At 40.7% G+C, this 121,896-nt stretch overlaps 7 protein-coding genes and 1 long non-coding RNA gene across 28 annotated transcripts; 3 read left to right on the top strand and 5 right to left on the bottom strand.

Annotated features, from left to right (window-relative positions):
* Nucleotides 1-11,953: 11,953 nt before the first annotated feature.
* MGT10 (magnesium (Mg) transporter 10) lies at nt 11,954-32,086 on the bottom strand. The gene is made up of 14 exons (XM_010249487.3): nt 31,533-32,086; nt 28,531-28,603; nt 28,016-28,086; nt 17,904-17,989; nt 17,682-17,772; nt 16,790-16,858; nt 15,251-15,331; nt 14,987-15,152; nt 14,794-14,839; nt 13,707-13,787; nt 13,394-13,476; nt 12,727-12,770; nt 12,435-12,550; nt 11,954-12,340 (listed from the first exon to the last, which is right to left on the bottom strand). The coding sequence occupies exons 1-13, from the start codon at nt 31,965-31,967 to the stop codon at nt 12,455-12,457; spliced, it is 1,422 nt and encodes a 473-aa protein (XP_010247789.1). The 5' UTR covers nt 31,968-32,086; the 3' UTR covers nt 11,954-12,340; nt 12,435-12,454.
* Nucleotides 32,087-33,320: 1,234 nt separating this feature from the next.
* Nucleotides 33,321-35,176, bottom strand: ECP63 (embryonic cell protein 63). Its single transcript, XM_010249488.3, has 3 exons — nt 34,264-35,176; nt 33,968-34,146; nt 33,321-33,849 (listed from the first exon to the last, which is right to left on the bottom strand). The coding sequence occupies exons 1-3, from the start codon at nt 35,083-35,085 to the stop codon at nt 33,543-33,545; spliced, it is 1,308 nt and encodes a 435-aa protein (XP_010247790.1). The 5' UTR covers nt 35,086-35,176; the 3' UTR covers nt 33,321-33,542.
* An 886-nt stretch (nt 35,177-36,062) lies between these two features.
* Nucleotides 36,063-43,199, top strand: LOC104590745 (uncharacterized). 21 transcript variants are annotated; one of them, XR_016083085.1, is made up of 9 exons: nt 36,063-36,581; nt 36,754-36,796; nt 37,031-37,073; nt 37,218-37,611; nt 37,726-37,774; nt 37,902-38,003; nt 38,694-38,778; nt 41,481-41,793; nt 42,912-43,199. It is a non-coding gene; the product is annotated as an uncharacterized LOC104590745 (long non-coding RNA). The 21 variants fall into 21 exon arrangements; XR_734156.3 differs by having other exon boundaries at nt 36,065-36,581; nt 37,896-38,003; XR_016083076.1 differs by having other exon boundaries at nt 36,066-36,581; nt 36,754-36,788; nt 37,896-38,003.
* A 6,336-nt stretch (nt 43,200-49,535) lies between these two features.
* On the top strand, nt 49,536-65,655 carry LOC104590746 (ARM repeat superfamily protein). Its single transcript, XM_010249490.3, has 10 exons — nt 49,536-49,717; nt 50,485-50,859; nt 51,506-51,571; nt 51,661-51,800; nt 53,312-53,438; nt 61,605-61,756; nt 63,886-64,021; nt 64,857-64,941; nt 65,020-65,288; nt 65,429-65,655. Exons 1-10 carry the CDS (start codon nt 49,616-49,618, stop codon nt 65,573-65,575), a joined length of 1,599 nt encoding a protein of 532 aa, XP_010247792.1. The 5' UTR covers nt 49,536-49,615; the 3' UTR covers nt 65,576-65,655.
* Nucleotides 65,656-66,037: 382 nt separating this feature from the next.
* On the bottom strand, nt 66,038-68,671 carry LOC104590747 (putative glycosyltransferase At5g03795). The gene is made up of 4 exons (XM_010249491.3): nt 68,187-68,671; nt 67,693-68,072; nt 67,283-67,631; nt 66,038-67,044 (listed from the first exon to the last, which is right to left on the bottom strand). The coding sequence occupies exons 1-4, from the start codon at nt 68,562-68,564 to the stop codon at nt 66,373-66,375; spliced, it is 1,779 nt and encodes a 592-aa protein (XP_010247793.1). The 5' UTR covers nt 68,565-68,671; the 3' UTR covers nt 66,038-66,372.
* Nucleotides 68,672-77,540: 8,869 nt separating this feature from the next.
* Nucleotides 77,541-79,656, top strand: LOC148802253 (uncharacterized). The gene is made up of 2 exons (XM_088897852.1): nt 77,541-77,966; nt 78,101-79,656. Exons 1-2 carry the CDS (start codon nt 77,541-77,543, stop codon nt 79,448-79,450), a joined length of 1,776 nt encoding a protein of 591 aa, XP_088753978.1. The 3' UTR covers nt 79,451-79,656.
* Nucleotides 79,657-80,601: 945 nt separating this feature from the next.
* Nucleotides 80,602-83,656, bottom strand: EMB175 (Pentatricopeptide repeat (PPR) superfamily protein). The gene has a single exon (XM_010249494.2). It carries the CDS (start codon nt 83,611-83,613, stop codon nt 80,818-80,820), a length of 2,796 nt encoding a protein of 931 aa, XP_010247796.1. The 5' UTR covers nt 83,614-83,656; the 3' UTR covers nt 80,602-80,817.
* Nucleotides 83,657-85,671: 2,015 nt separating this feature from the next.
* Nucleotides 85,672-88,005, bottom strand: LOC104590748 (GDSL-like lipase/acylhydrolase superfamily protein). The gene is made up of 5 exons (XM_010249492.3): nt 87,684-88,005; nt 87,431-87,561; nt 87,130-87,363; nt 86,774-87,029; nt 85,672-86,382 (listed from the first exon to the last, which is right to left on the bottom strand). The coding sequence occupies exons 1-5, from the start codon at nt 87,922-87,924 to the stop codon at nt 86,189-86,191; spliced, it is 1,056 nt and encodes a 351-aa protein (XP_010247794.1). The 5' UTR covers nt 87,925-88,005; the 3' UTR covers nt 85,672-86,188.
* Between the last annotated feature and the right edge of the window lie 33,891 nt (nt 88,006-121,896).

Here is a 121,896-nt window from a genome sequence, read left to right as displayed (position 1 = left end):
AAGGATGCCCCCAAATCCAACAGTAGACTAGCCGAAGCATTGCAATGACAGCTTCCGGAAGAGAGGCCAGTTCGGGGAACCATCCATGTGATAGTGGGAGGTTCGGTGGTAGTAGTGTGTACTTCGGCAGCAGCCCGGACGTCAGTTCGCGAGGCAGCCCGAGAAGAACAGAACCCTCCAAAGAGGCCGAAGACAGAAGAACCGATCCTCTTCACGGAAGACGATGTGCGAGGTGTCCACTACCCCCACGATGACGCGCTTGTCATAAAACTAAGGATCAGCGACTTCGAAGTCAAGCGCGTACTTGTGGATTCAGGTAGTTTGGCGGACATCTTCTTCAAAGTGGCATTTGACCAGCTACAGTTGTAGAGAAGCGAGCTAAAACCCGCAAACACACCTCTGGTGGGCTTCAGCGGAGAGGAAGTCAGGCCCCTGGGGAAGATAACAGTACCTGTGGAAGTCGGCACATGGTCTTGTGCAGTTAGACTCAACCACGATTTCCTGGTGGTCGCAACCCCCTCCCCATACAATGTCATAACAGGGCGGCCAATTACGCATATTCTGCGAGTAGTGGTCTCCACCTACTATCTGGCAATGAAGTTCCCTACAGACTTCGGTGTGGGGGTAGCAAGGAGCGACCAACTTGAGTCCCGCAAGTGTTATGTAGCCGCCCTAAAGGGAAAAACCAAGGCGGCCGACGACCTCGAGCTGGAGTGGCCTACGGAGCAGGGCGAGGAACGAGCTTCGCCCACAGAGGAAACAGTCGCAATCCCGACTTCGGCTACGGATCCGGCTCGAACGCTTCAGATCGGTGCTTCCGTCAAGGAGCCTCTACGAACCGAACTGGTGAGTTTCTTACTTCAAAATTTAGATATTTTCGCATGGTCCGCGGCCGATATGCCCGGTATTGACCCCGAGCTTATAACTCACAAACTTAACACTAACCCTGTAGTCAGACCCATTAGACAGAAGAAATGCAACTTAGCCCCAGAGCGCTGGAGGGCGGTCGATGAGGAGGTCGAAAAGCTCCTTGCAGCAGACTTCATAAGGGAAGTTCATTACCCGAGCTGGGTAGCCAACCCAGTACTGGTGAAAAAGGCAAACGACAAGTGGCACATGTGCGTCGACTACACCAACCTGAACCAAGCTTGCCCAAAAGACTGCTTCCCCCTCCCTAGAATTGACCGCCTAGTGGACGCGACCACGGGACATGAGTTGCTAAGCTTCTTGGACGCCTACTCATGCTACAACCAAATCAGGATAGACCAGTCCGATGAGGAAAAAACCAGCTTCATAACCGAGTTCGGCCTGTACTGCTACAAGGTCATGCCCTTCGGACTGAAGAATGCTTGGGCAACCTTCCAAAGACTTGTAAATAAGCTGTTTCGGCCCTTAATTGACACAAAAATAGAATGTTATGTAGACGACATGGTCGTCAAGACGCAGTTCTCACAGGAATTAATACAAGACTTAGATTTTGTCTTCCGAATTCTACGTCAATTTAGCATGAAACTGAACCCCAACAAATGTGTCTTCGGTGTCACCTCGGGTATGTTCCTAGGGTACATTGTCAACCGGCGCGGTATTGAGGCCAACCCGAACAAGATAAAGGCCATCCTAGATATGAGACCACCCCGAAAAGTAAAAGAAGTTCAGAGGCTAAACGGCCGCATAGCCGCTCTGAGCCGCTTCATGTCTAAATCGGCAGACCGCTGTCTACCTTTCTTTAAGGCAATCAAAGGCGAAGGGTTCGAATGGACCCGAGACTGCCAGTTCGCGTTCGACGAGCTAAAGAGCTACCTCGTTACTATGCCAACCTTAGCCAGGCCCGAGGAGGGTGAGGTCTTAGAACTGTATCGGCAAGCGACGAGGTGGTCAGTTCGGTACTAATAAAAGAAGTAGATCGGGTCCAGCGGCCTGTCTATTATGTTAGTAAAATTCTGCAAGGAGCAGAGGCGAGATACCCGCAGATAGAAAAGCTAGCATATGCATTGGTAATTGCAGCTCGGAAACTCCGCCCATATTTCCAGGCTCACACTGTCATGGTCTTGACCGACAAACCTCTAAGGCAAGTCTTACTCAAACCTGAGGTTTCCGGTCGGCTAACGAAGTGGGCCATTAAGCTCAGCGAGTACGACCTCCAGTATAAGCCACAGACTGCTATTAAGGCCCAAGCCTTAGCAGATTTTATCGCCAAGTGCACGTTTAGCCTCGAAGCCCCTGGGCCAGTTGAGCCCAAGATCCTCAGTTTGGGTGAGCCCGGAGCTCCCAAGCCAATAGAGTCTGAACCCCGTGAAGTAGCAGCCAGTGTGGCATCTCTCCTGGTTAGGCCAAACGCGAACTGGGATGAGGAGCCCTGGATCCTTCACGTAGATGGCTCCTCGAACTAGTAGGGCAGCGGGGCTGGAATAGTCTTACGCGGCCCAGGTGGCATGAAATTGGAATATGCACTACGCTTTGAGTTCGCGGCATCCAACAACGAGGCGGAGTATGAGGCATTAATTGCCGGGCTAAACCTAGCGTGAAAGGTAAGAGCAAAGCACATAGTTATCTGTAGTGATTCCCAGCTCGTGGTCAACCAGGTTACGGGCGAATACGAAGCACGCGAGCTCACTATGATCGCATACTTGGCAAAAGTAAAGGACGCTCTGCTCAACTTCCAATCACACTTCATCAGGCAAACCCCGAGGTCAGAGAACACTGAGGCTGACGCCCTGTCCCGGTTAGCCAGCACGAGTCACAACACCATGAGAACCGTGTACATAGAGGACTTACCTCGGCCTAGAATTCTCGGTGGGGCAGAGGAGGTCGCTCCCGTCCTTAAAGCAGAGCCGAGCTGGATCGACCCACTTGCGAGCATCTTGCTAGATGGAACTACCTGCGGACCGCAATGCAGCCAAGAGGGTGCAGCGCCAGGCAACCAAATACGTCATAATAGACGAACGGTTGTATCGACGGTCCTAAACGCTCCCCTACCTGCGTTGCTTGCGACCTGCCGAAGCCGAGCTCGTACTCCGCGGCACTCATGAAGGTCTGTGCGGCGGACACCTGGGGGGCAGAGCCCTCGCCCAAAAGGCACTTCAATAAGGATACTACTGGCCAACGATGAAGGCAGAGGCTGTCAAGCTCGTCAGAAAATGCGACAAGTGTCAGAAGCATGCCAATATCCACCATCAGCCTGCTGCCGACCACAAGTACCTCACCAGTCCATGGCCCTTTGCGCAATGGGGCATCGACCTCCTGGGGCCATTCCCACCAGCAATAGGTGGGAGAAAGTTCCTAGTGGTGGCAGTAGATAATTCACAAAGTGGATAGAAGCTGAACCTCTGGCAACAGTTACAGCCCGAAACATACAGAAGTTCTTTTGGAAGAATATAGTATGTCGCTTTAGGCTACCTCGGGTACTGATCTTCGACAAAAGAAAGCAGTTCGAGGATATCAAGTTCCAAGAATGGTGCCAAAATATGGGAATTCATCAGAACTTCACATCGACCGCACACCCGCAGGCAAACGGTCAGACAGAAGTAATGAACAGAGCCATCCTCCGCGGACTGAAAGCACGACTAGACTGAGCTAAAGGGTTGTGGACGGACGAGCTACCAAGTGTTCTATGGGCTCACCGAACTACGGAAAAAACCGCCACGGGAGAGACCCCCTTTAAGCTCACCTACGGCACTGAAGCGGTAATCCCAGCAAAAATCGAAATACCTACACTACGACTAGAAGCATATGACGATTAGACAAACGGAGACAAGTTACGTACCAACCTCGACCTACTGGATGATGTAAGAGACCTCGCGCACATCCGGACAGCGGCCTACTAGCAAAAAGTAGCTCGATACTACAATGCCAGAGTAAAGAAGGGAAGCTTCCACGTCGGCAACCTGGTTCTCCGTAAGATCATGGTACCCGAACCCGACATGGGCAAACTTGGACCAAATTGGGAAGGCCTACAGGGTAAAGAGAGCGCTTGGGGGGGCATACGAGCTCGAAACCTTAGAGGGCAAACAAGTACCCCGAGCATGGAACATCGTTAACTTAAGGCGATACTACCTATAGATCACCAAGCGAAGTGGACAAAATCGCTACCAGAGCCTAAGGGCTAGGGTGTCGAGCTAACGAAGGAACATCGGCATAGGCAAGCAAAGAAAAGTGTCAACCAAAGGTGAAGCGGAGACAACAAACTAATAGGGACATCGGCATCTTAGAGACTAAGTATTAACACCAAAACAGGTCGTGCGAGTGCAGTAACCCGGGCAAGAAACAGATCAGGCATATGGTAAGTTCGGCAAATACGGTCAGTTCGGGAGAAAGAACAACCAACACTTAACCAAAAGAAAAGTCATTCCATTTCAAAATAAGGGAGTGTACATTTCGAACAAAAAAAAAATTTACATTTCATAGGCCTGGAGCTACTTCTTCATTATCAAAAGGCACTTCAACGATACCCGAAGATTCTGCCTCGCCCTCGAAGTTTGGCACACCATCAGCAGCATTGGCCATCTCCTGAGTTATGCGCGAAGTGGATATGGCACTGATATCGAACTCGGGGTACGTATTCCGGATCATCCACCGGCTTAGTTTAAAACCCCTTCTGTACAAGTCCACCATCAGGTCATCAAAGCGCGGCGAGGCGATGTACTCATCGACGTCCTTCTTCTTGGCATCTTCTATGCCTTGAGAAAAGATCCGCGTCCTCTCCCTAATATCCTCCTGAAGGTATTCAACCTGATGTTGCAGATCCAGCCTCAGGTCCGCCATGTGCTTCACCTCTACTCCCATGGCCTCAGCATCTCTCTGAGACCTCGCCTGCCTGGTCTGTGCAACGCGAGCAGCCACCTCAATAGCTCGGGAAGTCGTCTCGGCAGCACGGAGAGCCTCTTCGGCAGCTCGCGCCTGCCTCGAGCCCCTTTCCACTTGGGCCGCCAAGGAATGAATAGAAAAGTTCACCTACCAAAAGGAAAGAACAAGTGATCAGAAGAACGACATCAAGAGGGATAAAAGCAAAAGAGCTCGACAAAAAATCTGACTTACCACCATGGCATGAGTGACAGCACGACAGACCACCTGGTTCAAAGAGAGATCGGTCCACGCCGCGACCTCCTCGGGGTAAATGGCCTCCCTACTCTTCTGAAGAGCGTGGTTCGGCGACAGCACACTCCTGAATTCCCCTTGGGCTCCCGAGCCTGAGAACCCAGCTTGCGTATAAGCAGACCCAGAGTAAGCGGGAGCCCCCGTGTAAGTAGTCTCAGCATAAGGGGCCCCTGCCACTTCTTGCATTGGAGGATCCATCTCGGGCTCCCTGGGCGGATCCTCTGACGGGTAGTCTGGTACCTCGGGCTCCGCATCCCGGGGTAGTTCGGCACAAGTTTGTTTGGCGACTCGCTTTCTTCTCTTCATGCCTTGAAACAAGTGCCCACCATGAGTCCTTTTTGAGTCCATCACACCTGCAAAAAGAGTTCGGCATCAGAAAAAACAAAAGAACAGAGCAAAACAAAAAACCTCTGAGTAAGGAACCTACCCGAACTCAGGCCGGCCGCAATGAGCTTGGCCTCCATCAGATACTGATGGCATTTTAGCCCAAGCCGCGCCCATTGCCGGAGGCCCTTCATCATCTCTTTATCAAGCATAACACCGGAGTCAGGGGCGGCCATCCCCCACCCGGTCTGAAACGGCCACCCCAATGCACTTCGCACTCCGAAGTAGTCCCGCTTCCACGTCGGGACCTTGTTGGGAAGTTCATGTAAAAGCTTAAAACCCGGGCGAGGAGACAGGTAATACGCCCGCCTACACCTGGGAAGGGGACCCACTTGCTTCTTAAGCATTAAGATGGAGGAGAAGATCTCCAAGTCTAAAGGAAAGCCTTGTTCGCAAAATAGGGAGATTGTCCCCACCAAGTTACGGATGGAGTTTGGGTGAAGCTGGCCAACAGTAACGCCGAAGTGGTTCATGACCTTGACAAGGAGAGGGTGGAAAGGCAGGCGCAACCCCACAGCGAGCTGCTTCCGGAATATCACGATCTCATCAGGACCATGCTCCCAAGGGAAACTGCCCGAAGGTATGAAGTAGGCGTACTCCCCATGCAGGTTAAACTGGGTAATAAGGAATTGAAGCCCCTCGGGCGTCATGGTCGAAGGCCCAAACTTGTCTAACATCCGACCTCGACGAGAGGTGGACGCCAAACTGCCCGAGGCGACTCGACCTACGGGCTCGAACTCTTCCTCAAGTTCTACCTCAGGTTCAATAGGACCGTCAGGGGATGCAACTCGGTTCGTAGAACCTGCATCTGACCCCCTTGAAGAACTGTTTGAGCCATCCGAGCTAGACATTGGGCGAAGAAGATGGATTCCAGGAAAGTACTCACCCGGAAAAAGGCTTGAACGAACTGCGGAAACTTGAACATGAGCTAAAATCTTGACTGCGAACTAAAAGCTTGGACGCGAGCTCAAGAAGCAAAGCGCAAAAGTGAAAAAGCGACTGGGGTCCCCCACTATAACCGAGAATCAATGGCTCAGATCAAAGCCAATCCGACGGCTCGCAGTCACGCTGACCGCATGTCTCCTGAGACCGAGATGTGACTGGCCACACGTCTCTCGAAACTGAAAGCGCACGTCTCCTCACATTAAAGGCGGCAGCGACACGTTTTCAAATTTGAAAAGACGCCTGTTGTCACGTCTCCCAGTGGCGCGCTTTTTGAAATAAAGCGCGCGCTGTCACGTCTCCCAGCGGCACGCTTTTTGATTTTTTGAAATAAGGCGCGCGTTGTCACGTCTGTTAGCATTTGTAAGTAGGTCGGCGCGTTTCCCATCTTTTGGGCGCTCGAGAAACCCAAAGAACCCTGACAACGCACCTCGCGCTATCAGTCAACCGAAATTCGAAGTGCAGGACAAATCCACCCGCCACCTCGCGAACTCCCCGCACTAGGGCAAGACCCTTAGCACGAGGAGTGGGGGGGCAATTGATGAAGGAAGATTTGGCCCGACCTCGTAATCACTCAACACGTGGCAAAGGCAACAGTTCGGCACAACAACGCGTCTAAGGCGCAAGCACCGAAAGGAGGAACCAGCAGTCCGAACTCCCTACCAGTAGTCTGAACTCCTTACTAGGAGCCCAAACTCCCTACTAGGAGCCTGAACTCCCTACAAAGAGCCCGAACTCTCCCTTAGGTTCTGAGCCTCACACAAGGCAATGACCCGAACTAGCCAGCCCCATGGCAGTTCGGGACACTCCCCTATTCGAACTCAAGACTTCACCTCACTCACCACTCCAGCACTTCGCCTCTAGGACGCCGAACTGAACAAACGTACCATACCTGACACCGAGGAGGTTCGTATCCAAGGGCGGCGCACCTGACTGACTTGGGATCTGACGCTTGACAGCCGCACTTCAACGGCCACCTGCCACCACCACCTGCCACCGTCATCGCCAGTCGCAGAGACGGCTCCGACAAAGAGAGCAGTGGCGGTTCTGTCCAGCAGAGGGGATGACACCCGAACTGGCAGGAGCTCAGAGATAATCATACCCGACCTGACAGAAGCTTAGAAGTGAGTGCACGAGGTGGTTATAAAAGGCTCCCTACCCCCCAAGAACAATGTATGTGAACTTTGCGCCATCTGGTTTTATCTTGCCTTTGAAAGAATTCTAACTTGAGCTTCGGAGCAATCTCACCAAGTTCCCCCCGGAGTTTCCTCATCTTTTCCGTTTCAGGTTCCCTGTAGCTCCGTTCAGAGGCAAGGTCATTGACAGCTAGGACCGGCCAGATTGTGCACCATCATAACTCAATGGTCATTTCTTGGATCCTAAATTCAGTGGCAGAGGAAATCCACCACAGCATAGCCTTCATTGAATTTGTAGCAGAAATCTGGCGTGAGTTGCAAGAAAGGTTTGACCAGAGTGCCACGCCTTTATCAACTTGAGCGAGATCTTGCCTTGCTCCAGTAGGGAGATCTCTTTGTAACCGCATACTTTACAAGGTTAAAGTACCTAAATGTACTTGTAGTCTGAACTGTGGCGCTGTAAAATTCTTTATGGCTGACCGAGAGAGGAGGAAGATTCATCAATTCCTCATGGGACTAAAAGATTCCTTCAACATGCTTCGCTCATAAATTCTTGGACCCGATGCCATACCACCTCTCAATCGAATCTATGCCTTAGTCATCCAGGAGGAGCAGCACCAACTTACTATTTCCTTGAGAGGATCATCGACTCTTGATGCTACAGCTTTCCATGTTGCTTCCAAACCTCAAACTCGTACTTCTGGGCGGAATAGACCCTACTATGACCACTGTAAACGCCAAAGTCACACAAGGAACAAATGTTATGAGCTCAATGGATATCCTCCTGGTTGGAACCATCGACCTCCCAAATCTCACAAGAATGCTCGTCCTCTGCTAGATTGGGTCAAATCAGATAAAGCAACTTCACACACAATGACCACTGCTCCTTCAACTTTTGGTCAAGAATCCCCTATTATTGGATTGTCTTTACAACATTACAATCAATTGATTTCTCTCCTCAATAAAGATTCAACTAATATCTCGACCAATCTTTCCAGTAAAATCATCCCTATTTCTTCTGTAGAATGGTTACCTGATAGTGGTGCATCCGACCACATTGTCTCTACATGTCTCGATTCTCGTATTACTTTCCTTTACCTATTCCAAAATTTGTACATTTGTCCACTGGTGATACTACCTCTGTTACACACTATGGCACAATTTCCTTCACTTCTAATCTTTCTCTTTGTGATGTATTGCATGTTCCAGTTTTTACTTGCAAATTAGTTTTAGTCAATAAATTGACTCAACAACAGTCATACTGTGTCGTTTCTTTCTTCTCTACTCATTGCACCATACAGGACCCAATCTCGAAGATTACGATTGGAACGGGTGAACTCCGAGATGGTCTCTACTACATCTGTTTTTCTCCTCCCACCTTAGTTCATCTTACCAGCTCAGCATCATCCTATGAATTGTGGCATAGGTGCTTCGGTCACGCTTCCAAGTTTCGTTTGTCTTTGCTGCCTGAACTTTCCCTTTCACCCTCTGATGTATGTTGTGATGCTTGCCACCGTGCCAAGCAGATGAGGAGTCTGTTTCCAATTAGTCATATTCATACCACTTATCCATTCCAATTGATACACTGTGATGTACGGGGTGGTTATAAAACCCCGTCTCACACCAATGCTCATTTCTTTCTCACTATAGTAGATGATTACACTAGATGTACTTGGACGTTTCTCATGAGGCATAAATATGAAGTTTTTCATGACCTCACTTTTTTTGTGCAATGGTGGAGACACAATTTAAATTTTCAATCCAGCAGGTTCGATCTAACAATGGCCTAGAATTCATGTCTGGCCCCTTGCAAGACTTTTTTCAACAGAAAGGCATCATCCAACAGCGGTCTTGTGTTTACACACCACAACAAAATGGTGATGCCGAACACAAATATCGACACCTATAAGAAGTTGCCCGTGCTCTTCGCTTTTAAGCATTCCTACCTGTTTCCTTTTAGGGTGAGTGCCTTCTTACAACAACCTATCTCATCAACATCACACCGACACCCTTGTTGGGAGGAAAGTCTCCATATGAGAAACTTCATCTTCGACCCCCTAATTACAACTACCTAAGGGTGTTTGGCTGCTTATGTTATGCTCAAATCATACCAGTTCCCCATGACAAATTTGTTGCTCGTTCAACCCGATGTGTGTTCATTGGCTATCCACACGATCAAAAAGGGAACAAGGTGTTCAACCTCGACACCAAACAGATATTCACATCATGGGACGTAGTTTTTTATGAATATGTTTTTCCATTTGTTGTTGCCCCGGCTATTGATTCAACTGAAATTGTTGTAATTCCTATGCCTCAACCTGATGATGGATGTAATATTCCTTCACATAGTGATGAACACCATGTGCATGAGAGCATTGCTCAACCCATTATAAACAACAACAGTCCCATTGCATGTCAAGACACAAATAATGGGCCTGATCACAATCATTCTACTGATGGCCCCACTAATTCTCGTCCCACTCGCACTCGCCATCTCCCATCACATCTACAAGACTTTGTGTGTGACATTCCTACATCTCTCACAGCCCATCATGCCCTACTCACCCCCACATCCCATCATCCCCCTGAACCTACAACGTATTCTCAAGCTGTCAAATGCCCTCATTGGCAGGCAGCCATGGCTGACGAGCTTGTAGCATTGGATCATAACAACACGTGAACCCTAACAAATCTCCCTTATGGAAAACGGGCCATAGGCTGCAAATGGGTCTATAAATTGAAGTTAAAGCCAGATGGGTCCATAGATCGCTACAAAGCACGTCTTGTAGCAAAGGGCTACACTCAAGTTGAATGATTGGATTATCATGATACCTTTGCTCCTGTTGCAAAATTGGTGACTATGCATTGTTTACTTGTGGTTGCTGCCACAATGTGTTGGGAATTGCACCAATTGGATGTCAACAATGCCTTTCTACATGGAGACCTCCATGGAGAAGTCTACATGACGCCCCCTCTTGGTCTTCTTACCCATAATGATCATCATGTTTGCAAGTTAAATAAGTCACTCTATGGCCTTAAGTAGGCTTTACGACAATGGTTCGCAAAATTCACACAAATTCTCCTCGACATTGATTTCCAGCAGTCAATGGTCGACTACTCCTTGTTCACATCACACCAGTCAAACTCATACATTATTGTCCCTGTGTATGTGGATGGCCTGATCATCATCGAGAATGATCCAGCTCGCATTGCTTCTCTTAAAAGCCACATAAACAATTGCTTCAAAACAAAGGACCTCGGGCCCTTACATTATTTATTGGGCATTGAAGTCTCCAGAACTACTAATGGAATTTTCCTCAATCAACATAAGTATATCCTTGACATCATTACTAAAGTAAGCATGCTTGACTGTAAACCGAGCCCGACTACTATTGAACAACAGAAGCATTTCCATGATGACTCTAGTCCGCCCATCATTGACCTTGCCCAGTTTAGGCGCTTAGTGGGTGATTGGTTTATCTTACAGTCACCCAGCCCGATTAAGCTTTGCAGTTCACTCTCTTAGTTAGTTCATGAATGATCCCCGTTAGGAACACTTGGATGCTGCCCTTTGTGTTGTTCGATACCTGAAGGCCACCCCAACACATGGACTATTTCTATCATCAAACAATGACTTCCAGCTTCAAGGTTACTAACTCTGATTGGGCTAGCTACCCAATCACTCGGCGATCAACCACATGATATATCACCTTTTTTGGCAACTCACCACTTTCTTTGAAGACCAAGAAACAACATACAATTTCGCGCTCCTCTGCAGAAGCCAAATATCAGGCAATGGTTGTTGCTACTTGCAAACTTTTGTGGCTTAAGAGAATCCTTGCTGATCTTACCATTACCCCTCTAGAACCCATGCATCTCCATTGCGATAGCAAGGCCACAATACACATTACAGCCAATTCAGTTTTTTATGAGGGTACGAAACACAGTGACATTGATTGTCACTTTGTACGCGACCATATCCAGAACAAGGAAATTCAGACCTTCCACATTTCTGGCGCCCTTCAACTAGCTGACCTTCTTACAAAAGCTCTCAGTGCAGACCGATTTCAAGAGCTATTATCCAAGTTGGGCGTTGCTTCCCACGTCCAACTTGAGAGGGGGTGTTAGCCAAAACATAGGCGGTTACAACAACTTTGTAAATAGGCCACGTGGCCTCCCACTTGTCCAAATCAGTTAGCCTTGTATCTATATATATGCAGAAATAAAATATTTTCTTTCCGCGTGTCAATCATTCAATATACCAGTTTACACCCGGAGTCGTGAAAACAATTTCATCTAGCAATTATTAATCCGCAGCATCACAAAATCAACATTTATAGACTGAGATATTGATATGCCAAAGTGGGATCACCCCCAGGCATTCATGCTACGTTTGATGAAATCAAATAGAAAATACAAAAAATTCAATATAATTGTTAATACCATGACAACGCACTATGTAATTCTTTGATCAAATTGTTTATACCAATCTGGGACCCTTGCTAACATGACCACAGAACCTCTTGACTAACAAGAATACTTTTTTCTGGTTTTATTCTCTCTGAAAAGAATTACAAGGATACATGTTACAAGAACCATGAAAAAAGAGCATTTAAATGGATATCCACTTGCCTAGGAACCACGGAATACTGAAGTGTTGATATAATTCACAGCATGACAATAGAAACCAACTTTTACCACATAATGTGATATTCCGGTTCCTATTCCTTCCCTCCATACATGATACAACAAAAGAGAAAAAGAGTGCTCTAACTGTATATCACCTGCAAACAATTACACCATTTAGGTTTTGGTGGTTCATAAATTAATGTGCAAGATGTAACAAGCACATTTGTTGATAGAGAATGGTTTATATACCTATTGATCACTTGTCTAGGTTATAATATTCTCCTTGCCTTAAGGTAAGAATACACGATAAAAAATACAGCTACAGCACCAACAATTATTCCTCCTGTTGTTAGCCAAAATGCAAACTGTTGAAAGAGAAAAAAGTAAATAAGAGAGTTAGGATGACCACCATTGTGATACCACTGATATAAAGTTAGAAGCTGAACAACAAGTGCTATGGGAAAGAATCTAGCAACAGGTCTTTGCCAATAACGTAGTTCATATAATCAATAGACATAATTAAAGAATCGAGAAAATATACCACATGCTCTTCAAGGTAGGACTTCAAATTCATCCCAAATATTCCTGCAATCAGGAGAGGATTAATAGTCATTACCATAAATGTAATCATAAGATCTCACTTTGAAAATCGTAAGTAGCTTGAATCATAAGATCCCATTTTGAACATGTTGAGTAGCTGGCTACCCAAAAAAGCATTAAGCTGCACTCAACAATGTTGAAATTGGCAACTTTATGAGGAATTAAACAATGATTGAGATCTTGATGACCCTCTTAAACACAAGACATTGACAGAGGTTTATCCAATGGATTCTGTAGTTGTTAGACAATTGAAGAGATTGAAGGCATTTCTAAGCAAAAGGCAATTTAGTCATAGGAAAATTTCATCGAGTTCTGGTGATTTGAATGCCATTAGTAATTTTCCAGTACCACAAACTAATCTGTCTTCTATAGCTAAATCTCACAAATCTACACTACAAGAGTTCTAGTTGGAGGGGCTCTATGGAATAAATCACGTGGTTTGCCATATTACAATTGCGTGTCCTTTAAAAAGAAATTAAGTAGGATAATTTATTATGAGTTATGACTAACCATATTTTCAGAATCAGAACTACACCCGACAAGTGGATACTATTCTACAGGATCATGGAAGTCGATATTTGTAGAGGTCTTGGTGAAAAAGGTAATACCTGCTACTAAAGCACCAACTGCTACACAAAATGTCCCAACCTGGAGAAGCAGTTCCACTCTGCTAACCTCAAGCCTCCGAGAGCTGGAGAGAAAACAAAAAAAAAATCCATAGATGAATGTAAGCATCCTTAAGTTGCCACAGAAAACAATAAAATTCATAGAGCCATGGGGCATCAATCAACTCCACATCACTCAGTTGTTGTATCCTTAAGTTGATTGACAAATGTAAGCATTAGATTCCCACATTTAATAGAAATAACCTGCATGACCAGTACAAATTATTAAAATAACAAGAAAAGAAGTTCTACAAACCTTAAGTTGACAGCAATAGAATCTTCCATCTCCTTTGCAGAATCAAGAAGTCTTTCTGCTTGGCCATGACAAGATTCACATCTACAAAAAGAATTGCTGTAAGTTTTTAGAAATATACAATTTAAGTACATAATCAATGCTCAAAACTGCTTCATGCCAGCCATTTAAGCATAACAGGCAAACATAGATACCAACTTGCTAGAAATTCTTTAATAATATAAGGTGAGAATAACCGTCTCTCTACAACTTAGCCGGTGCCTTTCATGCCATATGAGACATTTAGAGTGAAACAATTTATAAGAGTTGAAACCTTACATTGTACTTAATTAGGCCTCTTGAAATAAATAATCTATTTCCTACTATAATGCAAAGTTTTCATAACCAGTAGCCCCATTGATTAGTAACTTTAGTGATACATTTTTGTAAGCTGTCACCAGAAGAAAATTAGGGAAAAGCATCTTGTCAGTTGGCCTCACACATGCAGATAATCATATATTTGGATACTAAGGTCCAATAATCATATTGTTCTCTCTCTCTTCCACAACCTACCCAATAAGACCAATTGATGATAGCTCTACATGTCTAGTGGCAAGTGGCCCAATAACAATTAAACATGTGTCTGCTAATCCAAACTCCAATTGAATTTTGGAGTTGAGAAGAGGAGGGTCAGGAGGGGTTCCTTTTCATCTTCTCCTCCAAGCCTAATTCTTTTCAAGGGGAGTTTCACCTTTTCTTTTTCAATTACTCTCATTATATTCTTGCATCTTCTTCCCTTAAGTTCTCCTTTGTATCCTCTTCTCAATTTGTATCACCTCATTCAAAATTTTGCTTCCCTATTTTATATCTAAATTCTTCAAAATATATTGTTAACTGCCCATGCGACACTGTGGCTTATCTGGTAGAAGAAGGACCTTGCCTTGTTGAAGTCTGAAAGAAATACAAATTAATAGAACTTCAAACCATCATCATAAGGAGTAATGCAAGAGAACTTTATAACATGTATAAGAACAACTTGACAAAATATTGGAGCAGTCTTCAATCATTGCCAAAATCAGTTTGGGTGCAATAGAGATGTAATTCACACAACCTTTGGAGATAATTTTCCAAGAGCATTTCAATTTCTTCCTCCTCTTCTGCAAATCAAACAAAATGAAAAAAAAAATCAAGTCAAATACACAGTTGTTAATAGTATTTTTTTGTATCATTCTCTACTGTAAAAAAAAAAAACACTCAATACTAGTTACAAGCAAGGAACAATAAATGATGTATGTATGAGAAACCTTCAGCAATCTGTTTCTCTATTGCAGCAGAACACTCCATGTCATTGTTTCCTCTATTTAAAGTACAATTGCGCCCCATGATACATATGCGGCGTATTTCATGGGGATCTTCTAGAAGATCAAGCAACATCTGCCTCAGAGCTCCTGCCCTCGAACCTAATTCAACCTTCCACATAAAGAATGGAAAGTATTCAAATTTTACTAGATGACATGGATTCAGAGGCTAATGAATTGTTAGAAAATAAAATCAATGGTATATGATACCAAAGTTTGTTTACTGATCCGAAGTTGCTCCAACACATCTGCTGTTAGTCGGTTTGGTAAAACTTCAAGTAATGCTGCAACCTAAACCAAAAAGAAAATTGCAAACTGTTATAGACAGAAACGGCTAACAAATATCAAGATCATTTATCCAATTAATCATCCAAAGTCTTTTCAGGATAAATGTCAAATACTCCTGAAGCGAAAATTGAACCTTGCTCCTTGAAACTGGAGTTTGCAGGCAAGATTTCTTAGCTGAATTTGTCCGTTAAGAGGCAAAACCACAATTCCTTCCAATGTCAATAGTCCATAAAGATTAATCATGTAAATTAATTATGTTAAATCACAAAACATTTATCCATAGCCCATGTTTCCATCCAGTTTATTATTTTATGCACAGGGATGTTGGTTTTTCCATTGGGTGACCAAAATCTTCGATGGAGAGAACACTAGGCACATTACAAAAGCATGATAGTCAAAAGGACCCTATGACAATTTATTAAAAAGAAAGGACCCTTTTACATTATTAGAGGCTGGGAAGCTTTTCAAAGAGAAGGCACATACCAAGGAGGCTGCAATCGATATCTTTTAAAGTGGTGCATTAGGTAAAGATGCTGGACAGCTTTCAACCATTATAAACAGATTATTATAGGCAAGTAACATATTGCAACCTCATCTACAGCAAGAAACATGGCTTCTACTGAATGGTTATCTTCCTCTCCTAACTGTTTAAAGTTGAACTTTTGATGGGTGTAGCTTGGGTAGTTTTGGGGATTCAGGAGGGGTAGTTTTTAGGAATGACCGTAGACATATTATAACCATTTCTCCGGCCCTATTGGCTGTGGAGACTCCAAAATGGTGGAACTGTGAGGACTAAGGCTGGGACACACTCAATTAGAGGAAGATTGAGGTCGGAGACTCCAAGGTTGTAGTGGTGTGAGAAGCTTGGCGACAATGCTTACTTGGGCTTGAACTTTGAAGATTACCAAGTTGCTCAGCTCATCAGCTGATCAGTTAGCCAGACAATGAGAGCAAAGAAATCACCTATATTTTGCAAGTGTTTCTCTAGGAACCTTACCAGATATGGAATATAAAAGCTAAAAAAGGCTAGGTCATTTTGTCAACCTTTTTTTGTTACTTATAAAAATAAATTGAGTGGTGCTTGGAAAAAATATATATTAAAAAATAAAATTGGCTTATTAATGATTAAAAAAACAAAATGACCCTATGGTTTCCATTTGGGAAAATGCTCCATTCTCAAAGAAATATTGCCCATTTTCAAGTCCATCCTCATCATTAAAGCAGAAAAAAAAACTTGTATAGAACGTCTTTGACTTAGATTAAGTGCTTTCACAATACAGAAAAACAGAAACAAGTATAATAAGTGCAAATGAACCCCAGTACAAGCAAGGGGCATATGTCCAGCAGGTGGTTGGTCACCTTGGTCAGCTTTAATACAATGATACAGTATTAAAAGCTGCCTGGTAACAAGTCCTGCCAAACAAAAGAACAAAGATGTACTCACTATGTATCCATACTCACACGAGGTTCCACAGCCATTAGTCTCTGCTCCAAACGCTGTACTCGTGAAAGCAAGGCAGCTTCAACAACCTAAATACCATAGTAAAAGTCGATCAGTAAACAAAAATGACTTCTATAAAAATGTAAGGGCTCCTCATATTTGATTCCTAATACTAGGCCCTTCAAATCATATAATGAAAGCATAGAAGTGATGTGTTTGTTTTTTCGATAAATGCACAGAAGAGATGAGTGACTGCCTCAAAATCATTAACTTGTCTTTTTCTTTATATAGATGGAGTATATTTTGTTGAGCCATTTGATTTGACCATGCAAAGTTAGGACCTTAAAACTACAATTATAGTTGTCAAAACACATGCAAGCTTTGGACCTTCCGGCCATTTGAGGGTTACACAAGCATCTAATGAATGAGTTAATTTGAACTGGAGATTCTTCAGTTGCTATACTGCTAAATATATGTTATACTGAAACCTATGTCCATTATTATCTTAACATAACAAATATGGCATGCTACAGTCAATAAAAATATACACATACAAAGATAGATACATGTATTGATACAGTTATGCCATAAATAAGTAGTTTATTGAAATAGAAAATATTTAAAATGAGATATCAACTCAAAATATCATGACATGTACATGATCAAACAGATATGCTGGTTTACCTGAGTTCCACATTTTAGTGATCCTCTTATAGTTTGGTTTGTTCACATCACTTAACAGGCTATAATATTAGATATTGATATAAGATAAATAATTTAAGTCTACCAATGGGTCAGGCCATAATCTTAACCTGGTCCAAATTTGACAAAATTAAGGTGCATCCGATCCCATTATAGATCCATGATAGCTGAAGTCCAAATATACATATAATTAAGATATGAACAACTTACCTCAAGCTCAAATGGCATTGATGGCCCTCCATTTGGGTTTTTTGGGTTTAGGCGTGGCAACAATACTTCTAGAAAAGCCTTTCCTCCTTTGCTGCAGACGTCCAGCAGACACGACAAGTCGACAAGTTTAGTATTGTTAGCTTACTTTGGAATATGTGATATAATTAACAAAATTCCTGCAGTGAAAGGTTCCATAATTCTCTGGTAGTGGACAAGAATTACCGGTTATAGTCAAATATGTAGACACGTTCTTTCATGGCAATTGCCCGTAATGACCCAAGATTTAATAGAATAGCATGCTCACGGACCTAACATATGAATTAAAAAGCAAATTTGCATAAAATATTATATAAGTTCAGTTAATCAATTTTAGGAATAATGATATATGTGTTGCATAGAGAATTAATCTTATGGAAAAGCTCATCACATGCCATTTACTTCCAAAGACAAATAATAGTAAACATTTAATCTAAAATATAAACTTAAAAAACATAATGAAGATCTTATGAGAAGTTCAGATTTTCAATCCCTCCTTTTCCCAATTAGTAATAGGTCAATATGTAGTAGATTAGAAGCCATGAAGGAAAAACAGACAAATGAGAGCAAATAATGACAAAATGTTGTTCAAGCACACAATACAGACCATCAAAAATACCAAACATGCTATATATTATAATCTTAAAAGCCAGGGCACAATAGACCCTATTAATCCCCAAAAATGCCCAGCTGCATGAGATTGCCAGACAAGTGAGGACATCCAAAATAGTATACATAACAACTAAAGATTGATTTCCATACCAATCCAAACACCTAAAAGGCATAGGAGAAACCCTGAAAACATTGTACTCTCAATATAGAAGTACCTTGAGTCTTGGCTTTCTCAAAATTGTCAACCATGCACAAATGCTTAATGCAAGGATGTTGTTATAAAATATTGGTAAGAAGTTATTGGTGATCAGATTGTTTAGATTCCTTTCTTACAACATAACTTAAAATGATTAGGAAGTGGATCACTTAATTCTCCTATTGGAAGAGTTGGGTATTAGTCATATTAAGTTGGAAAGTCAAGATGCTAGAATTTGAAAGGCAAATAAATTAGGGATGTTCTCCATTGGATCTTTCTACGGTGCCTTAGAGGGACCTACCTAGAATTCTTTCCCTTGAAAGTGGATTTGGAAGGCACAAGCCCCATCAAAAGTATCCTTCTTTATGTGGACAACTATTCTGGATAGGATCCTGACTCATCATCATCATGCGAGCTTTGTCCCAACTAGATGGGGATAGCTACAGGAATCCTGTTTCATCATCCATTCTGTTCAATGCCATATCCATTGTTAAACTATGGGCACTCAAATCATACCTTATTACTTCCACCCCTGTCCTTTTTTATCTGCCCCTAGCTCTTCTGGCCCCTTAAACTTGTAACGGATCACTTTTTCTAACTGGTGTTGTAGATGGCCTTTTATGCACATGACCAAACCATCTTACTCAACTTTCTCTCCTTTAATCACCTATTGGCTAGGTTTCTTCTTGTGAATTCATTTCTAAACCTGTCCTTTCTGGTCTTATCACTCATCCATCTAAGCATTTGCATTTTTTCCACACACATTTTTAGACACGCTATTTCTTAATTGTCGAACACTCCTCTCCATACAACATAACTCGCCTTACAACTGTTAAATAGAATTTTCCTTTTATACAAAGTGGTATTCACTTATCACATAAGACTCCAGTTGCACCCTTCCATTTGCCCATCCTGCTCTAGTTCTATAGGCAACACCTTCAATCTCTCATTTGCTGCCTTTGTGGTCAACGCCCAGAATTAGTCCATCTAATTGCAGCAACATTGCTGACATCTGGGCTCATTTTCTACAATTACACAATTGACAATGGAATGATGGATGATCACAATGGATCATATGCTTATGGCAGCATGGCCGATGAGAAGTTTTAACAAACATGGGAGAAATCTTTGGAACCTATTACCATTTGTTCTTTGATGGCTAACATGGAAGAAAAGGAATTGCAGGATATTTTTTTTAGAAGGCTGTTACAGAGGAGGTCAGAGGTGGTCCTTGGAAATAATGAACGTTATAGTGATTGGTTAATATAAGAATTTGAAGCCTTAAGCAGGATCATTTTAGGAAGTTGTTTCTTGCTCCCATAGTCCCATGTACAAGTTCTCCTCTTGAAGGAACCTCTTCTTCCGTTTAATGAAATCACTATTTATCAAAAAATATTTAGGAGCACGGAGCACCAACAAAGCAACACTCCAACCTGCTAAATAATCACACCTCCTTGATCACTTCCTCTTTGGATTAGATGCTCCTATAAACTTCTCCCCTTTCCTTTCATTGAAATGATCTCATAGATTACACCATCAGTTTTGACCTTAATTGTCTTTCCCTTGAGATTCTTCTCATCCAACATAAATACAGCCCAGTTTTTACCTGACCTTGGCAGCATTATCTTGAGGTTTGATGTATCCACAATTGCAGGATCTTTTGGTATGATCTCATCCATGACTTCTGTATCATCATGGGAAGAAAAGACCTTCTAAAGTCTGAATACTTCCCCTCAATATTTTTACAATATCATAATTGTTAGAGTGAGCCGAATAGGGGTAGTTTAGTAATCTCATGTCAGTTAAGTACTTTGCTTATGTGGCTGTTTTATTAGAGCACTCTGCCCCACACTTAAGTGTGGGCAGTTTAGTCTTTGTAAGTGTAATTAGAACCTAATAAACATAAGGGGGTCGACTGAATGGATAACTAATCAGTTTCGACTAAACCCTCCTGTTCTCTCTTTCTCTTGTCTTCTTCCTCATCTTCTTCTTCCTTCTTCACTGGTTTGGATTACTGTAGCTGCTCCAAAACATGGTATCAGAGCGAGGTTTCTGACCTGCTTCCGCTTGCAAAGCATTTCAGCTGTGTTCGTGACACCCTCTTCTTCATTTCTGGTTAGTTAATGGAGAGAGCTGGTTCGCCCTAGGTCTGAGACATCACATTTCGTTGCTCTCTGTTGCGCACAGTTTCTTCATCAAGGAAGGTGATTTCAGCAGTGAATGGTTGGCTGATACTCTCAAAGGAAGGTTGGTTATTTAGTCCTTTTGTGTTGCTGGTATTTCTGCGTAGGAACCCTTCAAGAATCAGTTAGTACTGATTAGAACCTAGAGAACTAGGTTCATTGTTGCCCTAAGAAGGGCTGTGTGTGCAGTAGTCGAATGGTGTAGGGCTGCTGTGAGTTGTTGAGTGGTGTTAGGGCTGCTGTAGGTGGCCGAGTGGTGTAAGGTGGAATGCAGTGACCTTGCCAAGCTCCTTGTGGTCGTGTAATGCCCTCTTAAGTGTGTTAAACAAATCTGAACTGGGTGTAGCAGTTTGACTGTGTTGTGGTGCTTGTGATGCACAATTTTTTTTATTATGTGGTTGTAAGAGGGCCTACTGTTGTGTTGTGGTGCTTGTGATGCTTATGTGGGTCGTAGGTGTGTGAAGTCAGCAGTAGTGTGAAGAAGAACAAGTGTGTGCTCCCACTGTTGTGTTTAGGGGCTGCAATAGGTGCTGAAGTATCAAACTGTGAACAACATCAATCAGCTTGTAGCTGAGAAGTAAGGTTAGAGGCAACTGTGAAAGAGTACAATGGCAGCAATAGGAGATGGCTACAATGATCAGAAACCTAATGTGGTAATTTCCTCCGACTACCTAGGGGTACAAATGATCTCAATTAAGCTGAATGGGGAGAACTATGTTCCATGGGCTAAATCAGTGGAAGTGTTTCTCAAGGCAAAGAAGAAAGTAAAGCATGTAAGAGATGAAAAGCCATCAGAGGACTCTCCAGGGTTTGATGATTGGGAGCAAGAAGATGCTCAAATCATGACTTGGCTGTAGAATAGTATGGAACCCAAAATTAGTGCCAACTTCATGTTCCTTGATACGGCTAAGGATATATGGGAGCATGCTAAGAAGCTATATTCTGGACAAGATAACACAACAAGAGTGTATCAGCTTTATCAGGAGTATTTTGATTTACAACAAGGAACCAAAACTCTAGAAGAGTACTATGCCAGCATGAAGAATATAAGGAATGAATTCAATGTCTATCACCCCCTTACTCCAGATATTAAAGTTCAGCAACAGCAAAGGGAGCAACTAGATGTTACAAGATTTTTAGTGGGGCTGAAGTCGGAATATGAACCAGTTAGAGCCCAAATATTGGGGGGCTCTACTCTTCCTACACTTGAGGAAGCATTCTCAAGGCTTCGTAGAATTTCTTTGGGACAGACAGAGAACTCCACACAGTCTGATAGATCAGCACTTGTGACAGCTCGAGGGGTTGGACACAGTACAAGAGGGGGAGGTCATGCTCCCCGAGGGGGCCGTGGCAGTTCCATGATTAGTCGGGGTGGTCGTGACTCAGGGGGAGGCCGTGGCAAAGGGAAGAATAACTCTACAAGGAAATGTACTCATTGTGGTAGAGAGGGACACACAGTGAATTTCTGTTATGATCTACATGGCCCTCCCTCTAAATGGGCTAATCATGTTGTAGCAGGTGAGGTTGATATCAGTGACAGTAAACTGGCAGACCGAACTCCTCCCACATCTACATCTACCTCTGGGAGGGAAATGGTGAGCGTACCGTGTGAGGAGTATGAATGGTTCCTTCAAACTACTTCACATCATACCACTGCCACACTTGCCCAATCAGGTATTGCTTGCATGTCATCTAAAACCTCTCCCTGGATTATTGACTCTGGAGCCTCAGATCATATGACCGGGACTCCAGGTGTGTTCTCTTCTCTTTCTGAAACCCCTACATCACAAATTGTTACACTTGCCAATGGGTCTTCATCTCCCATATGTGGTGTTGGTAATGTTGACATGGCTTCTGTGCCCTTATCATCTGTTTTATATGTCCCTAAGTTTCCATTCAATCTTATGTCTGTTAGTAAAATAACCAAAGCTCTTAACTGTTCTATTACCTTCTTTCCTTCCACTTGTGTTTTTCAGGATCTCAACACGGGGAAGAAGATTGGTGGGGGGCATGAAGCTGGTGGACTGTATTATCTTGACGGTGGTGGATCTTAAATTGTTCTTCAGACTTCACTTACTCCTCTACAATGGCATTGCCGACTGGGACATCCATCTCTTAAGGCTCTCAAGATTTTGGTCCCGTCATTGAATCATTTGTCAGTTTTGCAATGTGAGTCATGTCAGTTTGGGAAACATCGTCGTGTGTCCTTCAATCCAAGAGTTGAGAGTCGTATGTTGAGTCCTTTTTCTTTGGTTCATTCAGATGTTTGGGGTCCAATCAAAATAGAGTCTTATAATGGGTACAAGTATTTTGTTTCCTTTATTGATGATTGTTCAAGAATGACATGGATTTACTTAATGAAAGAAAGAAGTGAATTGTTTTCCATTTTTCAAAAATTCCATGCTGAAATACGCACACAATTTGGTGTTCCAATCAAAATTCTCTGTTCAGATAATGGTTGTGAATGCTTTCTTACTTCATTTCAACAGTATTTAGAACAGCATGGCATTATTCATCAGACATCATGTGCATACACCCCTCAACAAAATGGGGTAGCTGAATGGAACAACCGTCAGCTTCTTGAAACTGCTCAGTCTATTCTTCACCACATGAATGTTCCTAAATGTTTTTAGAGTGATGCTGTACTCACTGCATGTTTTCTCATTAATCGGATGCCCTCCTTCATCCTTCATGGTCGGTCCCCCTTCTCTATCTTGTTTCCCATTATCTCCATTCCCATTAATTCCTTGTGTCTTTGGTTGTGTGTGCTTTGTCCACAATCTGAGCCCTGGAATAGACAAGCTAGATGCACGCTCAATTAAATGTGTCTTTCTTGGCTACTCACGGACTCAAAAAGGGTACAAGTGTTATAATCCCATTACCCGGAAGTGCTATGTCTGCCCTGATGTCACCTTTTTTGAGTCAGTCCCCTTCTTCTCAAGTCCTGAAGCGCCTTCGTCTCCACCCGCACTTCCTCTTCCTCTCCCTGTCAGTGATCCAGTTCCAGATGTTGTTCTTGGAGTAGACTCATCACCTCATCCCGTGCAGATCACCACCAAACGTCCACCAATCTGGCAAGTGTATACACGTCGAACGACACCGGCCCCTCCTTCAGCTTCTACCTCATCTGCGGATCCTCTCATGGATCCTATTGTTGAACCTTCAGACCTTGACCTACCCATTGCCTTACGGAAAGGTAAACGCAGTTCTACCCTCCATCCCATTTCCAATTTTGTTTCATTATCTCGTCTTTCTACATCACATCGCCAGTTTGTTTCCCTTTTATCCTCTATGTTCAAGAAGCTCTCAGTTCACCTGATTGGCGGCAGGCAATGGAGGAGGAACTTTCTGCTCTTCAACATACTCAAACGTGGGAACTTACTACTCTCCCACCTGGTAAGCATGCTGTGGGATGTAAATGGGTGTATACTGTGAAATACTTGCCAGATGGTAGTGTGGAGTATCTGAAGGCCAGACTTGTTGCTAAAGGTTACTCACAGTTGTATGGAGTGGACTACATGGAGACATTCTCTCCGGTGGCTAAGATTGGTTCTGTTCGTGTACTAATTTCCCTGGCAGTTATGTATGATTGGCCTCTGTTTCAGCTTGATATAAAGAATGCCTTTCTCCATGGTGATCTTGTGGAGGAGGTATATATGGAGCAACCACCTGGGTTTGTTGCTCAGGGGGAGGATGGTAAGGTATGCAGATTGAAGAATGCAATTTATGGGCTGAAACAATCGCCGCGTGCTTGGTTTGGGAAGTTCAGTGAAGTGGTGAAGAGTTTTGGAATGAAGCAGTGCCAGGTAGATCACTCAGTGTTCAGCTATGACTAAGAAGCTGGGAAGATTCTATTAGTGGTCTATGTGGATGATATTGTCATTACTGGCAGTGATAAATTGCGGATTGGAAAATTAAAGGTATTTCTGCAAAATCATTTCCAAACAAAAGATCTTGGAACATTGAAATATTTCTTGGGAATAGAGGTTGCCAGGTCAAAACAAGGTGTAAATCTGTGCCAAAGAAAATATGTTCTTGATCTATTGGAAGAAACAGGATTGTTAGGTGCAAAACCGGCTGAGACCCCTATGGAACCAAATGTTAAGTTGAGCAGTGATACAGGAGAAGTATTTGAAGATCCTGGAAGGTATAGACAACTAGTGGGGAAGCTGAACTATCTGATTATCACGAGACCCGACATATCCTTTGCAGTCAGTGTGGTGAGCCAATTCATGCAGGTCCCTCGTATACCTCACTGGGATGCAATTCTTAGAATTGTGAGGTATCTGAAAGGAGCCCCAGGCCGTGGACTATTGTATAAACCAGAAGGAAAACTTGAAGTAGTGGGGTATACAGATGCAAACTGGGCAGGCTTAGTGAATGATAGAAAATCTACTACGGGCTATTGCACATTTCTTGGAGGAAATCTTGTGACGTGGAAGAGTAAAAAGCAGACGGTTGTGGCCAGAAGTAGTGCTGAAGCTGAGTATAGGGCCATGGCACATACTACCTGTGAGTTAGTGTGGTTGAGGAATCTTCTACAAGAAATTCGGTTTCACATGGATAAACCTATGAGACTGTATTGTGACAACCAAGCTGCACTCCATATCTCATCCAATCCTGTATTTCATGAGAGAACAAAGCACATAGAGGTTGATTGCCACTTTGTGAGGGAGAAGGTCCTTGCTGGAGATAAACACAGAACATGTGGGCTCGAATGATCAATGGGCAGATTTGTTTACAAAAGCTCTAAACTCAGGGAAAGTGAACCATCTATGTAACAAGCTGGGATTATATGACATATATTCTCCAGCTTGAGGGGGAGTGTTAGAGTGAGCCGAATAGGGGTAGTTTAGTAATCTCATGTCAGTTAAGTACTTTGCTTATGTGGCTGTTTTATTAGAGCACTCTGCCCCGGGCAGTTTAGTCTTTGTAAGTGTAATTAGAACCTAATAAACATAAGGGGGTCGACTGAATGGGTGACTAATCAGTTTCGACTAAACCCTCCTGTTCTCTCTTTCTCTTGTCTTCTTCTTCATCTTCTTCTTCTTTCTTCACTGGTTCGGATTACTGTAGTTGCTCCAAAACAATAATCAACATAAAAAAAAAATAGAGGATGCCACATTACCACCCATAGAATTAGTGCAAGATGGGCAAAATGGAGTGATGCAACAAGAGTCTCACGTGATAGGACAATACCACTTAGGCTAAAAGGAAAAAAATTATAAAATGGTTATAAGGCCAGAAATGTTGTATAGAGCAGAGTCTTGGGAAGTAAAGAAACAGTATATCCAGAAAATGAGTGTGGCAGACATGTGAATGTTGAGAGGGATGAGAGGAAAACTAGAAAGGATAGAATCACAAATGAACTTGTTTAAAGGAATCTAGGAGTAGTTCCAACAGGTGATAAAATGAGGGAAAGTAGGTACCACATGGACACCATTAGAGTATAACATGAAGATACAAAATATAAACAAATGCACATTTTAACAATTCATGCTATAAAATATCTGTAGGCATTAGAAGTCTCTCCGAAGTTGCCAAGATATAATTACTGAAAAATGACACTTAGTTTATGATACTCAACTTAAAAACCAAATACAAAATATGGTATTATCATATTAGACATGATACTCCATACCTATAGGTATCCCAAATTTCAAGAGATGAAAACTGAGAGAGATTCACACAACGTAGTTTGATGGTGCCATACTGTAGGAAACAAGCCTTTGTGGCTATCTCACTACCTGAATGAAGTAAGGGAATTGTAACTGTAGGAAACAGTATTCATTTTCCTTTTCTTTTTCTAAAAGGCAAATTTAGACTGAAAAGCAGTATCCCTGTTTCCCATATCCATATCCATGACAATATCTTACTGGTCTCAATGTCTCCCTTACTCCTTAACATAAGATCCCACTCGTCTTAACTAATGGTGATTCAAGTGGATGAAGGAAGAACATGGTCTACTATCTCTTTGCCCTTGAAATGGATGCAAATTTCCCATCTTTCATCCATCTGAATACACCTAAGAAGATAAAGTCATGATTACACAACTTAATGTGTTCCACCAACATTACTATACCCAACCCTCCAACCTTCTCTAGACTCTAATCAATAATAACTCTTATTACTTCACATCAAAGCGAGGGTGGGCCTTGGTGCAATGGTTGGGCTCCATTTCAACCTGGGTGACCAGGGTTCAAATCTTGGAAACAGCATCTCTGTATGTGCAGGGGTAAGGCTGCGTACATTTGTCACTCCCTAGACCCCACATTGGTGGGAACCTCATGCACTGGGCTGCCCTTTACTTCATATCAAAGCCTTGAGATCCCAATATTTAATTAACAGACCTTGGGGGCTTCTCTACCCTACTCAGAAAAGCAGTGACACCACCAAATGAATCAGACAGAAAACTCTGACTCTGCCAAGGACATCCACGTTCCCAATCACGAATCAAATTTTTTAGATACTACAAAGCTTAATTTTGACAGATGCTCCATCAAAAACTTGGGACATCAGGAAAATTACATGATGTTTCCAGCAAAATTGGGAAATAATAAACACAGGACCAAGCAACCACAATGCCCTAAATACATTTATATTATGAGGAATTTTAAAATACTGCTTTAGCTGTTAGTTGTTCCAATGAATATCATCTTGCCCCCTAAATGTAGTTAAGAACTTGAGAAACCAATTTGATCAATTCATCTCCAAATCACACACAGAAAGAAAAAGGTAAAGAGAAAAAGAAATCAGACAAACACATAAAGAGGCAGGGAAAAGCATACTGCCTACTAATAAATACCTTTTGACTGAAAGGTAATATGAACACCATAATTTTGGCTTTGAGCAAAGCATAATTACTAGCTCAAAATAGTCACCAAAATGCCTATTTCTTTACCTCTCAGGTAGTTTAAGCATCATTGCTTCCACCCCAAGACACCTCGTCATGAACTATTGTTTGTTTAGGACCTGTAAAACTAAGGTCCCTCGCATTGACCGCTTAACATGTTCATAAATTGTGAGCATAAGAAAGTGCAAACATAATGATTGGACAAATCTGATTTTATCAACACTTTCCCAATTTGTGTTGTAGAGATGAAGGGAGTCTAGTTCATAGAAACAAGGTTAATAGCATGTTTGATATTCTACAGATATTTCTCAAAAGCATATTTATAACTTGCTTTCAGGCTACAACAGATTTCATATATACTCAATAAGATTTGCATCAATTGGAAATACTTTCCACGGAAGATTTTAATATACAAAAATCAGAGAAAAAGATCAACAGAAAGTGATCATATTACCAGCAAAGAGGGCATTGAGTTTGTCATCCACAAGGACGGATCAACACTACGCACGTCTCGAGGTCGAAGACCTAATATTGCAAATATCATTAGGAGAAAATAGGAAAAAAAACACATATTTCATGGATTCCAGCCATTTATAGTACATATAAATCAGGAAAACATTAGTCTGGACATTATTAGTAGAAAAGAGCAAATAGTGCAGTGAATTTTTTGTTAAGAACTTTTTTTTGCTAGAAAATTTTTCTAAAGAATTTGAAAATGTATGATGAATCCTTAATGCACTAGGATCATTCACCATTCAAATCTCCATCATGAACTTTCCCTATATTAACTATGCAGATGTATCAGAATATCAGATGGACTCAAGGAAGTCATGATTCTAATGCAAGTAGCTAACGTGTGTAAAAATAATTACAGAACTTATACGGTACAAGTATTTGATCCACATGATAGTTCTAATATAAGTGTAAAAGAGATCATTTTCTGCAAGTTTTCAGTTATTTATCACTCACCACTTGACTTCAATAATTGTCGCCGGTTAATTTTTCTGGTTGATACTAATCCATCTGACTTCACTTCTACCACCTGAAGACATTATAATGATTTTATCCATAAATAAACATTTAGAGCCATTAAAAATAAAAATAGACTAGAAAGATTGAGTAGAAGTATCAACATAAAATTGTGAGAAAAACTGTCCTTCCCAATTAATAGAAACTTAAGTGCGACATCTAATAGTCTCACCCTAAAGTTGATACATGGACATTTCATTTTAACTCTCATGGTCACTATATTGTATTGCCATTGCTTGGAAAGAAGGTAAAATCTTGGGCTGATACGCATGAAAACGTAGGCTCAAGTCTGACAGTGGCCACTTCATGTAATAGATGCCAGAGATTGGGTATGTATCCAGTCCCACAGTCCCACGCCTCCAAGACCTGGATAGCTAGGACCAACATTAGGAACTGACATTTTTTTTCTTTTTCTTCATCAGTATTTAGTAATATAATTAGGCAAGTTGATTTAAATAAAAATGGTATAGAAGTTGTGTACAGAAGAGAAATCATTATCATCATCATCATCTAAGCCTTATCCCAACTATATGGGGTTGGCTAAGAGAAAATGTACAAGAAAAATACAAAATAGAATCTTATCACCATCCCTCCAAAAAGCCTATACACCTCAGATATGCAAATCCCTCACAGACACATCAACAATAAGGTTCCAAATAAAAGATGCTATTCCAACTTAAAGATGTCAGTGGGTTGGGCAGACCTAACAGAACCAAACTTAATTGACCCAATTAATTATATAGGGTCTGACTCTGCATTATGTGTACTGATTATAATTGGGTCGAGATCAGTTTGGTTGTTTTGAATCAATTAAGACCCAATACATTAGCATATTACAAAGATATCCCCCATAATACCTATTTTTCTCACGATATACCTATAATATTATCATATTATGGTGCCCAAATGTGTTGATTTAAAATAAAATATTTTTATTTACAAATTACAGGTTAAAAGTATAGCTGACAACTACAATCAGGTCGAGCCAATAGTTCCAATTAATAATTGGGTTGGTTCTGGATCTGTAACTTGTAAATATACTGCACTCTTATTTTTGAAGGACTGGTTTTGCAATCTTATTTATCAGATCAGGACCAGGTCTACCCTGACCTGGAAAAGACCTGACTCATCAGCATTATTCCAACTGCTAAAGAACAATCCTTCAAAAGCTGATCCTCCCAAAAAAACAAAAAACAAAACAAAAAAACAAACATTTTTTTACTTTTTTGAATTTTTAGCTTTTTTTTTTTTAATTGTGTGCCTTGCCTCAAAAAGGCGCGCGCCTCGCCTTGCGCCTTGCGCCTCAGGCGCAAAATGGCCCTTGCGCCTTTTTTGTGCCTTGCACTTTTAAAACACTGATATGTATATTTAACCATTTTGAAATCCCAAAAAATACCCTTTGCATAATTTTTTGAGATTGTTCTGCCCTCTCCTTCTTAAGTCTCTAAAACCCTAGTTCTTAACCTTTCTTATCTTCTTTCTAACACGTAATGAACAAAACACTAAAGCAAAATAGAGAATAAGCTTGCTTGTGCTCATAAATAAACTTAAGAATATATGAAGAATAAGGTATAAAAAGTACATGCTGAAACTAATACATGTATGATGCAGACAAACCACAAATGGGCATTTTGGTAAATTTACCCTCACTACAACGTAAGTTAACAGACTTGGACTTGAGTGTTGGAATTTGAAAGTACAGGATAGATCCCTGTTAAAAAAAAAGGCTTCAAACCTGATCATCACTCAGTGAACCTGCCTGTGGCAAGCACTTAGGAATAGCCAGAAATACAATGCTAAGAACACCCGAGTGGATCCTCACTACCGGGCCTTGTTTTTTTATAAACTTAAGACTTCATAGAGTAGATAATTAAGCAATGACTTCTCCCTTTTTGGTTTCAGTAGAAATTTCAACATCTAAAAGCACTTTTTTTTTTTATGCCCAAAGGCAAATCCATTCAACAAGTAACAAGATTACATCTCTGAGGAGATTAACAACGTGACAAAAGATGGATGTGTTACCCAGGTCCTGGACAAATTGTGCTTGAAAGAAAACTTGGCCAGCTGATGAGCCAATTTGATACAACTCCGAGATGTGTAGCACAGTGCAATGAGAAAAGCAGGAGAGAAGGCCACGGCATGCATTCTTTTGATGGTTCCAAAAAGGAACACACACGTATGATATATATATATATATATATAATGCACTTTTTTCTTTGACCTCATTTTATGCCGAGACTGCACCTAAACTAGCCACTCTCCTTTTTGGTCTTCATCCTTGCAGCATTGGCACAATTAGTCCCAATTTTCTTTTGTCACGTTCTGCTAACAATAATCACAATGATTTAATATTCGCTCAGATGGTGATCATTTGGGGGGGGGGGGGGGGGTTCATCTTAGGTAGACTCTTTAATCCAACCCTTACTAGGAATTGCTATCTCAGCTGGTTCTCGACATGCTTGGTAAGAATTGATACCTCTGATCAAATAACTTCAGGTAAAAGTGATAAACCCAGGCCTTTAAACCCATTTACACTAATTCAGTTAACAATAATTGCATCCATCCATCCCTAATATACGGATCAGCAACTTATACGGTTACACCCCTGTAAGTCTTTGTTTGTTTCCAAAGGTTTCTTCAACTCCCTCTAACCAAAGGATAACGATGATAAGGAATGATACATTCCCCATGTCATCTAAACTAAAGGGGGAAAAACATTGAAATTTTGCAACATCTTGACATAGATATCCTAACTTCCTTTCCAAGAGAAAAGCTTGCATTCCTACTCGAATAATCAAGTACATTAAGAAACCAGACTTGCAATTCTAAAACAGAAACAGAATTAACTCCCAAATAACTAAAATTCCCAGTAAAAATGCACCAATTAACAACGTGAGAGGAAGATTGATAGAGATGCAATGCAATTCAATCGCTAAACGTACCTCATACACCGGCTCCCTAATTCCCAGAGAAAGAGCATCACTAGAGGACGTTAACCACCTCTGTGAGTTGACTTGGGAAGTCGAAGTGACAGGAGACCCGTTATCGTTGGAATTCTTGAGCTCAACCTTGCCGTCATCCCTCCACTCATCCTCGCCTTCACTGGTGATGGTTTCGCCCTCGCTGCACGCCTCCTCTGTCGATTTTGTCAAGCTTCTAACTCTGTACGACAGCCTCGCTGTGACAGGAAACACAGCGTCGCTGCTCCTCCGAAACGAAATATAAGGAAGAGATGGTGAAAACGACAATGATCGGATAAAACGGGAACTAGCGAAGTCCGAGAAGAGCAACAATTGAGTTTCTGAAGAAGATGAAGATGAAGATGAAGAAGAAACAGAGGGGAGTTGCAGATGGAGATGCGAAGGGGAGAGGGCCATGTCGAGCGCTGGAGCTTCTCTGCAACTGAGTTGCTCGCTTATGTAAAGGTAAGAGCTTACACTACACTGGTCGGTCGATCGATCGATAGCGTGGAGATTTCCGTTTCTTGAACCGATAATATAAAATAATCTCTTTTTTATTGGTCATTTATAAAATTAGATTAATTAACATTTTTTGTGAAAAAAATAATTAACAAATTAATTCTGGCTCCAAATCCGTCTGCTCATGGTAGTTTTGTACGTTCAAGAACGAAAGGTAGATATGCAATAGAAAAGTGAAAACATTTATCACCGTCCAAATGGTATTTACAGGACACTATCGATACCCGGCGTATCGGGCGTTTCGATACTTTTTACCCCGATACACATCCCGAAACGATACGGCCGATACGTATCTAGCGTCATGGTGAAGCATATTCCAGATTCACCCTTTGGATCTGGAATCAATTAGATGCCAACAAGTAACAACTTCCTTTATCTAGGGTTTAAATCATGGTGAGGTGAAACATATTCCAGATTCACCGAAAACCAAACACTTGGTTGGTATGGAGAATTTGGAATAAAAAGGATCAACATGACGATGCCACGTGTCTTTTTCCGATCTGCATTGATTCCGTTCTGATGATGATAGAGAATCTGTTTGTTTTCTTTTTAGAGCTTAAACGAATTGGATTCATGTCACACCAAACTGGATTTGAATCCGACATTATATTTATTATTAATAAATTAAACTAAAAAACAGTTAAGTATTATATTTTATTAACAAAATGCAATAAAAAATAGAAGAATAAGTTCCAAATAAAATTTTGTTAATTTTATGCAATCATACAAATACTTGATATAGCAATTAAATATTTATCTAATTTTAATTTTAACGAAAAAAATCACAAAAAATTATTATTTTTTGTTGGGTTCACTGAGTTGAGGCCTTGAAGGGAGTGTTGGGTCGGGTTATGGCTTGGGTTGGCTTTAACCCGCTCAGACCTGGTCCAAGTTGCACTTGCACCCCTACACTCAGGCACTCAGCAAGTGTAGGGGAAATTATTGGAACCGCGAAATTATTGGCCAATTTGGCAAGTGCCCCGAAACACAACGTAGCCAGTCCCATTTGGCGTAGCGTTCTTTCATTTTGTACCAAAATAAAGCCACGTGGCAATACCATTTTCCAAGTCATACAAAAGGTCACTCAAAAACGCGTGGCTCTTAAAAAGGACGCGTACGTCAAGCACAATCTTGCCACCTGTCAAGATTCGTATCGCCTCATTGTATCTCTTGTGATGGTTCGTAGAAAGAGCCAACCACGCGGTTAGTTGGCTGGCACTGGGAACTGGGAGTGCAACAGAGGCAAACTGATAATTCCAAACAGTGGTTATATAGATAGAACAGATAACCTGTTTTATACAGATTTCAGACAAAACGAAAATATTGCTGTCGAACTTTTAGAAAACAAAAACAGACGAAACCCAAAATGATTTCAGGACCCAAAAACTCAACACAGAAAATACTCGGATATATATAGTCCCACTCCCACATAAAGGTCGACGACTCAACGTCATGTTTGATCTGATATGATCATCACATCTTCCCCTGGCGATCCGTACGACCGGTCCCCTCTCCTCCCAGGGGACCCACATCGTTGAATGTCTGACCTGCCATCTGATCCGATGCCTTCAGCCGATTTTCTGCGAGCCTTTCTGCTTCTCCGGTCTCGATCGGAGCTGTCTCCACTTCTATTCTTATCCTCTCTCCACCTCCTTCTTCGCCGCTGTGCTCCGTTCTATGCTTCACCACTTCTTTTGGACCAATTAGCTTATCCTTTATCGCTCCTGCTACATTTCCGATGGGGCTGAAAATGTTGCCCCTCCCTGCTGAACCCGTCCCCCTATTTTCAGAGAAAAAAAAAAAAAAAAGAAGCGGAACCCAGTGACCTGAATTACAGAAGACGATAACACTCGAAATGGAGCAACAGAGAATGCATAATATAAGCTTCAGAAACACACCTGTCACTTGCGTCTCCCGCCTTAGGATCGATAGTGCCTCTTACGTCTCCGGCCTTAGAACCGGCGGTGGTTCTTGCCTCTGCAGCCTTTCGTTCGGCCTCATTCTTGTACTCCTCACCTCTCAGGCGCAAGTCTTCTATCTTCTGTCTGGCCGCCTCCTCGGCCTCTCCTAGCTTCTTCTGCAAAACCCCATTTGTCACATGGACTATTCATCGTTGTTTTTTCATATCTAGTCATTCGGGCTTCATCAACTTAATTTGTACAAAACACAGAAATGCAAACAAAACATCACTTACTTTGGCTGTCTTCTCGGTATCTGCTTCCTGCTGATTTGCATCATCTTTTCTACCAGTCAGGAAACCCATGGCCCGTCGAGTTGCACCAGCTGCAGTGTCCTTAAGATTGGTTATCGCCCCAGTTGTTGAATCTTTCCCTTCCTTTGCCTTCTCAGCTGTATAGTCCCTGTACTCTCCCATCTTCTCCATTGTCGCATCTTTCCCCTGCTTCGCTTTATCAGCCGTGTAGTCCTTATACTCGCCCATCTTATTCATGGCAGCATCTCTGCCCTGCCTTGCCTTGTCCGCCGCATCGCCCGTTCTGTCCACGGTTGCGTCCTTCGTCTCCCTCGCCTTCTCTGCAGTATAGTCTCTAAACTCACCCATCTTATCCTTTGCCTGCTGAGCACCACCGGCAGCAGTATCCACTGCCTTACGGGTCACACCCGCAGCAGCATCTCTGGTTTCACCTGCTTTGCCAGCCACATAATCCTTAGCCCCTCTCGCCCGGTCTCCCGCAGCGTCTGCAGCCTGTTTTGTTCGGTCTCCGGCAGCATCCTTAGTCTCCCTTGCGCGTTCACCCACAGCCTCGGCGCCTTCTCTCGTCCTATCGGCCGCTTCCTGAGATTTTCCGGTAACAGCTCCCTGGACGGCCTTCAAAACGTTCGAGGTGCCCTCCTGGATGCTTCCGAGCAAGCCCCGCCGCTGCTGTGGCTGGTCCTGATCAAAATCGGCACCGGCGAGCTCGTCGTCGTAGTCACGGTTCCTCACATCTTTGAGCTCGGAGGCAGCCACTCTGGCAGCTCTCTCGGCTCTCTCCTCCTTAGCTTGCCTAGAAGCCATGGCCTTCGAATTGCTTTCTCAACTAAAAGTGGTCAAGATTCAAAAGCTTCCACTTGACCTCTGAGTGTTTTTTTCGTTTTCTTCACTGGTTAATGCTCTCTGATGCTTATAAACTCTGCTAGTCACGAAGATGAAAAGCTGAATGACATCCCATGAAGCCGACACGCAGGAATCAGACGTTGATATCAGTTTGACAAGTGTAGGGTTGGGTTGGTTTACAGACACGTATCAGATGCAACCCGACCATCTCACCTCTACGGAGACAGGGGACACGTATGTCCAGCATGCACAGAGCTCTCCATCCGCCTTACCATCTGTCACCGTCGACACCATCTTTGGACTATCTCTCTTTCAGCAAGGACTCTATTGGCTGGGCTCACCTTCGTGGCGGGCATACAACAAATGGGTCCCAATCTAAGGCAATAAATGTCAACCGTCCGATTAAACAAAAGATTTTCTAATTTTTTAATATATTTATAAATTTTTGTTACAGTTGATTAATTCCTTGTTTGGTTGAATAATTTGCCCGGAATTGAACTTAGGGGTTGGGACAAATAATAAAGTCTAGTGTGCAAAATTATTTTTAAATTAGTTGCATTTTCATGTTAAGATAATTAGATGTTGGTTTATTTTAATTAATTTTCCTACTTGTGAATTTCTAGACAATAGTCCCCAGGGAAATATTCGTTCTGATTGCAATCAAGAAATCTACAATGTATAACATAAATATAAATATAAATATAAATATTATAAACATATAATATATAATTTATTATAGTTAATTATAAATATACCTGGGTTTTTTATATTATTTTTCGGCTTTTCAAAATTACCAAATCAAAACTGAATGTATCAGTGACAGTTGGTGATTATATAATATATATCAAAGATACTAATTTCCAAAGCAAGGGTTTTGTTTCTATTAATTGTAATATATAACCAACAAAGTGGTGGCTCGGTTGGTGTGTATATTGAATAAATGATGCGGTTTCAAGTCCCACTATTAGCTCCTGGCTAGAAGAGTTGTTAGATTGTTGTTTAAAATGTATTGTATCTTATATATATTAATACAATTGGGATGTTTTTCTACTCGTGTGAGTAGATCAATGATTGCACGAGAGAGCAACCCAATTGTGTGAGTAGATCGCACTGTAGCTCGCATTTCATTAATAACATGTGTTCCACTTTTCTCCTCTCTCTTCCTTGTCTATCTTCCCATTGCCCCCTCTCTCTTTCTCCGCTTCCTCTTCCCACTCTACCCCTCTTCTTGTTTCATCACTTCCCTCATTCTCCTCCTCTATCTTTCCCAACTTTTTTTTTTCTTTTCTGTGGTTTCTTATTTGCATGCTTGAGCAGCCTTCTCCATTGAAGAAACCCTAAGTCTAGTAGTTCGGGTTTCTTATTTTTTGTTCCAAATGAAACCCTCTTTTCCCCTTATTTTAGCTCAGTTGATGAAGTGAAAGACTGCGAATGGGTTTGTCACTACTTTGAATCTGGTAGGTCTGGTTTTTTATTTTATTTTATTTTGTGTTCATGATTTTCTCTATTTTTGTTCTGAGGGTTTGGGTTTATGGTGCCATGAAGAGTATTACTATTTGTTTTTTGATTGTAGGGGTTTCTTTGGCTTTTCCCTTAATCTTGCTGGTTCTCTTTGTTTTCCGATTGCAGGGGTTTTTGATGACGTTATTTCCTCTATTCTAGAGGTGGAAAGGTTGATTTCCATTGTAATGGATAGTAATACTATTTGCTTTTGTATTGTAGGGGTTTGGTTGGATTTTCTCGCATAATTTGTTGCATTTGGGTTCTTAGTATTACTATTTGTTTTCTCAATATGGTTACGTTCTTTTGAAAATTTTCCTTTTCATGTTTTTTTTTTTTTTTTCAAATTTTCCTGACTTGAATTTTTGGTTTTGTAACTGATTCTGAGTTTTGTTTCTTGTACTAGAACTGGTGCCCGACGATGACCTTCTTGCTAATAAATGTCTTTGGTAACTTCTGATTTAATTTCCACTATCTTTATAATTTTTTATTTAATTTCCATTGTTCTACCAAAAAAATCCCATTCGCATTTTTGTTTGTTGATTTAATTTGTTTTCCATTTTTTAAAGTGTCTCTTTTGGTTTCTATTGCAGGCTACGCTTATTGTAGAGTTGTTGTTGGTTTCCGTTGGTGTTTCGACTTTTCTTTTGTAGTTTGTACTCCGATTTGGCAATTGTTTAGTTTTTTTCCTAGGGTTCCTACATGGTACATCTATGTTCCTCGGTTTTATTCGTTTTGATCTGTTACTAAACAGGTACAGGAAAAAGTTTTTTAACCACTATTTTCATTTGGTTCACCTCTGTTTTTTGTATTTTGGAACGTTTGGAAATTTAAGAAATTTTGCTATTGTATATTTATTTCACATGTCATTGCTTTAACCCTTGTTTATGCAATTTCTACATATTTAACATGTTGGGGTTTCTGTTCCTCAAGTTAAATCCATGGATCATGATTAGGTTTATGCTTCAAAAAGGGCTTCTTCTTTCTGTATGATTCATGTTTTCCCTTAATTTGTTGTCTATTTAATTATTTGTTGCTTATTTGATTCTGGTTTATTAAATTGTTTCTTGCTCGTTTGGTTATTTGATTTGTGTTTTGTAGGGCATTCTATTTAATTGTTTGTTGCTTATTTGATTTGTGCTTTTACAAGGTATTTTTATTTCTTGGAATTTATATGTCTTTTATTTTCTTTGATATTTCTTAGTTTTCTTTATTCCCACTACCTTTGTAATTTATGATTTAATTTAGTTGGATATTTGTATTGCCATTAGGAGTAGCCAATGGATGCATTAGGTTGGTTTGTGTTGGAGATGGAGGTTGAAGGCTCACCAATCCATCCATCAGCCGCCCATGTCAAATTGTCAATTATGTGACTGATGGTATGTTAAATTAATTACGGGTTGGTGTCTATTTGTGATTTAATTCCATTGCATTTCTCATATAAATATATAGGTTTCAATTACTCCCCCCCCCCCCCCCCTTATGGAGTGCTTTTGTCTCTTTTAAGTGATAATTTTGCACTGTACATTTCTATATCAGTTTGTAATAATAATAATTTCACTATTTTCTTTTAAGTGTTTTTAGCTCTCCTCCACAAAAGCTTATTAAAAGACAAAAGCAATAAACTTTTTAATAGTTCAATCATTTTACCATCGGTTTTGATTTTTGTTCCTTTTCCGATGTTTTGGATGATTTGTTGTTTAAAATAGGGCTTTGTGGTATTTATTTTTAGTTCAATTGAATAGTGTTCTAGTTCTCATTTGTTTTGTATTCAGATGAAATCATGATTTTAGGGTTTCTTTGTTTAAGTCGGATTGGGGTGTTTATAGGGGCTTCAGCAATATAGGGCCGAAACATGATTTCATCTTTTGTTGTCTCTATGTCTTCCATTTTGTTAAATTTTCTGATGCTTTTGTTTGTGAAAGTTTGGATTTGGGGTTTTCAGCAATATAGTACTTTTGGAGTTTAACGTCAAATTACTGGTTTTGCTATTTTTATCCAAACTGATACAATTTGGATTTTGATGCTTTTGTTTATTATTTTAATCTATTTGTTTTGTGATCTTTCAGATTTAAGTTGAGGAGAAAGAGGGAACATCTCCATCTTTGGGCTTAGAGGTAGGTTCGTGGTTGGTGTGTTGAAGTCTTGCATAAGGTAAGAAAGCTGTATCAGTTTTATTGATATATAAATTTATGCAATGTACATGAGTAGCTTGCTAATTAGGCAACGAAGTTATATATGTAAACATGGCAAACACTATTTCCATTTTCTTAAGAATGAAAAATATAATTAGATCTATACATTTTTTACGGAATCCTGGGTTCTTAGGTGTTTTTATTTCATACTTTGACAACTAACAGACCCACAAGCTGTGTTCATCCTCATTTCTTTGTATCTGTCTTTACTTTCATGCTTTGAGACCTAACAGACCCAGAAAATGTGTTTTTATTTTATTCTTTGAAAACTTACAGACCCAGAAATTGTAACATGAATCAATGGTGCATGGCTATTGGTACCCATGTTTCATGTTTGTTATTGATAAGATTGGAGATAGGGAAGTTAAGGCCAAATGGTACTCATTGGAAATTTCCTAGCTGCCTTCTTTTCTTTTCTACCTTTTTTTTTCTTTGATTGGGATGGTGGTGGTGTGCAGTGACTCTGTGCTACAGTTGACTTTAAGAGATCCTATGGGATAGATGTGGGAGTCCTTGAATGCCTAAGTTCTAAATATATTTCAAGGTGATACCTTTATTAGTCTAAGGTGATTTAGAAAATGCTAAAGCATGGGCATTGGGAGTGTGGAATATCCTTGGGGAGATGCCACTGAAAGCAATTGTGTCCTTGGAGACATTCTACATATTCATACTTTTAAGTGCCAGTATGGATGTCAGAGGGTCAAAGGGTCTCATATATGCATTCTTTTTTTTGCTTACACAACAAAGCTTGCATATTTTATTATCTTGTTGCATTTGATAGTTGTCTAAATCCTGGATATTTAGATTCAAAATTTAATACCGACATGTATCTTGATTTGCCTATTAAGAAGTCTGTACCACAAATTCCACTTGGCAGTTCCAATAGTTTTTCATGTTTGGGTCTTAACTATATTTCACACTGTACCATATTTGTGAATCTAGAGATCTATTAATCTGATTGAAACTAATTTACAAATATGGCATAGTGCAAATGAAAATGCAAGACATTTAACATCACACTAGTTACTTGAGGTGATGCAAGTAGGAGATACAAATACATTGAGAGTTTCACAGTACTTGATTATCAAGTGCTTGAAGCACATTGATATTCTGCATCTGTTTGCTTTCACTCTGAATTTGAATTTAATTTATATTTTGTGCTTAAGGCTCAGTTTGTTTGCAGTGGATTGGTGTAAATGCATGGGTGTGCAAATAGGCTGAGTGTAAATTCTGGTTTACTTTTTTGCTTCAGATTTTAATTTTTATTATTTGTTTGTGAGAAACAAATAGAAATTAAAATGAAGTGGTCCCTGCTTTATATGAAAGATAATGGAGATGGGATGAGAATTTTTTGTTTGGGTGTTGTAGGAAGCAAGATGATTTGGTATGGAGAGAATAGAGGTATGACGATGATGGTGCAAATTAGATTTTGTACTAGTAGGTGTAACAAATCATAGTTACAAATAAACAAATGCAAAACCTAATTGGGTTCAAAATTTGTATTCGGTTCATATTTGCACTACAAACAAATAGAGCTTAAGTTTTTTGCTTAGAGTTAATAGGTCTTTCAAAACTTATAATTTCTTTTAAAATTCAGGTTTATGTATTTTTAAAACCTGCACCTTAATTTTCTTGTGCCTTTCACTTTAAAATTAAAAGCACTATACCATACATACTTAAACAATGATTAAAATTTGTATATGGGATATCTTCTCTTTCACTTTTTAATTATTATTATATGTTGCTAATACTATACCATACTAATTTTTTTTTTTAATTAAGATGTTGATCCTAGGATTGTTTATGCCCACAAAGCATGAGATGGGAGACAGTTCAACAATCCAATAAACTTTTATTTATTCATTTATTTATTTTATTCAATTTAATAAAACGTTATCTAAACATTTATTTATTTAATAAAATTAAATATATTATTTATTTTTATTTACTCCTTTTATATTTTATTTTTAAAGTACTTATTTGGTTAGGAATAATTTACCAACAAACTATTATTACTAGCAAAAAGGAAACTGGATTAGGGTTATCAATGGGTTGGATCGACCTAATGGACCCAAACCGACCAAACCAATTATAATAGTTCCGGTTCTATGATTTTGTCTCGATTAATGATTTGGTTGGTTTCGGTTCTTGCCTATCCAGAACAATTCAAACCCAAAACCAATTATTCCTGCAATCACTACCTTCTTTTTTGGTATTGTGTACTCTATTCCAATTGGATCTTCTATTGTTGATTGAATTTAACAGTACTATAATTGAATCAGTTAAACTGGTGTATTTACCTTTTCTCCCAATACTATGTTGTTGTAGTTTCCTTTGGCAAATGAGCTTTGCTATATTTAATTTTAATATGTGACCATTTAAAAACAACACTCAAATAAATCCAGTTCTTTAGCATGTGTTGACAACTCCAACAATAAATAAATTCATTTGCTTGATATGTTATTTGACTCCTTGTAATGGTTGATTTTATCAACTTCTCCCACTGGTGAAGAGTATGGGTTCACTTTTCCTCTTGGTGATATTTTAGTATTGCCTCAGGCTCTTAGCATGCAGATCCATAAAGGAACTGAAAACATTTTAAACATTTGTGTTTATTTTGTTTCTACTTTAACATCTATAACTTGTTTTCTTTATTTCTAGTATTGGAGGCAAACCCATGGAGAGAAGCTTCAAGCTCGTATATGTGCTGACCCATAGGGAAAACCAGTTATGCACAATGAAAACAAGAAGAAGCCGCAGGCTTAATTTGGTTTTGTGAGTTGTGTTTTCCTGAACAAATCCTATCTTATTCATAGCTGATGTTTTCATTTTCTATAGTGAAGTTGAAAGAGAGCTTGGGCTCTTGTTTTCCAAAGGAGGAAAATGGAGATCTGAAATAGGAAATAAGACTAAGCAATCAAGAACTGGGACAAGGTTTCAGATGCTTGTGGAGGATATCAGGGAGGGAGTGCTTGTAAGTGATTTTATTTTCTATTCTGCTTCTCGAGATATATTAACAAATTAACATCTAATTGAGGAGCACTATTTGTGTTGAAGAATGGTATTAACTGTCTTTTCTCTATCTATTTCATATCAAATGGGGATCCATAAGGCTCTGCCTTTCAATAAATGACATATAAGGGAATATGTCAGCTAAAAATGTAAAAATTAAAATGTTGTTCCAATATGATGATTGTTCTTATGAAACCCTATGACCAATGGCTCTTGTCTCCATGCATTCCAAAGAGGATGTTGAGAATATGTTACTCTAGATGGAGTAACTTTATGCCTTTACCTTAGAGAAATAAAGCTCAGGTTCAAGAACCTTCAAATTCAGATATGAATTCCAAAAGCCAAAATCATCATTTTTTTTTGAGTCGATCAACCATATTGCTTTCATTCCTAAACCTTCCTCGGTTCTCTAGTTTCTAAATGATCACCTACTGTATCAGGAAAGTACAATTAAAAAAACTTTAGTAGCAAGAAACCTTCTGTATTCTGATACCAATCATGTATCAAAATCATGAGTTTGAAATTCCTTTACTTGTTACATTAATCAATCACATTGTGATAGGCATTCCATTATATGTGTAAAAAGCCCATACATATGAGAGTAACTGAGCTTTACACCAAGTTTTGGACACCTGCCACTCAGTGATTGGTTAGTGCAGGAAATATAGACTCAATTCATTCTGCTTCCATTTCTAATCTTCCTCTGGTTTCTAAATAACCGACTTATGTATCTGAAATTCAAGATTCAACATGAGCCAGTCAATGATGTCCTACTTTGTTTAGGTTATTCCCGTGTTTAAAAGTCTTGGTATCACCTTGAGATTCATGCTATGAGTTTATTGTCGTTGCTGCCTTAGATACTGATGAACTTCTTGAGCAACAACTGTTTCTTCATTTGTGCCAAATCTGTAATGTGAGACTCTAAGACATTCTATATATGATTGATAAGTAATGTGATCCATTAAATGGGCCACTTAAGGATTAAAAATATCTTTGACATAGAAATTAGCTGGAAACTTGGAACTTGTCGTTGCCGTCTTTCCCTATTTGTTCATCCACTTTTCCTATAAATCATTTCAGGTATTCGAAGATGAGTATGAGGCGGTCAAATATTGTGACCTACTACAGGGAGGAGGTCAAGGCAGTCACAACATGTTCCAATTACACGGTGGGATGTTGCTGTGAGGTCGGTGTGAGGAGCGCTCTCTGAGATGTGGCCATTAGATTATATTTGCTAATTAAATTAATACTAAAAAATTGTAGAAAAGAATCCAATGCGATGTTGATTATAATATATTGTTTAAGATTTTTATTACAAATAAACTCCCAACTTGTCATTTTTTTTCATATTGAATACTTTTCAAACCATAGACATCTCTTTCTTTCTTAGTCCAAGCATCAACCGTCGGTACTCTACACACTCTTTATCTCCTCTTCTCTTAGGCACACTTTATCTCCCCCTCTCAATTAAAATTCACTAATTAATTAATTATTTTATACAATTCAATTAAAATAAATAGTTAGTTAAATCACTTAATCAACTAAATTTAGATTAATTAATTGACTTAACTAATTAATTTACTAATATTAATATAATTATTTAAATTAAATTTGTTACTTTAACATATTTCTGGGGGAGAGAAAAATAAAGAGACGGTTTTCTATGGACACAAAATCATAAAAGGAGGGGGCTCTATTTCTTTCTCCTAGCTACTTCTCTTAAGATTTGGGGTACAGGGTTTAGTACACTCCCCCTCTCATTTTGTTAAAAGATTGATACATATAATTTAATGCTTCACAAAATGTTGCAAGTGTTATGTTATTTATATATAATTTTATATTATAAATATATAGTGATGTTTATATGTTTTATTTGTTTTATCATTTTATTGAAATTGCTTTCACAATTCCACTAGCCCCTGCAACGTAGGGGCCCCTTCGCTAGTGATTATATTATTTAAAAAATAAAAAATGAAATACGACCCCTATAGCGGCAAAAAGACAATGATTCAATATAAAAAAGAAAAAAATCAATTATAATGTATGTTGAAGGGATATGTGCAATGCACTGACTTTGTTTAAACAATTTCAAGCAAGGGTGCAACAATTGTTTTATATTTTAATTTTTTAAATAATTAACAATTAGTAATATTGTATATACTTTTAATAATATTTTATAATATGAATATAACAATAATTAATTTTAGTTAGGTTGTTTATCGAATTGGTGAAACCAATTAACACAACCCAACTCAATTCGAGTTGGTCGGTTTCTAGTATTTGGTGGGTTTTGGTTTAGCAATTTCCCAACCTAATTAGGTTGAGTCAATTTCGGTTTGGCCATTTATAAATCAACAAAAGCCAAATTGACCATTCCTTAGTAATAATACTACTATAATTTTTAAATTTATTTTTTTTAAGTTTAAATCTTTTGAACCAACCAACCAAACCAAAAATTAACCCAAACCAATATAACTCAAGTTAGCTAGTTTTCACTAATGGTTGGTTGGTTTCGAGTGACTAACTCCCCAACCTGTCCAGATCAATTTGGTTGGCCAAACAACATATATTCAACTGAACCAAACCAACCTGTGAACACTTCTAAGTTCTAAAATACAATAAATATAAATTTTAGTATTTATAAATATATAATTAATATAGATTAAAAATTTTAAATTATTATTAATAAATACTAATTTTCTAAAAGTTATTTTCTAGAATTATTAATTGATATAAGTGAAATAATGTTTTTATTATTAGTACATTAATAATTATTGCAATTATTATTATAGTTTTTAATATCTATTAAAAACATTTTTTTAAAGTTATTACCTATTGTTTTTATTTGAAAGCTTCAATACCTCTAAACTATTTAATCTATTTTTCATTATTTCAATAATATATAAAAATGAATTATTTATATTTTATATTCTTATTATCAAATATTATTAAATCTATTATAATTATTTTTGTGTGTTTTGATACAATTTTTAAGGTTATTACATGATTTATTTATTTAATCTATTCTATTTGTTTTTAAATAATATTTAAAATAAGATTTAGTTATTGATTTTATAATATTTAAAATTAGTTATTTACAATATTATTTATCTATTTAAATAATATCGTTATTTAGTTATTTCAATATTACTTATTTGTACAATTTCATAATCCATAAAATTATAAGTTATACTATTATTACATAATTTTATTATTAATTTTGTAAAATATAAAATTATTATAAGTTATACTATTATAACGATTTTCTACTTTTAATAAAATTTTCAGTTTATTACATAACTTAGTTATTTTAACTATTTAAAACTTAGCTATGTTAAATATTTTCGTTATTTAACATATTTAGTTATTTAAATATTTAAATAAAATATAAAATATTTAAAATTTTTCATTATTTTAGAGTGATTACACGATATTAAGTATTTTTTATATAATATTTATTTATGTTTAATATTTTGTTATTTATAATATTTAGTTATTGAAATTTTTAAATAATATTTTTAACTTTAAGTTTTTATTATTTGAATAATATTTAAGTTGAATAAGTCATACAATTATAATTTATATTATCAGTACATAATTTTTTTATGAATTTCATAAAAGTATAAATTATTAATAATATGAATAGTATTAAATCTATGATAATTTTTGTGTTTTCAATGAATATTTTAAAGTTTTTACATAATTTCATTATAATTAAATAATTCTTACATTTTTAATTCAAACTTTCTTTTGATAGATATAGATGAAATGTGGGGGATATGACAAATAGGAATTAGAGATAATTTAGGAGATAAACTCTCCACTAAATTATATATAATTTAGGAGATAGATGTGAATTATAGATAATTTAGGAGAAAGTGGGGGGTAGTGGTGCCACTTGGCTAGATTATATTAGACTTTGTTAGTGAGAGATATTAGAAATAGTTTTAAGAAGGGGTATACAAAGGGATAAACATAGAGGAAAGAGAGATGGGCCTATTATGCTGAGATGTCAAAATGAGAGAGGGAGAAGGGAGTGATGAGGTGGCTTCATGATGGAGCAAGTACAGCTAAAATGAAGAGGGGCTAAGAGTTCTCCGTTGGGGTAAGGGAGAAAGCTTTGGCCATGACGTGGCATTGCTCTACTTTAGTATATATGTAGATATAGATGTAATATATGGGTCATTGGGTTGGGTACTTGGGTCATGTCAGGATGGAGTGACTTTGTGTTAGATTGAGGTTGAACCAAATTTATGCTGAACTTAACCTGTTGTCATATTTAACTAAAATGGCTTAATTTTGATTACTACACTGCATAATTAGATGTGCATTTGGATTGTGGGGTGAATTTTGTGGAGATTGGAGAGCCCATCCGAACTCCCTAGAACATCTTTGGGGTAGTAGATTCGAGTCTCGATCTCCTCCTCACATTGACATCATAACATTGTCTTGGCCATACATTAGAAACATTTCCCATACTAATATTTATTACTGATAAAGAGATGTTTCAAGTACATCGTAGGATGTGACTGTAAGGTCATTGTGAGGAGCGCTCTATGAGGAACATATCCCAATTCAACATATTCAAACTCAGCCTTTTGGGGCTGGGGCACAGTTCACCCAATTGACCATGTAGGCCAGCTTTTATATGTCCATCATGGGTCCTAAGGCTTGTTTGGCAACGTTATGTGAGAACATTTTTGCACATTCCCGGTGTTCTCACAGAGCATAAACGCATTTGGTACAAGAAAAACAGAAAAAAGGTGTTTTCACGCGAGAACAACACCCAAAGAATGCATGGTTCCCATGATGTTAACTCTATTAACGAACACCTGTTAACGACTCCCACATGAGAGAAGAGGGATTTTGGGCATTTCGCACTAAATGATAGAAAGAAGCCCTACCAAACATTTTTCGTCCAATAGTGAACTCCAATTCGCCGCTATAAATCTTAAAGGAAGGAGGGATTCCCTTGGCTCCAACCAAACGATGAGCAAACAGTAGAAAGCACTGACAACATTTCCGACCAGGAATGTGTCAACAGGTATGTTGTCTCGTCACCGTACTTGATTTTGTATCGTGTGCTTTGTTTTAAACTCACATTTTCTCTGACCAGATTCACCTGAAATCATTTTTGCTCCCACTACAAATATGAGTTTTAAACAATCTCTAACCAATACGATTTGAAATGGTTAGTTTTTTTTATATTATTTTGTTTGCATTTGTTATATGTTGTGCCGAATGGGTGGGGTTTCTTCTCTAATCCTACCATTGTGTTTTGTTATATGTTGAATGTCATGACGATTGTCCTTTGTTATGTGTTATGAACCTTTGTCCTTGTGTTGGATTATTATGTCTTTTGTTATGTATTCTATTACCAATATCATGCATGATGATTGTTTTAATTTTGAAAAAAAAATAAAAATAGATAAAATAATAAAGGAATTAGCATATCTATATGAATGAAAACATAGGAAAACTACTGGGAATTGGCAGTTCATATTAAAGAAGTAAGTCTAATATTGATACCAAATAAAGAAGCCAAAGGTTAAAATTTTTAGTTTGATGGATTAAGTTCCATAGAAAAAACATGTATGATATTTGTTGATGTATTTTTTTTGTTCAATGGATTAAGTTCTATACAAAAAACAAGTTTGGTATTTATTGACATATATATTTTATTGTTCAATAGATTAAGTTTCATACTAAAAACGAACTCCACTATATAATGAAATGGGATGTTTGTTGATTCCAGAGCTCCCACACCCATCATGACTGAAGTTGATTTCAACTGATGGGGATTTTAAATCTCAATATATATATTTTATTATCAATTGAAAGTTGATTATAATGGCTGAAATAATATGATCCAAATCAGATGGAATAAGCTCTCACACCCATCATGACCGAAAGTTGATTTCAATTGTTGGAGATTTTAGTTATCAATTTTTTTTTGTTGATTACCAATTGAAAGTTAATTATAATGACTGAAAAAAGATGATGCAAATCAGATGCAACAAGTTCCCACACCCATCATGACCGAAAGCTGATTTCAATTCTCAAATTTTTTTATTTGTTGAATACCAATTAAAAGTTGATTATAATGACTAGCACAAGCTGATGAAAATCAAATGGAATAAGCTCCCACACCCATCATGACCGAAACTTATTCTATCGGAAAGAAATTGTGGATGGTGGTTCTATCGATACCCTATTGGAGTGGTACATCTCTTATCGGTTATATGTTTTTGTTATGAAATATTTTGGGTATTTAATAATAGAGGTTTTTTTTTTTTAAGTAGGCACAGAAAAATGATTTCATTTGGGTAGACCAATTCATACATCATGATGGTGGCTGACATGTTGAAGTGCGAAAAGAACCAATGAACAAAACAAGGATCGTTTTGTAGTGTCATTATTGCTTGCGGGTGTTGTTGCATCATGGAATGTTGGGCTTTTGTTTTATTGCTTATATGTTTTGTTTTGATCTTCAAGTGATCAAGGATTAGGTGGTAACAACATGAAGACATTACTATGACAATGACACATGTTTTTTATGGTTAATTTTAGGCTTAATGTGGGTGGATTTACAAAATTGTTATGTTAAGAAATAGTTTCATTATCCAAATGCTATTTCTATTATCGTAGAATAAAAATTTGTTCTTGAATAACAATTTACCAAATGTATCTATTACTTCTGAAAAACAAGAAATAAAATTATTGTTATGGAACAAGAATAGATAGGAACGTTGCCAAATAGGGCATACATTTACGATGCATATATCCGAGCCGTCTCAATTCTTAAACAATTCAAGAGTAATCATGGCCATAAGATTATAAGCAGAGGCTGGGCCATCAATGATGGGCAATTTGGCAGGGCTAGTTCTGTTCATGGGCCGGGCCGGGTCGGGCTCGGGCTAGGCTTTCACTCTGTATTAACAGATTTTTCTAAGGCCCGAGCCCGAGCCCGAGCCCGGCTCAACCATCGGGCCTACAACTTGGGCTCGAGCCCGGCCCTCATAAAAAGCCCGAAGCCCGGGCCTGGGCCTGAGCTTGAAATTTAGCCCATACTGTTGCTATTGCTGAAGCGGTTGAGAGAGAGAGAGAGAGAGATTATAAAGAAAAGAATAAAAAATGTATATATTAAATTATAAATATATATTTTAATAAATATTATATTATTTATATATTTTATATAATATATAATATATAAAATACATATTATATATTTTATAAAATATATAATGCTTATTCAGGCCAAGTCGGGCTTTTTTGACAAATCCCGAGCTCGGCCCGAAACACAGTTGGGCTTACTGTGTTAGGCCCGAGGTCAGGCCTACGGGCCTAATTACATGACCAAGTCTGGCTGGGATGCGGGCCAGGCTAGGCCAGGCCATCGGGCTACCCGACCCATGAACAGGTCTTGGCAGGGCTAAAGCTTATGCTAAATTTTCAGGCCCAAGCCCCCTTCTCATTCAGCATTCCTTTCAAGTTTCATCTGACCAGTTTCCATAAGACTGGCTAGGTGGGTCGGTGCTCCTGGTCCTGGCCTGGCCCCTGCGGCTCTCTAGCTACTAGCTAGATGTAGCCGTAGGCCCGTGGGCCGTGGCCCAAGCCCCATTCTCATTCCTTTGTGCAGATTTCCTTTCCTTTTTCCCTTTCTTTACCTACCTTTTTCCTTCAAACCAAACACCGCCTAAGATATCGTGTCCTTTCGCCCGAAACACCCCCCGGAATCGATATTGTTGTCTTTGAGCGGTTTATTTCAAACAGAGCCCGAGCTCATGGCGCTTCCAGAATCAGCGCAAGAAGAAAATGAAAAGGAAGAAGTAGAAGAAGAGAGATGCCAGTCTCCAGCTTGTCACCCTTGTGCCCCCTCTTCTGAGGTGCGTAATTTTAGTGAACTTGATGCATTAATGAGCGAACTCGGCCTGTTCATTCAAACCCTTACTCCCTTAGCTCGTTCTTCACTTTTACACAGAAACCCATTTTAATTTGTCGGAATATTATAAACCCGGAGTTTCTTTTCAATTTTTCCACAGTCTAGCTGCAATTTTTATTTGATGTTATTGTCGAATGGCTTTGGTTTTCTGAGTTATGGCCAATTATATAGTCTGTGAGCCGGTCGTTATTTTTTATTTATTTTTAAATGTTTCGGGTAAGTGGTTCTGCTTGATAGTAGCATTTAGGATGACTTTAGTATTTCTTCATCACTCTGTGTACTATTTGCTTGTGTAGCATTCATACAGCTTAAATAATCAGTAAATGATTCAGTTTCTCCATGCCATTTGGACGAGTCAGTCTATCTAGCATGTTTGAATCTTTGCCAAGTATTTTTCAGTCTGTTGTGTTTTGTAGTGGCATGACTCAATGAATTGTGGCCGACTTGGCCATAGTTTCAGGCCATGCTAAGACAAGCTCTCTGGAGTTACAGGCAATGACCTGCTGCTTCTAGGAAGTTTTTCCTGTTCAAACAATTGACAAGAAATTAGACATCCCTTATGTTTAATGATGATCAGATGATGGTAACTTTATATGTTTGTTAGAAAATCAGCAACCGTTCTTCTGTATGACTGCCTATTTTGATGCTAGGAACACTTCAAAATTCAATTGTATCATGAGATTAAATGCTTATTCCTGATTTGTATTGCAGTTGTTTGATATCTCAACCACAGTAGACCCCAGCTATATCATCTCACTGATACGAAAACTTATACCACACGATGTGAGTAACAGAAACATTCCACATGGAATAAATGAGAGAAAATCCTTTGTGCAAGAATCAGGCACTGGTAGCATAGAAGAAAGTAGTATGCCTCGTTCTGGATTTTTGAATTCCCCAAAAAATGGAACTGATGTGATGGATATTGGGATTGATTTTGATGGAATTGATAATCGAAATGAAGGAGATGAGACATCCTCCCATAATTCTGAACAACCTGGGGAATCAGCAGGTGAGGAGGCCTGGGAAGAGTATGGCTGCATTTTGTGGGACCTTGCTGCACATAGAACTCATGCAGAATTTATGGTAACCAATTCTTAAATGTTTCCTGACTCTTATTCCCCTTTCTTGTTAATTCCGATTTCATACATGTTATCAATGATTTGTAACTGGACCATACAGAAAACAAGAATGACTTTGTTGCCAATAAAAAAGCCAGAAAGATTCTAGTCCAGTTTTTTATAGTTTCAACCACTGCCTGATCTGATGGGAATGCCCAAACTGCCCAAACTATTGAACTGGGGGCCCTCCTGATTTCTGGTTTTCCTGGTTCCATCACTTGATCCAATTTTCAAAATACTGCTTGTGATTTTAATCCTAACAACCAACTATAGCCCTTATTTGCCCTCTTATTATTGATCTTGGAAAAAGGTTCTAGTAAAGATTAAAGATAATAAGACTCTACTGAATTTTGTTAGAATGTCAAACTGATTATTTGGGCTTGCAGTTAATGCTCAATGGTTAAGTAAACAATGTCTTAGTAGCGTCAAAGGACGTAAATTTGATCATGTGCTGTCTATATAAAATTTCTCAATTTGGAGAAGTTCACAGAGCCTTGACATTCTGGTGAAATCTGCAAGGAAATCTTTTACTACCACCATTTCAATATTGTTTTTCCTCTTCTTGTTTGTTTGTTTGTTTTTCCTAAGCAAACATCAAAATTTGAGTGCAGGTAGAAAATCTTTTACTTGAAGTGCTTTTAGCAACTCTTACTGTTTCCAAATCTGCAAGGGTTACGGTAATACATCATTTAGCAACTCCTTGTGCTTACTGATCTCCTTGTTTTTCTATACCATAGTTTCACCTTTTTTGTGTTTTTTTTTCCAGGAGATTAGCTTGGGAATCATTGGAAACCTGGCCTGTCATGAAGTTCCAAGAAAACATATAATCTCTATGAAAGGATTGGTTGAAACTATCGTTGATCAATTGTTTTTAGATGACTCTCAGTGCCTTTGTGAAACTTGCAGGTAATGAGCAATAAGAGGACACTTGATTTCTTCTGTAGTTTCTTGCTTTGGTAATTCCGTAAAAGATTGAATGGCGGTTCCAAAAGCCTTATTTTTCTTGGTGTTATGTCCATTTTTACCCTCTTGTTTCAGAATACATTAATGACAGTCCAGTGAGCATCCTACTAAAAAAAAGTGAGCATCCTACTAGGACTCATGATGAAAGTGGACTATGAACAGTAGTTATATGATTTAGGGGAAATTCTGAATTTAGCTGATTTAAGGCTTGGAATAAAGGGAGATTGTACTGAGATAATTGTAACTAAATAAGGCAAGTGTGGTTTAGGAGCTAGGGTTTAAGTCAATAATTAATAAACAATGGTCAAAGGTTATTTGTAGGAAGATTACATAAAAAGAAGAGAGAAAAGACAAGAAAGCACTGTGTAAATCTGGAAGGAAACAATAATTTTAAAATGAGCCCTACAAAGGTAATAAGATCAAGCTACTTCTTTTACTTATTTCTCAATTAAAAAACCCCTAAACCTATAGACTTAACTAATGACCATGGAAACGTAAAACAAATAGAACATGACTCAAGGGACAATATTCTTTAGTTGAGTCCCACATAGAATGAAATAAATATGACAAAAATATTCCTTCTTCCTAAAACTAAAAAGAAAATACAGAAAAGTGAACAAAGTTTACTGAACCATTTTTGTACTTGCTTGCATTCTGAATCAGCTATGGAGCTAAATGACTAATGCAAAGTTATTAGGAAACTTTTGAAACTTGGAAGAATGATCTTCAAGTGGATAAGGTGAAGCTATTCAGTTAATTTATATTATGTGGTTGTAAATGAGGAATTAATTTGGATATTCTTCTACTAGTGCTTGTTATATGGGATTAACCTCTGCCATTCACTTAGGTGCAGCTCTCCTTAAGGTACTTCATTGCCAAATAGTTTTGCCTAACATCCTTGGCAATTGAAGAGTTTTCAGCTAATGCAATTAGTCAAAGATTAGGGAGGGGTCTTGGTGCTTGGCTCATTACCCAACAGTAGATAATTTTAGTATATATCCTGGTTCAGATTTGATAGATCCCTTGGGAAAGGAATTTGGTGGAGGGCCTTGCTGGATTCTGTTTGGAAAGGGATTTTTTGTATGAAAAAAAAACTCTTAGCTTAAATATCTTTTGGTTCTGGTGGGGGACTTTCATCTCCATATTTTTCTTATCTCTTTTCTTGCACTCCAATAAAGATCATCCTTGCTTATTAAAAAGAATTTCTTAAGGTCTTTTGTGCATCCACCAATGTACATATTATCTGTTATGTATTAACAATCTCATTACCATTTTCTAAAAAAAAACAAAAGGAAAAGAAGAATATCTCTCTCGTGGTCTCTACTAATGAATTATATTCATGTAAAGATTCTCGGAGAGTGTTTTTAACAGACAAGTTTCTTATACCATCATATTATTCATTTATTTGTTTATTTTACTGTAAGGTCCTTTTTAATGTCAGCATTCTGACACAGGTTATTAACTTTGGGTCTTCGAGGTAGTGGAGCTGTTACTTGGGCTGGAGCATTGCACCCTGAACATATCCTCTGCCGTATTTTATGGATTGCAGAAAATACATTAAATCCTCAACTACTAGAAAAGGTAGATCAAGTAATACACTTGTCATGTAATATCACATGATAGGTGGTTGCATAATCTATTTTGAACTTCCAGCATCAACAAAATTGTCTATTTGTTTTGCTGGGTACAGACAAGTTAACCATAAAATATACAATTATTTTGTAGTTTTTCATTTATATCTTGGGAATAACCAGATAAAATACTATTTTGTTTTGGAAAAAGGTAACATAATATTTATTGAAATAAAAGCAGCACATACAAGCTGAGATCAGTCCCAGAAAGGCAGACCGATCAGCTCAGCAATTACATACTCCACCAAGAACTGGAAAGAAAAGCAACAGACAAATTACAATTTCTACACTCAGAGACTGACACCCAAGAGATTAACTTGCCCACAGCTTTCTGGATTAAATCTTCTGGACTTAAGGCCTTATTACAGAAAAGCCTACTATTCCTCTCAGACCAGATGGACCATAAGACAGAACTAGGAATAGTCTTCCACACTATCTTCCTTTTCTTGTTAAGCCCTTTGATGTTCCAGCAACACAAAAGCTCCTTTACTGATCTTGGCATAGTCCATCTTAAGTTCATGGAGCTGAAAAAGTGGTTCCACAGCTGAGAAGAGAATGGGCAGTGAATACACAGATGGTCAGTAGATTCAGAATTGTTCCCACACAGACTGCACGAAAGGTCCAAAAGCTGAATGCCCCTTCTCACGAGATTAGCTCTAGTGAGAAGGTCCAAAACCAGATAAAATACTATTGTTTCTGAATTAAACCTTGTGCTCATATTTGATCCATGTATAGTGATTTAATATAGTTATTGATAAATTTTGTTTATTCTCATGGTATGATGTGATGACTTTTTATTAAAATGTTATAGTAGAAACAACTTTGAAAAGAAATTAAATTCTGATCAAATCATTTATGCATAATAAGAAACCAAACTGGCCTATATCAGATGAAGTAAGCATCAAAATTAAACACCTAAGGATCTGTATGAATAAGCTTTTTCTTGTAGTAAAAATATTATATTTGGTACTTAAAGTATATAATTTCATCCATGGAGGCTACATGGCTGGAGGTGCAACACCTCTCTCTGGTGCGTGTGGAAGAAAATCTGATAGAAGCTACACCCATTGCTGTGGTAGGAAATGATGATCAGTTTGAAGAAAGGGTTGAAGACCTGCATCAGTTCAAGTCGCAGGAAGGAGGGGTGAGGAAAACTGATTTGTCAGAGCCAAATGGAGTTCCTGTTCAATCAAAAAATAGTAAAGTCAAATTCATCAAAAAAAAAAAAGTAAAGTCAAGGCATCCGCCTAGATAGTCCAGGGAGGTAAGTCTTCGAATATTTCCGCCTCCTCTTCTTGGGTCCCTTCGAAACTTTTGGGACTGGGAAAATTCTTAGGAGTCTCAATAGAGGGGATGGAGGATGAAACAATTAAATTTCTGGAGGGGGTTGAACAAAGAGTTCTTATGGAGAGAGGGAAACTTGTGGCAAAGAGAGGAGGAACAAACTCGAAGAGAAGTAGAGAGATGATGAGGCTCACTTGGGGCCTAAATGATAAGGCAGGTAACAGTGAAGGGACTGCGAGGGGAGCTAAGAAAGCCTGATCTAGAGGGGTTGTGTTTGATCTAATCCTGCAGTGTATACATGGATTTAAAAATTTATCATGGAATGTAAGAGGCTTGGGTTCAGGTAGGAGGAGATTGGTGGTATGTGATTCTCTGAAGAGGTTCAATTCGAAGATTGTCTTACTTCATGAAAAGAAATTGGAGTGCTTGGATGCTGCCATTGTCTGGAGTATTTGGGGGAGGGGCAGGTTAGATGGAAATCGAAGTCAGCAATGGGCAATGGAGGTGAGAGGCACCTTGACTTATCCTTGGGTCATTGGAGGTGATTTCAACGTTACCTTGTCTGCTGAAAAAAATGCCAGAGGTAGAAGAACAAGAGCTATTCTGCAGTTTGTTGATTTTATCAACAGATTTGAGTTGATGGACCTTCCTCTTCAGGGCAGTTGGTTTACCTGGACTAATAATCAAGACAATCCCACTCTAGTGAGACTGGACAGGTTTCTGGTTTCTTCAAATTGAGATTTTTCCTGATTTTTCCTGATTTTAGGCAGATTGCTCATATCCCAATTCAGCTTGTCTGTGGCAATCAGGAGAATATCAGAACTCCGTTTAAGCTTGAAAATGCTTGGTTTGAAGGTGAAAAACTTATTCCTTTGTTAAAAGCTGTTTGGAAAGATCTTCAGGTGGAGGATTCTAGTTCCTTTATTTTGGAAAAAAAATTGGGAGCAATTAAAGAAAAATTAAAAATCTGGAAGTTGGAGAACAGCTTGAGTTTAGAAACATAAAAGAAAGCCTTATTGAGCATCATTGAAGAAATTGATTCAGCAGAAGAGGTAGCTCCCTTATCAGAAGAGTTGAGGTTGAAAGGATCCCAGGCAAAAGTCAACTTTGTTAAATTGACTGTTAAGGAAGGGATTAAGTGGAGGCAAAGAGCTAAGGTCTCTTGGTTGAAGGAGGGAGACAAGAACACTCGCTTCTTTCATAAAATGGCAATGCCCAGGCTAGAGTTTCCTCAATCAGCAAGTTGGAATGGGAGGGAAGAATTGGAGAATTAGCTGCACAAATTAAGGGGGTGGCAACTGCTTTTTGTAAGAGCCTTTATAAAGAAAATTGGACCTTTAGACCTCTTCCTATGAACCTTCCTTTCAAGCAGTTAAGTGAAGACCAGAAATTTTCCCTTGAGAGACCCTTTACGAAGGAGGAAATCAAGGTTGCAATCAGCAAGTTGAAAGATGATAAATCCCTAGGATTGGATGGTCTCACTAACCGCTTCTATGTAGAGTGTTGGGAAATAGTGAAACAAGACTTGATGAATGCCTTCCAAGCTTTCCATTCAAATGCTTCTCTGCAAAGAAGTCCTAGTGCTACCTTTATTACCCTTATCCCAAAAACCGAAGGGGTAGTGAATATTAAAGATTTTAGGCCAATTAGTTTTCTTCACAACTTCTACAAAATTTTGGCTAAAGTATTAGCCGAGAGAATGAAAGGGGTTTTAGGTAGTGTAATCTCAAACAATCAAAGTGCTTTTGTTTCAGGGAGGTAGATGCTTGACTCGGTTCTTATTGCTAATGAGCTAATTGACTCACGAAGAACAGAGGGAGTCCTTGGATTGGTTTGTAAATTAGATATTGAAAAGGCTTATGACCATGTTAACCGGAAATGTCTTGATTTTGTATTGCAACAGATGAACTTTGGGCAGAAATGGAGGAATTGGATGAAAGTTTGCATAACCTCTTGGTCTCCAAATTCTCAGTCTTGATAAATGGACAATCTACGAGGTTTTTTGATAGTTCAAGGGGTTTGAGACAAGGTGATCCCCTTTCTCCCTTACTTTTATCTGTATTATGGAAATCCTTTCCCTTTTATGCAAGAAGGCAGCAAATTCTGGTTGTTGGGAAGTGATGAGGGCGGATTTGGCCCTCCAATGACATTATGACAACTAAGTGCAGCCACTTGACAACTAAGCAGCTCGCCACCAGGCAGCTCGCCACAGGCAGCTCACCCTCATATAGCTTGGCAACTTAGACAACTCGGCACTGCACAGGCAGCTCGCCACTTACGGGCAGCTCGCCTCCTAGTTAGAACGACCACCGCGTGACAACCCTGAGGAGCTCACCACCGTACCCCCCATTTTACGGGATTGTGACTTGTAACAGCTATATTAGCTCACCCACTCCCCGAGTTAGCCGGAAATGGGCAACCTTACCGGTTGGTGGCTTTATCCCCACCTAACACGAAAGTAGGTCCCGTCACAGCGGGAATACAGGAACTGCTCCACCAAACCCGCGAGGACTCCAGTATATAAAGACCTCACCCCCCAGGGGCGAAGGTGATGAGGTGATCCCTGCCCTCTAGCTCTCTCATTCTCTTATATCATTTTCAGCTCTACTACTAAGTGTTGACTTAGCCATCAGAGTGACCTCGCCGGGTAAACACCCCCGGGTTCTCTGATTCAGTTCTCGCAGGTCCCTTAGCTCCCTCCATCTACAAAGATGAGTAGATCATCTCCTCTAGGGAGCAGTCGGGTTGCACAACACCAGGGAGCTCCACTTCAGTGCCAGAGTCATCGGCCACCTAGAAGCGAACCAACTGACGAGGTACTTAGCCAAAAAATTGATACGTGACCAGAAATCATAACATCAATTGGTGCCGTCTGTGGGAACGCTACAAAAAGCTAAGTTCTCATCCTACAAAAAGCTAAGTCCTCACTTTTAGGAACTGAAGCTCTCGCTTCATAGCTCTAAGGCACCCACTTGGTGGCCTGGCGCGGTCTGCGCGCGGCCTGGCAGCCTGGCACATGCGCTGACCTGGCACGACTTGGCACGGGCGCCGACCTGGCGGTTTGGCCCAAGCACGAACTGACGAACTAATAAAAGACTTCCTCATCACTTAAAACCCAGTTGCCTCTTCGGCATGGGCAAAGTCTAGGAGTGGACTACGAGTCGCTCCCAAAGCCTAAGGGCTACAATACTGCTTAAGACCCAGTCGCCTCTTCGGCATGGGCAAAGTCTAGGAGTGGACTACGAGTCGCTCCCAAAGCCTAAGGGCACAATACTGCTTAAGACCCAGTCGCCTCTTCGGCATGGGCAAAGTCTAGGAGTGGACTACGAGTCGCTCCCAAAGCCTAAGGGCTACAATACTGCTTAAGACCCAATCCCCTCTTCGGCATGGGCAAAGTCTAGGAGTGGACTATGAGTCGCACCCAAAGCCTAAGAGCTACAATACTGCACAAGACCCAGCCGCCTCGTCGGCATGGGCAAAGCCAAGGAGAGTGGACTACAAGTCGCTCCCAGAGCTTAAGGGCTAAAATACTGAACTGGCAGAGACCTCAGCACCTTACGGGCAGCTTGCTTCCAAGCAGCTCCCAAAGCCTAAGAAACTGAATTAGCGCTTACGAGCTCGTCGAACTACGGGCCAAAAGGAGAAATCTACTCCCTTCGCCAAGTTACTTTCAGCTTGGGAGTGGGGGGAAAATGATGAGGGTGGATTTGGCCCTCCAATGACATTATGACAACTAAGTGCAGCCTCTTAACAACTAAGCAGCTCGCCACCAGGCAGCTTGCCACAGGTAGCTCGCCACAGGCAGCTCACCCTCATATAGCCTAGCAACTTAGACAATTCGGCACTGCACAGGCAGCTTGCCACTAGGCAGCTCGCCACTTACGGGCAGCTCGCCTCCTAGTCAGATCGACCACCGCATGACAACCCCGAGGAGCTCACCACCGTACCCCTCATTTTACGGGATTGTGACTTGTAACGGCTATATTAGCTCACCCACTCCCCGAGTCAGGCGGAAATGGGCAACCTTACCGGTTGGTGGCTTTATCCCCACCTAACACGAAAGCAGGTCCCGTCACAGCGGGAATCCAGGAACTGCTCCACCAAACCCGCGAGGACTCCAGTATATAAAGACCTCACCCCCCAGGGGCAAAGGTGATGAGGTGATCCCTGCCCTCTAGCTCTCTCATTCTCTTATATCATTTTCAGCTCTACTATTAAGTGCTGACTTAGCCATCGGAGTGACCTCGCCGTTTAACACCCCCGAGTTCTTTGATTCAGTTCTCGCAGGTCCCTCAGTTCCCGCCGTCTACAAAGATGAGCAGATCATCTCCTCTAGGGAGCAGCCGGGTTGCACAACACCAGGGAGCTCCACTTCAGTGCCTGAGTCATCGGCCACCTAGAAGCGAACCAATTGACGAGGTACTTAGCCAAAAAATTGATATGTGACCAGAAATCGTAACATCAGGAAGGCTTTGCAATTTCTCCTAAGAGGGAAAAGGTCAGTATTCTCCAGTTTGTAGATGATACTTTATGCTTTGTTGATGCTTCTCCTGTTCAGTTGGAACTAATACTTGTGATCTTATCATGATTTGAGGTGGTTTATGGGCTTAAAGTTAACTTGAACAAAAGTTAGATTATTCTAGTTGGTCAAGTTTCAAATTTAGAAGACTGTGCTGAGGTGATGGCTTGTCAGATTGAGTTCCTTATTGTGAAGTATTTGGCACTATCCTTGGGGGCAAAATGGTTTAATTCTTCAGTTTGGGATCCAATCATTGAAAGAATGGAGAAAAAATTAGCTTCCTGGAAAACAAAATACCTTTCTTTTGGGGACAGGGTAACTCTAATAAAAAGTACCCTTTCTAATCTTCCCACCTATTTCCTTTCACTATTCCCTATCCCAAACAAAATAGCAAAAAGATTGGAGCAGCTACAGAGGAACTTTCTTTGAAGGGGTTGGGAAGATGAAAAGAAAAATGAACCTAGTAAAATGGGATCAAGTGTGTCTCCCTAAAGAAGAAGGTGGGTTGGGAATAAGAAAACTGAAGAGCTTTAATTCAGTCCTTCTCAGTAAGTGGATTTGGAGATTTGCTTCTGAAAGGAATGCTTGGTGGAGAACCCTTTTGGCTGCAAAATATGGGGTGGAGTGGGGTAATTGGAGATCTACGGATCCTCCTCCAAACTGGGGCAGCTCCCTTTGGAAAGGTATCATGAAAATTTTTTCTGTCTCCTTGGAAGGTGTTTCATTCAAGGTAGGCAAAGGGGATAGAATTAAATTTTGGAAGGACTCTTGGTGCTTGGAGGGTCCTTTGGCTGATGCTTTTCCTCTCCTATTCCAGTGTGCTACTAACCAAGATTCTTCAGTGGCTGAGAACTATAGCTTTTCTGGAGATTCTATTTCTTTGACCCCCTCTTTATGAGGAGCTTATTTGACTGGGAGTTGGAAGAGATTATGGAGCTGCTGGAGAATCTACAGAATCAGAAGATAGATTTAGCTTTGGAAGACGATTGGTACTGGAAGTGGAGCTCTGATGGATGCTTTTCTGCCAAGTCTTTAGGCTCCAAACTGTGCAGCTCAGGTGCCACAGGCTTTCCTGAAATTCAGACTTGGAATCCAACAAGTCCTTCAAAATCCAACTTTCTGGTGTGGACAATGGCCCTAGACAAATGCCTCTCCAGATCTAATCTTGAGAGGCGTGGTATCCAAATTTTGGACTCCTCTTGTGGATTGTGCGGTTCCCTCCCAGAATCTATAGATCACCTCTGTCTTCACTGTTTGGTTTCTTCCCTGGTGTGGGATCATTTCCTGACATCTATGGACATCAGCTGGGTTCCAGTCAAGGAGCTTCTGTGCTGCTGGAAAGTTAAAGGCTTAAGCAAGAAAGGAAAGTTAGTGTGGAAGACTATCCCTGTAGCTGTCTTGTGGTCCATTTGGACCGAAAGGAACAATAGAATTTTTTGTAATAGAACTAAAAGTCTTGAAGAGTTAGTACGAGAGCTGTGGGCAAGCTGTTCTCTTGGGTGTTTGTTACTGAGGAGTTTAGACACCTGAACTTGTTCCTGTTGTTTCAGTCTCAGTCTTGGTGGAGTCTGTAACTTGTGTTGTTCTCAGGCCGTCTTTTAGGCCTGGGTTTTGTTGTAATTTCTCCTTTCTGTTTGAATAAAATTACCTTACCTTTTCAAAAAAAAAGGGCCTTAACCCACTAATAGCAATTGTACACATCATCAGATCAGCCAGTTTACCTGGCAATTCAATCTACCAAAATTAGCCATCTCTTAGAGGGCCTGGTAATGATTCTGTAAACAATAGCAGGTATCTTCTAAGAGCATAATTTCTCTCTCAGTACTCAATGGGTCAAAATAAATGTTGACGGGCCTTCAAAGTTTTCCTTTTTCCCAATAAATTTTCTAGTGAGCCAATAGGGGTAATTGTTGAACCCAATTCTTCGTAACTGGAGTTATTTTGCATAAAATCAACTTTCAAGAACAAATGATCATGCAGCATTTCTGTGTCAGCAGTAACATTATTTTTTAATGTGTAAATTAAAGTTCATAGACATTATTAGCATGTCCTTTATGGTGAGATTTGATCATTTTGAATTTATATGAGAATAGTATATTTAACCAACTTCGTATAAATTGTTCTCAGTTATTCTCATTTCTTTTTGTGTAAATTACTTGCTTTGAGGTGCTTTTACTAACGGATATTCAAGTTTTGTAGTACTGTCATTAACTTTTCTTTTCTGTTAATTGTATTTTTCCTTACATCATATCTTAAAGTTGTTAGCAACTTTTATTTTTCTCTAATATAATGTCAACATGTTGTTTGTAACAGACCCTAGAGCTATTGTCAGCCATCTTAAATGATCAACAAGAAGTCACACAAATTCTTCTTCAACCTTTGATGGAATTGAATTTGCCAGCTCTTCTGATTAATCTGTTGGCATTTGAGGTGAATAGGTTAACTGGGGAGCGAACACCTGACAGGTATTTTTTTATCAGTAATACTTAAAAACATTTTATTAAAATATGTATGGCAATGATATACAGGCCTGTATCAGTCATTCTTTAAAGTTAGCTAGCCTGGATAGCCACATTATCAAGAGCTTGGCATGATAGTTACAAATTCCTGCTTTGGGGATTAAACCCCAATATATTTGGCTTCTACCTGCCTCTTGTTTTGCAAGCCTTCAACACTTTTGGCAAATCTTGGAATCCATCTATAGGCTGTCCTCAGTTCTATTGCTGGCTTGGTGATTTTGAAGCAAGAACCAACGAGCCAAATATAGAATTTTCTGTATTTTTGCATTTTAGATGTGTGTGTGTGTGGGGGGGGGGGTTGGTTGGTCGTTTTATATGTTGTCTGTGGGGTATGACCTTAGAGTTTGATTTATATAGTGATAGTTCACTAGTATTTAAAATTTCAGTCATTGGATAAGTAATTCAGGAGTTAACTGTGTTTGCTTATGATAGTGGCAGATCTGTAATTTTTGTTTTTTCTTAGTTCTAGTAGCATTGATCCCTCTCAATGGTGTCCATATATATCTGTCTAGACTCTAGAGCCAAAAAACATAGGCTAAGCTATTGGAATGCATTTATGTTATTTTTCAGCATATTATGCTTGTGCTGACTAATTCCCATGCCTTAAGGGTGATTATGGGTATCCTATTAAGTGATTTCAGTTCTCTTTATTCTCTCTTTGATCTTTCCAGATGTCATTACAGCCATCAGCCATAAGTTTTACATCAAAAGACATTCATTAATATACTCAAAGGATTGGAACTGATCTAGGTGAAAGTCCCCCCCCAAACCAAAACTTGGAATTTTCTTATTTTAGCCATTTTTGTCTTTTTGTATCACAACTCTCTGATCACTCCCATATTTAAACAGCTCCATATGCCTAACATACTTTCATCCCTCCAAATAACATCTCAACAATCCACCTAAAATCCTAGATTCTCTACTTTTAGAGTTTTCTCCTATTCCTACAATTTTTGGCCTTCTGTGTCCATCATTACTCTAAACTTGATCAAATTGTTATAGACCTATTTTCTTATTTCTAAGTTTTTCACCATTGTGGAACAATTATATAGTTTTTATGATAAAGTTCATAAGGGCATAAACCTTTTCTAACCTAACCAATCTATATTTTTACTCCTAAATCACTCCTAAACTCATCCTAACCCTCGTAAAACTCATTCCTTGGCCATTCAAGTCCTACATCAAGTGGTATCAGGCCTGCCAATCAAGATGTCCTAGCGTGATGACTTTGGCAGCCGGCAGCCTTAGCCCTTGTAAAACAGCCCATATCTCTGTCTTAGTGGAATTACCATAATCAGCTGGCTTGGAGTGATGTGTCCTTCCAAATTATGAAATTGCCCCCAACTCTAGAAATTCCTGGATTTCCCAAGTTGCAACTATCAAGGTTCAGTTTGATCATGCTGGGGGTTAGAGGAAGCCGTCATAATGACTGACACCTGAAGGTCCCTTAAACATCCTATTTCCTCTTTTGCATGTCACACTATCATTTAATTTTTGACACAGTCAACCTTAAAGATCCCTCCTGGTTCTTTGCTGGCAAATAAAACTCTGTAATAACTTAATAATAGGACATTGGGAAATGATCGTCTTGTAAAAAATTTGTGTATGATAAACTATCTGACATTTTACAGGTTCTATTGATCTCAATATGTTCTATTTTTCTTTGTGGTTTGAAGAAGTATTTTGGAATGGGATGAGAAACAATAAGATGCATCATGTGCATCACAGCTATTTATCCCATGCTAGTCATTGGCATGCCATGCTCTTTCATTTCTAAAACCTAATTTTTCATTTTAGGTTGTGAACTTGGTTTAAATACCTAATGCAACAGTTGTGAGGATATCCATATTTACATATCTTGGCAAACTTAAAAATTGAAAGTTCTATCTCTATCTCTCTCTGTTCTCGTATGGTAATTATTAAGGTCTTCTGTTAGACCATTTTCCTGAAAGCTTCCCTTTTCTTCCATTACCATGTAGATGTGGTTACATTACCATGTGGTGCTTGTGAAAATACTCAGGAGCAATTGGCATACAATGTCAGTTGTTTGATGTTCAAACTTTATCCTATTTCAGGTATTCTGTTATTGAAACCATTCTTCGCACAATTGAAGCTCTTTCTGCTGCTGACAATTATTCACAAGTGGTCTCTTCAAATAAGGAGCTTTTCAGACTAGTTTATGGTTTAGTCACACTTCCTGATAAAGCTGAGGTGTATATACATTGCCTGAGAACCCTATTGCATTTGGTTTTTAGATTGTTTTGTGGATTTGTTTTTAATATATATAGTGGGATTTCAAAGTTCAAACTTCACCCTTGGAATAGAAAAGTAGATACATTGCCTGAAAGTCCTATTGCATTTGAGTTTTGTGGATTTGTGGAGAATCCCTGAAAGCCTCTTTTTTTTTTGGCTTTTACCTTTTCCTGGGGGGTGGGGGTTCATGACAGGAGTTTGGAAGGGTCTCTCCCCAAATTGCATACTTCAACAGAAAAGTGCAAATTCAAGATGCCCATAGGAAATGATTTAGAAAACGGGAATAAAATAATAACTAAATTAAACATAAAAATATAATATTAAATGCAATAATTCGAATAGAATTGTTATTAACTGCTACTGAGTAATTATTCTAATATATATAATATTAGATTAATGTAAAAATAGTTAATATTATAACTATGGTTATATAATAATTCTATATAATAAAATATTTGTTTTGTTTAGTTTTACAAAAGGTTTAATTATATTTTAAAATTTTCCTCATCCATAAGTATACGGGATATAATTATATCTCATTACATTATGAAGCTTGAATAATGATGGATATGACACTGAACAGAGTGGAATGGTGAAACACGATTTATGTAGCCCATTCCATATAGTTGGGACAAGGCTTAGATGATGATGAAGATATCATCAAGCTTGAAATGTAGATTAGGAGAAGATAATTAAACTATTAGACATACATTTCTCATTCTAGATTTTGTCAACCAGTGCATATAGTCAATACTTATGGATATTTCTGAGCAATATATATATTTTATTACAGATAGCCAGCTCTTGTGTTACTGCTGTAGTCTTGGTTGCAAATATTTTGACTGATGCCCCTAGTCTGACTTCAGAGATTTCACAAGGTAAACTAGCTATTATTATTTAATTTGAGCATCTTCAAGAACTTCATTGCTAACGAGTTGCGCATTTGTCCTATCTAGATATTTCCTTTTTACAGGGCCTTCTAGAGATTCTTCCTTTTGTTTCTGATGATCCAGAGGCACGGAGTGCACTCTGGAGTGTCTTGGCAAGGATATTAAGTGAAGTTCAAGAAGATGAGATGAGTCCCACAACTCTACATAGCTACGTATTGAATCTAGTAGACCATTTGGATTTTATCGAAGAAGATCTCATTGATCACCAGTCGGAGGATTTAGCTGGAGATGATAAGAGGCTAACTACTGTTCTGAAAACAAACATGACCAAATCTGTATCCTTATCTACCCATAGTAGAAGATACTAGAGAGAAGTGCATCAAAGTCTCTTGCTGTCGTCAGGTGTTTCGTTTATGTTTAGCTGTACATATGGGCATTGACTTGTAATCTTGTTTCCCTTCATTCTCTATCTCAGCTTAGCAGGGTGCAGAGTATTTTGAATCGGTGGACTACCACAAAGGGTGATGTTTCAAGAGAGAATTCGATAAGAGATGACCATGTGGATGAAAGAAAAATTAATAAACTGCTACACTTCTGTCATAAATACATTACACGAGTATAGTGCTCAATGTTTTCATCTTCCCATGTAATCTGTTTTTGCTACACACAAACCACTATAAAATAGAAATCTCTCTCTCTCTCTCTCTCTCTCTCCTGCTAAGGGTATTTCTTTGCACAAGTTTTCAAATATTCAACTGTCCCTTTTAATACCATACGTTAATGTAATTAAAGCAGGAGCCACTTCTCGCTTGGTTCTTGGCCCAGCATAGAGCCATATCACCATTCAATCAGGATTTAGGAGGGTATAACCCCATTAGTGGTTCTTGGAGGAAGCCAAAGACATTGGTGCATCCATGGGAACTTGAATGATTATCAGAGTTCTTTTTTTTATTTGTTTCGGAGATTGAAAGCGTTAAAATTCCTTCAGAAAAGAGCTTTTGCGAATTGAACAGAAGTTGCAGATGATGCAGTGCAGGTTACATACGAGGAAAGAACAATACTAACCGTACGGACATTTGTGGCATATGGCAACATAGGCATGGCTAGAATTGGATTAGAAAGCAAAATCAGTCCTAGACATCTCTCTCTCTCTCTCTCAACAATTCAAAAGGCTGGTCAAGCACTCATACAGATACAGTTATGATTGCTAGCAGGCATTTCGAGTACATGAGCTCATAAAGGCAAAAATCTTACAATGTAGTGAATGATAAGGTCCAGGTTCCAGACCAACCATCCCATTGACCCTTGTGGAATCCTACTGGAGAACTAAACTGAATGATTACTAACCCACAACCGACACTGACGACTGCAACAGTGATTTATGATTAGAGTATTTCTGTTTTCGTCGTCGTCCCTTCTCTATATTTGTTCATCATGAATTCGAACATTCAGTCTTCTGAGCCAGACAGAATGAAGAATCATGTGGTAGACATCAAACCTCTTGGGTGGAAAGTTCACTTCGAAATGCTTCCTCACCAGAAGCCCCCTCCTCTGCATCCTTATATACTGCTTTGAAGATATATTCAGTAAAATCCTCTTCAGGTTGGGAATTTCATTTACTGGAACCTCAACTGAGAAGGACCTCCAGTTCAGAATATCGCTGAAAGGTGGCACATAATGGTCTGAAATCAACACAGGAACACAGCCCACATACAGTGCCTCGACAACTCGGGGGCTTGCCACCTCGTACCCACTCGGGCAGATGCAATACTTGCTCTTCCTCATCATGTCGTAGTAAGACAGACCTCTTGGGAGGGACTCATAAACCTGTACATCTTCATCTTTGTTCTTCCAGTGCTCAAACAGCACTGGCCGGACGGGCCCGTGCAGTTTTCCGGCGAAGAATGCTAGGGTTGGGCGATGAGAAGGAGATGGGCCACCAATCAAACCCTTGATTTCTCTTGTTACCATATTGATTTCTGGGAAGGATGCATCCTTGGCCGGGTTGAATCCTTCAGAGGTGTTTGCATTGCAGAGAACCCGGATACCATTGTTGTACAGATGTGGAACATAGGTAGATGTGGCTGGCCCCTGTCAAATAAGGAGATGAGAAAGTCTAATTGGAGACATCAAAGGAAATATCATGTGGGCAGGCCCATTTTGTTTTTTAGCAAGACTCCCAATTTCAACCCATGATCCAACCCATTTGATCCCCTGGCTTTTATTGGATAGCCAGTGAAGCCCAGTCAATCCCATGACCAACAAAATTCTGAGAATACTTGGAGAGGGGAATTGAAGAAGAAGAAGAAGAGGAAGAAAAATGTCTTACCCAGTCATGGCAAGAAAGCATGAAGTGATCGGCGGCAAGGCTTCTATTCCAGTAAGGGTATTTTCCGGCGATGATGTTGACATAGTCGGTAACAGTGTGTTTTATGGGGCCAATGTCATGGGAGTCGCGCACATAGACGAATCGAACCATCATTGCAACACTGAAGGGCAGGAAGAATACGTGGGCCTCTTCAGGATGTTGGGTTCTAAAGCGTTTGTCCATCTCCATCTGGTGAATGAAGTTTCCCTCCGACGAGTATATGCTTCCACAGGGACCGTTGTGGAACAGTGGTGGCTCCCCTTCTTCATAGACGAAGACTTTGAACTGTTTCTCCATTTCCAGATAACTCCTACATTGAGAAACAAATGAGAGAGAGAGAGAGAGATTTTAGTTTTTACTATACTTGGTACCTGTGGAAGGCTTGGGCATTCCAATACATGGGGCCTTGTGGGACATAGTCTAAGTCTGGAGTTTGGTTCCTCTTCTGATGAGCAGCTTCTCTTATTGTGACTCGAGCTCTTGAAAGGCCTGCTTCAAGCCTCTCCAATTTGCTTCTGCGTTTTTTCTGCACTTCTGCCACAGCAGACGCATTAAGCCTCTCTTGTTTGTTCTCTTCTTCGGGCACCTTCATTATTACCGGAGAAACATCATACCCATTAAGTGATCTCTCTAGTTTACCATCTTCCTCCACCTCCATTGTCGCTGGACCAACATCAGCTGCCTTCATCGTTACAGGGGAAGCATCAGATCTGTCAATTGGACTCTGCAACTCCTTTACATTTTTTTCATCCTACAAATCAATATAACAGAAAATAAGTAACCTTTCAGAGTTTTAGTCCTAAATTCATGGTAGAACCATGATTAGACAAGTCTTTAGAGGTCAAATATTAGAGACTACTCTTACGAGTTGTTGGGTTTCGAAAATCTCTTTAGCCAGCACTGAAGAAGAGCGATTGAAGATGGAAGTATCAGAGAGAGTTTCTTCTACATGATGAAGGCCCACCACCTTCGGAGTCAGATGTATCTTCAATTGCTGCTCACCTTCTTTGGTTGATAAGCTAGTCGTCGTCATTGTCATAACAGTTGTAGTCGAAGAAGAAGAAGAAGGAAAACCAGATCCCCATGGCCATGGATAATAAGATAAGGAAACCCAAGTAGAGGTTCTTGGACCTACTACAGAAACAAACCCAGAAACCAGAACCAAAGGAACTACAAACAGAAGGAGCTTAAGTGATGAAGATGAAGATGCCCAACGAGATGAGACCTTCTCCCAGTCCCTCATCCTCTCTCTTTCTCTCTCCCTCTCTAGAAGAGTGGCGATAGAAAGGCTTTAATAAATCGAACAGGGAACATAGAGAGAGAGAGAGAGAGAGACCTTTTCTCTTTGGCCGGCTGTGTATAGTTATGTCTGGTTTGCAGATTTGCAGAGAAAGGGGTGGTGTTGGCTGGATAGAGGAAAGACATTTGGTGATAAAGGCGTGGTGCCACCAGGCCACGAGGCCAAGCGTCCTCGTGCTTGGTTCTTGATTCTGATTTCCCCATGCAAATTTGCGATATCCCAGGTTCGTCCCTCCCCTACCCCACCGGCCAACGGCAATCTGACTATCTTAGTCCGGATCTGCTCCTCACTTAGCGGTTAGCGCGCCTCACACCGACTTCACGGCATATCCTGCCGCACATCGAAAATCTTCCGTACTTAGTATTTATTATTATGAGAGATGATTCAGGGTGGCATGTCGCTGTGAGACGCGTTCTGTGAGGTATCACAGATCCCAATTTCTGACAATCTATCTATATCTAAAAGGTAAAAGGAAAGGGGTAGCTTACCATATAACTCACGTTTTTCTATCCCTTTCATTTTTTCAAAATGTGCTTATGTATTTTTAATTGAATTATAAAAAATGTATTAAGTTACATTAAAAACTTTATTAGGTCTTATTTTTTTTAATAAAATTCATCATTACTTTCTAATAAATTCATTTTTAACCCCCTTCCCCAATAATTAATGTTTGTAACATCAATCCAAACTAATATTAAAATCTAAATTTATCAACTTAAATTTAATTAAATTTCTATTTAATTTATGCATTTGTATGGATTTACTTGCTGTAGAATCAATAAAATCGGCAAATTGACTCCAAATCCCTTTGGAGATCGCATTATTAAAGCTTCACAAGGTCACACTTGTTTACATACTTGGATCTCTCTTTTCTCATTCTCAACTTGCTCCCTCTCTTCCAAGTTAATACTTGTAGGGGTGAGTATAATTTTGGTTTTGATTTAATCGATTCAGTTTAATCGGTTTTTCAGTCGGGTTTTGTATTTTAAGTTTTGGTTTCGATTATTATAATTGATAAATCAATTAATCAAAAAAACTGATTTACCTTTATAACTATATATTTTTAATATTATTTATATTATAATTTATAATTTTATATTAATATTTAATGTATTATGTAATATGCATCATTACTCATTTAATGCCAAGTTTCCATAAAAAGCAAACTCAAAAACAAGTAAACTATTGGCACGGGCGTCTAAGCGTTTTCCTTCTTCAATCGGTCTCTCTTTGACTCTCTAGTTTCTTTCTAATCTCTTTGCATTTGAAAATTTGCATTGTTGTTGCCTACTAGGTGAGGGGCTGAGGGTGTCTTCCTCAATCGTCAATCCTGTCCTGCCGGCTGCAGCTGCGTCTGCTCTGCCTCTACGTGAGAGTGTGAGGCCTGATATGTGAGTGTGTCTTGTTCTTGCAAGCTGCATCTTCCTTTAGGTTCCAGTCCTCCTGTTTCAGTTTAAGAGATAGAGAGTCAATCTCAGATAACCAAGACTCAATACTTTAAGTCTTGCAGCTTTTTCCGTTCTTTTAGGGCTTTCAAGTTCAATCGTTCACCTTCAATTACAACCTTAAAGTTATAGATAGCTTCTTCTTTTTCTTCTTTTTAAGCAAAATATCCAAAAATAATCCAAAAAAAAATTTAATTTGGTTTAATCCATTTTCACATATTTCAGTTTCGATTCGATTTACCATCTTATTAAATCAGTTTTGAAAATTTCAATTTTTCGGTTCGGTTTTGAACCAAAAAAACCGAATTCTCACCCTACACGCTTCCCACTACTGAGATTCATATAAAATGATATAATTGCCCTTCATAAATTATAGCTGTCAATGGGTTGGGTCTACCTAAGAGAACAGAATCAATTATATCAGTTGTTATTATTCTGGGTTTTGTGCCCTCAGAGTTCACATCTGTACCCACAAAGGTCACATGCACATCTCAGTGTGTACTCCTGTATTTGTAATTGGGAAATGTTCCGAATGCACGTTGGGATGTGCTGTGGGGCGCACATCTGATCTATTATAAATGGGGTGGAACTGGGTTTTGCAATTCAGAACCAATTAACATCTTATACCGATTATGTAATTAATGATATATCAAGGCATCGCGGTTTTTTTTTTTTGTAATTTTTGTTATATTTTATGTTTAAAAATAATTTTTATATAATACATAGAAGATAATTGTAGTTAAAAAAAAGCTTAGGTCTATTTGATTCACAGTTAGAATTGGAATCCAGAATGGGAATTAACTGAAATGGAATTGTTATTTCTAAGGATGGGGAGGGAATGACCATTAAATCCATTCTACCAGGTCAAATAGTTGGAATCCGAATGGATTAACTGATTCCCATTCCAGACTCTTATTCCTGTAAGCCAAATTAACAAACTCTTATTGTTTTATATGCATAATTACAGTTTACTTTAGTGTTATTTTTATTGAGATTATGTATATTCATTTTAGAATTTTTATTGGACGTTTTCTATTCTTTTTGTCTAAACATACAATGGGCATAAAGAGGGCATATATGCTTTTTACTCTCATCTTAAAAACTGCCCACTTATAACTGTTCAAAATCTGTTCATGAATTATAAATAATTTTGTCTTAGAGATACTATCACGTGCAAATGCACGTACATGTTTACTAGTATTATTAAAAGTGAAATTCCAATCAAGGTTTTCAAACCGTCGTTGATCCAGATAGTCGGACCGTTCTGCCTGGAACCGTTCAGGCGACTGATTCCGTTTTACCCCAAACATGATCTTTGGTAAAAAACCATTGAAAAAGTCAACAGCCTATTGATCCGGGGGTCGAACCGTCGACCCATCGACCAGTTCAACGGTTTTGACTATTTTTATTTTTTAATTTTCTTAATTTATTTGTTAAAATAGGCTGTTCATTCAAACCAAACGGTTAAACCATCGACCCAAAAACCGATGGCCAAAACAGTTCCATTTCCTGGTCATTTTTTAAAACGTTGATTCCAATTGAAAAGAAGGTATGTATTATAGATTTTTTTATTATATATCAAATATAATTGGGTCTAATCGATCCAAACCCGATTGTCCCCGTTGATAATTGGTTTGGTTCTGGTTCTGAATTCTGAATTTTGTGTCCCTACAATAATTGGGTTGGGCCGGTTCCACCCTTTTTCGGACCAGACCCGACCTATTAGAGGTTCTTTTCGAAAATATGACATTCCTTTAAATATATAAAGTTGCTTGTCCCAAGTCTAATTTGAGTGGGCCATACCAGGAGTATGGAAACTGAACCATAGCATTGAACCCAATCAAACGGTTCATTTTCACCATCTTATACATCTGATAATTTGAACAGACAGAAGGCAATGTGGGGTTAACTACAACACGTGGACCCGGGTCCATTTGTCAGTCACTCGGAGCCCCGTCGACTTGTAAATAGATCTTGCTTACCCAATGCAGCAACTTTCATTCTTGTTTTTCTTTTCCGAGGAAGGAATTGAGAAGCGAGAAGGATTTTTCATGTCTGCAACGGACAACTGGAATTTCGAAGTCCCCACATGTGGTCTCTTTAGACCTGTGTCGGATCCTGGTTTCCCGGAGATCTTGGGTTATGTAGGTTAACTTAAATACCGGTTACGGTTTGCCAAGGTTGGTGAGCATGTTTTACTAGTTTCTGAACGGGAGTGACCGGAACATCCGGTTAAGTAATGGTGAAAACAGATAACACGCCCACCCAGGCCTTGCCATTTGCCAATGTATCCGTAACGTGCACGTTAGTGTTTCTGCAGTCTGCGGTTTCTTCTTGTTGGTTTAATCGGGTCGGACCTGAGAGCTGAACCGTTCTGGGTTGCTTGGCTCTTTGACCGTGGAAACCTCCAGCATAGAGTCTTCACGAGGTAGGACTGAATAAAGTGAGAAATGATCCGGGAAGGGGCCAACGGGTTGGTCGGTCCAGCTGGTGGAGATGGAGGTATACGAACCAACTAGACCGGATGGTTCGAAATAAACGGTTGAGGGTTGATTGAGTCATTGCCTCATCGGTTTGAGTGTTTTTAATGGTTTTTTTTGGGTTTGATGATTCACTTGACTTGATCAATCTAATTTTCATTTGTGCTAATAGTCTTGGAAATGCAAGCGGTCTCAGGCTCATCTTGACCTGTTTGACCTGCATTGATCACAGTTTGATCTATAATGAGATCAGTAAAAGCTTCTCTCCAATCTAAGGATTTTTTCTCAGTTCCACCCCCCCCCCCCTCCCAAAAAAAATAAATAAATAAATAAAAAAAAAGAAAAACCTCCAATCCAAGAATTTCAAATCCCCAAAAAGAATGAAAGATCCATACCATCACACATTTCTTCTATCATTTACTCTTTCTTTGTTTATTGTATTCTGTGATATCCCAACCTTCATTAATGGAGTTATTGTGATCCCCAAAATCTCCATCGGTCAATTAATTTCAATATTGGGAGTATTTAGGTAAAATCATGACCGAGATCCAACTAAACTTAAGTTGGCATTTGAATCTCCCTAGAAGCTAGTTCAAAGTACTGTGGTAAATCGACCTCATTTTGACTGCCTGGATGGCTTGAAGGTTTTCTGAGATAAATTAATGGTAATTCCAATAAAACGTGGCTTGAAGATAAGGGTGTCAATGGGCCGGCTTTGGATTGGACCCCATCCAGTTCAAAATCAATTTTGATGGATTGGACGGACCAATAAGACATATTAGATTGGACCAATCGAATCCAAAATATTTATTAGATTGGATTGGACCTGGTCCATCCGTAACAAATTTATATCGGATTGGGTTGGATTAAGCCAATATCTGATTCATTGATATAAGATAAGAATATATGTGTCAATGGACTGGGTTTGGATTGAAACCAATCTAAACCAAAATGAATTTGAACAGATTGGATGGTCCAAACATTGAATTGGACCGATTCAAATTGGTCCAAGACATTCATTGAATTGGATTGGACCTGGTCCATTTATAATGGACTCACACTAGACAGGATCGGATTGGACCAAATCCAGTCCAATTGACACCCCTACTTGGAGAGAGATTCTTAGGCTTAGTATGGAAGGAGTACAAATACAAATATGTAGAGTGCAAAACCTTGTATTTTGTATGTATTTGTAGTTTTGTACTCTACATATTTGTATTTGTATTCTTTCCAAACTGAGGCTTATGGTTTGTTTTGGTCTTGGTTCATGGCTGAAAGAAAACAATTTCTAAAAGAACTTGTCTAGAATTAGAACTTTTGAGTTAGGGTAATACAAAGCATTTCATTAATTCTTCCCCATTTCATTAGAAAAGAATAAATTAACAATAATCTGTTAATATTCAGTTTTAGGAAAGTCTGTTTAATGAAGTTGAGGAATATTGCAAACAAGTCTTTGCAAGGTCAGAAGAAAGATCAAGCATTAGTTCAGGGACAGGTTGAACTGGATGAGTTAGGTTTCCGAACCCTTGATTCCAAGGGCCCTTTTCCATGGGGCTTGTTGAACCCCAAGGCAGGCAAAAAAATAAAGAAAAGACAAACTAAAATAGCTCAGAGGGAAATTAAAAAATCAAAAAGCTCTCAAAAAGGAAAACAAAGTGAAATAAACTCTTGACAGAGCACATCAAAACTGTTTATCGTATGTTGAGTTCAACAACGGTGCATTTTAAAATATTTATGGCGCTGTTGGACAAACATATTATATCAAAATTTTAATTAATCACGTTTAAGACGTCACATGGTTTGCTTACTTTTCATTAATTCACATTTCACAAGTATATTTATCGTTAAAGACTAACAACATTAAAGATGTTTAAAGATGTCACGTTAGAATGCACATATATTTTGCCTAATATGTTTGAAAAGATAAAAACACCCTTATTTTTTATTAATCATTACAATTAGTATTTTTTCTTTTTTTTTTCCACTAGGAATTTGCTCTGTTTATCAAAAAAGGGGTCTGCCCTGATCAGTCTCCATGTGGACTGGTAATATTCTTAGATTTTATGGTAATACCTGTACAATCTAATACTGTCAATCAAAGGCCTAATTCATACATGCCAAGTATATAATTACTGTGTTCTTGAACCAATACCAAACGATAACCCATACAGAAAACATTTCTGAATTCCAGATCCGTTTTGGCAAATTTCATCAAAATTTCCTTATTTATTTACTTTATATATATTAAATTAAATAAGGCTTCTGTATTTATTTGATCGTCACTTTATTTTTAGTTCATAGGTCGATAGAGCAATCCCCAGTTCAGAACAGAGGCTGGATCCATTGTCCCATCTTGTAGGGAGGGACTGCTTCCATCTAATGTAAGAGAAACCATTTAAAACTCACATTTGATATCTGAGGTAATATTAAGTTTTCATGGGATAGAGACCTCTTATTCCGTTACAGAATGGAAAAGGATGGTCCCTTATCCCAACCATATGCACAATTCATCTCCAGAATCAGACATATTTTCTATTAAAGAATCATGCTTAAGCTCCATCAATTAGCAATATTATGAACCTGTATGCTAAAGACATCATGATTAGCCCTTGTAAACTTGAAAAAAAAGTCCATTTATGAAATTGATCATCATCTAAGGTTAGATATCAACTTGTTTGGTTGCATCCAAAAGATGTCAAGAAGAACAACTCAACTAGAACTCTTGACAGTTGACAGAAGACAGTTTAACAGCCAAAAAGATGGACATTGCATCATACTTTAACTTGCAGAGTTGAAATGATTTTCCAGAACTAAAGTTTAAAGTTTTAAACCTATTTATGGGTCCTTGGATCAAGGTTTTCATCCCATCATTGACCTGGTTGGTTGGACCGATCAACCTGTCATCCAGCCAGGAATCTGAGTTTGTTTAGCCCCTGACCCTTTTGCTAAAAACCATAGATTAAGTCAACAGCCTGGTGACTCAACTGGTCAAACCATTGAACCATATGATCAGTCATTTGTTTACTGGGTTGTTAATATTAAACTTATTTTTTTGACAAATTCAGTAATGTTTAGAAAATAATTGTAAAAATGGTGAGGATAAGATTTTTGACTTTTTTGGACCAAGTTGCCCTTAACAATACCCAAAAGATAATTTGTACTCCTCTCTCCTTCTTATGCTATTTTTGCAAAAAGCTCATTTTCTTATCTCATTATTCCTGCAACATCTCTCTAGTGTTAAAATAATTTAATCAAATAAAATTAAAAAACTACTCTAGACAATGAGTAAATTCATTATAAAGCAGTAAGTTTTCCTCACATTGATTGGCATACTTGTTCCAAATAGTTCTGGAGAGAGAACAGAACTAGCATTGATAGTTTCAAGCAATTTAATTTTGCAAGTTGTGAATGAACCAAGCAAACTCAGCCTCCCGAGTGTCCAAATGATCTTCATGTTCTTAAAACACCTATATCTAAAATGCTGTAGACTTAAAAATTTTCTTCCAGGAATCAGATCTAACTCTAAGCACACTGAAAACCAAAGTTTCTACTAGATTTCAGGTATTCTAGTTCCAAAATCAAGCTGCTGCAGTAATTAAGTTTTTCTGGAATCTTCAAATCTCACAATCTTATGCGAGATAATCTCATATTTGGAAACTCTATATCACATTCTCAACCATATATTCTAACAGAGAAGACTGGAACATTTTCTTTGTCTACAGGTACTTGAGACCAGTCACAAATGAGCTCTGTGAAGATGGCATTATTAATTATATTATAGGGGATTCATGGATGAAGAAACAAGCAATAGTCCAAAAAACCTAGATCACATTCTCCCCTTCTCTTTTTTTTTTTTTCTGCTTTTTAATCTTGCACAGACACCATTGTTGTGGATCAAAGCAGAAATGAGATTCCCATTCACAAAGAACACCTTTAATTATTCTTCTCTGCACTGCAACACCATATCTCTTGAAGGTGATTTTATGGTTTAAATTTTGAACTTGCTTTTCTAATGAAAAGTTTTAACAGGGAACAGGGAGGGAGAGAGAGAAAGAGAGGGCACAGCTACCAAAAAGAGTGTGAGAAGAAGATGAATCATTAAGGGCAATTTGGTCTAAAATGGTAAAAAAAATTCTCTACTCCACTGTTTTTACATTTTTTTCCTAAACATAACTGAATTTATCAAATGATCAAACTTGTTCATTTAATATGCAAAAAGTCCAATCTAATTATTTATTCTGCATTTTTAGCTATTTCTATCATTAACAATAATATTTTTTACACTTATCTTTGTTTAGTATGATGAAAATATAATACTATAGACATGCCCAGTTTTTTTTTTTGCTGCATTTTATCTATTTATGTTTTTTGATATTTTTATTTGTAACATATGAACTTTGACATTCAATTGATTTACTGTTACACCTATAATCCCACTTGCAGCCTAAGATAGTGTTCATGTGCCCACCATCAAAAGCAAAGAAAACACTGCATCTATAACTTGGTGGATGGTGGTTGAAGCTTTGGACTGTAATATAGCAATCTAAATTTATCAAAGTGATAGGCCCCCAGTTAACCTTGTGTATGCTAGGAGAAAGAAAAGGCAGCATAAGGGGGAGGACATGGGGCATTTATGGAGGAGGTCAGAAGGGAATAGGAAGAGTCTTGGGGCATTTATAGCTATGTCAGTTATGAATAAGAAGAGTTTTTGGGCATTTATAATTAGGCCATCTGGGCATTTATAGAGGGAGTCAGTTATGCTATCAGAAGAGTATAAGAAGGGGCTTTGGGGGAAGGGGGGGTGGTATGTTTTTTGGAGTGTTTGGGAGAGCCGGCGGTCTCTCGAAGTATCGACCAACTGTTAATGTTTTCTGCTGAATAAATGCTAGTTTCTTTTGTTGATGTTCAAGTGTGTGAATTCTGCTGTGAGCCTGAGAACTGTGTGTGAGTTTCTGGGACATAACAGTAGTATCAGAGCACGTCTTTCCTCGGCCATGGTGACAGCTAAGGAAGTGGCATCGCAGGTGGAGGGTTTCGAAGAATGCCCGTCTTCTCTGCATGCTGGATTTCGTTTGGAGATGGATGGCTTATGCAATGAGTTTCAGCGACTCGATCCAGATAAGGTAGTTGCTGGACTTTCGAAGATCTCGTCCCTAGAGAACTTGGTACAATCTCTGGAAGGAGATGTTCAAGATCTGGTGAGATGTTTTGATTTGTTACTTCAGCAGCAGGCCTATTCAGCTCCTTTGTCTACAACTGACATTGCTCCTCCTTTAGTCGCATCGAGTCGTGCGGCTGACAAAGGGAAGAGCGCAGCTTTCCCGATGTCTTCTTCAATGTCAGTGCCGGAACATACTTTTGATCCACTTCCTCGGAAGTTGGAGTTGCCTATTTTTGATGGGGAAAATAGGGAGTGGTCTGTTTAGAGGGGGCGGCAGTGGTCTGTTTAGAGGGGGATGCATTGGCTTGGTATTATTGGGAGGACGGTCGGCGAACTTTTCGTGGTTGGACAGAATTCAAAGAGCTCCTCCTTGAACGTTTTCGATCGACTCAGGAGGGTAATTTACAGGAGCAGCTCTTCTCGTTACATCAGTCTTCTACTGTTAAGGAATATTGTCGCCAATTCGAGGTGCTCTCTGCTCCCTTACGTGACCTGCCGGAATCAGTCCTTGAAGCAGCCTTTGTTAATGGGTTGCGCCCAGATATCCAGGCTGAACTCCGACAGATGGAACCCGTTGGGTTGATCAGGAAAATGGTTGCGACCCAGAAGATTGAGGATAAGAATCAGGCCCTTTGGGCTTATCAATCCACAGCACTTTGCCATACTAGTTGGGCAATCAGCTCAAATAAGTCACTTTGCCCTGATGGTTGGGTAATCAGTCCAAATAAGAGCAAGTGTTTTGGGCTAATAGAAAACTCCAGTTATTGGGATGAATCAGAGTCCCGATGTAGGGATTATAATGGGCACTTGGCAGCACTGACATCAGCCAAGGAACTAAGTTTTGCTGGAAAACTCTGCACTAATACAACAAGAGGCTGCTGGGTTGGAGGAAGAGGCTTCAATTCGACAGGTGGTTTTAGTTGGAAGTGGTTTGACAATGCAACACATTGGAATGAGTCCATCTTCCCTGGGGCACCATTTCACTCCAATTGCTCCAATTCATCATGCAAAGGCATTAATCTGATCAATACCTATACATTGCTGACTAATGGCCAGCCAACCCTTGTGGGTGAGAGATGCAACAACTCTGATGAGTTCATCTGTATGGTTGATATAGAGAACAAATGCTACCACCTGCGCCGCCACAAGGAGTATCTTATGATCCTTGCAACTGTTAGTGGGTTGATCCTTTGCACAACTTTGGCTGTTGTAATTTGGTTGCTGGCATACAGGAGGAGCAAGAGGCGCAGAAGGTCTTGCAAAGCATCTACATCTGCATCAGTTACCCCATCATGGAAAGTCTTCAGCAATGAGGAACTGAGGCCAATTACAAAGAATTTCAGTGAAGGTAACCGTCTCGTTGGAGATGCCAAGACTGGTGGCACATATAGTGAGCTTTTTCCTGATGGAACAAGGGTAGCAGTCAAGAGATTGAAAAGGTTTAGCTTTCAAAGAAAGAAGGAATTTCATTCAGAGATTGGAAGAGTTGCAAAGCTCCATTATCCTGCTGCCGTGTGCGGTGTGCGTCCATCCACTGTGCCTGGAGTTACTGGTTTGGAAGTGCTTATTCATTGGCAGGACCTGCCTGATTTTGAAGATTCTTGGGAGCCTTTTGACTTGCTTCGAGACCAATTTCCTCATTTTAACCTTGAGGACAAGGTTAGACTTTGGGCGGCGGGTAATGATAGGCCCCCAGTTAACCTTACGTATGCTAGGAGAAAGAAAAGGCAGCATAAGGGGTAGATGATTAGACATGGGGCATTTATGGAGGAGGTCAGAAGGGAATATGAAGAGTCTTGGGGCATTTATAGCTAGGTCAGTTATGAATAAGAAGAGTTTTTGGGCATTTATAACTAGGCCAGCTGGGCATTTATAGAGGGAGTCAGTTATGCTATCAGAAGAGTATAAGAAGGGGCTTTGGGGGAAGGGGGGGTGGTATGTTTTTTGGAGTGAAGAATATTGGGAGTGTTTGGGAGAGCCGGCGGTCTCTCGAAGTACCGACCAACTGTTAATGTTTTCTGCTGAATGAATACTAGTTTCTTTTGTTGATGTTCAAGTGTGTGAATTCGGCTGTGAGCCTGAGAACTGTGTGTGAGTTTCTGGGACATAACACAAAGATAACGTTATAACATTAAGGAAACACGACATTCCCTTTTCCTGCCAGGGGATATAACTCAGGCAGTTGGATCAGGTCGAGGGGCAATTCAAGCACAATCCTTGGATCTTAAGGATCTGGGCACCTTGGCATGAGTGCATGACAATGAACATTGGTAGAGACTATGCACTTACATGTAATGACATTTTGAAGTGATACTCAAGCCTTTCTTTAATTGAAAAGACTACCTAGAAACCTGAAGAATACACTATTATGAAGAATGGATAATGATGGCTCCGATTGGTTATAAATATGAGCATCAGAACCGCCACTTGTTTGTTTTGACATACCAGGAGAAACGAAGGACATACATGATGATGAGGGTACTATAATCTCATAGTTTCAATCAAATTACAATTAACCTGCATGGCTGCATAGCATTTACTGAAGAATCAGAAATGTGAAACAAATATACTCCAAATATACATGCAAAAAAAATAAACCACTATCAGACAAGAGAATACCCAACAATGAAAACTTAGAGTGTTATTTTCCATAGCTATTAGAATGAAAAATTACACCCTTTGGCCGCAAGAAATTGTTGCACTTCAAACATCACATAATTAGCTCCTCTACTAGGGATGGGGTGGGGAAGAGGAGAGCAAATCTAATCTAAAATTACTTCAAGTTAATGGGCCATTTCAACAACTTAAAAGATCATACCTTTAAACAGAAATATAAGATGTTATAATCTGACAAAAAGCCTCACACACTGTATTAGTATAAATCTCCATTTGTCTTGCATCAATCCAACTTCCAGATAATGTATTTTTAACATTTGAAGTATTTAAATATAAATTGTGTTACAAGCACTAATTAGTTATCAACAAGCAAACAAAAAAAAAAACATTTGGATGATTTAGATGATGTTGTATTTTGTCCTAATATTCACGGCCCTAGTGTTGCACCATCAAGGCCATGGGTACCACTACCACCTCTGCTTTCAGTGATTCTATTACCAATAATCTCTACATGAGCATTCACCATTCTTGAAATTATGAAAACCTGAAGCATCCCTGAGAGAGATTTCCCTACCAGTGACAGTTGAAACATACTTGAAGAATGTATGACAGTCTCCACATAGACTGATATTCTTTGTAACCCTTATCGGTCTTCCATGTTTTGTCATAAGAAGCCCATATGTCACTGCCAGCTTTGCACTATGATAGAACAGGAAATCTTTCTTTTGATGCTCCTCCACTTCATGAAGAACAAAACTTGTATCAGGCACATACCCAACCTTTAAGCATTCCAAGATCAGTATCTCCAACCCACTATAGATGTCTTTGGATTGGCTGTAAGATTTATCTCTTGCATAGAATGAATACACCTTGTTTTGATGAATGTACCAGCTTCGTCCAGGGATCTTTTGCAACCCCTTTTCCCTCATTTCCTCCCTAACCCTTTCAGCACAGTGCCATCTCCCAGACGCTGAATATAGATTTGAAACAAGTATATACATAGATGGATCTTGTGGCTCTATAGCAAGAAGATGTTTTGCAGCCAATCTTCCAAGATTTGAAACTAGTATATACATAGATGGATCTCGTGGGCCCATATCAGAAAGATGCTTTCCATCTGATCTTCCAAGACTTGCATTCAACCACAATCTACAGCTATCAAGTAAAGCTCTCCATGCAGCAGAACCATCAGACTCATGAGGCATATTATTGATTAGTTCTTCTGCTTCTTTGAAGTAACCCCAGTAACCAAAAACATCAACCATGGAAGCATAATGCTCCGGTGTAGGCTCAATGCCATAAAGGCTTCTCATGGACAGAAACAAACTATGACACTTGTCAACACAGTTTGATCTGGTATACCTGTAAGCTGAAAGAATCAAAACAAGGGTGAAGGAGTCTGGTTTTATACCTATCTTCTCCATTTTTGACCAGATAGACAAGGCCTCATCACCCTTCCTATGAAGAAGATGGCCAGCAATTAAGCCATTCCATGATGCCATATCATGTTTTGGCATGACATTGAAGGACTTTATTGCATCATCTATATTCCCACATTTTGAATACATGCTAAATATTGCACTTCCTAGCCCTATGTCAGAAACAAAACCAGATTTAAGAACATATGCATGAATTTGTATCCCCATCTCATGAAATCCTAAGGAACCACAGACACCAAGTACTGCAGTTGATGCAACTTCATCCACAATCATGTCTTCAACTTGCATTGTATAAAAGAGATTCAGTGCTTCAATGAGCTGCCCATTCCGAGCATACCCACAGATCATTGATGTCCACACAACTGAAATTTCCTCGTTATAGGACCATTGAGTAAACATCTTTTGAGCATCATCCATCCTTGCACACTTTGTACACATATCAAGCAATGCTGCCTCAATCCAAGAGTTTGAACCAAAACCGGACTTAATAACAAACCCATGAATTTGTTTGCTAGTCTCCATTTCTGAGAGGATTGAACAAGCATTAACAGCACTGGTTAAAGTGAAATCAGATATGTCCATGCCTTCCTCCACCATACCTCGAAACAACTCCAAAGCCTTTGAACCTTCACCATTCTGACAATATCCTGCTAACATAGCATTATATGAAATGTAATTCCTCTCAGGCATGCTATCAAAGATGTTCAGAGCAGATTTGATGAATCCAAACTCCATATATCCAGTAATCATTCCAGTCCAACTTATGATATCCTTTACTGGCATCTTCTCAAACACAGCCACTACGTCTTCTATACTCCCGCATTTAGTGTAAAACCCAATAAGGGAGTTGTTCACACTCACATTTGACTGAAGCCCAATCTTAAGAGCATGAGCATGAATTTTCTGGCCTTCCATCCTAGCTAAGCTCCCTGTGGAGGCAGCCAGAAGGCTCGAAAGCGTGAAAGAGTCAACACGAAGTTGATCAATTTGCTGCATATCACGAAAGAGATCAAAAGCTCTTTCGTATTGCAACTCCTTTACTGCAGCTGATATTATTGTATTCCATGAGGACACATCTCTCTCAGCCATTTCACCAAACAACTGATATGCGTGATTAATGCATTCACTTCTAATATACACACCCATCAATGCATTCGAAACATAAACGCAATAAGAGTAACCAGTTTTGATAGCCAACGAGTGGATTTGATAACCCAATTGCAAGTCCGATAGGCGAATGCAAGCAGTTAAAATTGCTACAAAGCTGAACTCATTGGGTTCAATACCTGAACCTCTCATCTTAAAGAAAAGTTCTATAGCTTTGTCCTCTTGCTTAGATTTCGCATAAGCAGAGACGAGAGCTGAATAAGAGACCACATCAGGCGACGATAAACAGGCAAAGGTCTTTTGGGCATCCGTAATGCGGTCGAGTTTGAGGTATGCGGCAATGAGACTGTTGCTAAGGTGGACATCTTCTTCAGCCTTGACAATTGAGGCATGAACAGCACTGGCAAGCTCGATATCGCCATGTCGAATCGAAAGGCGGAGCAGCTGGTGGTTACGATCGGGGAGTGAGACAGCATCATCATCGGCTGAGACTGAACTGCCGAGAGCTTGGGAAGAGTTATGAAGTTGTAACTGTTGTGGTCTAGTAAGGAATTTGGCGGGAGAAGTCGAGAAGGGAACTTCAGAGGGTGTGAGAGGTAAGTAAGAAACAGTTATTGCGGTAGTTGGTCTGAAGGGAAAAGATTTGTAACGGTCGAAGGAGGGTTTCTGGGTGGAGGAGTGAGAGAAGAGCAGAGATTGGGGAAATGAAGAAGAAAGAAACGTGGAGTGGATAACAGGGGCCATGTAAAGATTGGCGCGACGCGCGAGCTGATTTATCGCAATATATGTTAAGTGCCGTTATAACCGTTATAACGGTGAAGAACAGTGAAGTATTATTTCTTCCATCACGCCGTTAATAGTACAGGGAGCAGATACAAATTTTGCACCTGGTATAGTTTTGTAATGCTTGTTTGTATAATACAAATAAATATGTAGATATTTTTTATGTATTTGTGCTCCTCCCAAACTGAGTCTAAAGTACAAAAAAATCTACATCATATAAAATTTCTACTTTTTATCTTATTTGCATTTTAAGTGGTATGAAAAAGACACAAATGCCCTTCAAGTGTGATCTACTTTTCTTTATCAACCATCTGTTAAAATCAGAACCAATCGTCAAAATTTTCATCCCTGTGACAGTACTTTTGTTTTCTCCTCTGAATATTCCATCATCTTCAGACTAAAACCAAAGCAATTTTTGAAAGAAAAATTTTCCTTTAACTACTATAATTATCTTCTCTGAAAAATGAAAAAAAGACTCTCTCTCTCAAGTATCAAGACAAAGCTCCTAGTTCTTCTCCTCTCTTTTACTTGTAGGAATAAAATATTACTGTATTAAGTTAAAAAAAATTGTATAAAATCTGGAATTTTTTGTTCTTGGCAAAGACTTGAAACAACTTTGCGAGAAAAGGTAAAGTCGTTGCAAGTGTTTGTGACAAAGAGTTTGGGCTCTGTTGCAAGGGTTTTGGTGTTTGTGACAGAGAGCTTAGGCTTTGTTTCATCTACTTGAGAAAGAAGATGATGAACAATGTGTTTTACTTCCAAGGGTTATTTTGATATTTTCAAAAGTTTTAAATCACACATGAGGTCACGAAATATACATAACTAACAGTCCATTAACAGCAAGTACTAGATTGTCGCGTTTTAAAAGTTTGAGTACTGAATTATCGCATTTTAAAGTTCGAAAACTAAATCGTCACTCAAGCTAAAGTACAAGATACTGATTGGGAATTTTCCCAAACTTAAACTGATAGGTTCTATTTGTTTGCGGTGCAAATCTGAGCCAAGTAAAAAATTTGCGCCTAGTTCAATGTGTGTATAATAAGAAATAAATAAAACAACAAATAGTTTTAAGTATTTCTGTTGAGTTTTTGTGGTTTTTAAATGTTGAACAAATAGGACAAGTATTGAGTTTGAGTTGAAATAGACTTGGTTCATCGACAAGCTTGAGCTGGAATCCAGCCGAATTCAAGTTAGTATTTTCTAGTTCAAATTGAATTCGAGCCCAAAAGGCCAAATTCAAGTATGTTTAAGTATGGTTCAAAGTATTGATACGCCTTGATATCTCGAGAAGGGTGTTTGACACTTTGAACCTTGTGCGTCCTATCTTTTTAGTTTTTTTTAGGATGTTATTGTATTCATAGGAGGGTTCATTTTAAGTAATTTAATTATTAAAAATTGTTTTTGAAAATACCTTAAGAAAGATGTATCAATACCCCGAAGATACAATATGAATACAACGAGCTTGATGTAGGGCATCTTTTATTGATACTTAGAACCTTGAATCTAATATTTAGCTCAACTCATATTGTATCCATCTCTACCTCATACAAAATTTGTACCTTTTATTTCATTTGTCATTTGAATTGGATGACAATGTAAATTTTGCATCTCAAAAATTGATGCTACCCCACCTTCTTCCCACCCAATTTAAAAAAAAAAATGACTTGGGAATGGGATTGTTTTGGCCATCGGTTTTTGGGTTAACGGTCCGACCATCTGGTTTAAACAGACGGCCGGTTTTGACAGCAAAATTAAAAAAAAAATAAAAAATAATTAAAAAATAAAAAAGTCAAAAACCGTTGAACAGGACAGGTTGACGGTTCGACCACCCGGGTCAACAATTTGTTGACTTTTTCAGTGGTTTTTGACCAGATTCTAGGTTTTGGGTAAAACGGAACCGGTTGCCCGGACAGTTCCCGAGCCGAACGGTTGAACCATCCAGGTTAATGACGGTTCAAAAACGTTGCTCCCACCTTAATCCTCTCTCTAGAGTTCACATTAGTTTTAGCAACGTCCCCATTAGGTGAAAAGTAAATTATCCATTTGAGAGATGGGTATTATTTATCTGGGTAAATGACACCAAGAGAAAGGAAAAAAAAAAAAAACTTAAACTAAAATGTAAATGATCACTCTCTAACACTCCTCCCTAAAAAAAAGATTAATTTTTTCTTTAAAAAATCTGTAAGACTCATTTTGGGGCAATTTTTCCCAAATCCTATTTCTTCTACTCCCTATCTCATTTTCTTGTTCAACTTGACCCCTAAAAAAAATCCTGGCTCCGCCACTGTTCATAGAAAAGCTGTTTTGAATAAAAAACCGGTGCAAAAAAGCACTTATCCAAACACTAAAAAAGTTTCTCAAAAGGTGGCTTTTCAAGTGGCATATTTACATGAAAAAGCAATCCCAAACACGGCCTTAACATGGTTAGACATTCGCATGACATCATGATGACACTCAGTTGATGTATATTCACTTCGAGGTGAATTACAACCATAGAAAGAAGGCAAAGACATCCTCAAATGTTACTGGTTTTTATTTAGGAGATGAGAGAGATGCCCTGAACCAGGAGTTCATCAGCTAATATCTTGTTTGCAGCCTCAGATGGATGAAATCCATCCCAGAACACATACTCTGTAGCATTAGTACATGTCCCAATTGATAGAGAGTTGCAAAGCAGAGATGTCTCTATTGTCCCCGTTCCACAACAAGCCTTTCTTGCCTCCAGGAATCCTGTTGCACAAACGAATGTCATGGCCTCATAGGGCTTGGGATTAAAGAGAGTTCAAGGAGATTGAATGAATGAAGATGACCATTCTCATTAGTTATTTGTCTAAAGTTTCAGTTGGGACCCATCCAATGGTGGGTCTCAATTTTTGAATCATGGGATGGGTACCCCCTGTGTTCCCAGGGTCCAGAGGCCAGACCCAGTCCATCTATTTATCTCCAAATCTCCCATTAAATCTCTTGACTTTGGTCAACAAATCAAAGGCCCAGAGTGCAATGAGGTAGTGGACCCCATCATTTTGATAGGGCCTTCAGCTTCAAGGCATCTTCACATAACGGTTTGTACTTCTATCTGTAACATGCCTAGTCTTGTAGAGAAGTTTCTTCAGGCACATACCATTATCAGCAGGCTTGTTGATGAGATCCAGCAAAGGCTGGTAGATGTCAAAGACAACAAGTTTGAGACCAGAAAGCCTCTTCTTCAATCCTTGAGCTGTGGTTTTTAGCTTGTTATTGAATGACACAGCATCTCCGTTTAGCCTCTCCACACACTTGTTGCTCCCAAGACCAAAAAGAGTGATAGATGCCGGCAAACATCCGATCGGTGGCAGCGTCGTCACTCCGATCCTCCTCGCTCCCAACCCATATAGATTCTATAGCAAAATGTGACACTCATTAGCATACAGGAAGAGCTAGTGTAGAGCTGTATACTATACATGCTCAGAATCCAGTATAGTTAGTGTGAAAGAAGACCTGAATGAATGCAGAGAAGTATTGCATGAGTAGGGCTGAGAACTGATCAGGAGTGTAGACTCCATAGAGAAGAGGATTAATGTAGTAGTTCTGAACAAAATCGCTGCTCCCAGCACTAACAAGGTAGATAGCATCAGAGAAGATGGAGGCAGCATTGGATCTCCCTGCAATCTTTACTACTTTTTTCTGGTATTCCCTGTAGTACTCCAGTTGCTGGGTCAATGGAATGGCATCCTGCAAAGTAATAAATTCCAACAGATTACCATCTGTTAATGAGAGAGAGAGAGAGAGAGAGAATTACATATAATTGTGCTGTCCTGTCATAATAACCAGAAGCAGCTGAAGCAAAGTTGGCTCCTATTAAGAGGTTACTCCCCGTGGCCTCCTGGCTAAGGTAAGCAGGTTGGTATGTAGTGAAGCCAAGGGTCTCAGCTGAGCTCAGAGGCATTAAAGCAACACAAACCCATTACCCCATTAGAGAAAATTAAGAGAAGAAAATGAAGTTTTACCAGAAAGAAGAAAACAATTAATGGTTCTTGAGATTTTTTTTTTACCAGCAAAGTCGGTAGCCAGCTTTCCATTACAAAACCTCCCTGTTGCTCTCTGGGTGGTGAAGTCTCTTCCATAAGGAGGGAAGTTTGCCTTTACAAGAGTAAGGAGGTTATTATTGTTGCCCACATCAACAACAGAGTCTCCAAAGATGCACAATGCAGGAACAAGAGGCTGCCCATGAGCCACAGAGAACATCAAAACAAGAAAAAGGAAGGAACCCAAGAGAGAACTGGAGAACCCCATTTTCTGTTAGCTTCTCCTTCTACAGAAAAAGAAAGTAGTTAGTACAAGAAAGAGAATTATCTAGTGAGTGAGTGTGAGGAGTTGGTGATAGGGAGGCATTTAAGAAGACTAAGATTGTTAGTGGTGATCAAAGTGCAATGACTAGTGCTGAGGATGTAGGGCCCCAAATAACCTCTCATTTCCAGCTAAGTGACATGTTTGGCACCCCCTAAAAGCTAGTGATATCTCACCTTTAGGTGTCCAAAAAAATATTTATATTTTATCCACCTTTTAGGGAGTCTGTTTGAAGAGATGATGAGTGATTAGTTGAAGATAAGATGTCAAGAAAATATTAGAAATAGATTTCTAGATCTCCTCTGTATCTCTCTCTGATCGGTAGTGTTTGTCATAAAAGAAAAATATCTTAAACTCAGACTACCTTTAGTCTTTGTCTACTTTTTGAAAGAGCATGGTAATTAAGCAGTGATGATAGCATCAATTACTGTTACTCTTGCTTTTAACTGAGCTTCATATTCTTATTGCATAACCTCCTTAGTTCAGACTGCTGCCCTGATAACCATCAGAGATGTTCCGAGGAGAAAACTACTGTGCATAAGCAGTTAAGCACTCGTATCTCCTTCCTTATTTCTTGTCTGAACCTCTTAAATATGTAATGAGTTACTGTGATTTCTTGTTCCTCTAACCAAATGGGATTTGGTGGGGCCTTCAATATCCTAAAGGCTTGAAGCCTTGAACTTCTCTACTGGCAAATGAATGAATGATGTTGCCTTCCCCCTAACTCCGAGTTAACTTTGGTTGGGATGAGTAAAAGTGGGGTATTTCAGGCAAGGGACTGTCTCCTAGGTCTGGTCCCACAGGTGGCAGGACCTGTAGATGGGCCTGGGCCACTGGGTCACCCATTATCATTGGGTTTTCCATGTGTGAAGGATCAGGAATCAAGATCACAACCCACTGGGCCCTATGTAATTGATAATACATGCCAAATATCATCATGACTAGATGAGTCTGGAGGAAAATATTATGAAGTGCAATCAATTTGTTCCAACTTTCAACAATTGAGGAGGATGTGAAAATGTTATATGCAACTATGACTTTGAGATTTTAACAAAAGTAATAAGGGAGAATGACTGTTCAGCACACCCTAAGAATTTTTAACCCCACAGTACAGTTGGGGTAGGTCCCAGCTCAGAATTGATGCCAATACATGAGCGGGTATTAGTGTTTTAGGGTGAAAGTGTTTGTTATTTTGAATTGTATAAGGTTGCAGTAAAATGCAAAGTTCTGCAATGTGGTGCATTGTATTTTACTGAAGTTTTAATATCGGCTGCCAACCTGACATTCCAAGACCCTTTCATTGGTAGCTGTCGAATTGTAGCTATGAAACACTTAGCTTTTATTGAGCTCCAGACTGTTCTACCTCCATAGTCAATTCATTGCCACAGTTGTGATAGAAAATGTCTTGGACTTTGAGGCACATAACATGGCCATAGATAAGATGGGGCACCACCCCCATAGTTGTAGCAATTACAAATTTTTGGTCCATGAGGTTATTCTCTAAGCGGTTTTAGCAATGCCTTTTCCTTAGAGGCGTTTTCTTAGTGCTGCAAAAGTATGCTGTTTTTTCAGGTCTTTTATTTGGTACCATTGCTGTTTTTGCCACACAGCCATGTCAGCATACTGTTGCTAGTAACAGTAGAAAAAGGGTGTTTTCTCATACCACATTTTAATTTCCCGATTTCAAGGCGTAGTCTAAGAAAACGCTTTTCAGAAAAATGGCTAACCAAACAGCAGACACTTTCCCCCCAAAAAAAAACAACGGATTTCTGATGTGGTACCGCGTTTTGAATAGACGGTATTGATGCCAAACACCTACTTATCCACCAATAAAAAGAGGATTTTTTCCTTTTTAAAAAGGAACAAAATGAATTCCAGTTAACAGGGTTAATGGATGAATAGTAGTAAGAACACAAAGCTCAGGCTCACTGATGTTCATATTATTATTAGCAGGGTTAATGGGTGTATACTGAATAGTAGTAAGAATGCAAAGCTCAGGCTCACTGATGTTCATATTATTATTAGCAGGGTTAATGGGTGTATACTGAATAGTAGTAAGAATGCAAAGCTCAGGCTCACTGATCATATTCTCTGCCAAGTGATCAACTAAACTATGCATCTCACTTTTGCTACAACAGTGTCTTAGTGTAAGGCTAAAACTGAAAATCAAAGCCTTGGGTTTATTTCTGTGGCCTCACCAAGGTCACTTCATCTGATTCAAGGTGGGGCCATAGTGTTGTAGCAAATGTGGTTTGCTGAAATAGTGGGTCATCAGTGTCTCTTCGTGGTTTACACATGTATATACCGTAATGGGACACCTGTCACAGGCTGAATGAAAGTACAGCAAAAAGAAATTGGCTTCGGGGGTTCACTCACACCGTTTGTACAGTCCTTTTCAACTTTGGGAATATCTCCCCATATAAAAATATACAAATATGAAGATATTGTCAATGCACAATTATAAAAGGCTATATGAACGGTGTAAATGCCGTCTTCTGAGCACTGAAGCCGATCTCCACAACTATGCAATAAATCTGGGTACACACCAACAGTGGCTGTGGCTACTAATTGCAACGGTAGGTAAGTTACCAAGTGCATAAAGAATCTGAATCTGCTCCTCACACCAATCTTACAGCACATTGCAGCCGTGCATTGGGAATATTTCCTCACGGCTGCAAGTGCTTTGAGGTTGGTGTGAAAACGATGGAATAAATTTCTTTTATAAGTGGGCCTGGCATCATGGGCTTTAATTAAATTAATATCACTACCACCACCACCACCATTACTCCCAACTCCCAAAAGTTGTTTTTATTGCATTTGCTTCAATTCATTCTCTTTCTTTCTTTATTAAGACCAAAAGATACAATGCCTCTCCAAACGCTTAGCACATTTTCCACTCGTGGATGTTAGAATGATGGCACCTTCCCTGTTCCAAGCATGGTTTTTAAAACTGGACCGGATGGTCGGATCGAAAAAACCGGGAATCGGTTAGGTGATTGGTTTTATTTTTTTTCCAAAATTAGAATTTTGTAAAAAAACATTGATTTGGTCAACAAACCACTGGCCCAGGTGGTTGAATTGTTCAACGGTTTTGACTGTTTTTTATTTTTTTTATTTTTTTTGTCAAAATAAGCCATCCATTCGGTTTGAATGGTTGGACCATTCGACTCGGAAACCAGACCCCTGACCGATTCATTGTCCGATTCAATTTCAAAAACCCTGATTCCAAGTATGGACAATATTGGGTTTCCAAATTTGAAGAGTTTCAACTACATCAAATTCGGGTTCAGGCTACCACTTTTCCACTAATGGATCATGAATGGCATCTTCCACCTACAAGCAATAAGTGTAAAACTGAGAATCGAATTCCTTGAGCTCAGTTTGGAAGGAGTACAAATACAAACGTTAGAGTGCAAAACTTTGTATTTTATATTATTTTGTATGTATCTATACTGTATATATTTGTATTTATACTCTTTCTAAACTGAGCCATGGTTTCAAGAGTTTCAATTACATCAGGCTAGAGTTTGGGCTCAGGCGCATTCATAATTTAACAAAATTTCAGCCCAACCTTAGGAAGGCGACAATTAAGTGACAATTTTCATAAAATATATACATCAATATCATCTATTAAAATAATTAGTTTAATATAAGCCTTAGACTTGTGGCAGAAAAAAGGCAGTTCCCATTTGGTTTGTAGGAACAGGGGTTTGGAATCGCATTCCAGTTTCAACTGTTTGATTAATGGAATTGGAATCCTATTCCCACTTCTGGAGAATGGTATTTTCTTATTTGAGGGAGTGGCCGTTCCCTCACCCTCCTTGAAATGAAATTCAATTCCAACTAAATCTAGCTTCCATTCCAATTCTTGTCTGAATTAAACACATTATGGGAATAATAGACTATTCCAATTCTGATTTTGACTACAAATTAAACAGACCCGTAATGCACATTAACTACAACAAGGAGGAAGAATTCAATCATCATAAAAGAACAAAAAGAAAAATTGTACTTTTTTCGTGGGTGGTAGGTAAAATACCTTTTCAAACTGATCGTTAATTAAAAATAAAAAAAAACAGAAAAGTATGGACAGGTCAAATGTAGATTTCTGAATTCCACTGCAAACTTATAAGTATTTAAAATGTCAAAAACCCCTATTCTGTACACTAATGCCCACCCATGAATTGGCATCAATTCGGAGCTGATACCTATCCTAATTGTACTTTGGGCCTAAAAATTCTGACCCTGGGCTTAACCATCATTCTCCCAATAAAAAATTGGCATTTTAGCCAGTTAGAAGCCCACACATCCCAACCCTAAAGCCTCAGCCTACAACCCACAAGAACCTACTGGAGAAGATAAAGACCAAATAATCCATTGGGTCAGTCTAGGCCAGGTTGTGTACGTCAATTCCTCTTATTGCTTTTCAATCCCTTTAGAATTTTATGGTATTTTTGAATTATTAAAAACAAAACAAGTGAATATGAGATTTTTCTTCTTTCTTTGGGGCTGCACAACGGGCAGGGAGGGGGAGATCCTATCATTTGAACCACCGTTAATTGGTAATATGGGGCTATTTAAGCTCACCTACAACCAATCAAACTCACCATCTCACCCAAGTTAATAAATTGAATACAACGTGGGCATCTCTTTAAACCAGCCCATGCACATACGGGTCTATTTTAAAATCAAACCTCCTCCTTAGTCCTCTCATTTCTTACACATGTGGTTAGTTATTTTTAAATTAAATCATTAAAAATAGAAGAAGTCAAAATAAAAAACCCTTTCAGGTCTTAATTGTCTTTAATAAAATCCATTCATTACTCAAACAAAATCCATCTTAATTGTTTTTAATAAAATTCATTATTACTCTCGCTAATAAGATCATTCTCCCTCTCTCTCTCTCAAATATTGGTCAATGTTTGTAACATTTTCTCTCATCCCATTAAATTCCAATCTAATTTATATATTAAATCAAGATTATCCAAGAATAGTTTTTTTGTTAATTTTCTTTTATTATAAATGCTATAAACTTCACTGTTAAAATGACAATAATGGCCTTGGGTGCTCATGAAATGAAATTTAATGATATGTGGCAATCTTGGGCGCTCACAAATCATAAAGAATCTTTATTAACTTTCATGCTTTCTAACAAATACAAGTTAAATAAGAAACTGAGAGGTTGGTTGAAATTGAAACTAAAAGTCATAGAATATAGAAAATCTTACATGTTTACCATAATAAGCAAAACATTTACAGTCTTACCCTTCACTCTAATATACTCTCTTGACATAAATTCTAATAAAAAAAGGCTTTTAATGTTTGATAAAATAGATGGTGATGGAGGAAGATTTGGCCCGACCTCCACCCAACACGTGGAAACAACCGAGGGTGACCTGGCAGGAGCGATAGCTCGGCATGGCAGTGCGCTCAAGGCGCGAGCTCCGAGAGGAGGAACCAGTGGTCCGAGCTCCCTAAAAGGAGCCCGAACTCTCCCTTTGACCCCGAGCCTTACGAGGAGCGCAAATGGCAACAACTCGAACTGGCCCACCCCAGGGCAGTTCGGGCCACACTTTTATCCGAACTCAAGACTTCACCTCGCACACCACTCCGGCACTTTGTCTCCAGGCCGTCGAATTGAACAACCGTACCTGACACCAAAGGAGTCCGTATCCTGAGGCGGCGCGCCTGACTGACTTAGGATCTGACGCTTGACAACCGCACTTCAACGACCACCTGCCACCGCCACCTCCAGTTACAGAGACGGCTCCGACAAAGAGAGCAGTGGCGGTTGTCTGCCCCAACAGAAGTGATGACACCTGAACTGGTAGAAGTGCAGAGGTAATGATACTCGACCTGACAGGAGCTTGGGAGTGAGTGCGCGAAGTGGTTATAAAAGGCCCTCTTCCCCCCAAGAATGGAGGTATGTGATAACTTTGCGTCATCTGGTTTTTTGTCTTGCCTTTGAGAAAATACTAACTTGAGCTTCGTAGCACTCTCACCGGGTTCCTCCCCGGAGACTACTCGCTTTCTTCCCCGTTTCAGGCACCTTTTGCTCCAGTCAGAGGCAAGATCGTTGACAGCTAGGACCGACCGGATTGCGCTCCATCAGTTGGCACCGTCTGTGGGAACGCTTCTAAAAGCCTCCCTCTAAAACTTTCATAGCACCTTTTTTCCAAGAAACCCCAACACCCATGGCTTCTTCCAGCAATGCCGGACGTAGCACGGAGATGAACGCCACCGAGGAACAACTTCAAGTCACTGTGGTGTGCATCAGACAATTCACCATCCCCCTTTCGGTGGATGGGATCCCCAGCCTAAATGTGCCATGAACAGTGGCGCCCGTGAATCTTCTCGCCATAAATGTCACCCTTCCTCCCTCTGTTGGAACAACCTTTGTTGAACCAACCATTGTTCCCCTGGCAACTAGCCAGAACCAGCTTGATGACCTGGTGCATGGCATGCGGGCCATCCAAGCCCAAATGCAGCAGCTTCAACAACATCAAATCTACCAGCAGCAGATGCTACACCATGTATCCCAATACCACTACCAGCAGCAGTTCCCCCAACTGCCTCAAAGTTAGCCGCAGCTCCCACCTCGGCACCCCGCCGTTAGGCGAGCCAAGCCCTCCCCTCAAGGCGGGCGCCCCCACCGGGAGGCTTCCCAAGCTCGGGCCTCCCAGGCTCGGAGCCCATCTAGAAGCCAGGCCTCATCCCCTGGCAGGAGAGAGAGAGAGACTACCCCTGCCTTGCCACGCGCCGGTGGACCAGGAACCCGATCCATCAAGTCAGCATCACCTCGGCGCTCTCAAGACGGGCCTCTGCACACTGAAAACCGGTTCAGCGCCTTAGCCGCGGACTACCTCTAGCAGTCCAGGCCCATCGAGCTCGGGAACACCGAGGCAAGCAGTGCCAACGCCGAACCTTCCAAGCAGTAGAGGCGTCGCCGGCAAAGCCGCCGAACTGCAACCTGCGTCCTGCCCGAGCTCCGAGGTAAAGAAGCGAGCTCAAACGAGGTAAAGACTGCCCCTATCCTCTCAGTTCCTTCCCCCCTGTCATCAGAACTCCTTGCGGTTCCTATGCCCGGAGACTTCAAACTCCCCCCACTCGACAAGTATGATGGGTCCTTTGACCCCAACGACCACGTCGATGCCTTCCATTCCCAGATGCACGTGGCTAGGGCCAGCGAGTCCTGTATGTGCATAGCCTTCACTACCACCTTCAGAGGAGTGGCTCGCACCTGGTACAAGAACCTGGCCCCCGGGTCAATAAGGAGCTAGGCCCAGTTTGTGCAAGTCTTCACCGCGCACTTCGTCACCAGCAAGCGGTGCCCCCGAACCGAGGAGAGCCTCCTCGGCATGGTCCAGAAGGAAGGGGAGCCCATCTGCAGCTACATCAAACAGTTTAACGACGCATGCCTACAGATCCCACACCTGGACCCTGCAATTCAGATTGCGGCGACCAAGATGGGGGTGACACACAAGGAGTTCAAGTGGCACATAGTGACCAACCAGCCCGCTGAAAGAATGGTAGGATCCATCTAATGGACGCCATAAAGGTTGCGGAATGGGTGGGGCGAATTTCAAAAATTTCCTACCTTCTCCCAACTGGGAATCATATTCCCTGAATTTAGAATACAATATTCAAGGATCTACTTGAACCCTAATCAAACCAGATCTGTACCAAAAGATAAATGGGAGGATTATACCTGATCCGGAGAAGCAGTATCTCCCAAAGTTGGTGTTCACGCCCAAAGAATGCTCCAAGATCTGTCCCTGCTGAAGATGACACAGGTGTGGATGGAACAGAACCAGCAGGGTGCGTCCTACACACTGGATCCTTCACAAGAATCCCCTGGATGTACTAAACACTGAATTCTTTCAGTCTTTCTTGCAAGACTGATGTCAAGAACTGGTTTCTTGACTTTCTTTTCTGCAAAGATCAAATCTTGCAACAATGCAGATGGCGGCGGCAGGAGGAGATTTCCAGAAACGAAAAGGCTGAACTGTTTTCTTTTCTGGAGAGAATGAGATCTAATCTCAATTCGCAGGAACCTTTCTTGCTTACCAGAACCTCTTGGATCGAAATCTGATTTCCCTCTCTTGGTTCATTCGAAAATCTCCTCTCTTTTCTTCTTGATTAAGAAATCTCCTAATTAGGAGTTATCCCAATCCAAATCAGTATTTGGATAGGGGATAATCTTAATCCCTTTCCCAGATAGAGTTAGCTTACTCCTGATCTTATCAGGAGGTTACCAGATTCAAATCTGATTTGAATTTGGTCTCTAAGAGTGGATAAGGCTAAGAGCCCAATCCTTTTTGCTAACTTCAATCTCAAATTCGCCCCATTGATGGGTGATCATATCAGCCCACTTCGAAATGGGCTTTTGGCCCATTAAGTATTCAGTGTTTAATTAGTTTCCAATCTGCTGCCCAGTTGGGCTTCTTTGTATGGCGTGGGACCCAAGCATTGATCTACACACCAGCCACATGGGTTCGGCCCAGCCTTTAATACAAGGCCCAGCCAAATTCACTGAAAATCTCAATGAACCCCTTGAGTCCATCGTATGAACCCTATGGGCCCAACACTTACATTAAGTGGTCCCTGGGCCAAGCCATCTTATAAAAACCCAGGGACTGTGGGCAGGTGCAAGATTAGCCCATCAGGTATTATCCTAAATGGTCTTACACTTAACCTCTCAGCCCTTAATGATCAAGCACTGCCCGACAAGAGAGGACCTCTCCCTCGGCTGCAAGGAACAGTGCCGCACTCTCCTCTCACATGGATCCCGGGAATTAAAACCATTTGCAAACATTTTGAAACCGCACATATATATGTAAATATATTAATTTTGCAAAAACAAAATTCCAACGATTGAAATCAACTGCCGGCAGTTTGGTTTCCATCAGAGAGAGTGCATTCCCGATCATTACCCTTTGTCCGACAAAGTGGCTGATTCTGTCACTATGACCACCCACTCAGATGAATTCTCAAACTGCCCCAACATACCCAGGTTTTGATCCCCACTAAGGATCTCACTGATTGGCATATCAAAGGCAGGCTGATCCAGCACCTAGTGAAGTGTCATAATCGAGTCTAGGGGTCAGGTGTAACTTTCCAGTTTTGCCCATCTATCTCCAAGGTCCAGGGCAAGACTGGAAATCTGGTCCGGTTCAAGGATTCAAGTAATCCCATGCTGTATGTGCCTCGGGTCTTACCCTGATGGCTGAGACAGGCCATCCCAACACTTGGTGGCACACCAGTATCAGCCTTGGCAGGATAAATCTCCCCAGACTTATCCAACGGCTGTGAACATTTAAAACTAACATGAGTCTCTACAAATGTCCAGTTTTAGGGTTTTACACAGAATTAAACCAAACAACATGAATCAAACATGCACTTTATTTATTTCCACTAAATAACAAAAGTACATCAAAATGATTGAAGCTAAGGGCATACAAAACTGTCTAACAGCTCCCACTTGCACTTAGGTCCAATCTGGTACAAGCCGGAGTCCCATACTTTCCACGTGTTTCTCAAACACCTTCTGTGTCAGTGGCTTGGTCAATGGGTCTGCCACATTATCCGCTGATGCTACCTTTTGAATTAGGACGTCCCCTCTACCAGCGATCTCCCGCAGTACATGGTACTTCCTCTCGATGTGCTTTGACTTCGAGTGGTCCCGAGGCTCTTTAGCCTGGGCGATCGCTCCATTGTTGTCACACAACAACGGGATGGGTGATGTGCTGGATGGAATCGCTCCCAATTCGTGTATGAATTTCTTCATCCACACGGCTTCCTTGGCAGCTTCACTTGCGGCAATGTACTCGGCCTCGGTTGTGGAGTCTGCAGTGGACCCCTGTTTGCTGCTTTTCCAGCAAACAGCACACGATCCTATCGTGAAAACATACCCAGATGTAGACTTTCTATCATCTGGATCCGACTGGAAATCGGCATCGGTATACCCTAGAACTTGCAGTGAACTACCATCGAATACCAGACAAAACTCTTTCGTCCTTCGAAGGTATTTGAGTATGTTCTTCACAGCAGTCCAATGCTCCTGTCCTGGGTTTGCCTGGAATCTGCTTACCACACTCACCGCCTGAGCTATGTCCGGGCGAGTGCACAACATGGCATACATGATGCTCCCCACAGCTGAGGCATAGGGAACGTCTCTCATGCTCTCAATCTCCTCAGAAGTCTTGGGAGACATCTTCTTGGAGAGAGTGACTCCGTGCCTGAAAGGAACGTTTCCTTTCTTGGAGTTTTCCATGCTGTATCTTTTGACAATTTTGTCAATGTAAGCAGCCTGGGATAATCCAATTATCCGCTTCGATCTATCTCTATAGAGTCGAAGACCGAGTATGTATGAAGCTTCTCCAAGATCTTTCATGGAGAACTGCTGTGATAGCCATACCTTGACCGAAGTCAACATTCCTACATCATTCCCAATGAGTAGGATATCGTCCACGTACAAGACTAAAAAGGTGATCTTATCCCCACTGGATTTCCTGTAAACACAGGGCTCATCCGGATTCTGCTCAAAGTCAAACGTTTTGACTGCAGAATCAAAACGGATGTTCCAACTCCTAGAAGCCTGCTTAAGTCCATATATGGATCTATTAAGTTTACATACCATGTGTTCCTGACCAGCAGCAATGAAGCCTTGCGGCTGCTGCATGTAGATATCTTCACTAAGATCTCCATTCAGGAACGCTGTTTTGACATCCATTTGCCAAATCTCGTAATCATGGTACGCTGCTACAGCTAGCAGGATCCTAATGGATTTAAGCATGGCCACCGGTGAAAAGGTTTCCTCATAGTCGATGCCTTCTTTCTGAGTATACCCTTTCGCCACCAAACGAGCTTTAAAGGTCTCAATCCTGCCATCGGGGCCCTTCTTCCTCTTGTAGATCCATTTGCAACCAATTGCTTTTACCCCGGAGGGCGGATCCACTAGAGTCCAGACTCCATTGGTCTCCATTGAGTCCATCTCGGCTCTCATGGCCTCCACCCACTTCTGGGAGTCTATGTCTAACATAGCTTCCGCGTAAGACACGGGATCCTCTTCACTAGTCAAGGCTTCCACCAGGTAACTATCCTGGTCATAACCATATCGGACTGGTGGTCTGGATACCCGGGTGGACCTTCTAGGTTGGTCATTACCTGGAACTTGTGGGTCATCTCCCACTGCTCCTGAGCTCTCCTCATCAAGAACTATTTCCTGACGATGGGTGTCCAGGATGTAATCGGATTCTAAGAATCGGGCGTTTCGACTGCAGAACACTTTCTGCTCACTTGGGTCATAGAATAGATAACCCACCGAATCCTTTGGGTAGCCTATAAACAGGCAACGGCTGGTTTTAGATTCCAACTTGTCCGCACTTGTTCTTTTAACGTGTGCAGGACAACCCCAAATCTTCAAGTGTCTCACACTTGGCTTCCTTCCGGTCAAAAGCTCATATGGAGTTTTCGGAACTGATTTGGTTGGAACCCTATTCAGCACATAGGTAGCAGTCTCTAATGCGTATCCCCAAAAGGATGTGGGTAATTCTGAGCGTACGAGAAGTGACCGGACCATGTCCAACAAGGTCCTATTTCTCCTCTCTGAAACACCGTTGAGTTGAGGTGTAGCAGGAGGAGCTAGTTGTGACACTATCCCATTGGCCTTTAAGTAGTCCCTGAATTCGTCAGAGAGATACTCGCCACCTCGATCTGATCGAAGGGCCTTAATTTCTCTCTCTAACTGTTTCTCGACTTCCTGTCTGAACTCTTTGAACTTTTCAAATGATTCAGACTTATGTCTCATTAGGTACACGTAACCATATCGTGAAAAATCATCTGTAAAGGTGATGAAGTACACGTGTTGATTCCGTGTCCTAACACTCAGGGGACCACATACATCAGTATGTATTAGGTCAAGTGTGCCTGCACATCTTTCAGGCTTACCGTCAAATGGCCGCTTAGTCATCTTACCTTGGAGGCAAGGTTCACAAGTGGGAAGATTTTCTACGGCTAGAAAATCCAAAGGACCATCCTTTACCAGTCTTGTGATTCGGTCGACACCGATGTGGCTAAGTCGGTAATGCCAGAGGCACGTGGGATTTATTGTATCACGAGTCCTTTTCTTGGGATTTTCGACCGACGTAGTTTCGGTTAAGTTAGTTTCCAAAGAAGGATGCAGAACATAGAGACCGTTCTCTAGCTCCCCGCATGCGATGAATTTATTATTCCGTTTAACAGTAATCATATTACTAAAGTAAACAGTATATCCATCAGCACACAATTTTGAAACAGAAATTAAATTCCTTCTCAAGTTCTGTACATAAAGACAATCTTTAAGTACAAGGACTCCTTCTTTAAAAACTAATTCTACGGTTCCTATTGCCGCAGCTGCAACACTTGCAGTTGTTCCCAAGAACAGTGTCACTTGACCTTCACTCAACCTTCTGCTAACTTTGAACCCCTGCAGTGAGTTACACGCATGAGTTGAAGCCCCGGAGTCAACACACCAGGACACAGAAGTAACTAACATATTAGTTTCTATGACACAAGTTTTGATATTACCTTTCTTAGATTCCAGGTAGGTAGGACAGTTCCTCTTCCAGTGGCCGGTCTGCTTGCAAAAGTGACAGACATCAGATGCCTTGTTCTTCTTCTGCTTCTTGGGTTTGGTAGTCTTCTTCTGGGGCTTCTTTGCCTTTCTCTTTCTCTTGCCCGATTTGTTAGCTTCAGCAAGCATAACCACAGGCTCATCCTTCTTGAGTAAATCCTCGGCCCTCTGCAACATATTGCTGAGTTCCTGGACGCTGACATTCAGCTTATTCATATTGTAGTTCATAGTGAACGCATTGAAGGAAGAGGGCAAAGAATTTAGGATGGCATCCACTTGCGTGCCAAGATCTAGCCCAGATCCAAGAGCTTCAAGTTCGTTGATGTACCCCATCATCCGAAGACAATGGTCATGAACTTTCTGCCCTTTGGTCATCTGCGCGGTCATGAACAATTTCAGGACCTTCTGTCGAGTAGAACGGTTCTGCTCCTCATACATTGTCCTTAGACTGTCCAATATGTCCTTGGCAAGTTCGATCTGATCGAACTGCCTCTGTATTGAGTTGTCTAATGAGGCAATGACAAACAGCGGGCTAGGGAGTTCTTATCCTCCCAATCTTGGTAGTCCCTCCTACGGGCCTCAGAAGCCCTATCACCCGGACGTTCCGGGGCAGGATTTTTCACTACCTTGTCTAACTTTTCAGAAGTTAGGACCAGCATAAGATTTCTGTACCAGTCGGCATAGTTTGGACCCTTAAGCTTGTTATCGTCTAGAAGCTTTGCAAATTGACCGTTTGCCATTTTCTGATAAAACAGCAAAATCATTAGTCCACAACCTTAGTTTGATTCATGTTTACCTACATAGATATGGCTTTTAATCTATGTTCCATTCCCATTTGTTCATCTCTGAGATTTCCCTCCTATCTCAGTGACGGAGACGACGAAATGTCTCTGAAAATGTGGGAAATCACATGGGGTGCGTGAAGCCAACTGTTTCAGCTGCATAACCCCACCACCTTTCTGTGACGGATCATATCCACTCATCAAATGAGTTTCCCTTTGGCCTCTGTCAGACAAGGTTCAGAGCCGTTTTCAGGTAAACCCTTCTGTCAGTGAGTGCACACCCATCATATTCAGGTTACGCCAAGGTACCGTGAGAGAGTTCCCATTTTCTGGTGAAGCCCCTCCCACATCGGTCTATGACGCCCCTATCATCTTATGAAACACTCTAACAGATCCAACAGCAAATGGATAGCCCAATTTTATGGTGCGTTTCTTCATTACTGATGGACCCATCATTGTGCTAATGACGGAAGGCCTTTAGAGAGTCCATCATATGGATCTCCCTATCACTTGCATTCATATTTGCTGGAGGGAACAAAATTACGGCCTAGTTCTAATTTAGGTCAAACCAAAGTGGCTCCCACTGACTTTCATAAAGTCAGATTTCTGGTGGGCCTTAATCGGCTAGGGGTTCCGTACGCATCCCTTTTCAGGGTTGTGGGGCCCACCAGGCAAAGAGGGGGGTCATCCAATGACCTTCAGGGACACCATGGCAATGATGTGCATTCAGCCATGGTGTGCGCAGGAGCCACTAACGAGTCATCACGGGCCAAGTACTTATGGCCCATGGTCGCAGCACATCAAACATCCAAACATCACATGTAAAGGAGGAATTGATCCAATCAATTAATTGCTGTAAAGCCCATTCAACGGCCCATTTAAAAACCAAGTCATTAACGATTAATGTCCACTAGGTGTATGGGCTGAATCGCAGATAGCAGTTCGGCCCATACAGCTTATCTCACAATAATGGGCTTTTGCAGTTTTAACCCTTTAAAACTGGGCTTTACAGGTGGGCCGAATTAATCCCTGTAATTGAACATCAGATTTGGAACAAAAGTGTGAGACAATTGGACTGAGAACAGCCCCTTTCGAAACCCAGATTCGGTCCAAACAGTTTTGGTCCAATCTAGTCCGAAATGGTCCAAAACTGATTTTCAATTCAAGAATTAATTATTGAATGATCTGAAATTAATAGTTTTGATTTCTAGCAAACACAAAACAATTATGGACTGTTCGCACCACCTGCAAAACAGAGGTTAATCACAAGGGTTGCAGTTTCATAAACTGCAAATCGCAGAAAACGATTTCTCCATCTGCAAATCTCCAGCGCCGCCATCTTCTTCCATCTTCTTTAATCAAGAAAAATAACAGAAATCCTATTTCTATTAATTACATTCTTGATCAAATCCTATACATTCAGTCTAAAAATAAAAAAAATTATTTACAGACCGAATTGAATGAAATAAATAAATAGAAAAGAAAAAGGGTGCGCAGACCATCTGCGCTAAAACTGCACTACGATCTCCAGGTTTGAACAGTCCATTAAATCAAAATAAATAAAGAACAATTCCAAATAAATTTTGGATTTAATAGAAATTAATTTCAGATCAATCGCCCTTAACAAGAAACAGTTTCTTGAAAAAAAAAAGAAAACAATCTGCGCAAATCTTGAAAGAACACCTTCTATCCATCTGCGCAGGGTCAGATCTGATTTTCTTTTGGTTCAAGATTCGAACCTGTGGCTCTGATACCACTGAAAGAATGGTAGGATCCATCTAATGGACGCCATAAAGGTTGCGGAATGGGTGGGGCGAATTTCAAAAATTTCCTACCTTCTCCCAACTGGGAATCATATTCCCTGAATTTAGAATACAATATTCAAGGATCTACTTGAACCCTAATCAAACCAGATCTGTACCAAAAGATAAATGGGAGGATTATACCTGATCCGGAGAAGCAGTATCTCCCAAAGTTGGTGTTCACGCCCAAAGAATGCTCCAAGATCTGTCCCTGCTGAAGATGACACAGGTGTGGATGGAACAGAACCAGCAGGGTGCGTCCTACACACTGGATCCTTCACAAGAATCCCCTGGATGTACTAAACACTGAATTCTTTCAGTCTTTCTTGCAAGACTGATGTCAAGAACTGGTTTCTTGACTTTCTTTTCTGCAAAGATCAAATCTTGCAACAATGCAGATGGCGGCGGCAGGAGGAGATTTCCAGAAACGAAAAGGCTGAACTGTTTTCTTTTCTGGAGAGAATGAGATCTAATTTCAATTCGCAGGAATCTTTCTTGCTTACCAGAACCTCTTGGATCGAAATCTGATTTCCCTGTCTTGGTTCATTCGAAAATCTCCTCTCTTTTCTTCTTGATTAAGAAATCTCCTAATTAGGAGTTATCCCAATCCAAATCAGTATTTGGATAGAGGATAATCTTAATCCCTTTCCCAGATAGAGTTAGCTTACTCCTGATCTTATCAGGAGGTTACCAGATTCAAATCTGATTTGAATTTGGTCTCTAAGAGTGGATAAGGCTAAGAGCCCAATCCTTTTTTGCTAACTTCTATCTCAAATTCGCCCCATTGATGGGTGATCATATCAGCCCACTTCGAAATGGGCTTTTGGCCCATTAAGTATTCAGTGTTTAATTAGTTTCCAATCTGCTGCCCAGTTGGGCTTCTTTGTATGGCATGGGACCCAAGCATTGATCTACACACCAGCCACATGGGTTCGGCCCAGCCTTTAATACAAGGCCCAGCCAAATTCACTGAAAATCTCAATGAACCCCTTGAGTCCATCGTATGAACCCTATGGGCCCAACACTTACATTAAGTGGTCCCTGGGCCAAGCCATCTTATAAAAACCCAGGGACTGTGGGCAGGTGCAAGATTAGCCCATCAGGTATTATCCTAAATGGTCTTACACTTAACCTCTCAGCCCTTAATGATCAAGCACTGCCCGACAAGAGAGGACCTCTCCCTCGGCTGCAAGGAACAGTGCCGCACTCTCCTCTCACATGGATCCCGGGAATTAAAACCATTTGCAAACATTTTGAAACCGCACATATATATGTAAATATATTAATTTTGCAAAAACAAAATTCCAACGATTGAAATCAACTGCCGGCAGTTTGGTTTCCATCAGAGAGAGTGCATTCCCGATCATTACCCTTTGTCCGACAAAGTGGCTGATTCTGTCACTATGACCACCCACTCAGATGAATTCTCAAACTGCCCCAACATACCCAGGTTTTGATCCCCACTAAGGATCTCACTGATTGGCATATCAAAGGCAGGCTGATCCAGCACCTAGTGAAGTGTCATAATCGAGTCTAGGGGTCAGGTGTAACTTTCCAGTTTTGCCCATCTATCTCCAAGGTCCAGGGCAAGACTGGAAATCTGGTCCGGTTCAAGGATTCAAGTAATCCCATGCTGTATGTGCCTCGGGTCTTACCCTGATGGCTGAGACAGGCCATCCCAACACTTGGTGGCACACCAGTATCAGCCTTGGCAGGATAAATCTCCCCAGACTTATCCAACGGCTGTGAACATTTAAAACTAACATGAGTCTCTACAAATGTCCAGTTTTAGGGTTTTACACAGAATTAAACCAAACAACATGAATCAAACATGCACTTTATTTATTTCCACTAAATAACAAAAGTACATCAAAATGATTGAAGCTAAGGGCATACAAAACTGTCTAACAAGTTCATGCAAACGGAGGAGGAGATCAACCAAAGGACTGGGGGCGGGTTTGAAAAAAGAAAGAGAGAAAAACTACCCAATCAAGGAGACAGCCGGAAGGATCCTGCTCGAGCGCCGAAACCAAGCCAGCCGTTCCGAGCTCCCATGGCAGGTCAGACAGACTACACGCCCTTGAACACGAAGCGGGTTGAGATCTTTATGACGATCAAAGACGCCCCGTACGTAAAGTGGCCACCTCACCTAAAAGGGAACCCAAACGAGAGGAACAAAAACTTGTACTGTAGTTTCCATAGAGACCACGATCATAGTACCGAACATTGTAATAATCTCTGCGACGAGATAGAGGAACTCATCCGTCGCGTGTACTTAAGAAATTTTGTATAGCATAGTAATAATAATAATAATAATAATAATAATAATAATAATAATAATAATAATAATAATAATAATAATAATAATAATAAGATAGGTCGGCAAGGGGAGCACGGTAAGGATGCTCCCGAGTCCAGCAGCAGGCCGGCCGAACAGTCGCAAAGACAACCTCCGGAAGAGAGGCCAGTTCGGGGAACCATCCACGTGATAGTGGGAGGTTCAGTAGTAGCGGGTTGTACTTCAGCAGCGGCTCGGGCGTTAGTTCGCGAAGCTGCCCGAGAAGAGCAAAATCCTCCGAAGAGGCCGAAGACGGAGGAATCGATTTTCTTCGCGGAAGACGATGCGCAAGGGGTCCACTACCCCCATGATGATGCGCTTGTCATAAAACTAAGGATCAACGACTTCAAAGTCAGGCGCATGCTTGTTGATTCAGGCAGCTCGGTGAACATTCTCTTCAAGTCGACGTTTGACCAGCTTCATTTGCGGAGAAGCGAGTTGAAGCCCACAAACACTCCTCTGGTGGGCTTCAGTGGAGAGGAAGTCAGGCCCCTCGGGAAAGTGACAGTACCTGTGGAAGTTGGCACATGGCCTTGTGCGATCAGACTCAACCACGATTTCCTGGTGGTCGCGACCCCCTCCCCATACAATGCCATAATAGGGCGGCCAATCACTCATGTCCTACAGGTAGTGGTCTCCACCTACTACTTGGCAATGAAGTTTCCTACAGACTTCAGTGTGGGAGTAGCGCGGGGCGACCAGCTCGAGTCCCGCAAGTGCTATGTTGCCGCCCTGAAGGGAAAAACCAAGGTAGCTGACGACCTCGAACTGGAGCAGCCTACGGAGCAAGGCGAAGAACGAGCTGCGCCCACAGAAGAAACGGTCATGATCCCAACTTCAGCTGTGGACCCATCTCGGACGCTACAGATTGGTGCTTCCGTCCAGGAACCTCTACGATCTGAACTGGCCCGCTAGACAGAAGAAACGCAACCTAGCCCCAGAGCGATGGAAAGCAGTCGACGAGGAGGTCGCGAAGCTTCTCGCAGCCGACTTCGTGAGAGAAGTCCATTACCCGAGCTGGGTAGCCAACCCCGTTCTGGTAAAGAAGGCCAACGGCAAGTGGCGCATGTGCGTCGACTACACCGACCTGAACCGGGCCTGTCCAAAAGACCGCTTCCCACTGCCCAGAATCAACCACTTGGTAGATGTGACCTCGGGGCACGAGTTGTTGAGCTTCTTTGATGCCTATTCGGGCTACAACCAAATCAGAATGGATTCGTCCGACGAGGAAAAGACCTCGTTCATCACAGAGTTCGGCCTATACTGTTACAAGGTTATGCCCTTCGGATTAAAAAATGCTAGGGCAACCTTTCAAAGGCTTATGAATAAGCTGTTTCAACCCTTAATTGGCACAAAGATAGAGTGCTATGTAGATGACATGGTCGTTAAGACACAGTTCTCGCACGAATTAATACACGATTTGTGTTCTGTATTTCAAATCCTGAGACAATTCAACATGAGACTAAATCCGAACAAATGTATCTTCGGTGTCACCTCGGGCAAGTTCCTAGGGCACATCATTAACCGGCGCGGCATTGAGGCCAACCCGGACTAGATTAAGGCAATCATAGACATGAGACCGCCTCGGAAATTGAACGAGGTCCAAAGGTTAAATGGCCGCATAGCCGCCCTGGGCCGCTTTATGTCCAAGTCGGTAGACCGCTGCCTGCCTTTTTTTAATGCAATTAAAGGCAAAGGGTTCAAATGGACCCTAGACTGCCAGATCGCGTTCGGCGAACTCAAGAAATACCTCGCTAGTGTGCCAGTCTTAACCAGGCCCGAGGAGGGCGATGTCTTAGAACTGTACCTCTCGGCAAGCGACGAGGTGGTCAGTTCGGTACTAATAAAAGAAGTAGATCGGGTCCAACGACCCATCTATTATGTTAGTAAAATTTTGTAGGGAGCAGATACCCGCAGATAGAAAAGTTGGCATACGCACTAATAATTGCAGCTCAGAAACTCCGCCCATATTTCCAGGCTCACACTATCAGCGTCTTGACCGACAAACCTCTGAGGCAAGTCTTACTCAAGCCCGAGGTCTCCGGTCGGTTGACGAAGTGGGCCATCAAACTCAGTGAATACGACCTCCAGTACAAGCCCCAAACTACCATCAAAGCGCAAGCCTTGGCAGACTTTGTTGCAGAATGCACATTCAGCTCCGAGGTCCCTAGCCCGGTCGAGCACGAGGCTCCCAATTCGGGTGAGTTCGGTGCTCCCAGGCAGGTTGAGTCCGAGCACCGTGAGGTCGCACCCAGTTCGGTATCTCTCCTCGTTAGGCCGAGCGCGAACTGGGATGAGGAGCCCTGAATCCTTCACGTAGATGGCTCTTCAAATCAGCAGGGCAGCGGAGCCAGTGTAGTTCTTCGCGGCCCGAGTGGCATAAAACTGGAGTACGCACTACGCTTTGAGTTTGCGGCATCCAACAATGAGGTGGAATACGAAGCATTGATAGTCGGGCTAGCCCTAGCGCAAGAAGTAAGAGCGAAGCACATGGTCGTCTGCAGCGATTCCCAGCTCGTTGTCAACCAGGTCACCGGCGAATATGAAGCTCGCAAGTCAACCATGATCGCCTACTCAACAAAGGTAAAGGAGGCTCTGCTCAACTTCCAGTCACACTTCATCAGGTAGATCCCGAGGTCAGAGAACACTGAGGCCGATGCCCTGTCCCGGCTAGCCAGCACCAGTGATAACACCATGAGAACCGTGTATATAGAGGACTTACCTCGGCCTAGTATTCTCAGGGGGACAGAGGAGGTCGCTCCCATCCTTGGAGCAGTGCCGAGCTGGGTTGACCCACTCGCAAGCTTCCTGCTACACGGAACCCTCCCTGCAGATCGCAATAGCCAGAAAGGTGCAGCGCCAGGCAGCCAAGTATGTCATAATAGACGGACGACTGTACCGACGATCCTACACGCTCCCCTATCTGCGTTGCTTGCGACCTATTGAGGTTGAGCTCGTATTACGTGACACCCATGAGGGTCTGTGCGGCGGACACTTGGGGGGCAGGGCTCTCGCCCAGAAGGTACTTCGACAAGGGTACTACTGGCCAACGATGAAGGCAGAGGCCATCGAGCTCGTTAGAAAATGTGACAAGTGCCAGAGGCACGCCAATATCCACCATCAGCCTGCCGCCAACCTCAAGTACCTCACTAGTCCGTGGCCCTTTGCACAATGGGGCATTGACCTACTAGGACCATTCCCTCCAGCAACAGGTGGGAGGAAGTTCCTAGTAGTGGCGGTGGATTAGTTCACAAAGTGGGTAGAAGCCGAACCTCTCGCGACAATCACAGCTCAAAACATCCAGAACTTCTTTTGGAAGAACATAGTATGTTGCTTCGGGTTACCTCGGGTACTGATCTCCGACAATGGCAAGCAGTTCGAGGACATCAAATTTCAGGAATGGTGCCAAGGTATGGGGATTCGACAGAATTTCACATCGGTCGCGCACCCGCAAGCAAACGGGCAAGCAGAAGTCATGAATAGAGCTATCCTCTGCGGGCTGAAAGCGCGACTAGACCGAGCTAAAGGGTTGTGGGCGGACGAGCTACCCAGTGTTCTATGGGCCCACCGAACTACGGAGAAAACTGCCACGAGGGAGATCCCCTTTAACCTCACCTACGGCACCGAAGTAGTAATACTGGTGGAGATCGAAATACCCACACTACGACTAGAAGCATACGACGATCAGACAAATGGAGATGAGCTACGTACCAACCTCGATCTACTCGATGAGGTAAGAGACCTCGCGTACATCCGGACCGCAACTTACCAGCAAAGAGTAGCTTGGTACTACAATGTGAGAGTAAAAAAGTGGAACTTCCGCGTTGGTGACCTGGTCCTCCGTATGATCATGGCACTCGAGCTCGACGTTGGCAAACTCAGACCGAACTGGGAAGGACCCTACCGAGTAAAGAGAACACTCGGGGGAGCATACGAGCTTGAAACCCTAGAGGGCAAACTGAAAGAATGGTAGGATCCATCTAATGGACGCCATAAAGGTTGCGGAATGGGTGGGGCGAATTTCAAAAATTTCCTACCTTCTCCCAACTGGGAATCATATTCCCTGAATTTAGAATACAATATTCAAGGATCTACTTGAACCCTAATCAAACCAGATCTGTACCAAAAGAAAATGGGAGGATTATACCTGATCCGGAGAAGCAGTATCTCCCAAAGTTGGTGTTCACGCCCAAAGAATGCTCCAAGATCTGTCCCTGCTGAAGATGACACAGGTGTGGATGGAACAGAACCAGCAGGGTGCGTCCTACACACTGGATCCTTCACAAGAATCCCCTGGATGTACTAAACACTGAATTCTTTCAGTCTTTCTTGCAAGACTGATGTCAAGAACTGGTTTCTTGACTTTCTTTTCTGCAAAGATCAAATCTTGCAACAATGCAGATGGCGGCGGCAGGAGGAGATTTCCAGAAACGAAAAGGCTGAACTGTTTTCTTTTCTGGAGAGAATGAGATCTAATCTCAATTCGCAGGAACCTTTCTTGCTTACCAGAACCTCTTGGATCGAAATCTGATTTCCCTCTCTTGGTTCATTCGAAAATCTCCTCTCTTTTCTTCTTGATTAAGAAATCTCCTAATTAGGAGTTATCCCAATCCAAATCAGTATTTGGATAGGGGATAATCTTAATCCCTTTCCCAGATAGAGTTAGCTTACTCCTGATCTTATCAGGAGGTTACCAGATTCAAATCTGATTTGAATTTGGTCTCTAAGAGTGGATAAGGCTAAGAGCCCAATCCTTTTTGCTAACTTCAATCTCAAATTCGCCCCATTGATGGGTGATCATATCAGCCCACTTCGAAATGGGCTTTTGGCCCATTAAGTATTCAGTGTTTAATTAGTTTCCAATCTGCTGCCCAGTTGGGCTTCTTTGTATGGCGTGGGACCCAAGCATTGATCTACACACCAGCCACATGGGTTCGGCCCAGCCTTTAATACAAGGCCCAGCCAAATTCACTGAAAATCTCAATGAACCCCTTGAGTCCATCGTATGAACCCTATGGGCCCAACACTTACATTAAGTGGTCCCTGGGCCAAGCCATCTTATAAAAACCCAGGGACTGTGGGCAGGTGCAAGATTAGCCCATCAGGTATTATCCTAAATGGTCTTACACTTAACCTCTCAGCCCTTAATGATCAAGCACTGCCCGACAAGAGAGGACCTCTCCCTCGGCTGCAAGGAACAGTGCCGCACTCTCCTCTCACATGGATCCCGGGAATTAAAACCATTTGCAAACATTTTGAAACCGTACATATATATGTAAATATATTAATTTTGCAAAAACAAAATTCCAACGATTGAAATCAACTGCCGGCAGTTTGGTTTCCATCAGAGAGAGTGCATTCCCGATCATTACCCTTTGTCCGACAAAGTGGCTGATTCTGTCACTATGACCACCCACTCAGATGAATTCTCAAACTGCCCCAACATACCCAGGTTTTGATCCCCACTAAGGATCTCACTGATTGGCATATCAAAGGCAGCCTGATCCAGCACCTAGTGAAGTGTCATAATCGAGTCTAGGGGTCAGGTGTAACTTTCCAGTTTTGCCCATCTATCTCCAAGGTCCAGGGCAAGACTGGAAATCTGGTCCGGTTCAAGGATTCAAGTAATCCCATGTTGTATGTGCCTCGGGTCTTACCCTGATGGCTGAGACAGGCCATCCCAACACTTGGTGGCACACCAGTATCAGCCTTGGCAGGATAAATCTCCCCAGACTTATCCAACGGCTGTGAACATTTAAAACTAACATGAGTCTCTACAAATGTCCAGTTTTAGGGTTTTACACAGAATTAAACCAAACAACATGAATCAAACATGCACTTTATTTATTTCCACTAAATAACAAAAGTACATCAAAATGATTGAAGCTAAGGGCATACAAAACTGTCTAACACAAACAAGTACCCCCGGCGTGGAATGTCATCAACTTAAGACAATACTACCTATAAATCACCAAGCGAAGTGGACTAGGAGTCGCTACCAGAGCCTAAGGGCTAGAATGCTGAGCTAACAAGGACATGGGCAAGCAAAGGCAAAATGCTAACACCAAGCTGACAAGCAAAGTGCTAACAACGAGCTGATAAGGACCTCGGCATCTCATCATCAGAGGCATATAGTCAGTTTGGAAAAAAGAGAGGGTGACAGAACAACACTTAACCAAAAGGAGGACATTTCATTACAAAATACTCTGTTTACATTCCAAAAAAAAAAAGAACAACAGAAGCAAGCTCACAGGCCCGGAGGTACATCTTCCTCACCCTCGGAAGGCACTTCAACGATACCCGAGGGTCCTGCCTCATCCTCAGAATCCGGTTCACCATTAGCCGCATTGGCCATCTCCTGAGTAATGCACAAAGTGGTTATGGCGCTGATGTCGAGCTTGGGGTACGTGTTCCTGATCATCCATTGACTCGGTTTAAAACCCCTCCTGTACGAGTTCACCATTAGGTCGTCAAAGCACAGCGAGGGGATATAGTCATTGACGGCCTTCTTCTTGGCATCCTCGATGCTCTGAGAAAAGATCTCAGTCCTCTCCCTAATATCCTCCTGAAGGTATTCGACCTAATGTTGCAAGTCCAGCCTCAGGTCCGCCATGTGCTTCACCACCACTCCCAGGGCCTCAGTGTCTCTCTGAGACCTCGCCAGCCTGGCCTGTGCAACGCGAAAAGCCGCTTCAGCAGTGCGGGAAGCCTCTTCGGCAGCTTGTGCTCGCCTCGAGCTCCTTTCCGCTTGGGCCGCTAAAGCATGGATGGAGGAGTTCACCTACCAAAAGGAAAAATAACGACAATGTTAAAAGAGTAATAGCGAGAAAGGTAATGACAAGGAGCCCGACAAGAAGTCACTGACTTACCACCATGGCATAAGAGGTAGCACGCCCGGCTATGTGGTTCAAAGGAAGCTCGGCCCACGCCGCGACCTCCTCAGGGTAAATGACCTCCCTACTTTTTTGAAGAGCGTGGTTCGGCAACAGCACGCTCCTGAACTCGCCTTGGCCTCCCAAGCCTGAAGGCCCAGCCCGGGTATAAGCAGCCTCGGCGTAAGGGGCCCCTGCCGCTTCTTGTACTGGAGGGGCCATCTCGGGCTCTCTGGGCAGATCCATTGGCGGAGAGCTTGGTACCTCGGGCTCCGCATCTCGGGGCGGTTCGGCACGAGCCCGTTTGGCAACTCGCTTTCTCCTCTTCATGACATGAAACAGGTTCCCACCGTGAGTTTTCTGCGTCCATCGCACTTGCAAAAAGAGCTTAGCATCAAGAAAACGAAAGAATGGAAAGCAAAACAAAGGCAAGCCTCTAAGCAAAGGAACCTACCTGAACTCAGGCCGGCCTAGATGAGCTTGTCCTCCGTCAGATAATGGTGGCATTTTAGCCTGAGCCGGGCCCAGTCTCGGAGGCCCTTCGCCGTCTCCCTATCTAGCGTAACACCGGGGTCAGGGGCAGCCAACCCCCACCCGGTTTGGAACGGCCACCCCGTTGCACTTCGTACCACGAAGTAGTCCCGTTTCCACGCCGGGACCTTGTTGGGAAGATCGTGTAAAATCTTGAACCCCGGGCGAGGAGACAGGTAGTACGCCCGCCTATGCCCGGGAAGGGGACCCGCTTGCTTCTTAAGCATGAGAATAGAAGAGAAGATCTCTAGGTCTAAAGGCAGAATGTGTTCGCAAAAGAGGGAGATAGTCCCAACCAAATTGCGGATAGAGTTCGGGTGGAGCTGACCGACGGTGACACCGAAGTGGTTCATAACCTCGACGATAAGAGGGTGGAATGGTAGGCGCAGCCCGACGACGAGCTGCTCCCGGAATATCATGATCTCGTCCGAACTGTGTTCCCAAGGGAAGTCGCCTGAGGGTATAAAGTAAGTATACTCCCCGGGTAGGTTGAACTGGGTGATAAGGGAGTAAAGCTCCTCAGGCGTCATGGTTGAGGACTCGAACTTGTCTAACGTCCGACCTCGATGGAAGGAGGACGCCAAACTACCCGAGGCGACTAGGCCTACGAGTTCGAACTCTTCCTCGAGATCTCCCTCGAGCTCTACCTCGGGCTCACTAAGGTTGTCGGGGGCTGCAGCTCGGTTCGTGGAACCTGCATCTGACCCCCTCAAGAAGCTGTTTAAGCTGTCCGAGCTAGACATCGGGAGGAAAGGAAAACCAGGAAGAAAGTACTGGCTCACCCGGAAAAAGCTAATGGACTACAGAAGGTTGACGCGAGCTAAAACTTGGACGCGAGCTCAAGAAGCGAACGCAAGAGAATGGCGATGGAAAGCGACTGGGGGTCCCTCACTATTTATACCCACAGTGACCAAAAACCGACTGCTCTAATCAAGGCAAATCCAACGGCTCACGATCAAGCTGACCGCATGCCTATTAAGACCGAGACGTGACTGGCTGCACATCTTTGGAAACCGAAGCGGCGCCGACGCACGTCTCCCAGCATTGAAGGCAGTAGTGGCGCGCTTTTTGAATTTGAAATAACGCCCGCCGTCACGTCTCCCAGCATTTAAAGACGGATTGGCGCGCTTTTTGACTTTTTGGCGCTCGAGGAATCTGAAAATCTCCTGACGTACGCACACTTCACGCCATCAGTCAACCAGTTTGAAGTATGGGTCAAATCCACCCGTTACCTCGCGAACTCCTTGCGCTGGGGCAAGACCCTTAGTGCGAGGAGTGGGGGCAATTGATGGAGGAAGATTTGGCCCGACCTCTTGGCCACCCAACTTGAGCTTCAAAGCACTCTCACCGGGTTTCTCCCCGGAGACTACTCACTTTCTTCCCCGTTTTAGACACCTTTTCTCCAATGAGAAGCAAGATCATTGATAGGTAGGACCGATCGAATTGCACTCCATCAAATGGAATGGGTGCTCCACTATAAATTGAATGATTAATTTACGATACAAACAAGATGGTGTGATATTTTTCTTGATAATAAATAGTAATTATTAAAAGTAATAATGTCTATTTTATTTTGCTAATTCATTTTACTTCAACAGTATTCTTTTGCCCATTAATTTTACTTCCCATTATGATGTTGTGACTACATGTGCAACGTCATAAAATTGATTTGAGCAACACAACATCTGAGCAATTTAATTTAATATATAAATTGCCCAAATGTGGTGTGTCCAAATCATTTTTGTATCAAAAGTCAAATCATTTTTATGACCTTTTCACATGGATTCATAACATCACAATAGGTAGAATCAATTGTCACAATAAAATAGAAATTATCTTTTAATAATTACTGTTTGTTATTAGAAAAAAAATATTATACCATTATGTTTGTATCATAAATTAATCATTCAATTTATGGAGAACCACCTATTTCATGTATTTTATCAAAAACTAAAAGCCTGTTTTATTGGAATTTATGCCAGTGAAGAGTAAGACCATAAATATCTTGTTTATTATGGTTTGTATGCAAGGTTTTTTGTGACTCTGATGCTACAAAACTCAGAAGATAGTTTTTCATTTTAATATCAAACAGCCTTTCATAGCTTCTTATTTAAGTTGTATTTGTTAGAACTATTGCCACAATGCTTTCTACAAGCAGGAAGAATTCAATAAGAAATTTGCAGTAAAATAATAACCTACGTAAGACTTTTTTAGGTTATGTGTTTGTTAGAAAGCACAAAGGCTAATAAAATTTCTTTTTTATTTGTGAACGCCCAAAATTGCCACATATTAGTAAATTTCGTTTCATGAACACCTGAGACCACTATCATCATTAATAGTTGGAGTTTATAGCTTCTATTAAAAAAAAAGAAAATTCCAAAAAAAAAAAAAGAACTTAGGCAACCTTGCTTTGGGATCTAATGGAATAAGAGGATGTTACACACAAACGCACGCACAGTTATTGGTGAGAACATTTAAGACCTAATAGGGTTTTATAATTGAGTAGTGGGTGGATTTTATTAGAGACAATTAAGACCGGAGAGTTTTTTTTTTTTTAATTTTGAATGCTTTGATAATTTAATTTGAAAATAATTAACCATGTGTGAGAAATGAGAGGAGGCTGTCTATCTGAGATTTGAGATTTGTAGTGAGATTGAGGACCCTCACATCTCCTCTTTCTTCTTTTTATTATATATATGGATACTAAAAGAGACCTGTGTGATGCATGGACTAGTGTTAAAAAGATGCTCATGTTACATTCAATTTTTTAACTGAACTGGTTGTGGATGAGATGGTGAGTTTAATTGGTTCTAGGTGAGTTTAAATAACCCCATACTACCAATTGATCGATGATAGCTCAATAGGATCTCTGACTTATTATAGCAGACACTTGGGATCAAACCTTGCCATGACCAGGGCGGGAGGGTTAAGGGGATGGGAATGGGCTGGTGTTACCTGGTCTTATCTTCTCATGTTGGTCTGCGTTATAGGCAGAGGCGTTAGTTCTTAGAGGTGGACATGTGTGGATTTTGAAATGGCTGAATGCCATTTTTTTATTTTTAATTAGGGTTCGATTATGATATGGAAAAGATATGATATCTGAAAAATAACTGACCAATAAACTGAAATTATAAATGTGGTAGCGAATAAGGTGTTATTTATTAAAATTCATGGGTGGGTTTTGATTGGTCAAAACTATTTACATACAATATCTTTTCCACATAGATTTTCCCTTTTAATTAATAATTAGTTTGAATGTATTGAATCTATCACTCTTGCAAAAGTACGATTTTTATTTTTGTTCTTTTATGATGATTGAATTATTCTTCCCCTCAATTGGGTTGTCTCTTGCTTTTTTGTTCATGCACTTTGCTTTTTTTTTCCTGCCAATAAGTATACTTATTTTCAGAGGTTTATATTAAACTATTTATTTTAACAAGCATTTTCTTTAGTGCATGATATTGGTGTGTACAACTTGTGAAAATTGTCACTTTGCCTGCCGCCTTCATAAAAGTTGGGTTGAACATTTATTAAATTCTGAATGTGCTTGAGCCTAAACTCAACCCTAATGTAATTGAAATTCTTCAAATCAGGAAAATTGATTCTTAGTTTTGCAATCCTATTATTTGTACTTGGAAGGTGTTAGAGAATAAAAACCTGCTCATGAACCGACTTAACAACTTAAGCTTTTATGTAGAATAGCTCCTTGATATAGTATCAAAGTTTGTTTGACCTTGTGGTCTAGTGTTCGATCCTCATTGCCCAAATTCAGTACTGCCTATGCTTGGAATAAAGGTGTCATCATTATAACATCTATGAGTGGAAAATGGGGTAAGTATTCGAGGAAAGGCGTGCATTGCGTTTATTTTGGTGTTAATAAAGAAAGAGCATGCTTTGGAATTGAAACCTTTTCCTCTAGTGATGATGCTGATGAGTTGAAAATAGATGCAATAATAACAAGTTCTCGTAGTGGTTGTGCTATTAATTAAAGGCCATAATGCCAAGCCATTTAAAAATGAAAGGGGTCTATGTCTACCTCTTCTCTTCCTCGGTTCTTCACAACACTTGCAGCCGCACATTGGGAATATCTCCCTCACATGTATGATGTCATTTATCATTCATGGGGAGATGTTCCCAATGTGCAGCTGCAAGTGCTGTGAAGGTGGTGTGAGGAGTAGATCTAGATTCATCCTACACTTGGTAACTCCTATGTGACCTTGGTTTGCACTCCTATTATTATAAAATTTACATGTCATATATTCTGATTTAATCCTATCTATTTTATAACATCTTATTTTTGAAGAAATTGTCCGTAAGCTTAAGTTTTCATTTAATCCTTTATCATCGATTAAAACAATGTCATCAGCAAATAACATGCACCATGTGATCTCTTCCTAAATATGTTTATTGAGTTCATCATGTTATGTATCATATATGTCAGACAGTCCTTGCAACTCTTTGAGTCATTGAAACTAGTAACCAAGACATCATAGTTACATTTTCCCTATACTTGGCTGAATATTTAGCATTTTTGTCTTTAAGTTCTTTCTTTTTTCTATTGATATGTCCCATAAAATCCCAGGGAGTAATGAACAATTTGGCTGAAACTAACGATTGTTTTAAATTATACTCATCCAGTAACACTAGTTATTTGTGAGCTGTGCAGGTTGGGATTAGCAAGGTTAGAGGCTTTCCCAAGAGGTCAGTTGTCTTTAGAATACACTTCCCTTGAAACCGAAAACATTGCTTCCCTCTGCTGATTTCACACTAGAAACAAGTTGTACTCTGTTGGAACCCATGGCTGAAGCAAAGAAAATACCAACAACAAGTTTCCAGTTGCAACACACTCCTTAGTCCACCTACAGTACACCACCTTGATACATAACAAAACTATTGATACACCAACAATTCCGGAAAATATCAATCAAGATGAGCACAAAGTTAGACATTCCACCCGAGTAAGGAAAGTGACACATTGGATGGATGATAATTACATCTACAAATAAAGGAAATCTGTCAAGACAGATTTGTGGAGATGATGGACCTCTAATCAAGGAGAACAGATGGAGAGAATTGCGTCACGATGATTTCCTATAATCAAGGAGATTTGCTTCTTATTTGTTAAGTTGTTTTGGTTAATTATTTTGCATGATTCTATATATTGTCCTTTGCTGTATTATGGAAGGGGGAGTAAAATAATATCCAAACTTTCTGCCTAATCTTCCTAGTTGCCTTCTCTCATTCTGTTTCTTCCCCATTTTTCTTTCCTTTCCCTTCACGTAGGAGTAAACACTCGCTCGGAAGAGTGTTGGAGCCGATACAAGGCCGTATAAATTGGTGCTTTCATTGCCTACCAATCTTCACCCGTTATCATTCGAAATTATGGCTGACCAATCCGAAATTTTCAACACCATGCAAGAAAACCTTCTTGCTGCCATGAAACAACAATTTGACACATTGAATATTCAAATTCAATCCTTGCAAGCAAAACACAATTCTCAAACGTTATCACTTGAAACCATGCAACACCAAATTGGGCAACTGCAAACTCTGGCTCGTGGCAAGGGAGTTGATATCAATGGAGGAAACTCTTCAGGATTGCTACCTACCCCCGCATTGCCAGTGCTCCAGAACCGAACGACAACAACATGTGATTCCGAGGCAGCCCGTTCGTTGAGACTTGAAGTTCCCCGCTTCGATGGTACCGACCCATTTACATGGATCTTTCGCATCCAACAATATTTCAATTTTTTCGGGACCGCAAAGGAACAGAGGCTACGGATCGTGGCATTTCATTTGGAAGGGATGGCGTCCGAATGGTTCCAGTGGATGTCCAATAACAACTTACTGACTGGATGGGCCGATTTCCTCCAACAAGTCAAGTTACAATTCGGACCTTCACAATTTGAGGATTACCAAGGTGCCTTATCAAAACTTATCCAACGAGCGTCGGTGAGTGAATACCAAGCAGAGTTTGAACGACTGATGAACAGAGTCACCAGTATTTCAAAGTCCTTGCTGATCTCCTTTTTTACATCCGAGCTAAAACCGATGCTACAACGAGAGTTGTTAATTGCGCGACTAAGATCCCTAAATGAAGCTTTCTCATTAGCTCGCATGTTCGAAGCCAAGTACGATGGAAATTCCACGAGTTCTGGTTCGATAACAATGTGGCAGAGTAGGAACGTAAGTTCAGCCCAACATTCATCTTCAATCACAGCACCTATATCAGGTCTGCCACCTACATTGTCTGGCAATAAACCAGCCTTGCAATCGGTTCTTCCGCCTTCAACCGTCCCAGCTCTCCCGGCCCCTAATCCGACCACGTGCCATCAAGCTCATGCCAACAATTCAAATGTCCCCATTAAGCGGTTGACACTGAGTGAGATGCAAGAACGGCGGCAATGAGGATTATGCTACAATTGCGACAAAAAATGGTCTCTCAACCATAAATGCAAAAGCAAGTCTTTCATGCTGTTAGTAATAGTGGAGGATGACGCCGACATCGTAACCGCGGAGGACAATGGCATTGCTGAACTAGAGGATTCCGTTGTCATCGGCGATATTTTGAGTCTCAACACCATGGCAGGACTGGGTAGCCCTCACTCATTGTGAATATGGGGCGAAATTAATTCTCAACGAGTTCATGTATTGATTGATAGTGGGAGTACCCACAATCTGATTCAACCCGGCTTAGCAGAGATGCTACACTTGCAGGCCACACCCATTTCGGCTTTCAAAGTCTATATTGGCAACGGAGATTTCATGGTGTGTAATTGTAAGTGCCAACAGGTCTTATTATCTATGCAGGGTCACCAATTCACGGTGGAATTATTCGTCCTTCCCATTCAAGGCCCAGACGTGGTGTTAGGTGTCTAGTGGTTGCAAAACCTAGGCGTGGTTGCTCAAAATTTTGCTATTCCATCAATGAAGTTTCAATGGAACGAGGAAAAAGTTGTGTTACGGGGAGATGACGCTTTGAGCCCGAAACGAATATCCTTCAATCAATTATAGGCACTTGTCTCGGCCGAGGATGTGACGAACCTCCACGAATGTACCACTTACAACATGATGCACCACCAAAAAGTGACACCACCGTCATCCAATTTCCAGATGAATTACTAGATGCAATTATTCAGGTGTTGCGGCACTACGAGCAATTATTTCACCCTCCTACGGACCTCCCTCCTCACCGGTTTCACACACCGAATTCACCTCTTATCGGGGACGAAGTCAGTGAATGTCCGACCGTATAGATACCCTCACTTCCAGAAGACAAAAATGGAAAAGGTAGTTAAAGAAATGTTGGATCAAGGGATCATTTACCCAAGCAAAGCCAATTTTCCTCTTCAGTTCTCTTGATTCGCAAAAAGGATGGTACGTACTGATTTTGTGTAGATTATAGGGCCCTAAATGCAGTAACCGTCAAGGATAAATTCCCTATTCCCACCATTGACGAGTTGTTTGATGAATTGGGCGGCGCCACGGTGTTTACCAAATTGGACCTCTGTTCCGGTTATCATCAAATACGTGCGCATGAGAAGGATATCTATAAAACTACATTTAGGACTCACAAGGGGCATTATGAGTTCCTAGTTATGCCGTTTGGGTTGTCGAACGCGCCGTCCACATTTCAGGCCACCATGAACAGGACACTAGCTTCCCATTTACATAAATTTGTGGTCGTTTTCTTCGATGACATTCTGATATACAACGCCAATGAGGAGGAGCATGTCCAACACTTGCAACAAGTTCTTCAATGCTTGGAAATTAATCAATTTTATGTAAAGCTCTCAAAATGCCATTTTTGTCAACATTCCATTGATTACTTGGGTCACATAGTGGATGAACGCGGGGTGCATGCCAAACCTAGGAAGGTTGATACTATGCTCAATTGGCCACCAATTACAACTTCAAGCAACTTCGTGGGTTTTTGGGGCTTACGGGTTACTATCGTCGATTTATTAAGGGGTATGCCCACATCGCGGCACCGCTGATCGAATTTCTAAAGAAGGATCAGTTTAAATGGACAGAAGACATAGACGCTGCATTCGAAGCGTTAAAAGAGGCAGTGTCGCATGCTCCCGTGCTAAGGCTACCCAACTTTGATCTCACGTTTATCATCGAAACGGATGCGTCCAATGTGGGGGGTGCGGTGTTGGTGCAAGAAAACCAACAAGTTTCCTTCTTTAGCAAGAAGTTGGGGATACGAATGCGCGCCATCTCAACTTACCAGAAGGAATTCTACACCATTGTTGAGGCGGTTCACAAATGGTGACAATATCTGTTGGGTCATTTCTTCATTAACCGTACAGATCACCGCAGTCTTAAGGAACTTCTTCATCAGGAGGTGCAAAATCCAGAGCAACAGATTTATGTCCAAAAGCTATTGGGCTATAATTTTCAGATTGAATACAAGCCTGGGTGCGCTAACCAGGTAGTTGATGCTTTGTCCCGCATGCATGAAGACGAGCCACCGAAATCTGAACCTGCTATAGCCATGATGATCACGAGTTTCTCAACCCCGACATTTTTGGATCAGCTGCGCATTGAGAATGGTACACTACCCGACTTGATATAGCTTCTTCAAAAACTTGACACTGGTTCGTTGCCCCCTAACTATACCAGACATGATGGGCTCTTGATTTACAAAGGGAGGTTTTATATTAGCCTCGACTCTGCGCTTAAGAACAGACTACTGCGGGAGTTTCATTCGACTCGATGGCGGGCCATGTAGGCGTGGAACGTACTCTGGTGCGGCTTTCGACCAACTTCTTTTGGCCCAAAATGTGCAAGGATGTGGTGGTCCTACCCGTATCCCATGGTTATATGGTTATCATGGTTGTGGTTGACAGGCTGACAAAGTATGCCCACTTTGGAGCATTACCCATGAATTTTTCGGCAACCAAGGTTGCGGACCTGTTTACCACCATGGTGGTAAAGCTCCATGGTTTCCCTAGCACAATTGTGTCGGACCGAG

Source organism: Nelumbo nucifera, chromosome 2, assembly GCF_055504915.1.
Source record: "Nelumbo nucifera cultivar China Antique chromosome 2, China Antique-T2T, whole genome shotgun sequence".
Taxonomy (NCBI): Eukaryota; Viridiplantae; Streptophyta; class Magnoliopsida; order Proteales; family Nelumbonaceae; genus Nelumbo; species Nelumbo nucifera.
This window is presented reverse-complemented; position numbering and strand designations above follow the sequence as displayed.

What these genes read in the sequence shown, in the direction of transcription:
- LOC148802253 (XM_088897852.1), top strand. Translation starts at nt 77,541, where the DNA reads ATGGTGACAGCTAAGGAAGTGGCATCGCAGGTGGAGGGTTTCGAAGAA. An exon ending in GGGAAAATAGGGAGTGGTCT is followed by an intron (nt 77,967 to 78,100) that starts GTTTAGAGGGGG and finishes CGATCGACTCAG; the next exon opens with GAGGGTAATTTACAGGAGCA.
- LOC104590747 (XM_010249491.3), bottom strand. Translation starts at nt 68,564, where the DNA reads ATGAGGGACTGGGAGAAGGTCTCATCTCGTTGGGCATCTTCATCTTCA. An exon ending in TTTTCGAAACCCAACAACTC is followed by an intron (nt 68,073 to 68,186) that starts GTAAGAGTAGTC and finishes ATTGATTTGTAG; the next exon opens with GATGAAAAAAATGTAAAGGA. An exon ending in TGCTTTCTTGCCATGACTGG is followed by an intron (nt 67,045 to 67,282) that starts GTAAGACATTTT and finishes CTTATTTGACAG; the next exon opens with GGGCCAGCCACATCTACCTA.
- EMB175 (XM_010249494.2), bottom strand. Translation starts at nt 83,613, where the DNA reads ATGGCCCCTGTTATCCACTCCACGTTTCTTTCTTCTTCATTTCCCCAA.
- MGT10 (XM_010249487.3), bottom strand. Translation starts at nt 31,967, where the DNA reads ATGGCCCTCTCCCCTTCGCATCTCCATCTGCAACTCCCCTCTGTTTCT. An exon ending in GGATCAGTAAACAAACTTTG is followed by an intron (nt 15,153 to 15,250) that starts GTATCATATACC and finishes TTTATGTGGAAG; the next exon opens with GTTGAATTAGGTTCGAGGGC. An exon ending in TTGGAAAATTATCTCCAAAG is followed by an intron (nt 13,788 to 14,793) that starts GTTGTGTGAATT and finishes TTCTTTTTGTAG; the next exon opens with ATGTGAATCTTGTCATGGCC.
- ECP63 (XM_010249488.3), bottom strand. Translation starts at nt 35,085, where the DNA reads ATGGCTTCTAGGCAAGCTAAGGAGGAGAGAGCCGAGAGAGCTGCCAGA. An exon ending in ATACCGAGAAGACAGCCAAA is followed by an intron (nt 34,147 to 34,263) that starts GTAAGTGATGTT and finishes GGGGTTTTGCAG; the next exon opens with AAGAAGCTAGGAGAGGCCGA. An exon ending in GCGGGAGACGCAAGTGACAG is followed by an intron (nt 33,850 to 33,967) that starts GTGTGTTTCTGA and finishes CTCTGAAAATAG; the next exon opens with GGGGACGGGTTCAGCAGGGA.
- LOC104590746 (XM_010249490.3), top strand. Translation starts at nt 49,616, where the DNA reads ATGGCGCTTCCAGAATCAGCGCAAGAAGAAAATGAAAAGGAAGAAGTA. An exon ending in GAACTCATGCAGAATTTATG is followed by an intron (nt 50,860 to 51,505) that starts GTAACCAATTCT and finishes ATTTGAGTGCAG; the next exon opens with GTAGAAAATCTTTTACTTGA. An exon ending in ATCCTCAACTACTAGAAAAG is followed by an intron (nt 53,439 to 61,604) that starts GTAGATCAAGTA and finishes TGTTTGTAACAG; the next exon opens with ACCCTAGAGCTATTGTCAGC.
- LOC104590748 (XM_010249492.3), bottom strand. Translation starts at nt 87,924, where the DNA reads ATGGGGTTCTCCAGTTCTCTCTTGGGTTCCTTCCTTTTTCTTGTTTTG. An exon ending in ACAGGACAGCACAATTATAT is followed by an intron (nt 87,364 to 87,430) that starts GTAATTCTCTCT and finishes ATTACTTTGCAG; the next exon opens with GATGCCATTCCATTGACCCA. An exon ending in CAACAAGCCTGCTGATAATG is followed by an intron (nt 86,383 to 86,773) that starts GTATGTGCCTGA and finishes TTTGTGCAACAG; the next exon opens with GATTCCTGGAGGCAAGAAAG.